We start from the raw sequence: 110,690 nt of genomic DNA, 5'->3' as shown, positions 1-110,690 counted from the left end.
ACAAACACAAACACACACAAAACACACACACAAACACATCGCTCACACAGCACACACACACACACTTACGAAAGCACTCACAAAAGCACACAGACCCACATACACAGGCAAACGCACACATACACACAGACACGCAAACACACACACACACTCACACACACAAAAGCATATTCATTGACACACACACACACAGACATACACACACGCAGTGTTGTCATCGATTAATGTTACCGTGTGGTTTAAGAATCGAAAATAGAAGTGCAAAGGCGGCAAAGCTCAGTAACTGAAGGCAGAACCCAAAACAATGGCAATATAAGGTCAGGAGGTACAAGGCCACAGAAAGTCCTTGTGGTTAAAGGGAGAATTGAAATTGAAACATATTATGGACATAACCACACAAGGAGTTGTTTTTCTTAAAAAAAGACAGTTTTGTCTGGAGATATTAAGGTGTCTTTAAACAAAGGTGTTAGATATGTCTCGGGAACGGTAGCGGAGCAGTGCGAGACACGACCAGTGCTGTGACAGGAATCCGCTCGGTACCGCTTTGGGTCTTGTGTGTTATTTTATTGTTTGATTTATTTGTGTATTTCCTGCTGTTTTGACCTGAATATAGTGACTGAACTTAAGCAATTGGTAAACTGGAATCAGATCATTGTAAAGTTGTTGGAGAGAGTTGCAAATGTTTTTAACAGCCACACAGACACAGAGACACACAGACAGAGTCACACACTCACAGACACACACATTAATCCATGTTGAGAGTTTTATGTAAAGGCTTGTGGCCTCACACTGTCACACGGATTCCTGTCACAATATTCAGCCGCACTGATCAGACAGTCACAATAAACACATTGAGATATTGGAGTCATTCAGACTCTGGAGACACAGTGCGTTACTTACCCCAGACTCTGTATTTTACACTCCGGGTTCCTCAGAGCCTCGCACAGTCGCTTCACTCGACAATCTCCCAGATTATTGCCCCCCAACCTAGACACAGGGACACAAACACAGGGAATATAGTGCAACAACAAAATACACATTGACATGTATATGCAGGAGCCTTTCACGTGGGGAGCAAGTCCCAAGGCGCTGGGACCAGGGACACACACACCCGAACATGTGCACACACACACACACACACCACAGTCTCTCTCTCTCTAATTCTCTCCTGTCTCTCCCTCAAAACAGTCACTACGTTTTATAATATATTCTCTTTCACCGTCTCTATCTCTCTGTCTCCTTCTTTGTCTTTCACGTTTTGTCGCAGTCTCTCTCTTTCAGTTTCTTCTCTGCTTCTCCACAAATCACAGTTGTTACACGTTATAATATCCTCTCTCTCACTGTCTCTCTCTTTCTCTCAGTCTCTCCGAGGCTGTCCCTCACTCTCTCTCTCACTCTGTATCTCTGAGTCATTTTCTCTGTCAGTCTCTCTCTCAGTCTCTTTCTCTATCTCTCCGCAATTCCTGCCAATCTCTCCCTCTCACTCTCTCCTTAACCTGTTATCTGTTTCCCCCAAAACACAAATTCGCTACACTTTAAAATATATTTCCTCTCAGTCTTTCTCTCTCTCTCTCGATCTCTCTTCCTTCTCTCTCAGTCAATCTCATTCAATCACTATCTCTGTCTCTGTCTGTCTCACTGAGAAACATACACTCACTGCACATTATAATATAATCTCTCTCCATTTATGTCTCACTCAGTCTCTGTCTCTCTCTCAGTATCTCTCTCAGTCGCTCTCTAAGACTATGTCTCTTCCTCTCTCCCCCCCTCTCTCTCGGTCGCTCTTTGACAGTCACTCTCACAGTCTCTCCCTCTGCCTCTCTCTCAGTCGCTCATTCTCGCCCTAAAGTCTCGATCTCTCTCAATCTCGATCTCTCACTCCCTCTCTCTCCCCCTTTCTCTCATTCTCTTAGCCTCTGTCCTTCAGTCTATCTCGCTTAGTCTCTCTAACTCTCTCCCTCTCAGCCTCTCTCTTTCTCGGTCTCTCTCTCTCTCTGTGTCTCTCGGACACTCTCTCTCTCTATCTGTGTCTCTCTTTCCCTCTCCGTCTCTCAGACTATCTTTCTGTATCGGTGTCTCTCAGTATCTCTTCCTGTCTCACTTTCACAGTCTCTCTCACTCCGTGTATCTGAGTCACTTTCTCTCTCAGAGTCTATCTCTGTTTGTTACTCTCCCTCTGTCGCAGTCACTTTCTATCTCTCATTCTCTCACTCAGTTTGTCTCTCTCAGTCTCCCTTTCCCAGTCTCTCACTCTCTCTCAGTCTCTCTCTCTCAGCCATTGGATCTCTCAGTCTGAGCCACTCAGACTCTCTGTCTCTCTCCCAGTATCTCAGTCTTTCTCAGTGACTCTCTGATTCTCTCTCCTCCTTCCTTTCTGCTCTCTTTCTCTCTCAGGCTGTCTCTTTCCCTCTCTTTGTCAATTTCTCTCACTGACTCTCTGTTTTCTCTCTCTCTCACTCTCTCTCTCTCTATCTCGTTCTCGCAATAACTCACTGTCATCCATAAAACACATTGTCACTTTACTTTGTAATATCCCTCTCACAGTCTCGCTCTTTCTACGTTTTTCTCTATCATTCTCTTTCTGGGTCTCTCGCTCTTTTTTTTCTCTCATTCAGTCTCTCACTCTGTCTGTGTTTCTCTCAGTATTTCTCTCTCTCAGTCTCCCTCTTAGTTTCTTTCTCACACTCTCTATCTGATTCTCTTTCTCTCCCTCTTTCTCTTCTCTCAGTCTGTCTCTCTCAGTCTCACTCTTTACGTTTCACTTTCTATCAGTCTCTGTCTTTGTCTCTCGCTCGATTTTTCTCTACTCAGTCTCCATTCATTATCTGCCTCTCTTTCTCTCTTTCTGTCTCTGTCTCTTAGTCCCTCTCACAAAAAAGTCACTACACGTTATATTTCTTCTCCCCTAGTCTCTCTCTTTCTCATTCTATCTCTCGCTCAGTCTTTCTCTCAGTTTCTGTATCTCTCTGTTCCTCTCTCCTCTCGTCCCCCTCTATCTCTTTCATAATATCTCACGAAATATTTTTTGAGGGGATTATTAACCCTGGAAACGCGATCTGCAAACTCTCTAACAACCGGATTGTGACTGACTGTGAGGCAAAAGGCACAAGTGGAGTAAGGAAACATCCGTAAGGTTTTGCTCTGCCAGGTATCAACCCCAGACCCTCTCCGCCTAGCGAGGCGAGGGCTCTAACCACTGAGCTACAGGGCTCAGACTGCAGTGGTGTGAGCAGACTCAGGCTCACTCAGGGCTGAAGCTGTGTAGACTTTACTCTGGGGAGGGTTTTGCACAGACGTTTTGGCTGTAAAGTTACCAACAAACACTACCTCAGGATATGATTTCTCCACCAAATGTATTTGCGTCCGCGGAGCTAAAGCCGTTTGGGAATACACACGGAATCATTGACCTGAAGTGAGTTAAACGTCTAGGATTAGGTAGGAAGCCCCAACATCAACATGTCTGAGCCGACACACACACACACACACACACATTGAACCCGCAAACAGACACGCATGTACCCACAGATACAAAACTACTGTGGGACCAGAGTCAGATACACCCGCACAAGTGCACACACGCAAACTGTTTCTGTCCCTCATAGTCTCTCACTCGCTCTCCGTCTCTCTCTCTCGGAATCTCAATCTCCGTCTCTGTCTCTGAATCTCTCTCAGTCTCTCTCTTTCAATCTTCCGATCGCTCATTTTCTCTCTCTCTTTCTGTCTCTCTCAGTCTATCACTCAATCCGCAGTTAGAATACTTGGTAATATATTCTCTCTCACTCTCTCTCTGACAGAGTCTCACTCTTTGTCTCTCTCAGTCACTCTCTCTGCCTTTCAAGCGCGCTCTCGCTCAAACTCGTTTTCTGTCTCTCTCTCTCTCTCTCTCGGTGCCTCTCTTTTCGCTCTCTGTCTCTCTCGCATATCACAAAGTAAGTTCACTTGAAAATATAGTTTCACTCCCAGTCTCTTATCAGTCCCTTTCTATCAGTATATCTCTATGGCCCTCTCGCAGTCTCTCTTTCTAACTGTCTGTCTATCTCTCTCTCTCGCAGTCAATCACTCTCTCTCATAGTCTCTCTCTCTCTCTCTCATTCTCTCTCTATCTGTCACAGTCGCTCTCTCCGTGTCTCCCCAAAGCATAGTCACTGCATTTCATAATTTATTCTCTCAGACAGTCACTGTCTCCCCCCTCTCTCTCTCTCTCTTCTCTCGGTCTTTCTTTCTGCCTCCGTCTCTCCCTCTCTTTCTCTATGTCTCCCTCTCTGTCAGTTTCTCTCGGTCTCTCTGAAAACACATTCACTACACTATACAGTATATTTTCTCTGAGTGTTTCTCAGTCTCTATCTTCCTCACATTCTCTCTACCCACCTCAGTCTCTCTCTCTCTCTCATTCACCGTCTCTCACTGTCTTTCCCACATAATTCAAAGTCACTGCACTTGATAATATATGTTCTACACAGTCTGTTTCTCTCCCTCTCAGTCTCTCTTTCTCTCAATCTCTCTCTCACAGCAAGACTCTCACTCGCTCCCTCTTTCTCTCGGGCTCTGTGAGGCTGTCGCTCAGTCTCTCTCCCACTCTGTCTATCGCTTTCTCAGTCTCTCTCAGAATCTCTTTCTCCGTCTCTCCCGCAGTTTCTCCCTTTCTCTCTCTCTCTCTGTCTCTCTCTCTCTCGCTCCCAGTCTCTCTCCGGTACTCGAACAAAACACAGTCAATACACTTTAAAATATTTTCTCTCACTGTCTCTCTCTCTCTCAGATTTTCTCACTGTCGGTCTCTCAGTTTTACTTTCTGTTGTGCTCTCTCTCTCTCTCTCTATCTCTATCGTAGTCACTCTCTCTTTTTTAGTCTATCCCATTCTGTCTCTCAGACGCTCACTGACTCTCTCTCCCGCTCTGTATCTCTCATTGTCTCACTCTCTGTATCTCACCATCCACAAAACACAGTCGCTACACTTTGTAATATATTTTCTCTCATAATCTCTCCCAATCTCTCTCTCTCTCAGTCACTCTTTCTCGATTTTTCTCTGTAATAATAGTAATAATAATCCTTGCATTTGATATAGCGCTTTTCACGCCGGGAGGACGTCCCAAAGCGCTTAACTAAATATACTGTAAAGTGAATTGACTGTATATTTGTGGGCGAACGCGGCAGCCAATTGCGCACATCAATCCCACAAACAGTTGTAGATTGAAAATGACCAACTTTTTATTGAGTTTTTTTTTGAGGGATTCTTATTAGGCTCCGTGTGGAGTAAGGAAACTTGCCCAAGGTTTCGCCCTGTGCCAGGAATTGAACTCAGGTCTCTCACTTTCAAAGCGAGCGCTCTAACCACTGAGCTACAGGACTCCACGACTGTAAGTCAGTCTTTCTATCTCTCCCATGAAACACAAGCACTGCACTTTATAATATATTTTCAGTCTTTCTCAGTCTCTCTTCCTCTCAGTCTCTCGCTCTGAGTCGCTCTCTCTCTCTTTCTCTCTCAGTCTCCCTTTATCTCTAAATCAGTCTCTCTCTATCTAACTCAGAGTCTCTCTCTCTCTCTGCCTCTCAGTCTGTCTCTCTAACTCAGTCTCCCTCTCAGATTCTTTCTCTCTGTCTCTCCCACAAAACACAGTAACTACACTTAATATATTTTCTGTTACAGTCACTTTCATACTATCTCTCACTTTCCATCTGAGTCTCTCTCTCTCTCTGCCTCTCAGTCTCAGTCTCTCTCTCTGCCTCTCAGTCTCTCTCAGTCTCTCTCTGTCTAACTCAGTCTCCTTCTGATTCTTTCTCTCTGTCACTCCTACTGAACACAGTAACTACACTCTATAATATATTTTCTTTCACCGTCACTTTCATATTATCTCTCACTCTCCATCTGAGCGTCTCTCTCTCTCAGTCTCTCTTTCTCTAACTCATTCTCTTTATCTCTTTCTTTTTCTCCCAGTCTCTCTCAGTCTCTCTCTGTCTCACAAGAAGAAAGAACTACACTTTATAATATGTTCACACTCACCCTCTCTCTCAGTCTGTCTGTCGCTCTCCGTTTCTCTCCCAGTCTCTCACTCCATTTCTCTCTGAGCCTCTCTCCTCATCTCTAATTCTGTTTTGCTCTCTTAATCTCTCTCTGTCTCTCGCTCTGTCGCTCTCATTCTCTCTTTCTGACTCTGTCTCTCTCTTTGTCAGCCTCTTACACTCTCAGTCCCCGTCTGTCTGACAGTCACTCTCACATTTTCTCATTGTCTCTCCCACAAAACAGTCACTGCACCATATAATATATTTTTGTCTCAGTCTTTCTCAGTCTATCTCTCTCTGTGTCTCTCAGAAAACACAGAGTACTATACGTTATATTTCCTCTTACATTCTATCTCTCTCTTTCTCTCAGCCTCTCTCTCTCTCTCTCTTAATCTCTCTCAATCTCTTTGTTTTAGTTTCTCTCTCAGTCTTGTCCACAAAACAAACAGACTCTACACTTTATAGTACATTTCCTCCCTCAGTCTCTGTCTCACAGCCATTGTGTCTACCTCATCCTAATCCTTTCTTTCTCTTTGGCTTTCACTTTCTCTCCCTCTCACACAGTCTCTCTGCCTCTCGCTCTATCTTTCTCTCATGAAGACGCTCTCTCTCAGTCCCTCTCAATCTCTCTTTCTGACTCTCTCTCCATCTCTCTCTTTCTGTATCTGTCATTCTCTCTCTCAGTCACTCTCTCTCATTCTCACTCTCTCAGTCTCTGTCTCACCCCCAAAACATACTATCACTACAATACACAATATATTCTCTGTCACAGTCGTATTTCCCTCTCTCACACTCAATCTCGCTCTGTCTCTCGCTGTGTCTTTCTCTCATTCAGTCGCTATCTCAGTCTCTTTCAGAGTCTCTCTGAATCTCTCACTCTTTCCGTCCGTCCGTCTGTCTCTCTGTCTGTCTGTCACTCTTCCTGCCTGTCTGCCTGTCTGTCGGTGCGTGACTGTCTGTCTGTATGTCACTCTGATACTCTGTCTCTCTGTCTGTCGGTCTGTCTCTCACTCTGTCTCACTATCTCTCTCACTCTCTCTCTGTCTGTGTCTGTCTGTGTCTCTCTCTGTGTATCTGTCTCTCTCTTTCTATCTGTCTGTATCTCTCCCTCTTTTTGTCTGTTTCTCTGTCTATGTCTCTCTCTGTCTGTCTATCTCCCCCCACCCCCCATCATTCTCTCAGTCTCAGACTATCGCTCTGTCTTTCTCTCATTCGGTCTCCCCTTCAGTCTCTCCCACAGTCTCTTGCTATGTCTCTCCCAGAAAACACTTTCACTATATGTTATATATCCTCTCATAGTCTCTCTCTCTCTCTCTCTCTCTGTCTCTCATTGTGTCACTCTCTCAGTCTCTCTATCAGTCTCTTTCTCTTAGTCTCTCTGACAATCTTTCGATCTCAGTCTCTCACTTTCTCTGTCTCTATCTTACAGTGTCTCTCAGTCTCTTTCTTTCTCCGTCTCTCTTTCTATCTTTTACGCAAAACACACAGTCACCACAGGTTTTAATATATTTTCTCCACAGTCGCTCTCAGTCCCTTTCTCTGTTTATCCCAATTTTGTTCTCTCTCATAGTCCTTCTGTCTCAGTCTTTCTTTCTCTCTTCCGCTTTCTCTTTCTGCTTCAGTTTCTTTCTCAGTATCTACCTTTCTCTCCTATTCTCTCTCTACCAAGCTCTCACTCACATTATCTCTCTATCTGTCCATTGCTCTATTTTTCTCTCACTCAATCTCTCTCTCATTCTCTCTTTAAGTCTCTCGCTCTGTGTCTTTTGTTCTCCCTCTCTCACTGCTTCGCTGTTTATCTCTCAGTAGCTCTTTCTGCCTCTCTCTCTCTGCCTATCAGTCTATCGCTCTCTCATTTTCTATCTCTCTCTCTTTCAGTATCTCTCCCAGTCTGTCTCTCTCTCTTTCTCTCGCTCCCTGAGTCAGTGTCTCTTTCTCCAACTCTCAGTCTCGCTCTCCATCTGTCGCTGTCTTTCTCTCATTCAGCCTCTCGCTCAATCTCTCTCAGCATCTTTCACAGTCTCTCGTTGAATCTCTCCCACAAACACACAGTCACTACAAATTGTATTTCCTCTCACAGTCTCTACCCCTTTCTCTCAGTCTGTTTATTTCTTTGTCTCTCTATCAGTCTCTTTCTCTCTGTCTTCCTCTCAGTCTTTCTCTCCCAGTCTCTGTCCCACTGTCTTTCCCACAAAACACACAGTCACTACGGTTTGTAATATATTTTCTCCACAGTCACTCTCAGTTTCTCTCTCTCTATCTCTCCCAGGCTCTTTCTCTCTCTTGTAGTACTCTCTCAGTCTAACTCTCTTTTTCTGTCCTTCGCTTATCTTTCTCTCTCACAGTTTCTCTCTCTCTCAGTATCCGTTTTTATCTCAGTCTCTCTCTCACAGTGCCTTTCCCTCTGACTCAGTCTCTCTCTCGGTATATCGCTCTAAATTTCCGTCACACAGTCGCACTCTTATTATCTTTCTCTTTCTGTGTCTCTCACTCACTCTCTCTCAGTGCTTCTCGCCCCCCCCCCCCCCCCCCTCCCTGGGTGTCTCTTGCTGCCCACCTCCTCTCTCTGTCAGTCTATCTCTCTCAATCTCTCCCTCTCTCTCTCAGTCTCTTTCTCTCTTGCAGTTATTCTCTCTCTCAGTCTCTCGTGCTTTCAGAGAATGAGCGAGAGGGAAGCAAATGCAAAGTGACTGTGTGTTTTTCTTTGAGAGACAGAGAGAGAGAGAAGGAAACAGAGAGAGAGAGTGACTGAGTGACAAAGAGAGAGAATATGAGTGAGAAAAAAACTGCAAAAGAAATAGAAAATGAGACAGAGTTAGTGAAGAAAGGGAGACTCAGAGGGAGAATACATTATTAAGTGTATGGTAGGAGGCTTTTTCTCTCTCTCTTAGAGAGGAGGAGACAAAGAGACTGACAGAGAAAGAGAGAGTGGCAGACAGAGAGAGAGAAGCAAAGAGCCTGTGTGTGTGCGTGACAGAGCGAGAGAGACACACACACAGAGCGAATTTATTAAAAAGTGTAATGACTGTGTTTTGTGGGAAAGAGTGAGAGAAAGACTCAACGGAAGAAGAAGCGAGTGATTGAGATTGAGAGAGAGACTGAGAGTGAAAGCAAGAGACAGAAAGTGAGAATGAGAGAGAGCGAGAGAGAGACGAGGAGAAAGACTGACAGCGATAGGGAGAAAAAAGGCAGTGAGAGATATATATCCAGTGTATTTTGTGGGAGAGACAGAGAGAGAGAAAGAAGGATGGGGAGAGACTGAGCAAGAATATATATGTGTGTGTAGCGAATCTGTATTTTGTGGGAGAGACAGAGAAACACAACTGTTCATGGAGACAAAGTGAGCTGGTGTAAGAGACAGTATCAGATAACAATAATCATAATAGTAAGCCTTGCATTTGTTACAGCACCTTATCTGGTCAAGACGCCTTAACATTCTGGGCTGCTGGAGCTACAGAGAGTGGGATCTCCCCAGTGCCTGGTCCTGGGAGCAGCACAGTTTACGCTGGGTTATTCCAGCAGTACTGTAACCCTTAGGTAGTATGTGAGTGAGGTTAATGTCTTGACTTCTGCCATCACGGACTGTAATCTCCAGGTTCTGGGCAGTGGTTATCTCTCTATTCTCTCATTCTCCAAACACTGTGAGCCCCAGACCTCGGAAAGAGAATGTCTGTGGCCGGGAGGTCTCAGGAGCTGGAAATGGAGACTCTTCACCAGGGCCAGGGAGCCCACACCGGTCAAACTGATATCAGGCTGAGGGAGATTTGTTTGTGGTGAATTATATTGTATCAGTTTTATAATATTGTACTGGAGAGAGGGTGTGTCTGCCCCTGGATAAATGGGATGGCCAAGCCATCGGGAGATCCCTTTGCCCTGGAATGCAGCGCTGGGGGAGGTCCTGCCGCCGGTAGGTGAGGAAACAGGAATCCTCCGGCCTAATCACACGGTCCAGCAGAGTGAGCTCTAGGGTCCTGAGCTTGTGGGAAGCTCAGAACGTTGGAGGTTAGAAGGGTTTCTGTGTGTCAGAGACTCTGTGGTCAGGAGAACCATCTCCTGTATGAATAAACAGGAACCACTGAGTGACATCTCTGAGCATAAGCTCTGGTCTGTCTGACCTGGGATCAAGTTACAATTTGATCAATAAAGTGAGTATTCCAGTCCGGAGTTAGGAAACAATCCCAATAGCATCAGGAATCTGGCAATGTCACCCAAGGGCTCAGGGTGTGGAGCAGCCAAGTGTGCAGTGGAATGTCAGCCATTCACCTCCCAATTACCCAGGGCAGGACTGTTGTGTGTGACGGCCATCAAATTGTCACCCACTGTTCCCTCCTACTGTATGATACCATTCTTCCATTGATCAGCTGGTGTTTGATGACATTAAAGTCCTGGAGAATGGCTTTGAAATAAGAATAATATGAATAAGATTTACAAATAGAGTAAACTTACCACAATTCCTCACACTTGTGCAGAGCAGGAACCAGACGCTGGAGACCCTCCTCCTGAATGTAGCAGTTCTTCAGATTCAGTTGTTTCATTGTGTCACAAAGTCCAATGGCCTGAGACACCACAACACAGTCTATCGGTGTCAGTCTCAATGCTTTCTGTGGAGAGCTGTCACCAAATGCCAGTGTTCGTAGAGAGCCCAGTGTTTGCTGTGCCAGGGCTTGATTCTGAGACTCAAACAGGTAGTGTAGTGAGTTCAGCAACTTCCCTTTCCCAGTGACGGTGTCTGTGTCTTTAATCTGAGCTTTAAACTTCTCCTTCAGCCAATCGATCACCGCACAGGTTGTCTGATGGACAAATGGCCCCAGAAACTCCTCCAGCGGCTGAGCTGCCCGTGGGGAGGAGAGCCCCGCAACAAAGCGCAGAAATATCTCAAACCGGCCGTCCTCCTCCATGTCACTGCGGATCAAACACCGCATGGTGCGTTTGGATTGAGGAGACAGGAACTGAGCGAGTGCGGCTACAAACTCCTGGATGGTGAGGTGCGGGAATGTGTAGACCACACTGTGCTCTGAAGACTCTTTCTCCACAAGTTCCATGAGAAAGCCAGAGAGGAACTGGGAAGGCTGGAGGTTATATTTGATCAGATCTTCCTCATTAAAGACAATGTTTCTCTGGGAGACTCCAGTGAAGGCCATCTTACCAATCTTCAGCATCACATCACGGGGGCTTTCCACATTGATACTGTGATGTGTTAGAATATGGTAAATATAATAGGAGAAGAGTTGTGTGACTGTCTTGGGAACTCGCTGTTTGTTGCTGTGTTTCCGTGTAAAGAAGGGACCCAGTGACAGAGCGAGGATCCAGCAGTAGGACGGGTTGTAGCACATGGTGAACAGGAGCTCGTTCTCCTCCACGTGGCTGTAAACAGCTGCCGCCACCTCCTGATCCTCAAAGAACTTGTGAAAATATTCCTTTCTCTCTTCCCCCACAAATCCCAGGATTTCAGCCCAGACACTGACCTGAGCCTTTGACAGTAACTGTAACGCAGTGGGGCGGCTGGTCACCAGCACTGAGCATCCTGGCAGCAGCTTTTTCTGTATTAAACTGTACACAATGTCAGAAAGTTTACAGCAGAATTCAGGGTCTGTGCACCTGCGCTGAGGCTCTGTGTCTCTCCGACAGTCAGCGAAATCAATACTACCCCTGAATTCATCCAAACCATCAAATATAAAGAGCAATGTCTCTGGGTGTTTCCAAAGCTAATCTAGAACATCCCTGAGGTAAGGATACTGCTCCACGATCAGGCAGCTCAGTGTTGCTCTGTCATGAACTCTGTTTAGGTCTCGGAATTTAAAAATAAATACAAAGTGGAAGTGAGGATAGATTTTGCCTGTGGCCCAGTCATGGACAATCTTTTGCACCATAGTTGTTTTTCCAATCCCCGCCACTCCACTCACTACTGCGGAATTCCCTGTGAAAGTGCCTGATCCGCTTCTCTTGTAGAATTTTTTCATCCGGTAAAAGAAACTTCCTCTGGAGAAGCTGCTGTGGAACAGTTTATCAATTCGGATTTTTTCCAGCTCTCCCCGGAGTTGCTTCTGTCTCCACTCCTCGTGGTCTCTGCCTCTCGCCAGCAGCTCATGTTCTACCAGTTCCCGGTCACGTACATCAGAAATAATTGTCAGCTCCGTGGAGCGATCAACCAACTGAAACTGTTTCACCTTCTCCTTTATCAGGATAGTCTTCACTACCAGTATCTCACTTTGTTTTAGTAACATCTCCTTGTGCTTTCGCTGAGCATCTTCAATTAGAGAATCACATTGGGGTTAGAAGCACCAAGAATGTCTGCCTTTCGACAGCTTCTCAACAATGTGTGAGTTTCCTGTTAGGAAGTTGCTGTCAGTGTGTGGAGGCGCAGACACATAGATAGACTTCAGAAGAGCTTTTAATAAAGTGAAATTTACAGATTCTGGAACGGTGGAGTTGCGCAGAAGAAGGAGATTGGAGAAAGTCACAGATGTAGAAAAGAATAAGAAAGAATCAGGATATAAAGGGGAGACTGAGCATTCAAGCCAATCCGCCGTAGTTAGGATGAATGTGAATTTTGTTGTGGATGAAGATAATGGTCATGTGAATCTTAATGCATGTAGGGTTGGGAGCAGCTGGATTTGGATTAGTTGCAAACTTGTATGTGGTAAAGCTGGAGAGGGCGACCAGGAGGAGATCAATATAATCAACTGATGCCCCTCCCGTTTAACTGCCAGATTATTTGTAGTTCCTGTAAATCTCACAGAAAATGGCAAACATTCAAACTCTGCATTTCAGAAATGAATCCATTGGTTCCACCTTAAAACGGTCACATACCTTTAAGTGTGCTGGATACATCTGGTACACTTTGGTCAATAATCACCTGGTTTAATAGACTGGCACCTGTTGGTATCGAGGACATTCCATTAGTTATAGTGAATTAGTTATCTAGGTTGCCTCAGTAAAATATGTAATTGATTTGGGAATGGATTCAATGCAAATGTATATTGTACCTTGCTCCTGTATTTCAGTCATTATTTTGTTCAGTTTGGGCAAAGTGTACCTTATTTCAACAAAGGATTCCCACATCACTCTTTGGGCTCGCGAACCTTTCCCCAGCGCCATGTTCAGAAGAAGTTTAGAGCTTTGTCTCCTCCGCCCACTGTGTGTGAGCTCAGTCAGTTTCTGCAGAGTGAGCATTAAAAACAAAGGAGTGAAACGTGAGCAAAGCTTGTGATCAGGAAATGGCCAGTTCCATCATGGTGTTTTCATGTTGAGTGAGGTTCCACAGGCACAGTTGCCCTCTGTTACCCCAGCCAAATGATCATTGTTCACATGTGAGACTTGGCAGTGAGTTTACTGTCGAGACCATCACAGCCCATCTTGACCTCTCCTCATCCTCCTGTCACAAACAATAAGCTGGATGTTTAGCCACAGCACCATCGGGTCAGTGTCCAAAGCAACAAATGTAAAGCAGTGATGTATGGAAATGCTTAACATTTATTGCATCAACCCGCAGCCACCCAGCCCCCTTCCTCCATCCCAGTGTCACTATGAATCGCTCCCTCACTTCCCATGCTCAAGCACGCCTCTTTAACCATGCGCTCGTTCAGCTTTACCTCCTCCCCACCCTCTCCTATTCAAACCCAGCTCGGTTGGCCTGCCATCATTATGAAGCATCTTGAGATGTTTACCCAGTTGAAAGATGCCATAACAATGAAAACTGTAATGTGTTGCAACTTGTTGAATGGATACACTTTGCACAATAAACATACTGACATATATCACACAGGATTAGCTTATGGAAATCAGATAAGCACTTCCCATCTGACTACCTACTTGATATTCCGCTTGGCTGAAGTATTCCTTTCTTGTCAGTACTGAGCTGACGGTCTCCACATCTTCCTCGATGGCCTGTTCTATTCTGTCCCGGTAGAACTTAGTGAGTCTGAACAGCACGTATCCGTCGTACAGAGCGAGAGTCTCATAGAATGTGACCCTTGAACCTGTTGGCCACAAGACTGATAATAAAACTAAATTCATACCATATTGTACATTCACATGTTAAATACATTTCACGGTTGATCAGTATGTGTCAATGTGGCTCAGTGGCAGCGCACGCGACTCTCAGTCACAAGGTTGTGCATTGGAATCCCACATCAGGCTTCGAAATCATGTAGTCTAAGATAACGCTCCTACACATTGCTGGGGTGTGTGTGTGTTTGGTGGCGGGGCTCTGGGGTGGTGGGGGGGGGTGCATTGTTGGACATGTGGTCTTTAAGGACTCTGCTGTGCGCAAGGTGGCTGCTCATTTCGCCCACAGAATATGAAAGCAAATACACTTCACATTATATTCTCTCTGCATTGAAGTCTCTAGAAAGCAAAAAGATGCTAAATTAATTAGTTTATCAACGGTGGACAGCTTCATTGACTGTGCAAACGTGAGCGGATTTTCTCAACTTGCCTGTCTCACTTTCGTTTTGTTTGTGATCTGTCAGTGGTGGGTTAGGATTGGGAGCCTGGGCCATGGTGACTCGGGGTAATCAGAAGCTCTCCACAGATCACCTATAAAATGAAACAGATAGTTATGAGGTTCAATCTGATACAGCATTCTGAACATCAGTAACAACAGAGGTAAATGCTGTCCAATTTATCAGTGGACAATGATAAGAATAATAATCAATGCATTTTTTTATAGTGCCAATCATTTGGTTGAGGTCTCAAAGCGCTTTACAGAATATGCTGTGAAGTGAATTAAATATATTCTGTCGGCAAAACGTTGATGCCGATTCCACACAGTGGTGTCCCTCAAACAGTCATGGATTGCGTGTCCAATTTTTCGTTTTAAGGGATTATTATCTCTGGAATAGTGATTCGCCAATCGATTTACAACCGGTTTTCTACACACTACAACATCTATAGCTAACTGGGAGCATGAATGACCAACCAAAATAATTCCTGCGATGGTATCTCAGATTATTTTCTTAGTGGCATCAAATTTAAATTGATCCATTCGGTGACAGGGAGCCAGTTGAGTTAGGCGCGAACTTGTGTGATGAGGCTACTCAGATTTGAGTGTGTGAGTATGCGGGCGACAGAGATTGGGATCGGCTGCATCTTGGGGATAGTGGAGATGGAGAGACCAAAAAATAGGCCATTTGAATACTGGAGGAAGGAGGTCTCGAACGCATGGACTACTGTTTCATCTGGGATAATGTTCGTCAGAGGCGGGTAATATGATGGATGTGGAGGTAGACGGTCCTGGTCAGTGGCCATATGTGGGTTAGGTTGGACAGCTATGGGTCAATCCTGATACAAAAAAAAAATTTACTGTCCAATGTTAAACTTGCCCATTTTAGGCAGTGGCAATATCAAACTTCCCCTACAGAAACTGTTCAGTCTGTTACAGTGTGAGTGTGATTTTCTCTTCCACAATCTCGGGGCTTCACATCGATCATCAGAGTAGCACCAGTGTGACATTGCTTTCTCCCACTTCAACGTTCCCTTTGTTTCATTTCAGCCACATGCCCAATGCAGCATATTCTCTGTGCTCTGTGTCTGATCTCCTGTTCCTGCTCTTTGAACCTCATGTGTGTAACAGTCAGTGAAACGTTATCAACGCTAATATGCAATGTTGACCTTTATGGATATTTCCCGGTAATGCAACTGCTGGTTGCGCTCCGGACTTGCGACCAGGAAGTTCAAGTGAGTTGCGTTCAGCTGCTTAAAACTCAATAACAATGAGAGCCATCTTAAGAAAAATAATTTCCACTTATGGGGAAATTCAAAGAGAATTGTGACATTCAGTCAGAAAGATGAAGGTTGAGCATTACATCTTCTTTCCAATATGGTGAAAGCTAGTGAGCATCATTCAAATAGATCCAGCCTCTCCACACCATCTCCAGATTCACACTAGACTAAAAGCCTAAGATAGAGGAATGAATTATCGATAAGCTGAGGAGCTTCAGCCACAAAAAGCCGTATCAGAGAATACAAAGAACAATATATAGCGCCCTTCACGCAGGCAGCGTCTCGGAGAACATAAAGAGCAGGGCGATTGCTGAGCTGATTTTATTTTTGTCAGCCGAGTGTCTGAAACGCCCAAAAGCCCATCACCAAACCGAACAGTATCCAAACAAAGATAAGATTTCCATGCCTTCCACCTACATATGGGAAACCCAGAGATAGATCGTTGAAATGCAATGAATTCCCTCTCTCCGGAATGCTGCCCAGTGTTAGAGGAATGAGCTACGAGCGAGGATTAAACAAGCTCAGGAACAGGCCATTCGGCCCCGGTCACCTCGCTGGTGCGAATACTTCACACAAGCGCTCATCTCAGATCAACTATATTTCGGAATAGTCAAGTTCACAAATAGATTTTGGATTCCATTTCTCCTTTGTACAATGTCACGATGGTTAGTTAAAGTAATGAAACAAATTACATTTAGACTCTTTCTTGATTACTGGCTGTAGGTTTTTTTTTAATAGCAGCACACTTTCACTAACTGCAAAACCATAGTAGCGGGAATGGTGTTTGTTGCGGAATCCAGAGTGGTTGCAAAATATACCTGGATACCAATCTAAAAGGAGTGAACTATCTAAAAAGGGATTTGGGAAAACTGAATCAGATCTTCATGGGAATCTTCACTTATAATAATAAGGATTGCGATAAGAAGTGCCACCACAGCCACGATAAGCCGAATAACCCGCTTCTGTGCTGCGAATCTCGACGGTTCTTTGTTTGTGGTTGTGCTACAAGAGTTTGACTTCAGCATTTTGTTCGAAAACCTAAACCGGAAAGGAAGAGAAAAAGATATTGGAGACGCCCTTTCCATACATTGTGTTAAATATTGTGGATGTTCTTTCTCAATTTCTCTCTTTCTTCTCTCACTCGCTCCCTCTCCATTCTCCATCACTGGCTTTCACTTCTCCATCTCTCTCACCCACAGTCTCCCTCTCTCAGTTACTCTCTCTCACTCCCCCTTTCTCCCACATTCGCCAGCTCACCCTCTCACACCCTGTTGCCCCTATCACTCCCCCTCTTCACCCTCCTCTCTTTAACACACATTATCTCCTCCCGTACTCTCAATCGATCTCTTTCACTCTCTGTCTCTGCTTTCTCCCTCTCTCTCCCTCCCTGTCTCTTTTTGTTTCTCTCATACCACACTCTCTCTATCATTTCTCTGCACCCTGTCCTTGAACCACTCTGTCCCCCTCAGTCTGGCTCTCATTTCTTATTCACACTCTCATGCACATGCACTATCTTCTCTCAATTTCTCTCAATCACTTTCTCCCGGTCTCCACCCCTCTATCACACACTCCCTCACACTCTCAATCATTATCTGCTTTCTGCCTCTCGCTCCCTCCCTCACTCGCTCAATCTATTTCTTTGTGTCACACCCACACTCTCTCACACACACACTTCTCAGGCCTATCGCTCCCATAAACTCAATCACACTCTTTCACTCTCTGTCTCTGATTTCTCACTCACTGTTTCTGTTTATTTTCCTCATCCCTTCTCTCTCACCTTCACGCCAGTCCAACCTTCTCACTCATAAAAGCCAGTCCAACCCTTGTTTCTCCCACATCAGAGCCAGGCTAACCCTCGCTCTCTCTCTCGTCACAGCCAATCAAGCCAATTCTCTCCCGTTTCTGGCAGGCAGTCCTACCCTCTATCATTAATACCAATCTAACACTTGGTTTCTCATCACAGCCAATATAATCCTCCCTTATTCTCATTCTAATAGACTTGGATGGATATGACCAACAGTGTTGTTTAATAAACCAACGATTATCAACTTAGTCACACAAACTGTCCAGCGCCTTGGGACATCCTCCTAAAGTGAAAGGTGCTTTACACATGTAATTCTCTTGTTGTTGTAAAAGGCTAACCTTGAGATATTTAGGTAGGAGATATAGGGGGATGGAGGGTCAGAGAGCGGGTGATTAGAGGATAGAGACAGGAGGGGTAGAGTGGAGTTCGAGTGGGGAGAGTGTGAGAGAGGTTTAACGGGGGGGGGAGAGGAGAGAGAGCAGGAGGTGGAGAGAGAGAGTACATATGTGTGACACAGAGGTAAGAAAGTGGGAGTGAGATAGAGTAAGTGAGAGAGATTTAGAGAGTGTGGGAGAAAGGTGGAAGGAGGGAGAATCAGATTGAGAGAGGGTGATTGAGAGAGAGTTTGAGAGGGGATAGAGAGAGTGTGTGTGGAAGAGAGGGAGTGAGAGGGAACTACTGAGAGAGGAAGAGGCTGGTTTGATGCTGCTGGTGTCACACACAGCCCGGAGTGAGGATCCACCACTCTTAAGCGCTCTGAAACACTACCCTCCGTGGAGGGCCTTACATCAATGCAACAGCAACAACTTGGATTTATAGAGCGCCCTCCACGCCGGACGGCTTCTCAATGCAAGTTGTTGTTGTTGGCTTACACTACATGTCAGATGCTGATAACGTTCCCTCCTATGGTGCCTGGGGTTTATGTCATCGTCCCATCTAAGATTTCAGGAATCTTGGCCTTGAGCACAAATGTGAAAACAGAGGTGGAAAAACACTCGTAGACATCTGGTTATCTATAGATTGAGGGAACAGGGAGATGGCAAAATCCTCCCAATAAACGTCCACATTTCTTTCTCCTTATTAGTTATTTTCGCAAGCAAAAAGAGCCTCCTCAAAGATCGCTGGCAGCCTGTGATGGATGGATGTGTTCTCTGTGATGAGCGGAGTTGGGGTTGGAAACCTATTAAAAAAAAATCTAACTTTGAAATAGTTGTGGAGTTGTCGTGGGGGGTCAGCACACTTCCCAATGGAATCGATTTCGATTCTATTGTATCTATGGTCCCAGTTTTAAGATTAAGTAAAGCTATTTGTAATAATTAATAAACCCTGGATTATTACACCGTATCGTCTGACCCCAATCTCTGACACTGTTCTGCACTTCCAAGAGCTGCTGATGAGCCAGGCTGGGCTGTCATTAGCAGTGCCCTGGAATAATACACAACCACCAGCTCAGGAACCAGAGTTGAGACCGTTAAAGAGGGATGGCTCGATGGTCCCCCTCCACCCCAACACCCTTACCCACCGCCCATGATTATATATTCTAACACCTCGTCTCTCAGCCTTCAGAATCACCAGTCGCCTGGCCCTCCTACAGCAGCTCTCAGGCTGTTTGTCGTCTGAAACCTTTCTGAAACCTGACACTCACTAAAGGGAGCGGTGCTTCTCTCAAAATCACCGCCAACCATTTGACAAGTCACTGCGTGCATAAGTCGCTGATAGAGATTTTAAAACTCCAGTAGTACTGAGATGGTTCTAGCAACAAAGATTAAAGTATTCAACAAAGTGTGGTGATATGGTCATCTATTCCAACATGAATCTGCTAAAGTTTACTTGCTGACCTGTACTTACCACATGAGCAAACAACTTGTCTCCAGGTGATGCCGGACTCACAAACTGATATAATTATTAACCACCGCTAAACAGAGTACTTCAGACAAACTATGCATTCATTTTTTATCTGTTCCTTTTTTCTTTCATTTGTTGGTTCTATTTTTACTGTTTTGCCCTTCTCTTCCCTCCTGTGGCTTCTCTGTTGCTGCACAGGAAAGCTGCAGCTCTCAGGCTGTTTGTGCTCTGAAAAACTTCTGAAATTTGACTCTTACCACAGGGAGCGGCGATTCCCAGAAATGTATATCCAACCAGTCTGACAACTTTCAGTGTGTTTTGTTTACTAACAGAGCTGTCCAAGTTTACAATAATCTACCGGGAGTCAAAGAAATACAAAATCCATTCTCGTTTCTGCCCCCACCTTTGGCAACCATTACAGTCCCTTCGCCTCATTCCATCCCTTACCTCCTTCAAGGTATGTCTCAAGACCCTCCTCTTCGACCTTCTTCATCCCTACGGCGTGGAGGGCGCTGTATACATCCAAGTTGTTGTTGCTGTTATTGCAGTGAGTTAAGCTTCAACGAGTTTCCACTTAACCTCCCCCACAACGCCCCACCCTCCACTCTCCCTTCCTGAAACCTGACTCTAAAGGGAGCGGCGCTTCTCGCTAAATCACCTACAACCATCTGACAAGTCCCTACCTGTATAATTTGCTGATGTGAATTTTAAAACTGCAATAGTATTGAGATGGTTTCAGCAACAGCGATTATAAATATTCAATAAACTATGATGATATGGTCATGTATTCCAACATGAATCTGCTAACACTTTACCTGTTGAGCTGTACTTGACATATGAGCAAACACCTGGTCGCCAGGCGATACAGGAATCAAAATCTGATATAAGTGTTCACCACCGCGACATACAACGCATCAGAAAAATTGTTTATGAACTCAAACATTCCTGAAATTTGACTCTCACCACAGAGCGCGGCGATTCTCAGAAATACATCCCTAACCAGTCAGACAAGTCATTCTGTATTGTGTTTACTGACAGAGCTGTTGAGGTTTAGAGCAATCTACCGATAATCAAAGAATGAAGAAATCCATGTTTTGGTTTTATCTGCTCCCACCTCTGGAACTGCGCCTCACATTGCCTTCGCCTCATTCCCTCTTTGTCTCCTTTGACCTTCAGTCACCATCTTAATAGCGGGGCAATGGGACACACTGAGCTCAGGGGGATGGGCAGGGGCTGGGGGAACGAATAGCGATAAACGTGGTGAGTTAGAGTAAGACCCCCCAGTTAGGTAAGTGAGTTGTAATAGCTGGGGCAAATGTCTGGGAATGGGATCGTTTGGGGTTCGATTGATGTAGTGGGACTAGTTGGGGTAAGAGCGGGCGGAGTGGTGCTAATTTGGGGAGAGTCGATTAGTTAGGGGTTGGGATTGGGAGAATTTGACACACGGCAATGATGCTTTCAGACAAGGAACCCTCAGCTGGTGGACGAGAGGCGATCAGCCTTATTGTTCTGGGGCTAAGGAGAAGGAATCAGTCCAATCTCTCTCTCTCGTCAGGGACTTGCGTGTGGGTCACACAGTCACGGCACTTTACAGTGCATCCGTTAAAGCGCTTGGAGACGTCTTGAACATGTGATGAGTCGCTATAACAAACGCGAGGATCAGTAATCTTGCAGGTTCAAGCTCTGCTTCTCCATGTCAGGATCTCACCGGAAGACTTTTATATATCGTAATATGGCTGTGATAAAACGTTCACAGAGGGAAATCCAGCACAAAGCATCAGTTTCCAAACCAAACTGGGAATTTTCTGCATCCCACCTACACAGAGAATTTCCAGAGAGAGATTGTTCTAATGGAATGTGCACTCTCACTCCCGCTGGAGTGATGCATCACACAACAAGATACAACAAGATCTCATGTATAGAGCGCCTTTCACGTCGGGACGACGTCCCAAGGTGCTGGACAGTTGGGTCGGGACCCGAGCATTGGGGGAAATGGTCAGGGTGAGGGGAGGGAAGGGAGGGAGCGAGGAGGAGGTAGAGAGTCGAGAGTGGAGCTGAAGGCCCGACCACCGATGGTAGGGCGGTTGGGGCGGGGGATGTGGAGCAGACCGGAGCCAGAGGAACGGAGGGTACGGGCAGGTCAGTAGGGGAAGAGTAGGTCGGAGAGGTAGGAGGGAGCGAGGCCGTGAATGGCATTGTCGGTGAGGATGAGAATCTTGAATCCCATCCTACTCACTCTGTTCCGGAGAGTAAAGGCAAGGAATGGCAAGAGCCAAAGTTTGGGCATCCGAGAGCATGGGTTGGAGTAACTGCTGGAATCTAATCAGCGAAAACCCCATGGCTCGCAATTGATATTGCTGCCCGGCGAGCCTTCCTATTTCTTTTTTCCAGCTGGGAACACCGTACAAGTTAGGACTTTTTTACAGGGTTAATAGGAGCCGACTGTGAGGATATCTGCCCCAGTGTCTGGTCTGCCCTTCGGGTGCTGTCGATGAGCCGGACTGGGCTGTGCTGCTATCAGCAGTGCCCTGGAATACCACGGACCCGCCACCGGCTCAGGAAACAGAGCAGAGTCGGTTACAGGAGGACGGCTCGATTCCGGTAACCTGCAGCCAAACCTTTCCACCTCGGAGCCGGTTCAGCCCTTCGGATAACCCGCCCACTCACTCCCCTCACCCCCACGGAGGGCGTTTGAATGAGGCGCCCCCACTCCCCTGTCCACTCTGCCTGGAGAAGACGCTTAACATCAGACACCAAATTGAGAACACTTTTACAGATTATCAGATGGAGAAGAGGAAGAACTGAAGGTTTGGCAGATATTTGCTCAGCAGTGATCACAGGGACGCGCTGAGCTTCTCCCCAGTGACTGGAGACCACCAGCTCCTTCAACTAGTTCTCTCCTGGTCCTCAATCAGCAGCACTGTGTGATCTCTCCCACCCACCAGCACCAACCTGCTGGTAATGTGCCCAATGGCTGGTTATGGGAAGGTTTGTGAGAGACGCTCACACCTGTGTGACAGACAGGTTCAGCCCCTGAGCCACATTCCGTCTGAGACAATCCTGACGTTTGGCTCTGACTATAGGGAGCGGCGCTTCTTGGAAAAACATCAATGGAACCGGTTGGACAAGTCGCTGCCCGTTTGCTTCAAATATTTAACCGTTTGTCAAACCTCTCCGCAGTGAAGCAATAAGTGCAAATGTTAGCGTTTTGGGCAAAACGCAACGCGGTGTCCGCAGATGTCGTGCGATGTTGTGTCACGTTAACAGATGATATGTTCCCGTACCGGTCAGTGCTCTGAGCTGATGCGCGAGGCCGACGGTTTTTGTTTGAACTCGGCGCCTGCGCAGTGCCGTCTCCGGGCGCGGGGCTGACGGTGTTTCGGGGCGCGGCGCCTGTCTGTCTGAGCGCGAGGCGGGACCGCGGGAGGTGGTGATGGCGGCGGAGACGACGGTCAGTGTCGGTGACAGAGAGACAGAGAGAGAGTGTGAGAGACAGTGAGAATGTGAGAGAGTATGAGAGAGTGGGAGAATGTGTGAGAGATTGACAGTGTGAGAGAGTGTGTGAGAGAGTCTGTGTGAGAGAGTGAGAGAGAGACTGTGAGAGTGTGTGTGTGAGAGGATGTGTATGACACAGACCGAGAAACACACAGACAGACAGACAGACACAAACACAGACAAACACACACACAGACACACACACAGACACACACACACACACACAGACACACACACAACACAGACACACACAGGCACACACGTACAGACAGACACAGACACACACACACACAGACACACACACAGACACACACACAGACACACACACAACACAGACACACACAGACACACACACAGACACACACACAGACACACACACACGTACAGACAGACACAGACACACACACAGACACACACACAGACACACACACACGTACAGACAGACACAGACACACACACAGACAGACGCACAAATAATAATCCATTCCAAAAACTAAAGTAAATCGGTCACTTCAATCCACGACTGTTCGTGTGACGGACGCTCACTGTTGTGGGCCATCGGCTGCCGCGTTTCGCCCAGAAAATACACAGTCACTACACCTCACAGTCTATCTTGTGAAGCCCTGTGAGACACCTGGAAGATGTGACACGGCGCTGCTGTACCATATGCAATGACTATTATTATTATTTTATTGTCGTATTAGTATCATTAAATTATCACATTAGTATTTATCATTATTGTTAATCATTATTATTATTAATATAAAGCGATGTTGGATGTGTGTGTCGATGGGTGAGATGGTGAATTGGGGTATTGTATTCTAATCATCACAGGCACTGATGTTTTCCGCCCCCCCCCCCCCCCCCCCACACACACACACTCACACACACACACACACACACACTTTACTCCTCCTCCTAAATGAAATATATGGGTATTTTTAAAAGGAAAGAGAAGCGAGAATGGGTGGGGGTGGGGGGGGGGGTGTAGGAGGGGACTCTGTGCTGCTGCAAGTAAGTAAGCAGTAGGCAGGCAGTAGAGGCTGACAGCAGAGGCTGGCAGTAGAGGCTGGCAGTAGTGAGAGGCAGCAGAGGCTGACAGTAGAGGCTGGCAGTAGAGAGAGGCAGCAGAGAGAGGCAGCAGAGGCTGGCAGCAGAGGCTGGCAGCAGAGAGAGGCAGCAGAGGCTGACAGCAGAGAGAGGTAGCAGAGGCTGGCAGTAGAGAGAGGCAGCAGAGAGAGGCAGCAGAGGCTGGCAGTAGAGGCAGGCAGCAGAGGGAGGCAACAGAGACTGGCAGCAGAGAGAGGCAGCAGAGAGAGGCAGCAGAGGCTGGCAGTAGAGACAGGCAGCAGAGGGAGGCAGACAGTCTGGCAGTAGAGGCAGGCAGCAGAGAGAGGCAACAGAGTCTGGCAGTAGAGGCAGGCAGCAGAGAGAGGCAGCAGAGGCTGGCAGTAGAGGCTGGCAGCAGAGAGAGGAAGCAGAGGCTGGCAGTAGAGGCTGGCAGCAGAGAGAGAAGGCAGAGAGAGGCAGTAGAGGCTGGCAGCAAAGCGAGGTAGCAGAGGCTGGCAGCAGAGAGAGTCAGCTGAGAGAGGCAGCAGATGCTGGCAGTAGAGGCTGGCAGCAGAGAGAGGCAGCAGAGAGAGGCAGTAGAGGGAGGCAGTAGACGCAGGCACTGAGCTTTGCCTGTTTAAGGAGTGTGTGCAGTTTGCTGTTGTGCAGATCTAACAGTCAATCTGTCAGTCACGCCGTTCAGTGAGTGTGAGTGAGTGAGTGAGTGTGTGTGTGAGTGAATGAGTCAGTGAGTGAGTGAGGTAATAAGTGAGTGAGTGAGCTCTGTGCTGAGGAGCTGTCCACAGCAGTACCCATCTCTCCTGCAACAGGACACACACACACCCGCTCACCCACACACACAACCACACACACACATAGTCAGAGAGCAAAATTACCTACAACCCAAATAACATGCCAAAAAGAAGCAAAAAGGTCAAGAAGGAACACAGCGGCAGCGACTGAACGCATCGCTCTGCACCGAAATGTATATATGCACTGTATATATATTAAATGTATACATATATACATATATAAAGAGAGAGAGAGAAAGCTGCGAGGCAGCACAGTCTGCAGAATAGTCTGAACCCCAACGTTGCTGCTTTGCGCCATCAGAGGTTATAATAATAATAAAAATAATAAAATGATAATAATAATAATATAATAATAATCCTTGCATTTGATATAGCGCTTTTCATGTCGGAAGGACGTCCCAAAGCGCTTCACAGAACACACTGCAAAGTGAATTGACTGTATATTTGTGGGCGAAGGCGGCAGCCAATTGTGCACAGCAATGTCCCACAAACAGTCGTAGATTGAAAATGACCAATTTTATTATTGTTTTGTTATTATAATATTATAATATTATAATAATATTCAGCAGGGAGCGAGGGACGGAGGGAGGGAGCGAGGGATGGAGCAGAGAGGGAGGGAAGGATGGAGCGAGGGAGGGAGGGAGGGAAGGAGGGAAGGAGCGAGGGATGGAGCAGAGAGGGAGGGAAGGAGGGAGAGAGGGAGGGAGGGAAGTACACGCGTAGCTCTATCTCAGCGCCTGCAATCGTACCCTCGTGTTTCAAACCGCGGTGGACGCCATCCCATCCCCGGTGTTCGGCAACGGATGGTTTCGATCAAACGCGGTTGATCGGCGCTGTGAACCGCAATCCCGCAGTGAAGCCGCGAAAAAAAGAACATCAACTGAGACTGTAAAAAACATTTACAATCCCCTCGAGCACCTCGAGTGGGGGGTTGGGGGTGAGGGGGGGAATGGAGTCTTCTTACCTCTTGTTTTATTCCAAAAGTCTTACCGTGAACAAAAAAAGAGCGGGTGATGGTGATACTCCCGCGGTCACCCCCACCCCCACAAAGAGCACAACAGGGGAGGGTACGGGGTCTCCGAGCCTCACCCCCCACATTGATACAATGAGCACTCCTGGGGGTGGGGGGCGGGTCTCCAATCCATACCTCACCCCCCACCCCCAACCCCCCACCACCCCACAACCTGAGCTTAATAAGGCGCTCCGGAATAGGGGGAGGGTCGGGAGAGGCGATGGAAATGTCGGGGATGGACAGCAATGTGTTGGGGTGGGGAGTGGGGGAAGAAGGCGCGGGGGAGGGGTTCCCGTGTGTGAGTCCGACTCGGGTCTGAAACGCTGTCACTGTGCAGCGCCTCGGGACGTCCTCCCGCAGTGAAAGGCGCTGCACACGTGCCGTCTTGTTGTTGTTGTTGTTGTTGTGGTTGAGGCCGTGTTGGGGTTAAGACGCCGCGTGACATGACCGCGGACTCCTCGCCGCCCATCAGCCCCCGAGGGCCGCCGTCCCGTCGAGGGGATTCGGGGGCGTTGGGTCCCGATTGGAAGCAGCGGCCCGAACGAGCGGAATGACCCCCCGGGCCGAGCGGCACCGCAATCTGCCGCCGGACCCGCGGGGACATCCCCGTCACTGCGGAGGGACACACACCGGGAACCCGTTGATCTTCGGGTCCCGGAATCTGGGACCGGGGCACTGCCCTCTTCCCGACCACATCCCGGCAATGCTGGTGGTGGGGGGGGAGGGTTTGGGGGTCAAGTGGGAGGTGGGGGTCGAGCCTCGGGTACGTGTTGGCAAACGTGGCGGCTGTTTGGGAACCCGGTAACGGCCCACAAACCCGCGTCAGGTTGAAGGCACGAACCCTTCCTTCCCTCTCCGTGAGCGCTCACCGGAGCGCGTTTGATTCACCCAATCAGCTGAGCAAACACACAAACTCTGTTAACATCCCCCTACAGCCCCCCCCCCAGACACACACACACACACAGACCGACACAAACACACACAGACACACACACACACACAGAGACACACATAGACAAACACACAGATACACACACACACTGAATGCCCTCAAACACACACTGACTGCTCTCTGACAAACACACAGATACACACACACAGAAACACACACTGACTGCTCACACACACACACACTGACTGCTCTCTATCTCACACACACATACTGACTGCTCTCTATCTCACACACATACACTGACTGCTATCTCACACACACAAACACTGACTGCTCTCAAACATACAAACACTGACCGCTCTCTGACAAACACACATACTGACTGCTCTCTGACAAATACACACACAGACTGCTCTCTCATACACACACTGACTGATATCTCTCTCTCTCACACACACACACACACGGACTGCTCTCACAAACACACACCCTGACTGCACTCTCTCACACACACACTGACTGCTCTCCAATATACTCACACACTGACTGCTCTCTCACACACAGACATTGAATGCTCTCTCACACACACACTGACTGATATCTCTCTCTCTCACACACACACTGACTGCTCTCACAAACACACACATTGACTGCTCTCCCACACACACACACATTGACTGCTCTCTCTTTCACACACACACTGACTGCTCTCACAAACACACTGTAATAATAATAATAAAAATAATCCTTGCATTTAATATAGCACTGTTCACGTCGGGAGGACGTTCCAAAGTGCTTCACAGAACACACTGTAAAGTGAATTGACTGTATATTTGAGGGCGAACGCGCAGCAATTACACACAGCAGCGTCCCTGCGACTGCACAGTCGCAGCTTGAAAATGAAAATGTAAATGACCTCAGAATGAAAAATTCAACTCAGGTCTCTCACTTGAAAGCTTGTGCACTAACCACTGAGCCACAGGACTCAGTGCTGTCTCACACACACACACACACACTGACTGCTCTACAATGCACTCACGCACTGACTGCTCTCTCTCACGCACACACACTGACTGCTCTCTCACACAGACACACTGACTAATCTCTCACACACACTGACTGCTCTCTCACACACACACACTGACTGATATCGTTCTCTCTCACACACACACACACACACACACTGACTGCACTCACAAACACACACACCGACTGCTCTCCAATACACTCACACACTGAGTGCTCTCTCCCACACACACATATTGACTGCTCTCTCTCACACACTCACACTGACTACTCTCTCACACACACTGACTGTTCTCTCTCTCACACACACACACTGACTGCTCTCACGCACACACACACACACACTGACTGCTCTCTCTCACACACACACTGACTGCTCTCTCTAACACACACACACTGACTGCTCTCTCTCACACACACACTGACTGCTCTCACACAAATACACACACTGACTGCTCTCCAATACACTCACGCATTTACTGCTTTCTCTCACGCACACACACACTGACTGCTCTCTCACAAAGACACACTGACTAATCTCTCACACACACTGACTGCTCTCTCACACACACACATTGACTGATATCTCTCTCTCACACACACACACACTGACTGCTCTCACAAACACACACACTGACTGCTCTCCAATACACTCACACACTGACTGCTCTCTCTCACACACACATATTGACTGCTCCCTCTCACACACACACACTGACTGCTCTCTCTCTCTCTCACACACACACCGACTGCTCTCTCTCACACACACATACTGACTGCTCTCTCTCACACACACACTGACTGCTATCTCTCACACACACACACACCGACTGCTCTCACTCACACACGAACGCTGACTGCTCTGTCTTTCACACACACACATACTGACTGCTCTCTCTCACACACACACTGACTGCTATCTCTCACACACACACACCGACTGCTCTCACTCACACACGAACGCTGACTGCTCTGTCTTTCACACACACACATACTGACTGCTCTCTGACACACAAACGCACTGACTGCTCTCACAAACACATACACTGACTGCTATAATAATAATAATCGTTGCATTTGACATTGTGCTTTTCACGTCGGGAGGACGTCTAAATGTGCTTCACAGAACACACTGTAAAGTGAATTGACTGTATATTTGCGGGTGAACGCGCAGCCAATTACACACAGCAACGTCCCTGCGACTGTACAGTCGCAGCTTCAAAATCAAAATGACTTCAGAATGAAAAATTCAACTCAGGTCTCTCACTTGAAAAGCGTGTGCTCTAACCACTGAGCCACAGGACTCAGTGCTGTCTCACACACACAACTGACTGCTCTCCAATACACTCACACACTGACTGCTCTCTTACACACACACTGACTGCTCTCTCACACACACACACTGACTGCTGTCTCTCTCACACACACAAACCGACTGCTCTCTCTCACACACGAACGCTGACTGCTCTGTCTCTCACACACACACATACTGACTGCTCTCTGACACACAAACACTCTGACTGCTCTCACAAACACACACACTGACTGCTATAATAATAATAATCCTTGCATTTGACATTGTGCTTTTCACGTCGGGAGGACGTCCCAAAGTGCTTGACAGAACACACTGTAAAGTGAATTGACTGTATATTTGAGGGCGAACGCGCAGCAATTACACACAGCAACGTCCCTGCGACTGCACAGTCGCAGCTTGAAAATGAAAATGTAAATGACCTCAGAATGAAAAATTCAACTCAGGTCTCTCACTTGAAAGCTTGTGCACTAACCACTGAGCCACAGGACTCAGTGCTGTCTCACACACACACACACTGACTGCTCTACAATGCACTCACGCACTGACTGCTCTCTCTCACGCACACACACTGACTGCTCTCTCACACAGACACACTGACTAACCTCTCACACACACTGACTGCTCTCTCACACACACACACTGACTGATATCGTTCTCTCTCTCACACACACACACACTGACTGCACTCACAAACACACACACCGACTGCTCTCCAATACACTCACACACTGACTGCTCTCTCCCACACACACATATTGACTGCTCTCTCTCACACACTCACACTGACTACTCTCTCACACACACTGACTGCTCTCTCAGACACACACTCACACTGACTACTCTCTCACACACACTGACTGTTCTCTCTCTCACACACACACACTGACTGCTCTCACGCACACACACACACACTGACTGCTCTCTCTCACACACACACTGACTGCTCTCTCTCTCACACACACACACACTGACTGCTCTCTCTCACAAACACACTGACTGCTCTCACACAAATACACACACTGACTGCTCTCCAATACACTCACGCACTGACTGCTTTCTCTCACGCACACACACACTGACTGCTCTCTCACAAAGACACACTGACTAATCTCTCACACACACTGACTGCTCTCTCACACACACACATTGACTGATATCTCTCTCTCTCTCACACACACACACTGACTGCTCTCACAAACACACACACTGACTGCTCTCCAATACACTCACACACTGACTGCTCTCTCTCACACACACATATTGACTGCTCCCTCTCACACACACACACTGACTGCTCTCTCTCTCTCACACACACACACCGACTGCTCTCTCTCACACACACATACTGACTGCTCTCTCTCACACACACACTGACTGCTATCTCTCACACACACACACACCGACTGCTCTCACTCACACACGAACGCTGACTGCTCTGTCTTTCACACACACACATACTGACTGCTCTCTCTCACACACACACTGACTGCTATCTCTCACACACACACACACCGACTGCTCTCACTCACACACGAACGCTGACTGCTCTGTCTTTCACACACACACATACTGACTGCTCTCTGACACACAAACGCACTGACTGCTCTCACAAACACATACACTGACTGCTATAATAATAATAATCGTTGCATTTGACATTGTGCTTTTCACGTCGGGAGGACGTCCCAAAGTGCTTCACAGAACACACTGTAAAGTGAATTGACTGTATATTTGCGGGTGAACGCGCAGCCAATTACACACAGCAACGTCCCTGCGACTGTACAGTCGCAGCTTCAAAATCAAAATGACTTCAGAATGAAAAATTCAACTCAGGTCTCTCACTTGAAAAGCGTGTGCTCTAACCACTGAGCCACAGGACTCAGTGCTGTCTCACACACACAACTGACTGCTCTCCAATACACTCACACACTGACTGCTCTCTTACACACACACTGACTGCTCTCTCACACACACACACTGACTGCTGTCTCTCTCACACACACAAACCGACTGCTCTCTCTCACACACGAACACTGACAGCTCTCTCTCTCACACACACACATACTGACTGCTCTCTGACACACAAACACTCTGACTGCTCTCACAAACACACACACTGACTGCTATAATAATAATAATCCTTGCATTTGACATTGTGCTTTTCACGTCGGGAGGACGTCCCAAAGTGCTTGACAGAACACACTGTAAAGTGAATTGACTGTATATTTGAGGGCGAACGCGCAGCAATTACACACAGCAACGTCCCTGCGACTGCACAGTCGCAGCTTGAAAATGAAAATGTAAATGACCTCAGAATGAAAAATTCAACTCAGGTCTCTCACTTGAAAGCTTGTGCACTAACCACTGAGCCACAGGACTCAGTGCTGTCTCACACACACACACACTGACTGCTCTACAATGCACTCACGCACTGACTGCTCTCTCTCACGCACACACACTGACTGCTCTCTCACACAGACACACTGACTAACCTCTCACACACACTGACTGCTCTCTCACACACACACACTGACTGATATCGTTCTCTCTCACACACACACACACACTGACTGCACTCACAAACACACACACCGACTGCTCTCCAATACACTCACACACTGACTGCTCTCTCCCACACACACATATTGACTGCTCTCTCTCACACACTCACACTGACTACTCTCTCACACACACTGACTGCTCTCTCAGACACACACTCACACTGACTACTCTCTCACACACACTGACTGCTCTCTCTCTCACACACACACTGACTGCTCTCACAGACACATACACACACTGACTGCTCTCTCTCACACACACACTGACTGCTCTCTCTCTCACACACACACACACTGACTGCTCTCTCTCACAAACACACTGACTGCTCTCACACAAATACACACACTGACTGCTCTCCAATACACTCACGCACTGACTGCTTTCTCTCACGCACACACACACTGACTGCTCTCTCACAAAGACACACTGACTAATCTCTCACACACACTGACTGCTCTCTCACACACACACATTGACTGATATCTCTCTCTCTCACACACACACACACTGACTGCTCTCACAAACACACACACTGACTGCTCTCCAATACACTCACACACTGACTGCTCTCTCTCACACACACATATTGACTGCTCCCTCTCACACACACACACTGACTGCTCTCTCTCTCTCACACACACACACCGACTGCTCTCTCTCACACACACACTGACTGCTATCTCTCACACACACACACACCGACTGCTCTCACTCACACACGAACGCTGACTGCTCTGTCTTTCACACACACACATACTGACTGCTCTCTGACACACAAACGCACTGACTGCTCTCACAAACACATACACTGACTGCTATAATAATAATAATCGTTGCATTTGACATTGTGCTTTTCACGTCGGGAGGACGTCCCACCGTGCTTCACAGAACACACTGTAAAGTGAATTGACTGTATATTTGCGGGCGAACGCGGCAGCCAATTACACACAGCAACGTCCCTGCGACTGTACAGTCGCAGCTTGAAAATTAAATTGAAAATGACCTCAAAATGAAAAATTCAACTCAGGTCTCTCACTTGAAAAGCGTGTGCTCTAACCACTGAGCCACAGGACTCAGTGCTGTCTCACACACACACACTAACTGCTCTACAATACACTCACGCACTGACTGCTCTATCTCACGCACACACACTGACTGCTCTCTCACACAATCACACTGACTAATCTCTCTCACAAACTGACTGCTCTCTCACACACACACACTGACTGATATCTCTCTCTCTCTCTCACACACACACTGACTGCTCTTACAAACACACACACTGACTGCTCTCCAATACACTCACACACTGACTGCTCTCTCTCTCACACACACACTGAATGCTCTCTCACACACACACAGACTGCTCTCTATCTCACACACACACACACCGACTGCTCTCTCTCACGCACACACTGACTGCTCTCTCTCACACACACACTGACTGCTTTCTCTCACACACACACCGACTGCTCTCTCTCACGCACACACTGACTGCTCTCTCTCACACAAACACTGACTGCTTTCTCTCACACACACACTGACTGCTCTCACACACACACTGACTGCTCTCTCTCTGTCACACACACACACCGACTGCTCTCTCTCACACACGAACACTGACTGCTCTCTCTCTCACACACACACATACTGACTGCTCTCTGACACACACACACACACTGACTGCTCTCACAAAAACACACACTGACTGCTGTAATAATAATAATCCTTGCATTTGACATTGTGCTTTTCACGTCGGGAGGACGTCCCAAAGTGCTTCACAGAACACACTGTAAAGTGAATTGACTGTATATTTCCGGGCGAACGCGGCACCCAATTGCACACAGCAACGCCCCTGCGACTGTACAGTCGCAGCTTGAAAATGAAAATGACCTCAAAATCAAAAATTCAACTCAGGTCTCTCACTTGAAAAACGTGTGCTCTCACCAATGTGCCACAGGACTCAGTGTTGTCTCTCACACACACACTGACTGCTCTCCAATACACTCACGCACTGACTGCTCTCTCACACACACACACACTGACTGCTCTCTCTCACACACACACTGACTGCTATCTCACACACACTGACTGCTCTCTCTCTCACACACACAAACTGACTGCTCTCTCTCACACACACTGACTACTCTCTCACAAACACACACACACTGACTGCTCTCTCACACACACACTGACTGCTCTCTCTCACACACACACACACTGACTGCTCTCCCTCACACACACACTGACTGCTCTCTCTCTCTCACACACAACACCGACTGCTCTCTCTCACACACACAGACTGACTGCTCTCTCTCTCACACACACACACCGACTGCTCTCTCTCACACACACAAACTGACTGCTCTCTCTCTCACACACACTGACTACTCTCTCACAAACACACACACACTGACTGCTCTCTCACACACACACACTGAGTGCACTATCTCACACACACACACACTGACTGCTATAATAATAATAATCGTTGCATTTGACATTGTGCTTTTCACGTCGGGAGGACGACCCAAAGTGCTTCACAGAACACACTGTAAAGTGAATTGACTCTATATTTGCTGACGAACGCGGCAGCCAATCGCACACAGCAACGCCCCTGCGACTGTACATTCGCAGCTTGAAAATGAAAATGACCTCAAAATGAAAAATTCAACTCAGGTCTCTCACTTGAAAAGCGTGTGCTCTAACCACTGAGCCACAGGACTCAGTGTTGTCTCTCACACACACACTGACTGCTCTCCAATACACTCACACACTGACTGCTCTATCACACACACACACTGACTGCTCTCTCTCACAATCACACTGACTATTCTCTCACACACACTGACTGCTCTCTCTCACACTCACACTGAGTATTCTCTCACTCAAACTGACTGCTCTCTCACACACACACACTGACTGTTCTCTCACACACGCGCACTGACTGATCTCTCTCTCTCTCTCACACACACACACTGACTGCTCTCACAAACACACACACTGACTGCTCTCTCTCACACACACACACACACACTGACTGGTCTCTCTCACACACACACTGACTACTCTCACAAACACACACACTGACTGCTATAATAATAATAATAATCCTTGCATTTGATATAGCGCTTTTCACGTCGGGAGGACGTCCCAAAGTGCTTCACAGAACACACTGTAAAGTGAATTGATTGTATATGTGCGGGCGAACGCTGCAGCCAATTGCACACAGCAGCGTCCCTGCGACTGTACAGTCGCAGCTTGAAAATGAAAATGAAAATGACCTCAAAATGAAAAATTCAACTCAGTCTCTCACTTGAAAAGCGTGTGCTCTAACCACTGAGCCACAGGACTCAGTGCTGTCTCTCACACACACACTGACTGCTCTCCAATACACTCACACACACACTGACTGCTCTCTCACACAATCACACACTGACTGCTCTCTCACACACACACACACTGACGGCTATCTCGCACATACACACTGACTTCTCTCACTCACACACACACACACTGACTACTCTCTCACACACACTGACTGCTCTCTAACACACACACACTGAGTGCTCTCTCACACACACACACACTGACTGCTCTCTCACACACACACACCGACTGCACTCCCTCACACACACATACTGACTGCTCTCTTTCTCACACACACACTGACTGGTCTCCCTGACACACACATTGACTGCACTCTCTCACACACACACACCGACTGCGCTCTCAAACACAACACAAACACTGACTGCTCTCTCTCTCTCACACACACACACCGACTGCTCTCTCTCATACACACACAGTGACTGCTCTCTCTCTCTCACACACACACTGACTGCTCTCTGACACGCACACACACTGACTGCTCTCACAAACACACACACTGACTGCTATAATAATAATCCTTGCATTTGATATAGCGCTTTTCACGTCGGGAGGACGTCTCAAAGTGCTTCACAGAAAACACTGCAAAATGAATTGACTGTATATTTGTGGACGAACGCGGCAGCCAATTGCACAGAGCAACTTCTCTGCGACTGTACAGTCGCAGCTTGAAAATGAAAATGAAAATGACCTCAAAATGAAAAACTCAAATCAGGTCTCTCAGTTGAAAAGCGTGTGCTCTACCGACTGAGCCACAGGACTCAGTGCTGTCTCACACACACACACTGACTGCTCTCCAATACACTCACGCACTGACTGCTCTCTCACACAAACACACACTGACTGCTCTCTCTCACACACACACACACTGACTACTCTCTCACACACACTGACTGCTCTCAAAGACACACACACTGACTGCTCTCACACAAATACACACACACTGACTGCTCTCTCACACACACACACACACTGACTGCTCTCTCTCACACACACACTGACTGCTATCTCACACACACTGACTGCTCTCACACACACACACACACTGACTAATCTCTCTCACACACACACTGTCTGCTCTCTCTCTCACACACACACACTGACTACTCTCTCACACACACACACACTGACTGCTCTCTCACACACACACACACTGACTGCTCTCCCTCACATACACACTGACTGCTCTCTCTCTCACACACACCACCGACTGCTCTCTCTCACACACACAGACTGACTGCTCTCTCTCACACACACACACCGACTGCTCTCTCTCACACACTCACTGACTGCTATCACACACACACACTCACTGACTGCTCTCACAAACACACACACTGACTGCTATAATAATAATAATAAGCATTGCATTTGATATAGCGCTTTTCACGTCGGGAGGACGTCCCAAAGTGCTTCACAGAACACACTGTAAAGTGAATTGACAGTATATTTGCGGGCGTACGCGGCAGCAAATTGCACACAGCAATTTCCCTGCGACTGTACAGTCGCAGCTTGAAAATGAAAATGACCTCAGAATGAAAAATTCAACTCAGGTCTCTCACTTGAAAAGCGTGTGCTTTAACCACTGAGCCACAGGACTCAGTGCTGTCTCTCACACACACACACTGACTGCTCTCAAACACACTCACACACTGACTGCTCTCTCTCTCACACACACACACCGACTGCTCTCTCTCACACACACACACTGACGGCTCTAACACACACACACACTGACTAATCTCTCACACACACACTGACTGCTCTCTCTCTCACACACACAAACTGACTGCTCTCTCTCTCACACACACACACCGACTGCTCTCTCTCACACACACTCACTGACTGCTATCTCACACACACACACACTGACTGCTCTCACAAACACACAGACACTGACTGCTATAATAATAATAGTCGTTGCATTTGACATAGCGCTTTTCAAGTCGGGAGGACGTCGCAAAGTGCTTCACAGAACACACTGTAAAGTGAATTGACTGTATATTTGCGGGCGAACGCGCAGTAAATTGCACACAGCAACGCCCTGCGACTGTACAGTCGCTGCTTGAAAATGAAAACGACCTCACAATGAAAAATTCAACTCAGGTCTCTCACTTGAAAAGCGTGTGCTCTAACCACTGAGCCACAGGACTCAGTGCAGTCTCTCACAAACACACTGACTGCTCTCCAATACACTCACACACTGACTGCTCTCTCACACACACACTGACTGCTCTCTCACACACACACACTGACTGCTCTCTCTCTCACACACACACACCGACTGCTCTCTCTCACGCGCACACTGACTGCTCTCTCTCTCACACACACTGACTGCTCTCTCTCACACACACACTGACTGCTCTCTCACACACACACACATACTGACTGCTCTCTTTCTCACACACACACTGACTGGTCTCCCTGACACACACATTGACTGCTCTCTCTCACACACACACACCGACTGCGCTCTCAAACACAACACAAACACTGACTGCTCTCTCTCTCTCACACACACACACACACCGACTGCTCTCTCTCATACACACGCAGTGACTGCTCTCTCTCTCTCACACACACACTGACTGCTCTCTGACACGCACACACACTGACTGCTCTCACAAACACACACACTGACTGCTATAATAATAATCCTTGCATTTGATACAGCGCTTTTCACGTCGGGAGGACGTCTCAAAGTGCTTCACAGAAAACACTGCAAAATGAATTGACTGTATATTTGTGGACGAACGCGGCAGCCAATTGCACAGAGCAACTTCTCTGCGACTGTACAGTCGCAGCTTGAAAATGAAAATGAAAATGACCTCAAAATGAAAAACTCAAATCAGGTCTCTCAGTTGAAAAGCGTGTGCTCTACCGACTGAGCCACAGGACTCAGTGCTGTCTCACACACACACACTGACTGCTCTTCAATACACTCACGCACTGACTGCTCTCTCACACAAACACACACTGACTGCTCTCTCTCACACACACACACACTGACTACTCTCTCACACACACTGACTGCTCTCAAAGACACACACACTGACTGCTCTCACACAAATACACACACACTGACTGCTCTCTCTCACACACACACACACTGACTGCTCTCTCTCACACACACACTGACTGCTATCTCACACACACTGACTGCTCTCACACACACACACACACTGACTAATCTCTCTCACACACACACTGTCTGCTCTCTCTCTCACACACACACACTGACTACTCTCTCACACACACACACACTGACTGCTCTCTCTCACACACACACACACTGACTGCTCTCCCTCACATCCACACTGACTGCTCTCTCTCTCACACACACCACCGACTGCTCTCTCTCACACACACAGACTGACTGCTCTCTCTCTCACACACACACACCGACTGCTCTCTCTCACACACTCACTGACTGCTATCACACACACACACTCACTGACTGCTCTCACAAACACACACACTGACTGCTATAATAATAATAATAAGCATTGCATTTGATATAGCGCTTTTCACGTCGGGAGGACGTCCCAAAGGGCTTCACAGAACACACTGTAAAGTGAATTGACTGTATATTTGCGGGCGTACGCGGCACCAAATTGCACACAGCAATTTCCCTGCGAATGTACAGTCGCAGCTTGAAAATGAAAATGACCTCAGAATGAAAAATTCAACTCAGGTCTCTCACTTGAAAAGCGTGTGCTCTAACCACTGAGCCACAGGACTCAGTGTTGTCTCTCACACACACACTGACTGCTCTCAAACACACTCACACACTGACTGCTCTCTCTCTCACACACACACACCGACTGCTCTCTCTCACACACACACTGACGGCTCTAACACACACACACACTGACTAATCTCTCACACACACACTGACTGCTCTCTCTCTCTCACACACAAACTGACTGCTCTCTCTCTCACACACACACACCGACTGCTCTCTCTCACACACACTCACTGACTGCTATCTCACACACACACACACTGACTGCTCTCACAAACACACAGACACTGACTGCTATAATAATAATACTAATCCTTGCATTTGACATAGCGCTTTTCAAGTCGGGAGGACGTCGCAAAGTGCTTCACAGAACACACTGTAAAGTGAATTGACTGTATATTTGCGGGCGAACGCGCAGCCAATTGCACACAGCAACATCCCTGCGACTGTACAGTCGCTGCTTGAAAATGAAAACGACCTCACAATGAAAAATTCAACTCAGGTCTCTCACTTGAAAAGCGTGTGCTCTAACCAATGAGCCACAGGACTCAGTGCAGTCTCTCACAAACACACTGACTGCTCTCCAATACACTCACACACTGACTGCTCTCTCACACACACACTGACTGCTCTCTCACACACACACACTGACTGCTCTCTCTCTCACACACACACACCGACTGCTCTCTCTCACGCACACAATGACTGCTCTCTCTCTCACACACACTGACTGCTCTCTCTCACACACACACTGACTGCTCTCTCACACACACACACATACTGACTGCTCTCTTTCTCACATACACAGTGACTGGTCTCCCTGACACACACATTGACTGCTCTCTCTCACACACACACACCGACTGCGCTCTCAAACACAACACAAACACTGACTGCTCTCTCTCTCTCTCACACACACACACACCGACTGCTCTCTCTCATACACACGCAGTGACTGCTCTCTCTCTCTCACACACACACTGACTGCTCTCTGACACGCACACACACTGACTGCTCTCACAAACACACACACTGACTGCTATAATAATAATCCTTGCATTTGATATAGCGCTTTTCACGTCGGGAGGACGTCTCAAAGTGCTTCACAGAAAACACTGCAAAATGAATTGACTGTATATTTGTGGACGAACGCGGCAGCCAATTGCACAGAGCAACTTCTCTGCGACTGTACAGTCGCAGCTTGAAAATGAAAATGAAAATGACCTCAAAATGAAAAACTCAAATCAGGTCTCTCAGTTGAAAAGCGTGTGCTCTACCGACTGAGCCACAGGACTCAGTGCTGTCTCACACACACACACTGACTGCTCTCCAATACACTCACGCACTGACTGCTCTCTCACACAAACACACACTGACTGCTCTCTCTCACACACACACACACTGACTACTCTCTCACACACACTGACTGCTCTCAAAGCCACACACACTGACTGCTCTCACACAAATACACACACACTGACTGCTCTCTCTCACACACACACACACTGACTGCTCTCTCTCACACACACACTGACTGCTATCTCACACACACTGACTGCTCTCACACACACACACACACACTGACTAATCTCTCTCACACACACACTGTCTGCTCTCTCTCTCTAACACACACACACTGACTTCTCTCTCATACACACACACACTGACTGCTCTCTCTCACACACACACACACTGACTGCTCTCCCTCACATCCACACTGACTGCTCTCGCTCTCACACACACCACCGACTGCTCTCTCTCACACACACAGACTGACTGCTCTCTCTCTCACACACACACACCGATTGGTCACTCTCACACACTCACTGACTGCTATCACACACACACACTCACTGACTGCTCTCACAAACACACACACTGACTGCTATAATAATAATAATAAGCATTGCATTTGATATAGCGCTTTTCACGTCGGGAGGACGTCCCAAAGTGCTTCACAGAACACACTGTAAAGTGAATTGACTGTATATTTGCGGGCGTACGCGGCAGCAAATTGCACACAGCAATTTCCCTGCGACTGTACAGTCGCAGCTTGAAAATGAAAATGACCTCAGAATGAAAAATTCAACTCAGGTCTCTCACTTGAAAAGCGTGTGCTTTAACCACTGAGCCACAGGACTCAGTGCTGTCTCTCACACACACACTGACTGCTCTCAAACACACTCACACACTGACTGCTCTCACACACACACTGACTGCTCTCTCACACACACACACTGACTGCTCTCTCTCTCACACACACACCGACTGCTCTCTCTCACACACACACTGACGGCTCTAACACACACACACACTGACTAATCTCTCACACACACACTGACTGCTCTCTCTCTCTCACACACAAACTGACTGCTCTCTCTCTCACACACACACACCGACTGCTCTCTCTCACACACACTCACTGACTGCTATCTCACACACACACACACTGACTGCTCTCACAAACACACAGACACTGACTGCTATAATAATAATCATCCTTGCATTTGATATAGCGCTTTTCACGTCGGGAGGACGTCCCAAAGTGCTTCACAGAACACACTGTAAAGTGAATTGACTGTATATTTGCGGGCGAACGCGCAGCCAATTGCACACAGCAACATCCCTGCGACTCTACAGTCGCAGCTTCAAAATGAAAATGACCTCAGAATGAAAAATTCAACTCAGGTCTCTCACTTGAATAGCGTGTGCTTTAACCACTGAGCCACAGGACTCAGTGCTGTCTCTCACACACACACTGACTGCTCTCTCTCTCACACACACATACACCGACTGCTCTCTCTCACACACACACTGACTGCTCTCTCTCTCACACACACATACACCGACTGCTCTCTCTCACACACACACTGACTGCTCTCTCTCACACACACACTGACTGATCTCTCTCACACACACACTGACTGCTCTCTCACACACACACACTGTCTGCTCTCTCTCTGTCACACACACACACCGACTGCTCTCACTCACACACGAACGCTGACTGCTCTGTCTCTCACACACACACATACTGACTGCTCTCTGACACACAAACACACTGACTGCTCTCAGAAACACACACACTGACTGCTATAATAATAATAATCGTTGCATTTGACATTGTGCTTTTCACGTCGGGAGGACGTCCCAAAGTGCTTCACAGAACACACTGTAAAGTGAATTGACTGTATATTTGCGGGCGAACGCGGCAGCCAATTACACACAGCAACGTCCCTGCGACTGTACAGTCGCAGCTTGAAAATGAAATTGAAAATGACCTCAAAATGAAAAATTCAACTCAGGTCTCTCACTTGAAAAGCGTGTGCTCTACCGACTGAGCCACAGGACTCAGTGCTGTCTCACACACACACACTGACTGCTCTACAATACACTCACGCACTGACTGCTCTCTCTCACGCACACACACTGACTGCTCTCTCACACAATCACACTGACTTATCTCTCTCACACACTGACTGCTCTCTCACACACACACACTCTCTGATATCTCTCTCTCTCTCACACACACACTGACTGCTCTTACATACACACACACTGACTGCTCTCCAATACACTCACACACTGACTGCTCTCTCTCACACACACACACTGAATGCTCTCTCACACACACACTGACTGCTCTCTCACACACACACACTGACTGCTCTCTCTCTGTCTCACACACACACACCGACTGCTCTCTCTCACACACACACATACTGACTGCTCTCTGACACACACACACACACACACACACACTGACTGCTCTCACAAAAACACACACTGACTGCTATAATAATAATAATCCTTGCATTTGACATTGTGCTTTTCACGTCGGGAGGACGTCCCAAAGTGCTTCACAGAACACACTGTAAAGTGAATTGACTGTATATTTCCGGGCGAACGCGGCAGCCAATTGCACACAGCAATTTCCCTGCGACTGTACAGTCGCAGCTTGAAAATGAAAATGACCTCAGAATGAAAAATTCAACTCAGGTCTCTCACTTGAAAAGCGTGTGCTTTAACCACTGAGCCACAGGACTCAGTGCTGTCTCTCACACACACACACTGACTGCTCTCAAACACACTCACACACTGACTGCTCTCTCTCTCACACACACACACCGACTGCTCTCTCTCACACACACACACTGACGGCTCTAACACACACACACACTGACTAATCTCTCACACACACACTGACTGCTCTCTCTCTCACACACACAAACTGACTGCTCTCTCTCTCACACACACACACCGACTGCTCTCTCTCACACACACTCACTGACTGCTATCTCACACACACACACACTGACTGCTCTCACAAACACACAGACACTGACTGCTATAATAATAATAGTCGTTGCATTTGACATAGCGCTTTTCAAGTCGGGAGGACGTCGCAAAGTGCTTCACAGAACACACTGTAAAGTGAATTGACTGTATATTTGCGGGCGAACGCGGCAGTAAATTGCACACAGCAACGCCCCTGCGACTGTACAGTCGCTGCTTGAAAATGAAAACGACCTCACAATGAAAAATTCAACTCAGGTCTCTCACTTGAAAAGCGTGTGCTCTAACCACTGAGCCACAGGACTCAGTGCAGTCTCTCACAAACACACTGACTGCTCTCCAATACACTCACACACTGACTGCTCTCTCACACACACACTGACTGCTCTCTCACACACACACACTGACTGCTCTCTCTCTCACACACACACACCGACTGCTCTCTCTCACGCGCACACTGACTGCTCTCTCTCTCACACACACTGACTGCTCTCTCTCACACACACACTGACTGCTCTCTCACACACACACACATACTGACTGCTCTCTTTCTCACACACACACTGACTGGTCTCCCTCACACACACATTGACTGCTCTCTCTCACACACACACACCGACTGCGCTCTCAAACACAACACAAACACTGACTGCTCTCTCTCTCTCACACACACACACACACCGACTGCTCTCTCTCATACACACGCAGTGACTGCTCTCTCTCTCTCACACACACACTGACTGCTCTCTGACACGCACACACACTGACTGCTCTCACAAACACACACACTGACTGCTATAATAATAATCCTTGCATTTGATATAGCGCTTTTCACGTCGGGAGGACGTCTCAAAGTGCTTCACAGAAAACACTGCAAAATGAATTGACTGTATATTTGTGGACGAACGCGGCAGCCAATTGCACAGAGCAACTTCTCTGCGACTGTACAGTCGCAGCTTGAAAATGAAAATGAAAATGACCTCAAAATGAAAAACTCAAATCAGGTCTCTCAGTTGAAAAGCGTGTGCTCTACCGACTGAGCCACAGGACTCAGTGCTGTCTCACACACACACACTGACTGCTCTTCAATACACTCACGCACTGACTGCTCTCTCACACAAACACACACTGACTGCTCTCTCTCACACACACACACACTGACTACTCTCTCACACACACTGACTGCTCTCAAAGACACACACACTGACTGCTCTCACACAAATACACACACACTGACTGCTCTCTCTCACACACACACACACTGACTGCTCTCTCTCACACACACACTGACTGCTATCTCACACACACTGACTGCTCTCACACACACACACACACTGACTAATCTCTCTCACACACACACTGTCTGCTCTCTCTCTCACACACACACACTGACTGCTCTCTCTCACACACACACTGACTGCTCTCCCTCACATCCACACTGACTGCTCTCTCTCTCACACACACCACCGACTGCTCTCTCTCACACACACAGACTGACTGCTCTCTCTCTCACACACACACACCGACTGCTCTCTCTCACACACTCACTGACTGCTATCACACACACACACTCACTGACTGCTCTCACAAACACACACACTGACTGCTATAATAATAATAAGCATTGCATTTGATATAGCGCTTTTCACGTCGGGAGGACGTCCCAAAGGGCTTCACAGAACACACTGTAAAGTGAATTGACTGTATATTTGCGGGCGTACGCGGCACCAAATTGCACACAGCAATTTCCCTGCGAATGTACAGTCGCAGCTTGAAAATGAAAATGACCTCAGAATGAAAAATTCAACTCAGGTCTCTCACTTGAAAAGCGTGTGCTCTAACCACTGAGCCACAGGACTCAGTGTTGTCTCTCACACACACACTGACTGCTCTCAAACACACTCACACACTGACTGCTCTCACACACACACTGACTGCTCTCACACACACACACACTGACTGCTCTCTCTCTCACACACACACACCGACTGCTCTCTCTCACACACACACTGACGGCTCTAACACACACACACACTGACTAATCTCTCACACACACACTGACTTCTCTCTCTCTCTCACACACAAACTGACTGCTCTCTCTCTCACACACACACACCGACTGCTCTCTCTCACACACACTCACTGACTGCTATCTCACACACACACACACTGACTGCTCTCACAAACACACAGACACTGACTGCTATAATAATAATACTAATCCTTGCATTTGACATAGCGCTTTTCAAGTCGGGAGGACGTCGCAAAGTGCTTCACAGAACACACTGTAAAGTGAATTGACTGTATATTTGCGGGCGAACGCGCAGCCAATTGCACACAGCAACATCCCTGCGACTGTACAGTCGCTGCTTGAAAATGAAAACGACCTCACAATGAAAAATTCAACTCAGGTCTCTCACTTGAAAAGCGTGTGCTCTAACCACTGAGCCACAGGACTCAGTGCAGTCTCTCACAAACACACTAACTGCTCTCCAATACACTCACACACTGACTGCTCTCTCACACACACACTGACTGCTCTCTCACACACACACACTGACTGCTCTCTCTCTCACACACACACACCGACTGCTCTCTCTCACGCACAAAATGACTGCTCTCTCTCTCACACACACTGACTGCTCTCTCTCACACACACACTGACTGCTCTCTCACACACACACACATACTGACTGCTCTCTTTCTCACATACACAGTGACTGGTCTCCCTGACACACACATTGACTGCTCTCTCTCACACACACACACCGACTGCGCTCTCAAACACAACACAAACACTGACTGCTCTCTCTCTCTCTCACACACACACACACACCGACTGCTCTCTCTCATACACACGCAGTGACTGCTCTCTCTCTCTCACACACACACTGACTGCTCTCTGACACGCACACACACTGACTGCTCTCACAAACACACACACTGACTGCTATAATAATAATCCTTGCATTTGATATAGCGCTTTTCACGTCGGGAGGACGTCTCAAAGTGCTTCACAGAAAACACTGCAAAATGAATTGACTGTATATTTGTGGACGAACGCGGCAGCCAATTGCACAGAGCAACTTCTCTGCGACTGTACAGTCGCAGCTTGAAAATGAAAATGAAAATGACCTCAAAATGAAAAACTCAAATCAGGTCTCTCAGTTGAAAAGCGTGTGCTCTACCGACTGAGCCACAGGACTCAGTGCTGTCTCACACACACACACTGACTGCTCTCCAATACACTCACGCACTGACTGCTCTCTCACACAAACACACACTGACTGCTCTCTCTCACACACACACACACTGACTACTCTCTCACACACACTGACTGCTCTCAAAGACACACACACTGACTGCTCTCACACAAATACACACACACTGACTGCTCTCTCTCACACACACACACACTGACTGCTCTCTCTCACACACACACTGACTGCTATCTCACACACAGTGACTGCTCTCTCACACACACACACACACTGACTAATCTCTCTCACACACACACTGTCTGCTCTCTCTCTCTAACACACACACACTGACTTCTCTCTCATACACACACACACTGACTGCTCTCTCTCACACACACACACACTGACTGCTCTCCCTCACATCCACACTGACTGCTCTCGCTCTCACACACACCACCGACTGCTCTCTCTCACACACACAGACTGACTGCTCTCTCTCTCACACACACACACCGATTGCTCACTCTCACACACTCACTGACTGCTATCACACACACACACTCACTGACTGCTCTCACAAACACACACACTGACTGCTATAATAATAATAATAAGCATTGCATTTGATATAGCGCTTTTCACGTCGGGAGGACGTCCCAAAGTGCTTCACAGAACACACTGTAAAGTGAATTGACTGTATATTTGCGGGCGTACGCGGCAGCAAATTGCACACAGCAATTTCCCTGCGACTGTACAGTCGCAGCTTGAAAATGAAAATGACCTCAGAATGAAAAATTCAACTCAGGTCTCTCACTTGAAAAGCGTGTGCTTTAACCACTGAGCCACAGGACTCAGTGCTGTCTCTCACACACACACTGACTGCTCTCAAACACACTCACACACTGACTGCTCTTTCACACACACACACTGACTGCTCTCTCACACACACACACTGACTGCTCTCTCTCTCACACACACACCGACTGCTCTCTCTCACACACACACTGACGGCTCTAACACACACACACACTGACTAATCTCTCACACACACACTGACTGCTCTCTCTCTCTCACACACACACACCGACTGCTCTCTCTCTCACACACACACACCGACTGCTCTCTCTCACACACACTCACTGACTGCTATCTCACACACAAACACTGACTGCTCTCACAAACACACAGACACTGACTGCTATAATAATAATCATCCTTGCATTTGATATAGCGCTTTTCACGTCGGGAGGACGTCCCAAAGTGCTTCACAGAACACACTGTAAAGTGAATTGACTGTATATTTGCGGGCGAACGCGCAGCCAATTGCACACAGCAACATCCCTGCGACTGTACAGTCGCAGCTTCAAAATGAAAATGACCTCAGAATGAAAAATTCAACTCAGGTCTCTCACTTGAATAGCGTGTGCTTTAACCACTGAGCCACAGGACTCAGTGCTGTCTCTCACACACACACTGACTGCTCTCTCTCTCACACACACATACACCGACTGCTCTCTCTCACACACACACTGACTGCTCTCAAAGACACACACACTGACTGCTCTCACACAAATACACACACACTGACTGCTCTCTCACACACACATACACCGACTGCTCTCTCTCACACACACACTGACTGCTCTCTCTCACACACACACTGACTGATCTCTCTCACACACACACTGACTGCTCTCTCTCACACACACACTGACTGATCTCTCTCACACACACACTGACTGCTCTCTCTCACACACACACACACTGACTGCTCTCCCTCACATCCACACTGACTGCTCTCGCTCTCACACACACCACCGACTGCTCTCTCTCACACACACAGACTGACTGCTCTCTCTCTCACACACACACACCGATTGCTCACTCTCACACACTCACTGACTGCTATCACACACACACACTCACTGACTGCTCTCACAAACACACACACTGACTGCTATAATAATAATAATAAGCATTGCATTTGATATAGCGCTTTTCACGTCGGGAGGACGTCCCAAAGTGCTTCACAGAACACACTGTAAAGTGAATTGACTGTATATTTGCGGGCGTACGCGGCAGCAAATTGCACACAGCAATTTCCCTGCGACTGTACAGTCGCAGCTTGAAAATGAAAATGACCTCAGAATGAAAAATTCAACTCAGGTCTCTCACTTGAAAAGCGTGTGCTTTAACCACTGAGCCACAGGACTCAGTGCTGTCTCTCACACACACACTGACTGCTCTCAAACACACTCACACACTGACTGCTCTCACACACACACTGACTGCTCTCTCACACACACACACTGACTGCTCTCTCTCTCACACACACACCGACTGCTCTCTCTCACACACACACTGACGGCTCTAACACACACACACACTGACTAATCTCTCACACACACACTGACTGCTCTCTCTCTCTCACACACAAACTGACTGCTCTCTCTCTCACACACACACACCGACTGCTCTCTCTCACACACACTCACTGACTGCTATCTCACACACACACACACTGACTGCTCTCACAAACACACAGACACTGACTGCTATAATAATAATCATCCTTGCATTTGATATAGCGCTTTTCACGTCGGGAGGACGTCCCAAAGTGCTTCACAGAACACACTGTAAAGTGAATTGACTGTATATTTGCGGGCGAACGCGCAGCCAATTGCACACAGCAACATCCCTGCGACTCTACAGTCGCAGCTTCAAAATGAAAATGACCTCAGAATGAAAAATTCAACTCAGGTCTCTCACTTGAATAGCGTGTGCTTTAACCACTGAGCCACAGGACTCAGTGCTGTCTCTCACACACACACTGACTGCTCTCTCTCTCACACACACATACACCGACTGCTCTCTCTCACACACACACTGACTGCTCTCTCTCTCACACACACATACACCGACTGCTCTCTCTCACACACACACTGACTGCTCTCTCTCACACACACACTGACTGATCTCTCTCACACACACACTGACTGCTCTCTCACACACACACACACTGTCTGCTCTCTCTCTGTCACACACACACACCGACTGCTCTCACTCACACACGAACGCTGACTGCTCTGTCTCTCACACACACACATACTGACTGCTCTCTGACACACAAACACACTGACTGCTCTCAGAAACACACACACTGACTGCTATAATAATAATAATCGTTGCATTTGACATTGTGCTTTTCACGTCGGGAGGACGTCCCAAAGTGCTTCACAGAACACACTGTAAAGTGAATTGACTGTATATTTGCGGGCGAACGCGGCAGCCAATTACACACAGCAACGTCCCTGCGACTGTACAGTCGCAGCTTGAAAATGAAATTGAAAATGACCTCAAAATGAAAAATTCAACTCAGGTCTCTCACTTGAAAAGCGTGTGCTCTACCGACTGAGCCACAGGACTCAGTGCTGTCTCACACACACACACTGACTGCTCTACAATACACTCACGCACTGACTGCTCTCTCTCACGCACACACACTGACTGCTCTCTCACACAATCACACTGACTTATCTCTCTCACACACTGACTGCTCGCAAAGACACACACACTGACTGCTCTCACACACACACACTCTCTGATATCTCTCTCTCTCTCACACACACACTGACTGCTCTTACATACACACACACTGACTGCTCTCCAATACACTCACACACTGACTGCTCTCTCTCACACACACACACTGAATGCTCTCTCACACACACACTGACTGCTCTCTCACACACACACACTGACTGCTCTCTCTCTGTCTCACACACACACACCGACTGCTCTCTCTCACACACACACATACTGACTGCTCTCTGACACACACACACCGATTGCTCACTCTCACACACTCACTGACTGCTATCACACACACACACACACTGACTGCTCTCACAAAAACACACACTGACTGCTATAATAATAATAATCCTTGCATTTGACATTGTGCTTTTCACGTCGGGAGGACGTCCCAAAGTGCTTCACAGAACACACTGTAAAGTGAATTGACTGTATATTTCCGGGCGAACGCGGCAGCCAATTGCACACAGCAACGCCCCTTCGACTGTACAGTCGCAGCTTGAAAATGAAAATGACCTAAAAATCAAAAATTCAACTCAGGTCTCTCACTTGAAAAGCGTGTGCTCTAACCACTGAGCCACAGGACTCAGTGCAGTCTCTCACAAACACACTGACTGCTCTCCAATACACTCACACACTGACTGCTCTCTCACACACACACTGACTGCTCTCTCACACACACACACTGACTGCTCTCTCTCTCACACACACACACCGACTGCTCTCTCTCACACACACACTGACTGCTCTCTCTCACACACACACTGACTGCTCTCTCACACACACACACATACTGACTGCTCTCTTTCTCACACACACACTGACTGGTCTCCTTCACACCCACATTGACTGCTCTCTCTCATACACACACACCGACTGCGCTCTCAAACACAACACAAACACTGACTGCTCTCTCTCTCTCACACACACACACACACCGACTGCTCTCTCTCATACACACGCAGTGACTGCTCTCTCTCTCTCACACACACACTGACTGCTCTCTGACACGCACACACACTGACTGCTCTCACAAACACACACACTGACTGCTATAATAATAATCCTTGCATTTGATATAGCGCTTTTCACGTCGGGAGGACGTCTCAAAGTGCTTCACAGAAAACACTGCAAAATGAATTGACTGTATATTTGTGGACGAACGCGGCAGCCAATTGCACAGAGCAACTTCTCTGCGACTGTACAGTCGCAGCTTGAAAATGAAAATGAAAATGACCTCAAAATGAAAAACTCAAATCAGGTCTCTCAGTTGAAAAGCGTGTGCTCTACCGACTGAGCCACAGGACTCAGTGCTGTCTCACACACACACACTGACTGCTCTCCAATACACTCACGCACTGACTGCTCTCTCACACAAACACACACTGACTGCTCTCTCTCACACACACACACACTGACTACTCTCTCACACACACTGACTGCTCTCAAAGACACACACACTGACTGCTCTCACACAAATACACACACACTGACTGCTCTCTCTCACACACACACACACTGACTGCTCTCTCTCACACACACACTGACTGCTATCTCACACACACTGACTGCTCTCACACACACACACACACTGACTAATCTCTCTCACACACACACTGTCTGCTCTCTCTCTCACACACACACACTGACTGCTCTCTCACACACACTGACTGCTCTCTCTCACACACACACACACTGACTGCTCTCCCTCACATACACACTGACTGCTCTCGCTCTCACACACACCACCGACTGCTCTCTCTCACACACACAGACTGACTGCTCTCTCTCTCACACACACACACACCGACTGCTCTCTCTCACACACTCACTGACTGCTATCACACACACACACTCACTGACTGCTCTCACAAACACACACACTGACTGCTATAATAATAATAATAAGCATTGCATTTGATATAGCGCTTTTCACGTCGGGAGGACGTCCCAAAGTGCTTCACAGAACACACTGTAAAGTGAATTGACTGTATATTTGCGGGCGAACGCGCAGCCAATTGCACACAGCAACATCCCTGCGACTGTACAGTCGCAGCTTGAAAATGAAAATGACCTCAGAATGAAAAATTCAACTCAGGTCTCTCACTTGAAAAGCGTGTGCTTTAACCACTGAGCCACAGGACTCAGTGCTGTCTCTCACACACACACTGACTGCTCTCAAACACACTCACACACTGACTGCTCTCACACACACACTGACTGCTCTCTCACACACACACACTGACTGCTCTCTCTCTCACACACACACACACCGACTGCTCTCTCTCACACACACACTGACGGCTCTAACACACACACACACTGACTAATCTCTCACACACACACTGACTGCTCTCTCTCTCTCACACACAAACTGACTGCTCTCTCTCTCACACACACACACCGACTGCTCTCTCTCACACACACTCACTGACTGCTATCTCACACACACACACACTGACTGCTCTCACAAACACACAGACACTGACTGCTATAATAATAATACTAATCCTTGCATTTGATATAGCGCTTTTCACGTCGGGAGGACGTCCCAAAGTGCTTCACAGAACACACTGTAAAGTGAATTGACTGTATATTTGCGGGCGAACGCGCAGCCAATTGCACACAGCAACATCCCTGCGACTCTACAGTCGCAGCTTCAAAATGAAAATGACCTCAGAATGAAAAATTCAACTCAGGTCTCTCACTTGAATAGCGTGTGCTTTCACCACTGAGCCACAGGACTCAGTGCTGTCTCTCACACACACACTGACTGCTCTCTCTCTCACACACACATACACTGACTGCTCTCTCTCACACACACACTGACTGCTCTCTCTCACACACACACTGACTGATCTCTCTCACACACACACTGACTGCTCTCTCACACACACGGGCTGCTCTCACACACACACTGTCTGCTCTCTCTCTGTCACACACACACACCGACTGCTCTCACTCACACACGAACGCTGACTGCTCTGTCTCTCACACACACACATACTGACTGCTCTCTGACACACAAACACACTGACTGCTCTCAGAAACACACACACTGACTGCTATAATAATAATAATCGTTGCATTTGACATTGTGCTTTTCACGTCGGGAGGACGTCCCAAAGTGCTTCACAGAACACACTGTAAAGTGAATTGACTGTATATTTGCGGGCGAACGCGGCAGCCAATTACACACAGCAACGTCCCTGCGACTGTACAGTCGCAGCTTGAAAATGAAATTGAAAATGACCTCAAAATGAAAAATTCAACTCAGGTCTCTCACTTGAAAAGCGTGTGCTCTAACCACTGAGCCACAGGACTCAGTGCTGTCTCACACACGCACACTGACTGCTCTACAATACACTCACGCACTGACTGCTCTCTCTCACGCACACACACTGACTGCTCTCTCTCTCACACACACACACACTGACTGCTCTCACACACACACAATGACTGCTCTCTCACACACACACACACACACACTGACTGTTCTCTCACACACAAACTGACTGCTCTCACACACACACACTGACTGCTCTCTCACACACACACACTGACTGCTCTCTCTCACACACACGCACACACACACACACTGACTGCTCTCACACACACACACTGACTGCTCTCACACACACACACACTGACTGCTCTCACATTCACACACACACACATACTGACTGGTCTCACACACACTGACTGCTCTCGCTCACACACACACTCACTGATCTCTCTCACACACACGCACACACACACACTGACTGCTCTCACACACACTGACTGCCCTCCCACACACACACACACTGACTGCTCTCGCATTCACACACACACACACACTGACTGACTGCTCTCACACACACTGACTGCTCACACACACACACACTGACTGCTCTCTCTCACACACACACTGACTGCTCTCTCTCTCACACACACACTGACTGATCTCTCTCACACACACACTGACTGCTCTCTCACACACACACACACACTGTCTGCTCTCTCTCTGTCACACACACACACCGACTGCTCTCACTCACACACGAACGCTGACTGCTCTGTCTCTCACACACACACATACTGACTGCTCTCTGACACACAAACACACTGACTGCTCTCAGAAACACACACACTGACTGCTATAATAATAATAATCGTTGCATTTGACATTGTGCTTTTCACGTCGGGAGGACGTCCCAAAGTGCTTCACAGAACACACTGTAAAGTGAATTGACTGTATATTTGCGGGCGAACGCGGCAGCCAATTACACACAGCAACGTCCCTGCGACTGTACAGTCGCAGCTTGAAAATGAAATTGAAAATGACCTCAAAATGAAAAATTCAACTCAGGTCTCTCACTTGAAAAGCGTGTGCTCTAACCACTGAGCCACAGGACTCAGTGCTGTCTCACACACACACACTGACTGCTCTACAATACACTCACGCACTGACTGCTCTCTCTCACACACACACTCACTGCTCTCTCATACAATCACACTGACTAATCTCTCTCACACACTGACTGCTCTCTCACACACACACACTCTCTGATATCTCTCTCTCTCTCTCACACACACACTGACTGCTCTTACATACACACACACTGACTGCTCTCCAATACACTCACACACTGTCTGCTCTCTCTCACACACACACACTGAATGCTCTCTCACACACACACTGACTGCTCTCTCACACACACACACTGACTGCTCTCTCTCTGTCACACACACACACCGACTGCTCTCTCTCACACACGAACACTGACTGCTCTCTCTCTCACACACACACATACTGACTGCTCTCTGACACACACACACACTGACTGCTCTCACAAACACACACACTGACTGCTATAATAATAATAATCCTTGCATTTGACATTGTGCTTTTCACGTCGGGAGGACGTCCCAAAGTGCTTCACAGAACACACTGTAAAGTGAATTGACTGTATATTTCCGGGCGAACGCGGCAGCCAATTGCACACAGCAACGTCCCTGCGACTGTACAGTCGCAGCTTGAAAATGAAAATGACCTCAAAATCAAAAATTCAACTCAGGTCTCTCACTTGAAAAGCGTGTGCTCTAACCACTGAGCCACAGGACTCAGTGTTGTCTCTCACACACACACTGACTGCTCTCCAATACACTCACACACTGACTGCTCTTTCACACACACACACTGACTGCTCGCTCACACACACACACCGACTGCACTCCCTCACACACACAAACTGACTGCTCTCTCTCACACACACACACCGACTGCGCTCTCAAACGCAACACAAAGACTGACTGCTCTCTCTCTCTCACACACACACACCGACTGCTCTCTCTCATACACACACAGTGACTGCTCTCTCTCTCTCACACACACACTGACTGCTCTCTGACACGCACACACACTGACTGCTCTCACAAACACACACACTGACTGCTATAATAATAATAATAATCCTTGCATTTGATATAGCGCTTTTCACGTCGGGAGGACGTCTCAAAGTGCTTCACAGAAAACACTGCAAAGTTAATTGACTGTATATTTGTGGACGAACGCGGCAGCCAATTGCACACAGCAACTTCTCTGCGACTGTACAGTCGCAGCTTGAAAATGAAAATGACCTCAAAATGAAAAACTCAAATCAGGTCTCTCACTTGAAAAGCGTGTGCTCTACCGACTGAGCCACAGGACTCAGTGCTGTCTCTCACACACACACTGACTGCTCTCCAATACACTCACGCACTGACTGCTCTCTCACACAAACACACACTGACTGCTCTCTCTCACACACACTCTCTGACTGCTCTCTCACACACACACACTGACTGCTCTCTCTCACACACACACACACTGACTACTCTCTCACACACACTGACTGCTCTCACACATACACACACTGACTGCTCTCACAGACACACACACTGACTGCTCTCACACACACACACACACTGACTGCTCTCTCACACACACACTGACTGATCTCTCGCACACACACACGCACACACACACTGACTGCTCTCACACACACACACACTGACTGCTCTCTCTCACACACACACACACACACACTGACTGCTCTCTCACACACACACACTGACTGCTCTCCCACACACGCACACGCACACACTGACTGCTCTCACACACACACTGACTGCTCACACACACACACACACTGACTGCTCTCTCACACACACACACTGACTGCTCTCTCACACACACTGACTGCTCTCGCTCACACACACACTCACTGCTCTCTCTCTCACACACACACTGACTGCTCTCTCTCTCACACACACACACACACTGACTGCTCTCATACACTGACTGCTCTCACTCACACACACAATGACTGTTCTCTCACACACAAACTGACTGCTCTCACATACACTGACTGCTCACACACACACACACACTGACTGCTCTCACATACACTGACTGCTCACACACACACACACACACTGACTGTTCTCTCACACACAAACTGACTGCTCTCACACACACACACACTGACTGCTCTCTCACACACACACACTGACTGACTGCTCTCTCTCACACACACACACACACACACTGACTGCTCTCTCACACACACACACACTGACTGCTCTCTCACACACACACTGACTGCTCTCTCTCTCACACACACACACCGACTGCTCTCTCTCACACACACACTGACGGCTCTCACATACACTGACTGCTCACACACACACACACTGACTGTTCTCTCACACACAAACTGACTGCTCTCACACACACACACACTGACTGCTCTCTCACACACACACACTGACTGATCTCTCTCACACACACGCACACACACACACTGACTGCTCTCACACACACACTGACTGCTCTCACACACACACACACACTGACTGGCTCACATTCACACACTCACACACACTGACTGGCTGACACTCTCACACACACTGACTGCTCACACACACACACACTGACTGCTCTCTCTCACACACACACTGACTGCTCTCACACACACACTGACTGCTCTCACACACACACTGACTGCTCACACACACACACACTGACTGCTCTCTCTCTCTCTCACACACACACACTAACTGCTCTCTCACACACACACGCACACACACTGACTGCTCTCACACACACACACTGACTGCTCTCTCTCTCACACACACACGTACACACACACACTGACTGCTCTCTCACACACACACTGACTGCTCTCCCCCCCCCCCCCCCCACACACACACTGACTGCTCTCACACACACAAACTGACTGCTCTCACACACACACACACTGACTGCTCTCTCTCACACATACACTGACTGATCTCTCACACACACGCACACACACACACTGACTGCACTCACACACACACTGACTGCTCTCTCACACACACACACTGACTGCTCTCACACACACACATTGACTGCTCTCTCTCACACACACACACTGACTGCTCTCCCACACACACACATACACACATACTGACTGCTCTCACATAGACACACACACACCTACACACATATTGACTGCTCTCACATAGACACACACACACCTACACACATACTGACTGCTCTCTCACACACACACATACACACACACTGACTGCTCTCTCACACACACACACACACACACTGACTGCTCTCACACACACACATACTCACTGCTCTCTCTCTCTCTCACACACACACACACACACACTGACTGCTCTCCTACACATTGACTGCTCTCTCTCACACTCACACTGACTGCTCTCCCACACACACACACTCACTGACTGCTCTCCCACACACACACATACACACTGACTGCTCTCACACACACTGACTGCTCCCCCCCCCCCCCCCACACACACACATACACACAAACTGACTGCTCCCCCCCACACACACACTGACTGCTCTCTCTCACACACACACACACACACTGACTGCTCTCACACACACATCTACACACATATTGACTGTTCTCACATAGACACACACACACCTACACACATATTGACTGCTCTCACATAGACACACACACACCTACACACATACTGACTGCTCTCTCTCACACACACACATACACACATACTGACTGCTCTCCACACACACACACACACTGACTGCTCTCTCTCTCACACACATACACACACTGACTGCTCTCCCACACACACACACATACTGACTGCTCTCTCTCTCTCTCACACACACACACACTGACTGCTCTCGCATTCACACACACACACACACTGACTGACTGCTCTCACACACACTGACTGCTCACACACACACACACTGACTGCTCTCTCTCACACACACACACTGACTGCTCTCACACACACACTGACTGCTCTCTCTCACACACACACTGACTGCTCACACACACACACACTGACTGCTCTCTCTCTCTCACACACACACACACTGACTGCTCTCTCACACACACACGCACACACACTGACTGCTCTCACACACACACACTGACTGCTCTCTCTCTCACACACACACGTACACACACACACTGACTGCTCTCTCACACACACACTGACTGCTCTCCCCCCCCCCCCCACACACACACACTGACTGCTCTCACACACACAAACTGACTGCTCTCACACACACACACACTGACTGCTCTCTCTCACACATACACTGACTGATCTCTCACACACACACACGCACACACACACACTGACTGCACTCACACACACACTGACTGCTCACACACACACACACTGACTGCTCTCTCACACACACACACTGACTGCTCTCACACACACACTGACTGCTCTCTCTCTCTCTCACACACACACACACTGACTGCTCTCTCACACACACACACTGACTGCTCTCTCACACACACACACTGACTGCTCTCTCACACACACACTGACTGCTCTCTCTCCCTCACACACACACACTGACTGCTCTCTCACACACACTGACTGCTCTCCCCCCCACACACACGCACACACACTGACTGCTCACACACACACACACTGACTGCTCTCGCTCACACACACACTCACTGCTCTCTCTCTCACACACACACACACTGACTGCTCTCACACACACACAATGACTGCTCTCACACACACACACACACACACACTGACTGCTCACACACACACACACTGACTGCTCTCTCACACACACACACTGACTGCTCTCACACACACACTGACTGCTCTCTCTCTCTCTCACACACACACACACTGACTGCTCTCTCACACACACACACTGACTGCTCTCTCACACACACACACTGACTGCTCTCTCACACACACACTGACTGCTCTCTCTCCCTCACACACACACACTGACTGCTCTCTCACACACACTGACTGCTCTCCCCCCCACACACACGCACACACACTGACTGCTCACACACACACACACTGACTGCTCTCGCTCACACACACACTCACTGCTCTCTCTCTCTCACACACACACACTGACTGCTCTCACACACACACAATGACTGCTCTCACACACACACACACACACACACTGACTGCTCTCTCACACACAAACTGACTGATCTCTCTCACACACACGCACACACACTGACTGCTCTCACACACACACACTGACTGCTCACACACACACACACACTGACTGCTCTCACACACACACACTGACTGCTCTCACACACACACACACTGACTGCTCTCACATTCACACACACACACATACTGACTGGTCTCACACACACTGACTGCTCTCGCTCACACACACACTCACTGATCTCTCTCACACACACGCACACACACACACTGACTGCTCTCACACACACACTGACTGCTCTCCCACACACACACACACTGACTGCTCTCGCATTCACACACACACACACACTGACTGACTGCTCTCACACACACTGACTGCTCACACACACACACACTGACTGCTCTCTCTCACACACACACTGACTGCTCTCACACACACACTGACTGCTCTCTCACACACACACACTGACTGCTCACACACACACACACTGACTGCTCTCTCTCTCACACACACACACACACTGACTGCTCTCTCACACACACACGCACACACACTGACTGCTCTCACACACACACACTGACTGCTCTCTCTCTCACACACACACGTACACACACACACTAACTGCTCTGTCACACACACACTGACTGCTCTCCCCACCCCCACCCCAACACACACACACTGACTGCTCTCACACACACAAACTGACTGCTCTCACACACACACACTGACTGCTCTCTCTCACACATACACTGACTGATCTCTCACACACACACACGCACACACACACACACTGACTGCACTCACACACACACTGACTGCTCACACACACACACACTGACTGCTCTCTCACACACACACACTGACTGCTCTCACACACACACTGACTGCTCTCTCTCTCTCTCTCACACACACACACACACTGACTGCTCTCTCACACACACACACTGACTGCTCTCTCACACACACACACTGACTGCTCTCTCACACACACACTGACTGCTCTCTCTCCCTCACACACACACACTGACTGCTCTCTCACACACACTGACTGCTCTCCCCCACACACACGCACACACACTGACTGCTCACACACACACACACTGACTGCTCTCGCTCACACACACACTCACTGCTCTCTCTCTCACACACACACACACTGACTGCTCTCACACACACACAATGACTGCTCTCTCACACACACACACACACACACACACTGACTGTTCTCTCACACACAAACTGACTGCTCTCACACACACACACTGACTGCTCTCTCACACACACACACTGACTGATCTCTCTCACACACACGCACACACACACACACTGACTGCTCTCACACACACACACTGACTGCTGTCCCGCACACACACACACACACTGACTGCTCTCACACACACACACTGACTGCTCTCACACACACACACACACTGACTGCTCTCACATTCACACACACACACATACTGACTGGTCTCACACACACTGACTGCTCTCGCTCACACACACACTCACTGCTCTCTCTCTCACACACACACACACACTGACTGCTCTCACACACACACAATGACTGCTCTCACACACACACACACACACACACTGACTGTTCTCTCACACACAAACTGACTGCTCTCACACACACACACACTGACTGCTCTCTCACACACACACACTGACTGATCTCTCTCACACACACGCACACACACACACACTGACTGCTCTCACACACACACACACTGACTGCTCTCTCTCACACACACACTGACTGCTCTCACACACACACACACTGACTGCTCTCTCACACACCCACTGACTGCTCTCCCCCCCCACACACACGCACACACACTGACTGCTCTCACACACACACACTGACTGCTCTCTCTCACACATACACTCACTGCTCTCTCTCTCACACACACACACTGACTGCTCTCTCTCACACACACATTTACTGCTCTCATTCTCGCTCACAGACAATAACTGTTCTCTCTGACACACACACACACACGTTGACTGTTCACTCCCTCTCCCGCAAACACACTGACTGCTCCCTATCTCTCTCTCATATACACACACTGACTTGTCTCTCTCTCTATCTCACACACAATCACTGACGGCTGAAGCACAGAGAGAGAGAGAGACGGAGACTAAGAGAGACAATGAAAGGGATAGACTGCAATAGAGAGACGGAAATATATAAACTATAAGGGACTGACACAGAGAGAGAGAGAGAGAGAGAGAGAGAGACTGTGAGAGAAAGTGCATCAGTTGTGGTCGCTTACAGCAGTTTAGCAGTGACTGAGGGTCGGGGCTCTCCAGCCGCCCGCACGGCCGGTGTGTGTCAATAACGGTCCCCAGAGCAGAGATTGTAGAGGAATCAGGATCAACATCTTTAATAATCAGTCACTACAGTGCACAGAATATATTCCATATTACACAGACTGTGTGGACAGTCACTGCCTCTCAGTATCACACTTCCACTGTCAGCTCAGCTCTGATTCCCCGCAGTGACTTCAGCTGATTCTCTCCGTCTGAACTGAGCCTATTCTCCAAAAGCCTGAAACACATTAAACAGGAAATAAACCCATGGGATAATGGTAAAAACTGTAAACTGTTCGTGTCGCAGTTTAATGAATAAATAAATCCCTTCAAACTGTTCCCATTCTGATACACAGCCCTTTCTCTGTGTGTTTATCACATTAAACACTGACACAAACACTCACCAGATCTCCCTCAGACTGGTGCAGGTCTGTATGAGGCGGCGGAGAGCGGGGAGAGAGCCGTCTGTGAAGGAGTTAAACTCCAGGTCCAGGAACCTCAGTGAGCGGTTTGTACTGAGAGCGGAGACCAGAGCATCAGTGCAGCCATCGGTCAGTCTGTTCCTGTACAGCCTTGAGATCAGAGACACAGAGACATGACAGGGATCAGAGTAAACACCGTGTATAACCGACTGTCACTCACAGTTTGTTTGATTCCGGACACACAAACACACACAGAAAAGACAGACAAAAACATCACCGCAGACACACACTAACTCTCACACACACTAATACACACAAACACATGACCCACAGAAATATACACAGAAACACACACAAACAGAGTCACATAAACAGAGAGACGCGCACACAGACACACACATACACAAATAAATACACACACTCACACACGCAGACAAACAAACACACAAACACTCTCACACAAACGCGCTCACACAGAGACATACACAATCACACCCATAAACTCACCCACGCAAACACATACGTACGCAAACACACGCAGAGAAACTCACACAAGCAAACACAAACACACACACAAACAATCAATCATTCACACAAACACACACACAAACATACACGTCACACAAACACAATCCCACACACATAGAGATACACACACAAATAATCGTTCATACAAACACACACACAAATGCACACAAACACAACCACACGCAAACACAAACACAGAAAAAAACACGCTCACGCACAAACACACATACACATACAAACATACATAAACATTCACACAAAAACACACACACACAAATACACACACACAGAAACACACAAACAAACCAACGTACACGAAAACAGTCTGACAAACACGCACACAAAAACCATACACACACACAAATACAAACACACAAAGACACACTCAAAAACACACAAACACAAACAGAAGCACATCACATACAAACAAGCACACACACAGATAAAGACACATACATAGATACACACAAACACATACAAATATACAGACACACAAACTTACACACACACACAGAAACATATAAACACACACAAACACTCACAAAAACACTCACAAACTCATACACACAAAATCGAACATACGCCAACGCATACACTCAAACACACACACTCGCAAACATAAGCACAAACACACACACAAGCACACATACAAACATCAACAAAATGGCACACAAACACACACATACATGCACACACACACATAAACAAACACATGACCCAGACAAATACATTCAGTCACACACACAAACATACACAAAAATACATACACACACACGAACACATGACCCACAGACAAGTAGACACACACAGACACACACGCAAACACACTCATGCAAGCACACACACATGTACACACAACCAAACACATGTCGCACAGACAAATACACACACACACACACACAGATACAGACACACATACCCAGAGCAACACACAGAAACAAACATACACACTCACAGAAACACACACAAACGGACACACACACAAACATACGCAAACATATACGTAAACACATACACACGCAGAAAAAGTACACAAGTACACACACAGATACATATACACAGGCATACACAAACACACATAACCATACACGCGAAAATACACGCACAAATACACACACAAACACACAAACAAAGACAAACAAAAACAAACTCACAAATACGCGCACACAAAAACACAACACACAATCACACACACACATATAAACATACATAAAGACAAACAGACACACACTCAAAAACACACAAACAAAGAAACACAAAATCAAATACAAACACAGACATAAATACACATACATAGATTCACACAAAGAAACATACGCAAATACACAAACACATAAGCACACACAAACACCCACACACAAACAGAAAAACACACAAACATAAATACAAATACACAACCAAACACACAAACGTGCAAGCACACAGACACAACCACGCACATACCCGCAGACACGCACACACACTCACACACACAAACACACACACGCAAATACACAATTACATCAATAAAATTGCATTTACAGAGCGCCTTTCACGTCGGCAGGACGTCCCAAAGCGCTGAACAGTCAGGTGTCGGGGCCTGAGCATGGGGGAGGGGTGGGGAGGGGAGAGGTGGGGTTGGAGTGAGGGAAGGCAGAGAGGTGGGAGGGAGACCAAAGGCACGATCGAAGTGAAGGGTCTTGAGACCGACCTTGAAGGAGACAAGAGAGGAAGTGAGGGGAAGGGACCGTGGGATGGAGTCGCAGTGTGTGGGGCAGAGAGGCTGAAAGCCCGGACACCGATGGGAGGGCGGGTCGGGCGGGAGACACGGAGCAGCCCAGAGCCCACTGGACGGAGGGAGTGGGCAGGTTGGTAGGGAGTCAGCAGGTCAGAGAGGGGAGGAGGGGGCGAGGTCATGGATGGCCTTAAAGGTGAGGACAAGGATCTTGAACTCGATGCTCTGGGATACACACACACAATCGCACACACTCACAGGAACACACACAAACACACACAACAACAACAACAAGATTACAGTTGTTTATCGCCTTTCATGTCGGATGCCCCAAGGCTCTGACACACACACACTCACAAGCACAAAGTCACACAAATACACACAAACAAACGCAGAAACACACACACACAAACAAACGAACACACAAGCAAACACAGTCAAACACAAATACACACAGAGAAAAAAATCCCCGCAGAAACACACACACACACACAGACAGAGACACTCATATAAACATATCGAGACACACAATATATATATACAGATATACTCAAAAAGACACGCACAAACACAGAAACAAAGACAAACACACACACAAACAATCGCTCACACACACACACACTTACGAAAGCACTCACAAAAGCACACAGACCCGCATACACAGGCAAACGCACACATACACAGACACGCAAACACACACACACACACATATGCATTGACACACACACACATACATACACAATCACACACATACACAAACGCATGCACTGACACACACACACATACATACACAATCACACACAGACACAATCACATGTACTGACACACACACACTCAGAGATGTACAGACACACAGTGTCTTGGGTTAATGTTAAAGTGTGGTTCAAGAATCTAAAATAGAAGTGCAAAGGCGGCAAAGCTCAGTAACTGAAGGCAGAACCCAAAACAATGGCCACATAAGGTCAGGACGTATAGGGACACGGAAAGTCTTTGTGGTTAAAGGGAGAATTGAAATTGAAACATATTATGGATATAACCATATAAGGAGTTATTTTTCTTAAAAAAAGACAGTTTTGCCTGGAGTTATTAAGGTGTCTTTAAACAAAGGTGTGTTAGATATCTCTCAGGAACGGTTGCGGTAGCGATCAGTGCTGTGACAGGAATCCGGTCGGTACCGTTTTGTGTCTTGTGTATTATTTCATTGTTTCATTTCCTTGTGTATTACCTGCTATTTTGACCTGAATGTAGTGACTGAACTCAACCAATTGGTAAACTGGAGTCGGATCATTGTAAAATTGTTGGGAGAGTGTTGCAAATGTTTCTAACAACAGTCACAGACACACTCTCTCACACACACACACATTAACACATGTTGAGAGTTTGATGTAAACGATGGTTTGTGGCCTCACACTGTCACACCGAATCCTGTCACAATATTCAGCCGCACTGATCAGACAGTCACAATAATCACATTGAGATATTGGAGTCATTCAGACTCTGGAGATACAGTGCGTTACTTACCACAGACGCTGTATTTTACACTCCGGGTTCCTCAGAGCCTCACACAGTCGCTTCACTCCACAATCTCCCAGATTATTGCTCCCCAACCTGGACACAGGGACACAAACACAGGGAATGTAGTGTAACAACACAATACACATTGACGTGTATATACAGGAGCCTTTCACGTGGGGAGCAAGTCCCACGGCGCTGGGACCAGGGTCAGACACACATGTGGACACACAACACAGTCTGTCTCTCTGTCTCTCTCACTCTCTCCGTCTTTTTCTCTCTTCTGTCTCTTTCTCTCAGTCTCTCTCTCTCTCACACAGTCTCTCTCTCTTTCTCTCTCGCCCTCTGTCTGTCTCTCTCTCTCTCACTGCCTATATTCTATTCTTTGTCAGTCTCTCTCTCTGTCTGTGTCTTTCCCTCGTGCAGTCACACTCCCTCAGTCTCTTTCTTTCTCAGTCTCTCTCTCTCTCTCTCTCTCTGACTCTTGCTATGACATTCTCCAACTCAGTCTCTCTCCCAGTCTCTTTATCTCAGTCATTTTCTCAGTCTCTTGCTTTGTCTCTATCATTCTCTCTTTCTGTCTCTCTCTCTCTGTCTCGCTTTTTCTCTCTCACTCACCCTTAGTCTCTCCCACCACCACATGGATATATTGCATTGCCCCTAAGCTCTCACTTGCTCCCTCTTTCACTCAGTATCTCTCTCTGAGTCTCTCTCTCTCTGTCTCGCTCAGAGTCTCTTGCTCTATCTCTTCCACAAAACACAGTCACTTCACAGTATAATACATTACCTTCTCTCAGTCTCCCTATCATTCTCTCTCTCAATCTCTCTGTCTACCTCTCTCAGTCTCTCCCACAAAATACCACACAATATATTTCCTCTCCTCGAGGCCCTCTCACTCTCTCTTTCTTTCATTCTCTCTCTCTCTCTCTCTCTCTCTCTCTCTCTCTCTCTCTCTCTCTCACAGCTTTTCTCGGTGTCACTTTCTCTCAATCCCTCTCTCAGTCTTTCTCTCTCAGTCTCTATCTCTCAGTCTCTCTCTCCCTCTCTCTCTTTCAGTCTCTCTCTCTATCTTTCTCTCTTTGTCCTTCTCTCAGTCTTTCACTCTCAGTCTCCCCCTCTCAGTCTCTCTGTCTCAGTCTCTTTCTCTTTGTCTCTCTCTCAGTCTCTCGCTCTCATTCGCTCTGTCTCTCCCTCTGTTTTTCTCTCACTCAGTCCCTCTCTGTCAGTTTCCATTCCTCTCAGTTACCCTCTATATCTTAGTCTCTCTCACAGACTCTGGCTCTGTCTCGCTCAGAAAGCGTAATCACTAAACGTTATAAATATTTCTTTCTTTCACTGTCTCTCAGTCTCTCTCTCTGTGAATCCCTCCCTATCTCTCTCTTTCTCTCTGTCTCTCCCACAAAACAAACAGTCACTACACATTATGGGAACTCCCTCCTCATCGGCCTTCCTAACTCTTCCCTTCACAAGCTGCAGTTCATCCAACACACTGCACTCTGCCGCCTTGTCTCTCATCTCTCTTACTGAATGCCTCTCTGTTTCCCTCTCGGTCTCTGTTTCTGGTTCTCTCTCTCTCAGTCTCGGTCTCTCTCAATTTCTATTTATCTCTCACTCAGGCTCTGTCTCTATCTTGCAGTCACCCTCTCTGTCTCACGCTCCCTCATTCTCTCTCTTAACCAAAAAACAGTCACTACACTTTATATCATATTGTCATTCACAGACTCCCTCTCTCAGACACACAGTTTCTGGAGGATAATGACTGTGTTTTGTGCGTGAGAAAGAGCGAGAGATCGAGAGAATGAAAGGAAGAGACGGAGAAACACTGAGTGTGAGAGAGAGTCTGAGAGTGAAAGGCAGAGACAGAAAGAGAGAGAGAGAGAGAGAGAGAGAAAGGGAGAGAGACTGGGGAAAATAGTGACAGCGAGAAAGTTAGAGGCATGAAGAGAGAGACAGGCAGTTTGTTTTGTGGGAAAGACTGAGAGACACAGATATTTAAGGAGAGAGAGAGTGAGACTTGGAGAGATACCGAGAGACTGTGAAAGAATGACTACAAGAGGGAAAGAGACTGAGAGAGAGAGACTGATAAAAAATTCATAACGTGTAGTGACAGTTTTTTGTGGAAGAGACAGATGGAGACTGAGAGAGAATGTGAGAGAACATGTATTACAAATTAATACAGAGTAATAAAAATAATTATTACAAATGTGTGTTTTGGGGGACAGACAAAATAAAAACATGAGTAGATTGACAGAAAGAGTGAGAGACTCGGAGGGAGACAGTTACTGTGTGAGAGAGAGAAAGAGACGGAGAGAGAGTGACAGATAGAGCGACTGAGTGAGATAGAGATAAACTGAGAGAGAATGGGAGAAAATATATTATAATGTGTAACGACTTTGTGTTTTGTGGGAGAGAGAGACACAGAGAGAGAGATAGAAACTATAAGAAACATTGAGAAACATACTGAGAGAGAGTCCGAGAGAGAGTGGGAGACCAAGAGAGTGATTGAGAGAGAGACTCAGAGAGACTGGGAGATAGAGACTGAGAGAAAGAGAGCGTGAGAGAGAAACAGAGACAGAGATAGACTGACATGAAGAGAAAATTAGTGGAAGAGAGACTGAGCAAGAGAGACTGGGAGATAAAACATATTATAACTGTAGTGACTGTGTTTCGTGGGAGAGACAGAGTGACAGAGGGAGAGAGAGACTGAGAGAAAATATATTATGAAGTGTAGTGACGTGTTTTTTGGGAGAGGTAGAGAGGCAGAGAGAGAGAGAGAGAGACAGGAGTGCGTGAGAGAGACAGAGAAAGATGGAGACTGAGAGAGACGGTGAGAGAAAATATCTTATAAAGTGTAAGACAGTTTCTTGAGATACAAAGAAAGGTGGTGAGGGACTGACCGAGAGCATGGGAGAGTGAGACTAGGCGAGAGTGACTTCGAGAAAGAGGGAGAGCAAAAGAGGCAGAAGGAGAGTCAGAGAGTGAAAGAGAGGCAGAAAAAGAGACTGAGAGAGAGAAAGAGATCGAGTGATGTACAACGAGCAAGACTGAGACAAAACTGTGAGAGAAAATCTATAGTAAAGTGTAGTCACCATGTGTTTTCGGGAGACGCAGAGAGAGAGAGAGAGAGAGGGAGAGACTGAGACAGAGAGACTGAGAGAGACACTGAAAGAGATAGAGAGAGAGCCGGAGAGAAAGGCTGATAGACAGAGGTACTGAGAGAGGGAAACCGTGAGAGAGAATACATTATGTATTGTATTAAATGTGTATTTTGTAGTTGAGACAGAAAGGGAGACTGATAGTGAGAGAGAGGAAGAGAGAGAGAGATTGAGAAAGAGATTGAGACTGAGTTAGCGAAACTGAAAGACAGTGACTTTGAGCGATAGAGATAGAGACACATATAGAGCGAGACTGAGAGACAATATGCAGTGACTGCGTATTGTGGGATAGAGAGAGAGAGGATGAGATGAAGAGACTCAGAGAGAGAGAGGGAGATACTGGAAGAGAGAGCGAGAGAGAGAGAGAATGCAAGAGAGACAGAGAGAAACTGAGAGAGAGAGAGAACTAGAGATGGAGAGAGAGAGAGATAGTGTGAGATAAAATGTTATAAGGCGTAGTGTCTGTGTTTTACGGGAGACCCTGAGTCTGAGAGAGAAAGATTGACAGAGAGAAGGACAGGAATAGAGAATGAGAAAGAGAGTGAGAGACTGAGAGAGAGGAGAGAGAGAGAGAGAGACTGATTGAAAGAGACTGACAGAGACTAAGTGAGAGAAAGCCAAAGCGAGAGACGGAGAGAGAGACTGAGAGCGAGAATGTGACACAGTAAAGGTATGACTGCCTCTCCCCCAGTAGGACAAACCTCCCCATAGCTGCCTCTGCACTGCAAGTCCTCAGCCTTTACAATCCAGGGCCCAATTTACCCGCCTTCCCCACGGCCGGTACCGAGAGCCCATTATAACAGTGTAAGTGACCCGGGTATGAGGACAGGGCAGTGCTGTAGAAGCCGCAACACATCAAGGAAGGGAGCGAAATAAAGAGTTTGTGGGATGTAGTTCTAAAAACTCGGTCGCCGATGGCAAGGCAGTTTGACCAGGAGAGATGGAGGACGCTGCAGCCAACTGAAGGAAGGGAGTGGACAGGTTGATAGGCGGTCAGCAGATCAGAGAGGTAGGAGGGAGTAGGGCCGTGGAGGGCCTGGAAAGTGAAGAGGCGTATTTTGAATTCTATCCACTGAGGATTGGAGTCAGTGGAGCCGGGCGATGGTGGGGGAAATGGTCATGGAGTCTGGTGCAGGAGAGGACAGAGCTGCAGAGTACTGGATGACCTGCAGCTTGTGGAGGGAAGAGTTGGGAAAGCTGACAACCAGGGAATTGGTATATTTGAGCCAGGGCGTAATGGAGGTGTGTATCAGGGATTTGGCGGCCTGAAGGGTGAGGCAGTGGTGGAGTTAGGCAATGAAGCAGCGGATGTGGAAGGCACAGTTGATCATGGCACAGATATTGGGGAGAAAGGACAGTTGACGATCGACAAGACACCCAAGTTCCTGACTGGCTTGATGAGGTGGAGTGGGCATCCGGGGATGCTGAAGCTGCAACTGCTTGAGTTGCGGAGGTGCTGTTGAGAGCCAATCAGGAGAGCCTCAGTCTTGCTGACATTCAGCTGTAGAAAGCTGTTTTGACACAGAACATGATATCTGACAGACATTGTATCAGGACAGCAGTGGACGTGGGGTTCAAGGGTGGAGGCAGCGACGTAGTCATCTGCATACATGTGGAAGTTGACCCTGTTTCTGCAGTTGATAACAACAAGAGGAAACATGGACAGGTTGAGGAGGAGAGGCCGAGAACAGAGCCCTAAGGAACACCACATGAGGCGGTGCAGGGGATGGGGGAGAAGCTTTCTGGAGACAAAGTGGAGCCCACATAAATTATCGAATACAATGATAATCGTAATAATATGTCTTGCAATTCTCACAGCCCTTAGCTTGGTAATACATCTTAACATGGTGTGCTGCTGGGTCCACATGGATTGGGATCTACCCAGTGCCTGGTCCTGGCAAAAGAAGAGTTACGCTATTCCAGCAGCATTGTCACCCTCAGTCAGTGTCAGTGAGACTAATGTCTTGGCTTCTGCCAGCCCGGCCTGTGAGCACCAGCTGCAGAGCAATGGTTGTGTCTCTATTCTCTCACTCGCCATAGACTGTGAGCCCCAAATTTGTGAAAGATAATCTCTGTGGCTGGGAGTTCTCAGGAGCTGGAAATAGAGAATTTTCATCAGGGCCAGGGGAACCCACACCTGTCAGACTGATGTCAGGCTGACGGAGATGTGTTTAGTGTGAATTATGTTGCTTGAGAGTTACAACATTGTACTGGAGAGAGGGTAAGGCTGCCCCTGGATAAAAGGAATGGCCAAGCCCTTGGTAGGTCTCTTAGCCCTGGAATGCAGCACTTGGAGAGATGCTGCCACCGGGCGGAGAGGACACAGGAAGCCTCTGGCATAACCACCGGGTTCAGGGAGTGAATCCTGTGGCCTGAGATGGGGAGAAACTCAAAGGGATAGAGGTTAGAAGGGTTTCCGTGTGTCAGAGACTCTGGTGTCAGGAGAAACCTTTCCTTTATGGATAAACCAGAACCATTGAATTACGTCTCTGAGTAGAAAGTGGGGTATGTCTGACCTGTGTTCAAGTTACAATTTATTCAATAAAGTGTCTATTTCAGGTGGGAGTCAGGAATCAATACCAATAACATCAGCAATCTGGGAATGTCACCAAAGGGCTCAGGGTGTGGAGCAGCCAGTTGTGCAGTGGAATGTCAGCCATTCACATCCCAATCCCCCAGGGCAGGATTGTGGTATATGACGGCCATCACAGTGTCACCCACAGTTCTCTCTGCTGTGCGTTACCGTTCTCCCATTGATCAGCTGGTGTTTGATGTTAGTAAAATGCTTCAAAATGGCTTTGAAACAAGAATAATATGAATAAGGTTTACAAATAGAGTAAACTTACTGCAACTCCTGACACTTGCGCAGAGCAGGAACCAGACGCTGAAGACCCTCATCCTGAATGTAGCAGCTCCTCAGATCCATTTGTTTTATTGTTGTACAAAGTCCAATGGCCTGAGACACCACAACACAGTCTATCGGTGTCAGTCTCAATGCTTTGTCTGGAGAGTGATCACCGAATGTCAGTGTTTGTACAGAGCCCAGTGTTTGCTGTGCCAGGGCTTGATTCTGAGATTCAAACAGATAGTGGAGTGTGTTTAGCAGATTCCTTTTCCCACTGGTGCTTTTGCTGAATTCCGTGTGAGTTCTAAAATTCTCCTTCAGCCAATTGATCACCACACAGATTGTCTGATGGACAAATGGACCCAGAAACTCCTCCAGTGGCTGAGCTGCCCGTGGGGAGGAGAGACCCACAACAAAGCGCAGAAATATCTCAAACCGGCCGTCCTTCTCCTTGTGAGCATTATTCAGTAGTTTCCGCAGATTTTCTGTATTTTGAGGCAGAAACTGAGCGAGTGCGGCTACAAACTCCTGGATAGTGAGGTGCGGAAATGTGTAGACCACGCTGTGCTCTGAAGACTCTCTCTCCACAAGTTCCATGAGAAAGCCAGAGAGGAACTGGGAAGGCTGGAGGTCATATTTGATCAGATCTTCCTCATTAAAGACAATGTTTCTCTGGGAGACTCCAGCGAAGGCCATCTCACCAATCTTCAGCATCACATCACGGGGGCTTTCCATCTTGACACTGTGATGTGATAGTATGTTATAAATATAATAGGAGAAGAGTTGTGTGACTGTCTTGGGAACTCGCTGTTTGTTGCTGTGTGTCCGTGTAAAGAAGGGACCCAGAGACAGAGCGAGGATCCAGCAGTAGGACGGGTTGAAGCACATGGTGAGCAGGAGCTCGTTCTCCTCCACGTGGCTGTAAACAGCAGCCGCCACCTCCTGATCCTCAAAGAACTTGTGAAAATATTCCCTTCTCTCTTCACCCACAAATCCCAGGATTTCAGCCCAGACACTGACCTGAGCCTTTGCCAGTAACTGTAATGCAGTGGGGCGGCTGGTCACCAGCACTGAGCAGCCTGGCAGCAGCTTTTTCTGTATTAAACTGTAGACAATGTCAGAAAGTTTACAACGGAATTCAGGGTCTGTGCACCTGCGCTGAGCCTCTGTGTGTCTCCGACTGTCAGCGAAATCAATACTTCCCCTAAATTCATCCAAACCATCGAATATAAAGAGCAATGTCTCTGGGTGTTTCCACAGCTCATCCAGAACACACTTGAGGTACGGATACTGCTCCACGATCAGGCGGTTCAGTGTTATTCTGCAGTTAAGGCTGTTTAAGTCTCGGAATTTAAAAATAAAAACAAAGTGAAAGTGAGGATAGATTTTGCCTGTGGCCCAGTCATGGACAATCTTTTGCACCATGGTTGTTTTTCCAATCCCCGCCACTCCACTCACTACTGCGGAAGTCCCTGTGAAATTGCCAGATCCGCTTCTCTTGTAGAATTTTTTCATCCTGGAAAATAAACCTCCTCCAGAGAAACTGCTGTGGAATAGTTTATCAATTCGGATTTTTTCCAGCTCTCCCCGGAGCTGCTTCTGTCTCCACTCCTCGTGGTCTCTGCCTCTCGCCAGCAGCTCATGTTCTAACAGATCCCGGTCACGTACATCAGAAATAATTGTTAGCTCCGTGTAGCGATCAGCCAACTGAAACTGCTTCAACTTCTCCTTTATCAGGATGGTCTTCACTACCAGTTTCTCACTTTGTTTTAGTAACATCTCCTTGTGCTTTCGCTGAGCATCTTCAATTAGAGTAATCACATTGGGGTTAGACGCACCAAGAACATCTGCCTTTTGGCAGCTTCTCAACACTGTGTGAGTTTTCTGTTTGGAGGTTGCTGTAAGTGCGTGGAGGCGCAATCACAGAGATAGACTTCAGAAGAGCTTTGAATGAAGTGAAAATTACAGATTGTGGAACGGTGGAGGTGCGCAGAAGAAGGAAGTTGGAGAAAGTCACAGATGTTGAAAGGAGAGGGATGAATCAGGATATAAAAGGGAGACTGAGCATTCAAGCCAATCCGCTGTAGTTAGGGTGAATGTAAATTTTGTTGAGGATGGAGGTAATGGACATGTGACTCTTAGTGCATGAAGGGTTGGGAGTAGCTGAGTTTGGATGAGTTGCAAACTTATAGGTGGTAAATCTGGAGAAGGCAACCAGCATTATATCAATATAATCAATTTGATGCTCCTCCCATTTAACTGCCAGATTGTTTGTAGCTTCCTTAAATCGCAGAGAAAATGTCGAAGATTCAAACTCTGCATTTCAGAAATGAATCCATTGGTTACACCTTGAAATGGTCACATACCTTTAAGTGAGCTGGGTACATCTGGTACACTTTGGTCAATAATCACCTGGTTTACTAGACTGGCACCTGTTGGTATCGAGGACATTCCATTAGTTATAGTGAATTAGTTATCTAGGGTGCTTCAGTAAAATATGTAATTGATTTGGGAATGGATTCACTGTAAATGTATATTGTACCTTGCTCCTGTATTTCAGTCATTATTTTGTTCAGTTTGGGCAAAGTGTACCTTATTTCAACAAAGGTTTCCCACATCACTCTTTGAGCTCTCGAACCTTTCCCCAGCGCCGTGTTCAGAAGAAGTTTGGAGCTTTGTCTCCTCTGCCCACTGTGTGTGACCTCAGTCAGTTTCTGTAGAGAGTGAGCATTAATAACAGTGGAAACGTGAGCTGTGGTTGTGATCAGGAAATGGCCAGTTCCATCGTGGTGTGTTCATGTTGTTTGAGGTTCCACAGGCACAGGTTGCCCTCCTTTACCCCAGTCAAATGGTCATTGTTCACATGCGAGACTTGGCAGTGAGTTTAATGAGGAGAGCATCACAGTCCATCCTGACCTCTCCTCACCCGCCTGTCACAAAAAGTGAGCTGGAGCTTTAGCCACAGCACCATCGGGTCAGTTTCCAAAGCAACAAATGTGAAGCAGTGATGCATGGAGATGGTTAATATTTATTGCATCAATCCGCAGCCACCGAGCCCACTTCCTCCATCCCAGTGTCACTATGATTCGCTCCTCACTTCCCATGCTCAAGCACGCCTCTTTAACCATGCGCTCGTTTAGTTTTACCTCCTCCCCACCCGCTCCAATTCAAACCCAGCTTGGTTGCCCTGCCATCATTATAAAGCATCTTGAGAAGTTTACCCAGTTGATAGATGCCATAGCAATGAAAACTGTAATGTGTTGCCACATGTTGAATGGATACACTTTGCACAATAAACATACTGACATATTTCACACAGGATTAGCTTATGGAAATCAGATAAACTCTTCCCATCTGACCACCTACTTGATATTCCTCCTGGCTGAAGTATTTCTTTCTTGTCAGTACTGAGCTGACGGTCTCCACATCTTCCTCGATGGCCTGTTCTATTCTGTCCCGGTAGAACTTAGTGAGTCTGAACAGCTCGTATCCGTCGTACAGGGCGAGAGTCTCATAGAATGTGACCCTTGAACCTGTTGTCCATAAGACTGATAATAAAACTAATTTCATACCATATTGTACATTCGCATGTTAAATACATTTCACGGTTGATCAGTATGTGTCAATGTGGCTCAGTGGCAGCGCACGCGAATCTCAGTCACAAGGTTGTGCGTTGAAATCCCACATCAGGCTTCGGAATCATGTAGTCTAAGATAACGCTCCTGCACATTGCTGGGGTGTGCGTGTGTTTGGTGGCGGTGTTCTGGGGTGGGGAGTGCATTGTTGGACGTGTGGTCTTTCAGGACTCTGCTGTGGGAAAGCTGGCTGCTCATTTCGCCCACAAAATATGAAAGCAAATACGCTTCACAATGTATCCTCTTTACTATGAAGCCTCGAGAGACGTCTCGAGAAAGTAATAAGATGCTAAATTAATTTGTTTATAAAAGGTTGACAGCTTCACTGACTGCAAATGTTAGCAGATTTTCTCAACTTGCCTGTCTCACTTTCGTTTTCTTTGTGATCTGTCAGTGGTGGGTTAGGATTGGGAGCCTGGGCCATGGTGATTCCAGGTAATCAGAAGCTCTTCACAGATCACCTATAAAATGAAACAGATAGTTATGAGGTTCAATCTGATACAGCATTCTGAACATCAGTGGCATCAGAGGTAACTGCTGATCAATTTATCAGTGGACAAATGCATGATAATAATAATAATGCATACATTTGTTATAGTGCCAATCACGTGGTTGAGGTTTCAAAGCGCTTTACAGAATGTGCTGTGAAGTGAATTAAATATATTCTGTCGGCAAAACGTAGCTGCCGATTGTGCACAGTAGTGTCCCTCAAACAGTCATGAATTGCGCGTTCAATTTTTTGTTTAAGGGATGATTATCTCTTGAATAGTGATTCGCCAATAGACTTACAACCGGGTTTCTACACACTACAACATCCACAACTAACTGGGAGCATGAATGACCAATCAAAATAACTCCTGCGATGGTATCTCAGATCATTTTCTTAGTGTCATCAAATTTACATCAATCCATTCGGTGACAGGTGACAGTGGAGTTAGGCGAGAACTGGTGTGATGGGGCTACTCAGTTTTGCGTGTGTGAGTATGCGGACGACAGAGTTTGGGATGAGCTGCATCTTGGGAATAGTGGAGAATGAGAGATCAACGAATAGGCCATTTCAATACTGGAGGAAGGAGGTCTCGAACGCATGGACTAGTGTTTAATCTTGGATAATGTTCGGTCGGAGGCGGGTAATGTGACGGATGTGGAGGTAGGTGGTCCTGGTCAGTGGCCATATGTGGGATAGGATGGACAGCTGTGGGTCAATCCTGATACAAACAAAAAAAATTATTGTCCAATGTTAAACTTGTCCATTTCCGGCAGTGGCAATATCAAACATCCCCCCCAGAAACTCTTCAGTCTGTTACAGTGTGAATGTGATTTTCTCTTCCACAATCTCGGGCCTTCCCACCGATCATCAGACGAAGACCAGTGTGACATTGCTTTCTCCCACTTCAACGTTCCCTTTGTTTCATTTTAGCCACCTGCCCAATGCAGCACATTCTCTGTGCTCTGTGTCTGATCTCCTGCTCTTTGAACCTCGTGTGTGTAATAGTCACTGAAACGTTATCAACGCCAATAAGCAATGTTGACTTTTATGCGTATTTCCAGGTAACGTAACTGTGGGTTGGGCTCTGGACTTGCGACGAGGAAGTTCAGGTGAGTTGCGTTCAGCTGCTTAAAACTCAATAAGATGAGGGCCATCTTAACAATTAATTTCCACTTATGGGGAAAGTGAAAGAGAATGGTGGCAATCAGTCAGGAAGATTAAGGTTGAGCATTAAATCTTCTTTCCCACATGGTGAAAGCTGGTGAGCAACATTCAGATAGATCAGCCTCTCCACACCTTCTCGAGATTCACATTGTACTGAAAGCCTGAGATAGAGCGATAAATTATCGATAAGCTGAGGAGCAACGGCCACAAAAAGAGGCGACTCAGAGAATGCACCAGAACAATAGCAACAACAATATATAGTGCTATTGACGTAGGCAGTATCTCTGAGCACTAAAACTCTATTGTGGTTCCTGAGCTGATTTTTTTTGTCAGCCGAGTTTCTGACAAGCGATAAATCCCTTCACCAAACTAAACAGTATCCAAACAAAGCTGACATTTCCATGCCTCCCACCTACACATGAGAATACCAGAGATAGATTGTTGAAATGGAATAAACACTTTCGCTCTGGAGGATTGCATCCACCTTGCCTAATCTGGAGAGAATTAAGACCAGATGGGCAAGAGCGAAGGCTTGTGGGAATCCAGCATGTGTTTTGGGTAATAGTTTGAGTTTCACTACACAAAAAGCAAGATGGAAGGATTGAGGCAATGGATGAAAAAGCGTCTGCCCAGCTCCTTAAGGTAGTGTAATAATATTAATAATAATCCTTGTATTTGATATAACGCTTTTCACGTCGGGAGGACGTCTCAAAGCGCTTCACAGAATAATAACAATAATCCTTGCATTTGGTATAGCGCTTTTAACGTCGGGAGGACATCCCAAAGCACTTCACAGAACACACTGTAAAGTGAATTGACTGTATATTTGTGGGCGAACGCGGCAGCCATTTGCGCACAACAATGTCCCACAAACAGTCGTGGATTGAAAATGATCAATTTATTATTGTTTTTGGTTTTGGAGGGATTATTATTAGGCTCTATGTGGAGTAAGGAATCTTGCCCAAGGATTCGCCCTCTGCCTGGAATTGAACTCAGGTCTCTCGCTTGCAATGCGAGTGCTCTAACCACTGAGCTACATGACTCCTAGTGTAGAGGAGAGCAAGCAGGGTCATGGCTAGCTATGGGGGAAGCAGCGACGAGCAAGTATTAAAGCTCAGGATAGAGCCATTCAGCCCATGCAGTCTGGCTGGTACTAATATTCTAGAAGAGGACCCATCGTTCATCAACAATATTTCGGATCAATCAAGTTCATGAGTAGATGTTGGAGAACATTCCCCCCTTAAACAATGTCACGATGGTTAGTTAAATTAATTAAACAAATTACATTGAAATTATTCCATGATCATTGGCTCCGGGTTTCTTACATATCATCAAACTTTCACTAACTACAAAACAACAACTTGCATTTATCTTGCCCTGTTCGCATGGAGTGGCATCCCCCAGCGTTTAAAACCTGCAGTAACTTTCCTGCTTTATTTCAGCAACAATCAGAGCTTATGAGAGACTCACCGTCTTGTCTCCCCACTGACTGAGCTCCGGTTCCTGCCTTTGGTTCGCGAGCCTCTCAATGAGGAGCTTCAGTGTTCTGGGCTGTACAGGTAATACACAACTGGTCAGAGTCCAGCAACTAATGTCTGGCAGAATAATCAAAGCCTCGCCCTGCTTCCGTGGAGATTTCCACAGAAAATAAATGCTTATCAGCTATAATAGTTCCCCTGTTCGGGATTAAGTGCCGAAAGCAAAGCACCAATTTAAGATCGTTAACAAACTAGGGAGGTTTGGTGATTTTTTTTCCTGCACAGCTGGTTATTTGGTTATGGAAAGCCCTGGCGGGAGAGATGTTTGAGGAAGAATCCATATTGGCTTTCAAAACATGTCCAGATATCGACTTTTCGAAAAACTAATCGGGAAAGGTCCAAAGAAAACATATTGGGGACATTCGTTTTTTATGTTGTTCTAAATGTTGTGGATTTTTCTCTCTCATCTTCTCTTTTTCCTCTCACACGCTCTCTGTCCTATCTAAATCACTGGCTCCGCACTCTCGTTCTGTCACACGGACTCTCTTTCGCTCTCTCAATTCGTCTATAACTATATATCTATCCCCCTTCTCCGTCACACGCCTGTCCCTCCACTCACACACTCTTTCGCCTCTCACAGTCTCTATCTCCACCCTCTCGATCACTCACACCCCTCTTCTCCCTCCTTTCCTTCACAAACACACCCTCCTCCCACAATCTCAGTCACTTTCTTTCACTCTGTGTCTCAGCTTTCTCCCTGTCTCTCTATCTTTCTCTCACTACTTCAACTCTCTCTCATTCTCTCACCCCTTTCCGTCAATCACTTTCCCACTCATATTCTTACCCACACTCTCACTCTTAACAAATTCCTCTCCCCCTTTGCCACAAAGTCACTCACTGCCATTCTCTCACTGCTCTGCTTCCTCCCACTCTCACCCTCCCTGTCTCTGCTTCTTTCTCTCAACCCATCCTCTCTCCACCATTCGTTCTCTACGCCTCTCCTAAAACACACACACTTTCCCACACTCTCAATCATTCACTCACAGTCTTCTGTCTCTCTCTCTCTCGCTCGCTCTCTCCCGGTCTCTGTTTCATTCACTCACCCACGCCCTTTCTATCACTCTGCCATGTCTGTCAACCACTCTACCCTCAAACCCCCTGTCTCCCATTCATTTCTCGCGCACTTTATCTCTCCCTCTCCTCTCATTCCAAGTCTAAAAACCTGAAGTAACTTTACTGCCTCATTTCAGTCACAATCATAGCAAATGGGAGACTCAGCTTCTTGTCTCCCCGTTGACTGAGCTCCGGTTCCTGTCTCTGGTTCCCGAGCCTCTCAGTGATGTGCTTCAGTGTTCTGGGCTGTACAGGTAATAACACACCCTGATCAGAGTCCAGCAGCTAATATCTGGCAGTAAATCATAGCCTCGCCCTGTTCCTTGGAGATTTCCACAGAAACTGAATGTTTACCTGATATAAAAGTTACACTGCTCGGGGCTCAGTTCCCAAAGCATCAATTTAAGATAGACAGATAGCAAATTAGCAAATGAGGAGGTTTGGGGAATATGTTGTCCTGCACATTTGGTTAATGCGTTATGGAAAGCCCTGGCGGGAATGATCTTTGAGGCAGAATCTATATTGGTTTCCAATACATGTCTACATATCGATCTAAAAGGAGTGAACAATCTATAAATGGATTTGGGAACAGAGCAGCGAAATGGGGCTAAAAGAATAGTTATAAAAAGTGCCACCACATCCACCATAAGCTGAGTAATCTTCGTCTGTGCTGTACATCTCTATGTTCCTTTGTTTGTAGGTGTGGTACAAAAGTTTGGCTTCAGGGATATTTCGAAAAACTAAATGGGAACGGAAGAAATAAACTTATTGGAGATGCCAATTTTTTTAATATTGTGTTAAATGTTGTGGATTTTCTCGCTCATTTTCACTCTTTCAACTTACACTCTGTCTGTATCACTCTCTCAATCAGTTTCTGCCCTCTCTCTCTTTGTTTCTCTCACACATTCCACCCCCCCCCTCTCAGTTACTCTCTCACTCACCCTTTTTCACAAACAACATCACCGCTCTCACACTCTCTTTCCCCTCTCACACTCTCTCTATCTCCCCTCTCTCTGTCACTCACTCCCCCTCTTCACTCTCCTCTTTTGCAAACACTTTCTCCTCCCACACGCTCAATTATTCCCTTTCACTCTCTGTCTCTGCTTTCTCCCTCTCTGTCTCTGTTTCTTACTCTCGCCACAACCCGCACACACCCCCTCCCACGCGCCACCTTTCTCTTTCACTCCATCCACCATTTCTGTCAATCACTCTCGCCCTCTTTTCTCACTCACACTCTGTTTCGCTTCTATCAGTCACTGTAACAATCCATCTGTCTCCCTCTCTGTCAAACACTCATTCATTGCTTCTCTCTATCACTTCTTTATTTCTTCCATTCCATAAATTTCGCTGTTTCATTCTCTCACCCCACACTCACTCTATCTCTCTCTTTACTCAATGTTCATCCACCCCTCTCCCCTCCACACTGTCTCTCTCATTTCTTACTCACACTCTTACCCACTCACATTCTCTTCTCCTATTCTCTCACAATCATTCTCACTCACTGCCCCTCTCCACCCCTCTCACACACACTCCGTCTCACAATCTCACTCACTCAGGCACTCACTGCTTTCACCATCTCTCTCTCCCTGAACCTGTTTCTTTCTCTCATGCCCATCCTCTCTCTTACACCCTCTCCCCTATTTCTGTAAATCGTACTGTCTCACATTTTTCAGGCGCACTCTCATTCTCTCCTTTATCCTCTCATTCTTTCTCAATTCATCATGTTTCACTTCTGTTACGCAGTCTGTCAAGTGCACTGTGATTAAACGACTGCATGAGTTGCAGTATATAAAGCATTTGTTGTGGTCTATGTTAATACAACAAGAAGGTGAGTGACGAGTTCTGGTCATTATCCATTTTATATAGTGTCACCAATAAATTCCGTCTGCAGAAACTGTACAATCTGCTAAAGAGCAAGAGAAGTTGGGAATCCGTTTTTCTATCCATCATCAGACCAACACCAGCGTGCATTTGCCACCTCCCACTTCAAATTCACTTTGATTCATTTTAACAGCCCTCCATATTCAGAGCATCCACTGTGCTCTCTATCTAATCTCCTGATCCTGATCTTTGAACCTCATTTGTGTAACAGTCAGTGAAACGTTATCATTGCTGATGTGCAACGTTGCCTTTTATGGATATTTTCAGTTAATGTAACTGTGGTTTGGGCTCCGGACTTGTTACCAAGAAGCTGGAGTCAACAACTTGAGCAACATTTTGTCAAAAATCGTTTCCACTTGCGGAGAAACAGAAAGGAAATGGCGGCATTCAGTCCGTTTGATTGTAGACTGAAACATAATTTAGTCTTATTTCCGACAGGGTAAAATAAACTGAGAACCGTTCAGCAATACCCCAGCTCCTGTATAGCGTCTCCATATTCGGAGCAGATTGATCTCTCGAATTGGAGGAATGTGTCTTAAACTATCGTTGGACAAACTGTGCCCAACAAAAGAGACGTCTCAGAGGAGGCAATAAAAACAATAGCAACAACAGCTATATAGTGCCCTTCTCGTGGGTTGCAGCTCGGAGCACATAAGCAGCAGTGAGGTATCTGAGCTGAATTTTTTTTGTCAGCCGAGTGTCTGTCCCACCGAAAACCGATCAACAAACCGAACATGATTCAAAACAAAGCTGAGTAACTGCTGGAGTCCAACCAACCAAAACCGAAAGATGGAAGGATTGAGGCAATGACTGACAAAAGCGTCAGCACAGATACTTAATGTAGTGCAGAGGAGAGCAACCAGGATGATCACCAGTGTTAGAGGAATGAACTATGAGCAAGGTTGAGACAAGCTGAGGCTCTTGCATTCATAGATGCATAGAAATTACAGCTCAGATTCGGCCCGACCGCCTGGCTGTTGCTTAAATTCCACATTGGTATGTTAATAATGTTTCCGATCAATCAAGTTCCCCAATGAATTTCGGAGACCATTTATTTCTGAAACCATTCCACGATGATTAATTCAAATAACAGCAACAACTTGCATTGATACAGCGGCCTACACGCCGGACAGTGTGTTGGAGAATGTTGGAGTGGTGGAGGACACTATGTGTGAGGGAGCGTGACCGTAAGCACAGTCGTAAAGCGAGATCTTCCGTTTATGAAACAAATGATATTTTAAATCTTGCTATATATTTTAAATCAGTTTCTCCTGGTTTCCTTACTTACAATAAATGTTGCACGAGCAACAACAACTTGCATTTATATGGGTTTTTCTCTCTGTGCGCTTACAACCTGGGATAATAGTATGACATTATTTCAGCCACAATCAGATCTAATAAGAGACTCACCGTCTTGTCTCCCCGCTGACTGAGCTGCGGTTCCTGCCTTTGGTTCCCGAACCTCTCAGTGAAGTGGATTCAGTGTTCTGGTAACAACAAACCCTGATCAGAGTCCAACAGCTAATGTCTGGCAGTAAATCATAGCCAAGCCCTGTTCCCTTGGAGATTTCTACAGAAACTCATGTTTACCTGATATAAAAGTCCTTCTGGTCAGAGTTCAATCCCTGAAGCATCAATTTCAGAGAGTTAGCAAACTGGCAAATTGGGACGTTTGGAGAATTTGTTTTCCTGCACAGTTGGTTGTTGGGTTATGGAAAGCACTGGCGGGAATGATGTTTGAGGCAGATTCCAGATTGGTTTTCAGATCATCACTTGAAACCGATCTAAATGGAGTCAACTATCTAAAAAGGGATAGTTGACTGGGAAAAGAGCAATGTAAATGGGACTGAAAGGATTGGTATTAAAATAGTCACCACAGCCATCCTTCTTCCGTGCTGTACATCTCGATGTTTCTTTGTTCGTGGGTGTGGCACAAAAGATTGGATTCAGGGATTTTTTTAGAAAAAATTGATCAGTAAAGGAAGGAAAAAGCATATTGGAGATGCCCGGTTTTATATTTTGTTCAATGTTGTGAAATTTTTCTCTCATTTTCTCTTTTTGTTCTCACACACTCTCTCTCTGTCCTCTCTCAGTCATTGGCTCCCCTTCTCGCGCTCTGTCTCACAGACACTCTTTCGTTCTCTCAATTCCTCTCTCTCTATCCCACTCTTCTCCCACACCAGCCCTCCCTCCACTCACACTTCCTTTCCCCTCTCAAGGTCTCTCCGTCTACGCTCTCTCGATAACTCACTCCTCCTTTTCTCCCTCCTCTCTTTCACAATCACACTCTCCTCCCACAATCTTATTCACTTTCTTTCACTCTCTGTCTCCATATCTCTGTTTCTTTCTCACCACCTCTCTCCCCCTCACCTCCTTTCTGTCAATCGCTTTGCCCCTCACATTTCACTCACATTCTCACACACACTCTCTCACTCAATAGCTATCCCTTCGCCTCTGTCGTGCAGTCACTCACTGCCAATCTCTCACCGCTTTGCTTATTCCCTCTTTCCCTCCCGGTCTGTTTCTTTCTCTCACCCCATCGTCTCTCTACCGCACTCTGCCTCCCCCTCTAACACACACACACTCCTTCTCACACTATCGATCACTCACTCACACTCTGATTTTTCTCCCCCCTTCCTTCTCTTCCTGTTTCTGTTTCTTTCGCTCATCTACACTCTCTCTCTCTTTCTCTCTCTCTCTCTCTCTATCATTCACTCCCTATTCCTGTCAACCATTCTTCCCTCCAACCTCTCCCTCTCAATTCTCATGTGCACTCTATTTCTTCTATCCTCTCATTCCAAGTGCTTAAAACCTGGTGTAACTTTACTGTTTTGTTTCAGCCACAATCAGAGCTAATGAGAGACTCACCGTCTTGTCTCCCCACTGACTGAGCTGCGGTTCCTGCCTCTGGTTTCCGAGCCTCTTCGTGATGTGGCTTCAGTGTTCTGAGCTGTACAGGTAATAACACACCCTGGTCAGAGTCCAGCAGCTAATGTCTGGCAGTAAATCATAGCCTCGCCCTGTTCCCTAGGAGATTTCCACAGAAACTCAATCTTTACCTGCTATAAAAGTTCCACTGGTCGAGGTTCAGTTCTTAAAGCATCAATTTAAGATAGAGAGATAGCAAACTAGTAAATGAGCAGGTTTGGAGAATATGTTGTCCTACACATTTGGTTGTTGTGTTATGGAAAGCCCGAGCGGGATTGGTGTTGATGCAGAATCCATATTGGTTTTCAAAACATGTCTACATATCGATATGAATGGAGTGAACTATCTAAAAATGGATTTGGGAACAGAGCAGGGATACGGGACTGAAAGATTTGATATCAAAAAGTGCCACCACATCCATCATAAGCTGAATAATCTTCATCTGTGCTGTACATCTCTATGGTTCTTTGTTTGTGGGTGTGGTACAAAAGTTTGGCTTCAGGGATTTCTCGAAAAACTAAATGGGAAAGGAAGAAATAACCTTATTGGAAATGCCAATGTTTTTAATATTGTGTTAAATGTTGTGGATTTTCTCGCTCATTTTCACTCTTTCATCTCACACTCTGTCTGTATCACTCTCTCAATCAGTCTTTGCCCTCTCTCCCTTTGTTTCTCTCACACATTCCCTCCCTCTCTGTTACCCTCTCACACACCCTTTCTCACAAACAACATCACCGCTCTCACACTCTCTTTCCCCTCTCACACTCTCTCTATCTCCCCTTTCTCTGTCACTCACTCCCCCTCTTCACTCTCCTCTTTCGCAAACACTTTCTCCACCCACACGCTCAATCATTCCTTTCACTCTCTGTCTCTGCTTTCTCTCTCTGTCTCTGTTTCTTACTCTCGCCACATCCCGTCTTTCTCTTTCACTCCATCCCCCATTTCTGTCAATCACTCTCGCCCTCTTTTCTCACTCACACTCTCACACTCTGTTTCGCTTCTATCAGGCTCTGTAACAATCAATCTGTCTCCCCCTCTGTCAAACACTCACTCGTTGCTTCTCTCTCACCTCTTTGATTTCTCCCACTCCCTAAACTTCTGCTTCATTCTCTCACCCACACTCACTCTATCTCTCTCTTTATTCCCTATCCATCCACCCCTCTCCCTCCACTGTCTCTCTCATTTCTTACTCACACTCTTACCCACACACACTCTCTTCTCTCATTCTCTCACAAACCTTCTCCCTCACTGCCCCTCACCACCCCTCTCACACAAAATCCATCTCACAATCTCACTCACTCAGTCATTCACTGCTTTCTCCATCTCTCGCTCGCTGAATCTGTTTCTTTCTCCCATGCCCATCCTATCTCTAACACTCTCCCTCATTTCTGTAAATCGGACTGACTCTCATTTCTCAGGCGCACTCTGGCTCTCTCCTTTATCCTCTGATTCGTTTTCAATTCATCATGTTTCACTTCTGTTACACATTCTGTCAAGGTTTCTGTGATTATATGCTGCATGCGTTGCACGATATAAAGCGTTTGTTGTTGTCTATGTTAATACAACATGAAGATGAGTGACGAGTTCTGCTCATTATCCATTTCATAGAGTGTCATCAATAAAGCTCATCTCCAGAAACTGGACAATCTGCTGCAGAGCAAGAGTAGGTGGGAATCTGTTTTCCCATCCATCATCAGACCAACACGAGTGTGACTTTGCCACCTCCCACTTCAAATTCACCTTTGATTCATTTTAACAACCCGCCCAATTTAGAGCATCCACTGCGTTCTCTATCTAATCTCCTAATCCTGATCTTTGAACCTCATTTGTGTAACAGTCAGCGAAACGTTACAACAATATGCAATGTTGCCTTTTATGGATAATTTCAGTTAATGTAACTGTGGATTGGGCTTCGGACTTGGGACCAGGAAGATCGTCAACAACATGAGCACCAAGTTATCAACAATCATTTCCACTTGTCGGGAAAGAGAAAGAAAATGGCGGCATTCAGTCCGTTATATTGTAGACTGCAACATAATTTAGTCTTATTTCCTACAGCGTAAAGGAAAGTGAAAACCATTCAGAAATATGCCATCTTCTCTATAGTGTCACCATATTCGGAGCAGACCGATCTCTCGAGTTGAAGGGATAAGTTGAAAACTATCGTTAGATAATCGAGGGAGAATCACCCAGGAAAAGAGATGTCTCAGAGGAGACAATAAAATCAATAGCAACAATACAGTGCTCCTCACGTGGGAAACATCTCGGAGCACTTAAGGAGCGGTGTGGTTTCTTAGCTGAAATTTTTTGTCAGCCGAGTGTCTGTCGCGAATGAAAACAGGTCAACAAACACCGTGAGTGTGTGTTGGGGTAACTGCTGGAGTCTAACCAGCCAAAACCACAAGATGGAAGGATTGAGGCAAAGAATGACTAAAGAGTCAGCACAGATCCTTAACGCAGTGTAGAGGAGAGCCACCAGGATGATCACCAGTGTTAGAGGAAATAAATATGAACAAGGATGAGACAAGCTGTGGCTCTTAGATTCATAGATGCATAGAAAATACTGGCCATTCGGCCCAACTAACAGGCTGTTGGTTATACTCCACATCTGTATGTCATCAGTAGTTCAGATAAATCAAGTTGTCCCCTTATGAATTTTGGAGACCATTTATACATTAAACCATACTAAGGTGATCTGTTCGAATAACGACAGCAATTTGCATTGATATAAACATCATAAATATAATCTTACAGAGCTGGGGGTCAAACCAGACGCCAAGATTGTGCACAGGTTCAGTGAGTCTGAGCCCATGGAGGTTGAGGAGCTCAGTTCCGCAGGAGTGAATACTTTGACGGCAGCCAAAGAGTATGGCTTCCATTTTGTCCATATTCAGCGGCAGGAAGTTTGCTCTCATCCAGGCCCCGATGTTTGCAGTCAAGATGATGCAACATTCGTGGACCTGGAGTCGATACTGGATAAGACAAAGTAGATTTGTGTACCATCAGCATATATGTGGACGTTTACTCCATATCTGCGGATGATATAGCCCAGAGGGAGCATATAGATGAGGAAAAGAAGAGGGCCCCAAATGGAGACCTGGGACAGGAGGAGAACATGTTTGCCGAGATGAAGTCGGGGCTCTTTGTTAAGTAGAGTTCAAACCATGCGAATGCTGTCCCACTGAGGTAGATGATGGAGGAGGTGGTGGAGGAAGATTACGTGGTCATCCTTTTCGAAAACTGTATAGAGATCCAGGAGGACGAGGAGGAAGAGAGAGTCCTTATTACAGATACAGAGAACATTGTTTATGACTTTGACAAGCGGTGTCTCTATGCTGTGGGCAGTCAGGACGAAAATCAGACTGCAGGGGCTCGAGGAGGAAGTGGAGGGAGAGATGAGAACAAAGTTGACCTGCAACAATGTGTTTGACAAGGAGGGGCAGATTGGAAATACTGGGATGCAAATGGGATAGTTTTTAGGGGTTAGAGAGATTGAGGGGTTGGGGGGTAGTTTGAGGAGGGGGTTGATAAAATCAAAGTGCTATATCAAGGACAAGGTATGTTTTTTTTAATAATCTGCATGTTATCTGCATCATAATGAATATGTACAACAGAGAATAAAAAGGTACGAGCGAAACCGCAAAGTTTCCTGATGTAACTGGTGGGAGGTCCTTCAGCCACTCTGTCCCCATCATTTCGAAATCCATTCCGTAGTCCCACTGATTCGCTCCCTCCATTGGCTTCTTCAACACGCAACTCAGGACCCTCCGCTTCAACAGTAGTTTCGATCACCCTCCTTCCACTACCCCGCCCCATGCCTTCCTCCCGCCCCAATCCCGACCCCGCGCTCGGTTCAGAAACACTAACCATCCAGTCCCTTCCCGAAGTGAAAGGCACTAATAATAATAATAATCTTTGTATTTGATACAGCACTTTCCACGTCGGGAGGACGTCCCAAAGCGCTTCACAGAACACACTGTAAAGTGAATTGACTGTATATTTGTGGGCGAACGCGGCAGCCAATTGCGCACAGTAAAGTCCCACAAACAGTCGGAGTTTGAAAATGACCAACTTATTATTGTTTTTGGCTTTGGAGGAATTATTATTAGGTGTGTGGTGTAAGGAAACTTGCCCAAGGTTTCGCCCTCTGCCTGGAATTGAACTCAGGTCTCTCGCTTGCAAAGCGAGTGCTCTAATCACTGAGCTACAAGACTCCAAAACTACACGTGTAGTTTTGTTATTGTTGTTGTTGTAAAGGCTAACCTTGAGATGTTCAGGTTGTCGCTGGTTTCTTTCTTCCTCAAAAGCTGTCAAACCAACGGGATTGTCATGAACAGTTTCCACAACATATTTGTCCTTCACATTGAGAGTGATGTGAAATCCAGAAGCCACAATAAACCCGCGATTCAATGTCACTCCAGCGCTTGGCTCTCTGTGCGCATGTGGTGATGGATCAAGACACATTGAATCGGGGAAACTGTAGTCTTAACCCATTCCTGACATTTTCTGGCTGTACTAAATTGCACATGTTTATCAAATCTAATTTTCCACAATTTGTACAGTTTGCCTACAATTCGGACTTCACGCGGAATCCTGCAGCTCAGCGGTGAAAGCTCTCGCCTCACATGCTGGAGGACCTGAACTCCATTAATACAAGAATTATTATTATTATATTCACGCAAGTCATATTCAATGTTTGGGTCCAGACGGATATGCTTCTCTGATGATTTATTGTGGTACATTTAGAGGTTTCGGGATTGCTAATATTCATTTGTCTGTTTGATACCTGGAAAGGGCTGAATCTTTTACTTGGCCAAAGGTGTAGAGTGACTAAAGATTCCAACAAAACTCTTCTATTCATTTATTTACAATTTTGAATATAAGTTTCCTAATGGTTTGCGTTATTTTTTTGTGGAGTGATTTAATAGGTGGAGTCCTGTAGCATATCAGTTAATAACTCGTCATTTAATAATAAATTCAATAATAAGCTGCGCATTTGATACGCCGTCTCATCGCGTACCCGAGACGCCTGAAAGCGCTTCACAGGATATATTGTGTAGTGAACTGACTGTATGTTTTGTGGGCAATATATTTGGGTGACGCCCAAATGTCTGGGCTGTTTGTGGCCCCAATGACCTGTTTGGATGACTGTAGTGACGGGATCAGCCTTTCGTACAGCGTCAATGTACTGTTTTCCTGGAGCCTCGGATAAAACATTACACTGTACAGTTTGCCCGTCTCCTCGCCCTGCGGTGGGGACAACGGTTACTGTGTCAAACTAAACCATTCTGTATTAATATTGTGTCTGTAACAACAACAACAACAACTTGCCTTTATATGGCGCCGCTGGTGAAGGGGATGGTCCCAGAGCGCTGGACAGTGGCGGAGCTCGAGGCCGAGCCGAGGGGGAGGTGACCGCAGGTCACTGTCCAACACGAAGGTCTTCACCGCGTCCGGTCATCGGGTCAGAAAAACTTCGAGTCTCTGTCCGGAGGCTTCACTTCACCGACGTCCTGACAGAGAAGCCGCGGCGACACTCACACACACGAACCTCTTCCTGTCTCGTCTTTCCTTCTGTTCAGAATTAATTAGGGAATGAAACTTTATCTTTTTGGGGTAAAACATTCCTGATTTGTTTGTGGAGTTTACTCCTCGGCGACGGGAGGCCTCAGTGTGAGGTGTAAACGGTTTAAATTGGCCAATGTCTGTCTGTCTTTCTCTCTCATTCTGTGTCCCTGTCTGTCTGTCTCTGTGACTGTGTGTGTGTGTCTGGTGACCAGGTGTTGACATTGGCTCCTCACTGTCTGTGTGTGTGACTGGAGGTGTGGGGTGACTGTGGGGAGACTGGGGTGAGACTGGGGGTTGGGGGTGACTGGGGGGGTGGGGGTGACTGGGGGGTGGAGGTGACTCGGGCGGGTGGGGGTGACATGGCCGCAGTGTTGTCTCTCTCTCTCTCTCTCTGTGTGTCTCTCGTCGACTGATGAACAGCAGCGCCTGACTTTGGCGCCTCTTTTTTTTTCTCTGACTCGGCGCCTGCGCAGTGGTGTCCCTGAGCGCGAGGCCGACGGTTTTTCTTGACTGTGTGTATGTGTGTGTCTGTATGTATTTGTGTGATAGCTCGGTGTCTGTGTGTGTGTATGTCAGTGTTTGTGTGTGTGTGTGTCTGTGTATGTCAGTGCGTGTGTGTCTGTCTCTCTGTGTGTCTGTGTTTGTGTACTTGGTACCAAACACAAGGATTGTTACTGCTATCAATCAAATGACGAGTGACTGCACTCACTTCGACACCACAGGACTCCACAGATTAAACCGCTCCGCACAGATCACATCCCCGCAAACCGCGAGAAAAATAATACCCCGAATTAGAAATGAATGAATAAATGTGGAAGAATGTTGTTGGAGCTTCAGTCCCTCTCTCCCCTCGGCCTGGAATGAAGGTCCCGTCTGATCCCACAGTGTACAACAGGCAAATGAGACGGGAATATCATCCGCCCCGAAACCGCTCAATGTTCCTCAATACATCATCACAGAAGTCACATCAGTTCGGACCATAAAACTTAATAATATTATACACAGAAACACACACTCCCACTCTCTCTCTCTCACTCTCTCTATCTCTCACACACTCTCTCACATTCTCTCTCTCTCACTCTCCTCTCTCTCACACTCTCAATCTCTCACACACTCCCACTCTCTCTCACTCTCTTTCACAAACACTCTCTCTCACACACTCTCTCACAGTCTCACTCACTCTCACTCTCTCACGCAGTGTCTCACAATCTCTCTGTCTCTCACACACTCTCTCTCTCTTTCTCAGTCTCTCTCTCACACTCTCACTCTCTCACACACTCTCTCTCACACAGTCTCTCTCTCACACTCTCACACATTCTCTCTCTCTAACACACTCTGTCTCTCTCACACTCTCACACTCTCTCACACATTTTCTCTCTCACACTCACACTCTCTCACTCTCTCACTCTCACACAGTCTCTCTCTCACTCTCTCACAGTCACTCTCTCACACACTCGCACACACTCTCACTCTCTCACACATTCTTACAGTCTCTCTCTCACTCTCTCACACACTGTCACTCTCTCACACATTCTCATACTCTCTCACATTCTCACTCTCTCTCACACTCTCTCTCTCTCTGTCCCCGACACTGACCGTCGTCTCCGCCGCCATCACCACCTCCCGCGGTCCCGCCTCGCGCTCAGACAGACAGGCGCCGCGCCCCGAAACACCGTCAGCCCCGCGCCCGGAGACGGCACTGCGCAGGCGCCGAGTTCAAAAAAAAACCGTCGGCCTCGCGCTCAGGGACACCACTGCGCAGGCGCCGAGTCAGAGGGAAAAAGAGGCGCCAAAGTCAGGCGACGAGAGACACACAGAGAGAGAGAGAGAGAGACAACCGACCGACAGAGGCGACTGAACCCATCGACCGTTTAAACCTCACACTGAGGCCTCCCGACGCCAATGAATAACCCACACAAACAATTCTGGAATGTTTTCCCAAATGACAAAGGCGGATCCCGTCACTACAGTCATCCACGCACTTGATCCACAGAGAGCCCAGACATTGGGGCCTCACCCAAATATATTGCCCACAATACACACAGTGAGTTCACTTTACACTATATCCTGTGTTGCGCTTTAAGATGTGATGAGGCGCCATAACAAATGCAAATATTATCAGTGTTATCTCTCAAATTACTAGTGTTTGCACTAACTGCTTCCGCTACAGGACTCCACCGATTATATCGCTGCCTTCAAATAACACTCCGGGAAACCATAAGGACATTAATGTTCAGCATTGGAAATAAATGAAGAGATGTGGACGCTTTGGATTAGAAAAGATTCCATCCTGATCCAACAGACATCAAATAGCCATCCAGCAACACCTCAACATTATACTGTTAAAACATGACAGAAGTTGTATCGGTTCAGATCATAGCATTTTATATGACTTATTTAATACAATAATAATATTAATTCTTGCATTTGGTACAGCGCCTTATCGCGTCTTCACAGAATATCCTTCAATGAATTGTCTGTGTTCTCTGACACTGAGAGCCAAGCGCTGGAATGGCATTGAATCGCGGGTTTACTGTGGCTTTTAGGTTTCACATCAACGTCAATATGAAGGACAAATATCTCGAGGAGACAGTTCATGACAATCTCGTTTGTTTTGTCAGCTTCTGAGGAAGAAGGCAACCGGTGAAAACCTAAACATCTCAAGGTTAGAACAAGAATAACATCACATTTGTACAGCAGCTTTCACATCGGGAGGATGTCCCAAGGCACTGGACAGTCAGACCTGAGCTGTGGGTTGGGATTGGGGAGGGGGGAAAGGAGGGCGATCAAAACCATGGTCGAAGTGGAGGGTTTTGAGATGGGTCTTCAAGAAGCCAATGGAGAGGGCGAGGCAGAGGGACTGTGGGATGGAGTACCAGCGAGTGGGGCAGAATGGCTGAAGGCCGCCCGCTGGGTACTTGCGGAAACTTTGCTCTATTAACTAGTACCGCCTTATTCTCTGTTGTACCTTTTCAATGTGATGCAGATAACATGCAGGTTATTAAAAACACATAACTTGACCTTGATATAGCACATTGCTGTTACCAACCCCTCCTCCAAATACCCACCCGCAATCCCTCTAACCTTTCATACAACCACCCAATTTACAGCCCCCCTTTCCTTGCCCCTTGGGGTTAAGCAGAGCTTTGCTGGACTGATCGAGGTCAGCATCCTAACACATTCCATATTTTGCAGGAAAGAAGTTCACACCTCTGAGATAAAGAGCAATTAGATCCTTCAGCACAGATGTAAATCATTGGACCACAGAAATTAAAGGCTGTAGCTTCAGACATCTGCCGAACTGAAGTCTGAGAAACAAGCAGATCGGAAAGGCTGCTCAGAAGTTGTCCATCTCTCTCTCTCTCTCGCTGTGTAAAGCAGCGTATGAAGGGTGGGGCCTTCCTCTGTGATAACGGGAGGTGGAGGTAGATACACACCAAAAAAAATGTAATTTTGGAAGAGATGGATTTGTGTTGAGGGTCTGCACATTTCCCAGTGGAATCGATATTGATTCTCCCAAATCTAAGATATCAGTTATATGTGAGTCAAAGATGTCAGAAACTCGGACTGATCAATTCAAGGGACCGGAAAGGAGAACCGTAGATATACATGGGGTGAGGGGATTTACCTCCAGTAAGAAAGTGACCCTTACAAGAGGAAGAGGAGGAGCAGTGAAGTCCTTGAGGAAGGAGGGCTTCCTCTATTCGCAGTGTGATGTTATCGCGGGTAAAATACATTTCTATTGTTTTGCTGTATAAATCTGTATGCTGATATGAACATATAATGTCACGGTTAATGCAGAGACTGTTGCTCTTGTATTTGAATAAAGACCTTTACTTTGAATCTTTGTGCCAACTCTTATTGAGTAAACTGAGGCTCCAGTAAACCCGACAATTTGAATGTCTCGCATACGAAACACGTCCATCTTTCACCCCATATACCCTCAATGTTCTTTTTTACTCAGTTCAGTTTTGCTCTCTTGTCATCCGGCCTCTGCATATGAGTGAATAGTAACTCTCTCAGTGCAGAAATGTCTGGTAACATTTACCTTGATTATCCCGCTAAGATAAAAGCACAATCTTTGATATATGGTGTAAGATTCTATTTGTATTCCTTAACGTCTTTAAGGCTTTTAAATTAACCTCTCACTTGTAACAGTTTAATAAGTTGCGTTTGATTTAATGACCAGATTATATGTAGCTTTGCTGGACCGGTTGACGTAAGATTCTTATGACATTTCTTATCTGTCTGAGGAGAAGTTCACTCCTCTGAGATAATGAGCAATCAGGTCCTTGAGCACAGATGTAAGAATAAAGGACGACAGAAAGAAATGGCTGCAGTCTCACACACCTGCGGAGCTCAAGGCGGAGAACCTCTCAGGCTGGAGAAGATCGCCAGAACAAAAGGTGCCAATCTGTCTTTCTCTCGATCAGTGTATTTTTCTATGGGAAATTTCCCTGCTCAGAGTCACCAGCAGTTTGCGAATGGTGGGGGCTATCTCTGTGACCAGGGTCGGCAGAGTTAGGATCTCTTAAAAGAAAGATTTTACTATGAAATCGTTGGAGTTGACGTGAGAGTCGGAGTAAGGGGTCAAACGCATCTTCCCAGTTGGACCGGATAAGATGGATTTTACTGTAACTATTGTCTCAGTTGGAGCTTTTGTGACTCACTTAATAAACTTTCGATTATTAAACAACGGTATTGGTCCTATCCACCAATTCTATTACAATGATATTAAGGGAGGATTACGCTGCCTGTGACGAGTTACCAACGGTTAGATTGGCTTTAACGAGAGAAGGTTAGTCTGGTTGTCAAAAGCGAGATAGTGGTTTCGACTGTCTGTGAGGAGGGACAGAGAGAGGGTCAGACTGGCTTTTATGAGAAGAGAGGGTTTAGACTGACTTCGATCAGAAAGATAGAGAGTTTGGTTGGCTTTGAGGAGGGAGAGAGAGGGTTAGACTGGCTTTTATGAGAGAGGGTTAGATTAACAGAGAGAGGGGTTTAGATGAGCTGTGATGGTAAACAGAGGATTGGACTGACTGGGATGAGAGAGAGGAGACTCTGTAAGGGGTAGAACATTCTAATTGGGATTGAAAAACTAAAGAGTGTACAGTAAGTTAGGACGCACCAAGCAAGTAGTACAAGACGATATAAGTTTTGAGTTGCACAGGTAATTTCTGGACCCATCGCCATGCTAAAGTTTATTTGGCAAATAGCAAAAAAGGTAAAAAGAAATTGTTTGTTTCAGATTTGCGTCAACAGTGTCTAATTAATAAACCATTGCTTTGTGTGGAAATCTCCAAGGGAACATGGCTTGGCTATGATTTACTGCCAGACTCTGACCAGGGTGTGCTATTACCTGAACAGCCCAGAACATTGAAGCCACATCACTGAGAGGCTCGGGAGCCAAAGGCAGGAACCGCAGCTCAGTCAGCGGGGAGACAAGACGGTGAGTCTCTTATTAGATCTGATTGTGGCTGAAATAAAGTCATACTGTTATCCCAGGTTGTACGCGCACAGAGAGAACAACCCATATAAATGCAAGTTGTTGTTGTTCGTGCAACATTTATTGTAATTAAGGAAATCAGGACTAACTGAATGAGCGAGAGTTACAATACCGTTTGGTTCATATTCTGTGTTCGTGCTTCTCACTGTGTGATTTTAACAATGACGGCTATATCGTGTGATATTAACAGTGAGCACCTCAATATAGTCAGATATTTACAGTGTGTGTATACGAGTCTTCGTGTGTTTTATGGTCTGTATGAATCCATTTTTGAAATCTTTGCTTTCATGTGTCTGTGTCTGTTGTTGTTACAGATGGTGTTTATTATCTTCCCGCTGTTTAGTGGCTCTGGTTGTCTCATATTAACATCGAGCACCACTACACAGTCTGAAGTTAACAGTGTGTATGCACATCTGTATTTGTGTGTGTCTGTGTATGTGCTCCCGTGTTTCTGTGTGTGCGCATCTGTTGCTGATGTTCATTGGCTGTGGTTGTTAATCTGTGGCTGCAAACTGGTGTTTAGTGGCTGCCATCTCGTGTTGAATGGCTGATGGCTGGTGTTCAGTGGCTGCTCACTGTTGTTTCGTGGCTGTGTTTAGTCGTTAAGGCTGGTGTTTACTGGCAGGCGTTTAGCTGCTGGTATTTATTGGCTGTGTCTGGAATTTAGTGACTGATGGAAGTGTTTATTGGCTGATGAATCGCGTCTGTTGACTTGTAGCGGGTGTGTGTGTGTGTGTGTCTGCATAATTGTGATCGAGTATGTGTTTCTATGTTCATGCATATGTTTGTTTGTGTGTCTGTGTGTGTTTATATAATTTTACAATGACGGCTATATTGTCTGATATTAACAGTGAGCAACTCAATATAGTCAGATATTTACAAAGTGTGTATATGTGTGTGCCTGTGTTTTCTGATCTGTATGAATCTATGTGTGAATCTATGCTATCATGTGTCTGTGTCTGTAGTTGTTATAGAGGGTGTTTAATATATCTCGCTGTTCAGTGGCTCTGGTTGTCTGATATTAATTGGGATCCACCACTATATAGTCTGATGTTGACAATGTGTGTGTAGATCTGTATGTGTGTGTGTGTGTGTGTCTGCAGTCCTTTGTGTGTGCGCATCTGTTGCGGGTGTTCAGTGGCTGCAGCTGCTATTCAGTACCAACTCGCTGGTGTTTGTTGGCCGTTGTATAGTGGCTGCGGCTGTTGTTTAGTGGCTGCAAGTTGGTGTTTGGTAGCTGATAACTGGTGTTTGGTAGCTGCGAGCTGTTGTTTGTGGCTGCTACCTGTTACTTAGTGGTGCTGCCTGCTGCTAAATGGCTGCGGCTGGTTTTAAGTGCCTGCTATCTGGTGTTTAGTGTCTGCTATCTGCTGTTTGTGGCTGTTAGCTGGTGTTCAGTGCCTGCTATCTGGTTTGTTGTGGCTGAGTTCAGTGGCTGCTATCTGGTATTTATTGGCAGGTGGCTAATAGCTGGTGTTTATTGGTTGTGGAAAGTGTTTACTGGCTGCTAATTTGTGTCTACTGACTCCCAGCTGGTGCTTTGCATGTTTGTGTGTCTGTGTATTTGTGATCGAGTATTTGTTTCTATGTTTGTGAATATGTGTGTTTGTGTGTGTCTCTGTGGTCTTTATAATTTTACAATGACGGCTATATTGTCTGATATTAACAGTGAGCACCTCAATACAATCAGATATTTACGGAGTGTGTATATGTGTGTGCCTGTGTTTTCTGGTCTGTATTAATCTATGTGTGAATCTATGTTGTCATGTGTCTTTGTCTGTTGTTGTTATAGAGGGTGTTGAATGTAGTAGTTGGTATATGGTGTTTAGAGGCCAGGGAGCGTGTGTATGTGTGTGCCTGTGTTTTCTGGTCTGTATGAATATGTGTGAATCTATGCTTTCATGTGTCTGTTGTTATTATTGAGGGTGTTTTGCATCTTTCAGCTTTTAAGTGGCTCTGGTTGTCTGATATTAACAGGGAGCACCTCTATGTAGTCTGGTATTGACAGTATGTATGAAGATCTGTATTTGTGGTGGTGTTTAGTGGCTATGTCTGGTGTTTATTGGCAGGTGTTTAGCGGCTGGTCTTTGTTGGTTGTGTCTGGATTTAAGTGACTGAGTAGTATTCACTGATTGTGGTAGTGTTTATTGGCTGCTAAGTAGCGTCTGTTCACTTGTAGCTGGTGTGTGTGTGTCTGCATATGCAAAATCGAGTATGTGTTTCTATGTGTGTGCAAATGTGTGTCAGTGTATGTTTGTGCGTTTCGCTGTGCGTGTCTATATAATGATTTTAACAATGACGGATATATCGTCTGATATTAACTGAGCTCCTCATTATAGTCAGATATTTACAGAGTGTGTTGATGTGTCTGCCTGTGTTTGTTGGCCTGTATTTGGTTGTGTGAATATGTGCCTTCATGTGATTGTGTCTATTGTTGCTGTTGGGGATGGTGTTTAATATCTTCTGGATGTTTAGTGGCTCTGGTTGTCTGATATTAACAGGGAGCACCACTAAATAGTCTGATGTTAGCAGTGTGTATATAGATTTGTATGTGTGTGTGTCTTTGTATGTTCGTCCATGTAGCTGTGTTTCCGTCTATCTGTGTTTGCGCATTTGTAGCTGTTGTTCAGTGGCTATGGCTGTTATTCAGTGACTTATCACGTGTTGAGTGGCTGCTACCAGGTGTGTAGTCGCTACTATCTGGTGTTTAGTGGGTGTGGGCTGTATTTAATGATTGTAGAAGTTGTTTCGCAGTTTCTAAATTGCATCTGTTGAATTCTCGCTGGTGCAACATGTGTGTGTGTCTGTGTGTGTGTGATCGAGGGTGTGTTTCTATGTTTGTGCACACGTGTATCTCTTTGTGTTTCTGCGTCTCACTGTGTGTTTGTATGTGTCTATATAATGATTTTACCAATGAGGGCCATAATGTCGGATATTAACAGTGAGCACCTCAATATAGTCAGGTATTTACGTAGTGTGTATATGTGTGTGCCTGTGTTTCCTGGTCTGTCTGAATCTTTGTGTGAATCTATGCTATCATGTGTCTGTATCTGTTGTTGTTACAGATGGTGTTTAATATCTTCCGTTTGTTTAGTGGCTCTGGTTGTCTGATATTAACAGGGAAAACCTCTATATAGTCTGATGTTGACAATGTGTATGTAGATCTGTATGTGTGTGTGTCTGTTTTTGTGTGTCCGCGAGTCCTTGTTCCTTTGTCAGTGTGTGCGCATCTGTTGTTGGTGTTCAGTGGCTGTAGCTGCAATTCAGTGCCAATTAGCTGGTGTTTGGTGGCCGGTGTTTAGTGACTACGAGCTGGTGTTTAGTGGCCGCTGGTTAGTGGCTCCTAGCTGGTGTTTGGTATCTTCTAGCTGGTCTTTGGAAGCTGCTAGCTGGTGTTTGTGGCTGGTAGCTGATGTTTAGTGGCTGTCAGCTGGAGGTTGTTGCCAGTAGCTGGTATTTATGGCTGCAAGCAGGTGTTTACTGACTGCTAGCTGGTGTTTAGTGACTGATAGGTTGTATTTGTGGCTGCGAGCTCGTGTTTCTTAGCTGCTCGCTGGTGTTTAGTGGCAGCGGCTGGTGTTACTGGCTCTGGCTGTTCGATATTAAAAGGTAGCACCTCTATATAGTCTGATGTTAACAGTGTGTACGTAGATCTGTGTGTGTCTGTGTATGTGTGCCCGTGTGTTTGTGTTTCTGTCTGTCTCTGAGTGCGCATCCGTTGCTGGTGTTTAGTGGTTGTGGCAGGTAATCAGTGCTTCTTAGCTGGTGTTTAGTGGCCGGTAATTAGTAGCTGCTGCTGGTGTTTACTGGCGACTGGTTGTTTTTTAGTGGCTGCTATCTGGTGTTTAGTGGCTGCTATCTGGTGTTTTGTGGCTGCTATCTGGTGTTTTGTGGCTGCTATCTGGTGTTTAGTGGCTGCTATTTGGTGTTTAGTGACTGCTACCTGGTGTTTAGTGGCTGCTACCTGGTGTTTAGTGGCTGCTAGCTGGTGTTTAGTGGCTGCTATTTGGTGTTTATTGACTGCTACCTGGTGTTTAGTGGCTGCTATCTGGTGTTTAGTGGCTGCTATCTGGTGTTTAGTGGCTGCTATCTGGTGTTTAGTGGCTGCTATCTGGTGTTTATTGACTGCTACCTGGTGTTTAGTGGCTGCTATTTGGTGTTTAGTGGCTGCTATCTGGTGTTTAGTGGCTGCTCGCTGGTGTTTTGTGGCTGCTCGCTGGTGTTTAGTGGCTGCTCGCTGGTGTTTTGTGGCTGCTCGCTGGTGTTTTGTGGCTGCTCGCTGGTGTTTTGTGGCTGCTAGCTGGTGTTTTGTGGCTGCTAGCTGGTGTTTTGTGGCTGCGAGCTGGTGTTTAGTCGCTGCTATCTGGTGTTTAGTGGCTGCGAGCTGGTGTTTGTGGTAGTTATCTGGTGCTAAGTGGCTGCAGTTGGTTTATAGCGGCTGTGGCTCGTATTTAGTGGGTGCAGCTGGTTTATAAATGGAATCTTGTTGTTGTTGTGTGTTTGTGTGTCTCTGTGGTTGGTGTTTCGTGGCAGTCAGCTGGTGTTTAGTGGCTGCTCGCTGTGTTTAGTGGCTGCTGGCTATTTCCTTTGGCTGCTGGCTGGTGTTCAGCGGATACCAGCTGATGTTTCGTGGCTGTGGTGGTGTTTAGTGGCAACGGCTGGTGTTTGTTGGCAGGTGTTCAGTGACTGGTGTTTATTGGCTGTGTCTGGAGCTTATTGGCTGTGGGTGGTGTTTATTGATTGTGGAAGTTGTTTGTAAGTTGCTAAATTGCTTCTGTTGACTTGTCGCTGGTGCAATGTGTGTGTGTCTGTGTATCTGTGATAGAGTGCGTGTTTCTATGTTTGCGCATATGTGTGTCTCGCTGTGTATGTTTGTGTGTGTCTACATAATGATTTTACCAATGAAGGCTATTGTCTGATATTAACAGTGAGCACCTCAATATAGTCAGATATTTACGGAGTGCATATATGTATCTGCCTGTGTTTTCTGGTCTGCGTGAATCTATGTGTGAATCTATGCTATCATGTGTCTGTGTCTGTTGTTGTTATCGAGGGTGTTTAATATCTTCCAGCTGTTTTATGGCTCTGGTTGCCTGATATTAACAGGGAGCACCACTAAGTAGCCTGATATTGACAGTGTGTAGGTAGATCTGTATATGTGTGTGTGTCCTTATTCCTTTGTCTGTGTGTACGCATCTGTTCCTGGTATTCGGTGCAAAATAGGAGCTGTTTGGTGTACGGTGTTTAGTGGCTGCTGGTAGGTGACACATATACACACTCTGAAAATATCTGACTAATTTGAGATGCTCACTGTGAATATCAGACGATACAGCCGTCATTGTTAAAATCATTATATAGACACACAAACACATACAGTGAGACACACAGACACACATCTGTGTAAGCATAGAAACACACACTCGATCACAGATACGCAGACAGACATACACATATGATGCACCAGCTAGAAGTCAACAGACGCAATTTAGCAACTCATAAAAGACTTCCACAATCACTGAACATAACCCACGGCCACAAAACATCAGCGACCAGCCACTGAATAACAGCCACAGCGACTGAACACCAGCAACAGGTGCGGACAGAGAAACACAGATACTTGGGCACACATACACAGACATACAGAACCGTATACACACTTTTAACACCAGACGAAATAGTGGTGCTCGATGTTAATAGCAGACAGCCAAAGCCATTAAACAGCTGGAAGATATTAAACACCATCTGTAACAACAACAGAGACAGACATATGGACGTACAGACACACACACTTCATATATATACTGTTAAAATAATACTATAAAGAGTTGCTCCCTTGTTACTGTCAAACAGCCAGAGCCGCTAAACATCTAGAAGATATTAAATACCATCCGCAACAACAGATACATGAATGTATAGATACACACAGCCGCTAAACAACTGCCAATAAGACACCAGCCATAGCCAATAAACACTACCACAGCCAATAAACACCAGTTTGCAGGCAAAGATTAACAACCACAGCCAATGATATCAGCAACAGATGCGCACACATAGAAACACGGGAATACAGACACACACACATACACAAATACTCGTGGAGTCCTGCAGCTCAGTAGTTAGAGCACTCGCTTTCCAACCGAGAGACCTGAGTTCAATTCCAGGCAGAGCGAAACCATGGGCAAGTTCCGTACTCCACACGCCTAATATTAACACCTCCAAAATCAAAAGCAATAATAAAAAATACATTGGTGTTATCTACGACTGTTTTCGGATGTCCTCCCGACGTGAAAAGCGCGATATCCAATGCAAGGATTATTATTATAAATACAGATCTGCATGCACACTTTTAACATCAGACTCTATAGAGTCTATTTGTATCAGACAGCCAGAGCCACGAAACAGCTGGAAGACATTAAACACCATCTGTTACAACAACAGACACATACACATCAAATCAAACATTCACACATAGATTCATACAGACCAGAAAACACAGGAAGACACATATACGCACTCCGTAAATACCTGACTATATTGAGGTGCTCACTGTCAATATCAGACGATATAGCCGTTATTGTTAAAATCATTATATAGACACACACTCAATCATATTCTGCGAGATGCACAAACACACACACACATATGCGCAAACATAGAAACATACACTCGATCACAGATACGCAGACAGACATACACATATGTTGCAACAACTAGAAATCAACAGATGTAATTCATCAACTAGTAAACAACTTACACAATCACTAAGCATAACCCACAGCCACTAAACATCAGCGATCAGCCACTGAATAACAGCCACATCGACTAAACACCAGCAACAGGTGCGCACAGACAGACACACAGAAACACAGACACATGGGCACACATACACACACAGAAATGCATACACTCTGTTAACAAAATACTATACAGTGGTGCTCCATGTTAGTATCAGACAGCCACAGCCACTAAACAGCTGGAAGATATTAAACGCCATCCGCAATACAGACACATGAAAGCATAGATTCACACAACCACATACAGGCCAACAAACACAGAGAAACACAAAGACACACTGTAAATATCTGACTATAGACTGTTAATATCAGACATTATAACCGTCATTGTTAATATCATTATATAGACACAGCGAAACACACACATACACATAGACACTCATACTCGATCACGCAGACACACACCAGCTACACTTCAACAACGCGATTGATCAGCCAATAAACACTTCCACAGTCATGAAACACCACCCAAATCCACTGAAATCCAGACACATCCAACAAACACCAGCCGCTAAACACCTGCCAATAAACACCAGCCATAGCCAGTAAACACCACCACAGTCACTGAGCAACACCAAACACCAGCCACAGCCACTACAAACCAGCTGCAGCCAATAAACACCAGCAAGAAGCCACAAACACCAGCAAGAAGCCATAAACACCAGCTTGCAGCCACTAAACAGCAGATAGCAGCCACAAACACCGGCGAGACAGCCACAAACACCGGCTAGCAGGCACGAAACACCAGCTCGCAGCCACTAAAAACCCAGCAGGCACGAAACACCAGCTAGCAGCCATTAAAAAAAAACAGTAGCCACTAAACACCAGATGCAGCTGCTAATCACCGGCCACTGTCACCAGCTTGCAGCCACTAAACACCGGACATTGAACGCAAGTTTGCAGCCACTAAACACCGGACATTGAACGCAAGCTTGCAGCCACTAAACACTGGCCAATAAACACCAGATAGGAGGCACTGAATAACTGCCACAGCCACTGAACAGCAGCAACTGATGCGCACATGGTGACAGACAGAAAAACAAACACACGGGCACACATACACAGGCATACACATACAGATCTACATACACACTGTTAATACCAGACTATATAGAGGTGCTCTCTGCTAATATCAGGCACCCAGATCCGCTAAACATCTGGAAGATATTAAATAACATCCGCAACAACAACGGACACAGCCACATGAAACCATAGATTCAACAGACCAACAAACACAGGCAGACACATACACACAAATACCTGACTATATTGAGGTGCTCACTGTTAATATCAGACAATATAGCCGTCGTCATCAAATTATATAGACACACAGAGACACACACAAACACACATATGCACAAACATAGAAACATATAGTCGATCACAAATACACAGACATACAAACATGCAAAGCACCAGCTAAGAGTCGCTAGACCCAAATTAGCAGCCAATAAATACATTTCACAAACAATAAAAAAACAGCCAGAGTCAATAAACTCCCCCCACAGTCAATAAACACCAGCCATTAATCACCTGACAATAAAAATCAGCTGCAGCCACTGAACAGCAGGCAGCCCCCACTAAACACCAGCTCGCAGCTACCAGACACCAGATCGCAGCCACTAAACATCAGCCGCAGCCACAAACAACAGCTGTCAGACAATAAACACCAGCGAGCAGCTACCAAACACCAGATAGGAGGCATTGAATAACTGCCACAGCCACTGAACACCAGCAACTGATGCGCACTTAATGACAGACAGAAACACAAACACACGGGCACACATACACAGACACACACATACAGATCTACATACACACTGTTAACATCATATTACACAGAGGTGCTCCCTGTTAATATCAGACAGCCAGAGCCGCTAAACATCTAGAAGATACTAAACATCATCCGCCACAACAACAGACACAGACACATGAAAGCATAGATTCACACAGACCAACAAGCACAGGCAGACACATATACGCTCTCTGTAAATATCTGACTGTATTGAGGTGCTCACGGTTAATATCAGACAATATAGCCGTCGTTGTAAAATTAAATAGACCACAAAGACACACAAACACACATATGCACAAACATAGAAACACATACTCGATCAGAAATGCACAGAGACACAAACATGCAAGGCACCAGCTTGGAGTCAGTAGACACCAGAAACAGATGCGCGCACACAGACAAAGGTACAAAGACACGCGGACACACATACACACACATACAGATCTACAGACACATTGTCACCCACCATCAGACTATATAGAGGTGCTCCCTGTTAATATCAGACAACCAGAGCCACTAAACAGCTGGAAGGTATTAAACACCCTCTATAACAACAACAGACACAGACACATGATTGGTCAGATTCACACATAGATTCATACCGATCAGAAAACACAGGCACACACATACACACACTCCGTCAATATCTGACTATATTGAGGAGCTCATTGTCAATATCAGACAATATAACCTTCATTGTAAAATTGTATAGACACACACAGACGCACAAATACACATATGCATAAACATAGAAACACATAGTCGATCACAAATACGCAGACACACACAAACACACACCCGCTACAAGTCAACAGACGGGATTCAGCAGCCAATAAACACTTCAACGGTCTCTAGACACCAGACACAGCCAATAAACAGCAGCCGCTAAACGCCTGCCAGCTAACACCAGCCATAACTACTAAACACCACCACAACCACTAAACAACAGCGAGCAGCCACTGAACACCAGCTTTCAGCCATTTAACACGAGGTAGCAGCCACTATACACCAGATATCTGCCACAAAACACCAGTTTGCAGGCACAGATTAACAACCACAGCCAATGAACATCAGCTACAGATGCGCACACACAGAAACACGGGAGTACAGGCACAGACAAATACAGATCTACATATACACTATTAACATCAGACTATACAGAGGTGCTCCCTGTTAATGTCGGACAGCCAGAGCCACTAAACAGCTAGAAGATACTAAACACCCTCTGCAGCAATAACAGAGACATATGAAAGTATGGAACCACACAGACCAACAAACACAGGCAGAGGCGTATACTTACTCTGTAAGTATCTGACCATATTGAGTTGCTCACTGTTAATATCAGACAATATAGCCGTCATTGTAAATTTATATAGACCACAGAGACATACAAACACACATGTGCACAAACGTAGAAACACAAACTCGGTCACACATACACAGACAAACAAACATGCAAAGCACCAACTAGGAGTTAATAGACCCAAATTAGCATCCAATAAACACCTTCCACGATCAATAAACACCACTCAGAGTCTATAAACTCCACCCACAGTCAGTAAACAGCAGTGACTAAACACCTGCCAATAAACACCGGCTCACAGCCAAAAACACCAGATAGCAGCTGCTAAACAACAGGTAGCAGCCAATAAACATCAGCCACAGCCGCTGCAAACCAGATGCAGCCACTTAACACAAGTTAGCAGCCACAAACACCAGCTAACATTCACAAGCACCAGCTAACCGCCACTAGACAACAGCTTGCAGTCACAAACATCGGAGAGCATGCACTAAGCACCAGCTAACAGTCATAAAACACCAGCGAGCAGCCATTAAAAATCAACCATTAGCCACTAAACACCAGAAGCAGCTACTAATCACCGGGCACTGAACACCAGAGTGCAGCCGCTGACCACCGGCAACTGAACACCAGCTTGCAGCAACTATCCGCCACAACAACAGACACATGAAAGCATAGATTCACACAGACCAACAAGCACAAGCAGACACATATACGCTCTCTGTAAATATTTGACTGTATTGAGGTGCTCACTGTTAATATCAGCCAATATAGCCGTCGTTGTAAAATTAAATGGACCACAAAGACACACATGCACAAACATAGAAACATATACTCGATCACAAATACACAGAGACACAAACATGCAAGCTGCTAGCTGGGAGTCAGTAGACACAAATTAGCAGCCAATAAACACCTTCCACAATCAATAAACACCAGCCACAGTCAATAAACTCCACCGACAGTCAATAAACACCAGCCATTAATCACCTGCCAATAAACACCAGCTGGCAACCAAAAACCACCAGCTGCAGCAACTGAACACCAGCTAAGAGCCACAAACACCTGCTAGCAGCCACTAAACACCTGCCAGCAGCCACTAAACACCTGCTAGCAGCCTCTAAACACCTGCTAGCACACAAATATGCGCAAACATAGAAACACGCACTCTATCACAGATACACAGACACACATACACACATCATGCACCAGCGACAAGTCAACAGAAGCAATTTAGCAACTTATAAACAACTTCCACAATCAATAAACACCACCCACAGCCACTAAGCTCCAGACACAGCCAATAAACACCAGTCACTGAACACCTGCCAACAAACACCAGCCGTTGCCACAAACTCGATCACACATACACACAAACATGCAAATCACCAGTTTGGGTCGCTAGACACAAATTAGCAGCCAAGAAACTCCTTCCACAATCAATAAACATCAACCAATTTCAATAAACTCCACCCACAGTCATTAAACTGCAACCACTAAACACCTGCCAATAAACACCGGCTCGCAGCCAGAAACACCAGCGAGCAGCCAAAAACAACCAGATTACAGCCACTAAACACCGGCTAGCAGCCAGTAAACACCGGCTAGCAGCCAGTAATCACCGGCTACAGCCACTAAACACCGACTACAGCCACTAAACACCGACTACAGCCACTAAACACCGACTACAGCCACTAAACAGCGGCTAGCAGCCACTAAACACCGGCTAGCAGCCACTAAACACCGGCTAGCAGCCACTAAACACCGGCGAGCAGCCGCTGAACACCAGATAGCAGCCGCTGAACACCAGATAGCAGCCGCTGAACACCAGATAGCAGCCACAAACACCGGGTAACAGCCACTAAACACCTCCACAATCAATAAACACCGGTCAGAGTCAATAAACTCCACCCACAGTCAATAAACATCAGACGTTAACCACCTGCAAATAAACGTCAGCTGCAGCCACTGAACACCAGATAACAGCCACAAACAACAGATATCAGCCACTAAACACCAGTCGCAGTCACTAAACACCAGCCGCAGCCACTAAACATCAGCGAGCAGCAATTGAACACCAGCCGCAGCCACTAAACACTTGCTAGCAGCCATTAAACACCAGCGAGCAGCCACTACACCCCTGCTAGCAGCCAATAAATACAGGCCAACAGCCACAAACAACAGCTACGAGACACAAAACACCAACATGCAGCCACATACACCAGCCAGCAGCTTCCAAACACCAACTAGCAACCACTAAACACCGACCACTAAACACCAGCTCGTATCTACTAAACACCCGCTAGTTGCCACTAAACACCGGCCACCAAACACCAGCAGTTGGCACTGAAGAGCAGCTACAGCCACTGAACACCAGGAACAGATGCGCACACACAGACAAAGGACCAAAGACAGTCGGACACACACATAAACATAGAGATCTACATACACATTGTCAACATCAGACTATACAGAGTTGCTCCCTGTTAATATCAGACAACCAGAGCCACTAAACAGTTGGAAGATATTAAACACCCTCTATAACAACAACAGACAGAGACACATGATAGCATAGATTCACACATACATTCGTACAGACCAGAAAACACAGGCACACACATATACACACACTCCGTAAATATCTGAATATATTGAGTTGCTCACTGTTAATATCAGACAATATAGCCGTCATTGTAAAATTATATAGACACAGAGACACACAAACACACATATGCATAAACACAGAAACACATACTCGATCAGAATAACGCACACACACACATCAGCGACAAGTCAACAGACGCGATTTAGCGGCCAATAAACACTTCCACAGTAACTAAACTCCAGACACAGCCAATAAACACCAGCCGCTAAAGGCCTGCCAGTAAACACCAGCCACTGAACAGCAGCCACTGAACACAAGCTCGCAACCACTAAACACCAGCTCGGAGGCATTAAATTAACTGCCACAGCCACTGAACTACAGCAACTGATGCGCACTTACAGACAGAAACACAAACACACGGGCACACATACACAGACACATACAGCCAACGCCGCTAAACATCTGGAAGATTTTAAATACCATCCAAAACAACAACAGGCACAGACACATCAAAGCATAGATTCACACATACCAACAAACACAGGCAGACACATATACACACTTTGTAAATATCTGACTATATTGAGGTGCTCACTGTTAATGTCAGCCAATATAAACTTCATTGTAAAATTTTATAGACCACAGAGTCACACCAGCCGCAGCCACGAAATACCAATTGGCAGACACACATACAGATCTACATACACACTGTTAACATAACATTATATGGAGGTGCTCCCTGTTAATATCAGACAGCCAGAGCCTCTGAACAACTAAAAGATATTAAACACCATCCCTAACGACAACAGACACAGACATATGAAAGCATAGATTCACACAACCATTCATTGTTAATATCAGACAATATAGCCGTCATTATTAATATCATTATGTAGACACACACACACAAACATACACATAGACGCACGTACTCGATCACACATACGCAGACACACACACACACATGCACAGCAGATACAAGAGAACAGACGCAAATTAGCAGCCAAGAAACACTTCCACAATCATTAAACACCACCCACAGCCACTGAAATCCAGACACAACCAACAAACACCAGCCGCTAAACACCAGCCAATAAACACCGGCGAGCAGCCAAAAACCACCAGCCAACAGCCACTGAACACCAGTTTGCAGCCATTCAACACGAGATGGCAGCCACTGAACACCAGATAGCGGCCACAAAACACCAGTTTGCAGCACAGATTAACAACCACAGCAAATGAACATCAGCAACAGATGCGCACACACAGAAACACGGGAGCACATACACAGACACACACAAAAACAGATCTAAATACACAGTGTTAACATCAGACTACATAGAGGTGCTCCCTAATAATATCAGACAGCCAGAGCCACGAAACTGCTGGAAGATATTAAACACCATCTGTAACAACAACAGACACAGACACATGAAAGCAAAGATTCACAAATGGATTCATACAGACCATAAATCACAGGCAGACACATATGTACACACCCTAAATATCTGACTATAATGAGGTGCTCACTGTTAATATCGGGCGATAAAGTAGTCATTGTTAAATTTTTATACAGACACAAACAAACACACAGGGAGAGACGCACAAACACACAAAGACACACATATGCGCGAATATAGAAACACACACTCGATCACACACACACAAATGTGCGAAAATACTAATACGCACACGATCACAGATATTCAGACATACATACATGATGCACCAACTAGAAGTCAACAGACGCAACTTAGCAACTCATAAACAACTTACACAATCGCTAAACACAACCCGCAGCCACTGACCACCAACTAGCAGCCACTGAACACCAGCTACCAGCCACTAAACACGGCTAACACCCACTAAACACCGGCTAACAGCCACTAAACACCGGCTAACACACACAGACTATCAGACACAGGCACTGAACACCAGCAACAGATGCGCACACAGAGATAGACAGAATCACAGACACATATACGAACATACACAGACACACACACTTTCTGATCTAAGTACACACAGTTAACATCAGATTACATAGAGGTGCTCCATGTTAACATCAGACAGCCAGAGCCACCAAACAGGTAGAAGCTATTAAACACCCACTGCAACACAACGGACACAGACACATGAAAGCAAAGATTCACAGATAGATTCAGAGAGACCAGAAAATACAGGCACACACAAATACGCGCTTCGTAAATATCTGACGATATTGAGGTGCTCACTGCTAATATCAGACAATATAGCCCTCATTGTTAAAATCATTATATAGACACACACAAACACAAAGTTAGAGACACACACACACACACACACGATGCAACAGCTAGAATTCAACAGATGCAATTTAGCAACTGACAAACAACTTCCACAATCACTAAACACAAAGCACAGCCACTAAACACCAATTGGCTGACACACATACAAATCTACATACACACTCTTAACACCAGACTATATAGAGGTGCTCCCTGTTAATATCAGACAGCCAGAGCCGCTAAACATCGAGAAGATATTAAACGCCATCCGCAACAACAGCAGAAACAGACACATGAAAGCATAGATTCACAGAACCACATAGAGGCCAACAAACAAAGTAGACACATAAACACACTCTCTAAATATCTGACGACATTGAGGTGCTCACTGTTAATATCAGACAATATAGCCGTCATTGTAAAATTAT

The 110,690-nt window shown here is 46.5% G+C and overlaps 1 protein-coding gene across 1 annotated transcript; it reads right to left on the bottom strand.

Annotated features, from left to right (window-relative positions):
* Positions 1-10,440: 10,440 nt before the first annotated feature.
* On the bottom strand, positions 10,441-91,766 carry LOC103173524 (NACHT, LRR and PYD domains-containing protein 3-like). Its single transcript, XM_042345868.1, is given in 10 exon segments — positions 10,441-12,245; positions 12,809-12,874; positions 12,985-13,156; positions 75,105-75,271; positions 75,734-75,834; positions 78,498-78,578; positions 82,910-82,986; positions 83,090-83,319; positions 84,368-84,449; positions 91,592-91,766. Coding segments are annotated over 5 exon segments (2,274 nt in total). The 5' UTR covers positions 75,798-75,834; positions 78,498-78,578; positions 82,910-82,986; positions 83,090-83,319; positions 84,368-84,449; positions 91,592-91,766.
* Between the last annotated feature and the right edge of the window lie 18,924 nt (positions 91,767-110,690).

The sequence above is a fragment of the Callorhinchus milii genome, unplaced genomic scaffold (assembly GCF_018977255.1).
Source record: "Callorhinchus milii isolate IMCB2004 unplaced genomic scaffold, IMCB_Cmil_1.0 Scaffold130, whole genome shotgun sequence".
NCBI classification, from domain to species: Eukaryota; Metazoa; Chordata; class Chondrichthyes; order Chimaeriformes; family Callorhinchidae; genus Callorhinchus; species Callorhinchus milii.
Note: the sequence above shows the minus strand (reverse complement) of the source record. Positions and strands in the feature narration are given on the sequence as shown.